The 144,179-nt window shown below is 40.5% G+C and overlaps 5 protein-coding genes across 23 annotated transcripts; 2 read left to right on the top strand and 3 right to left on the bottom strand.

Moving 5' to 3' along the window:
- Positions 1 to 2,161: 2,161 nt before the first annotated feature.
- Positions 2,162 to 26,053, bottom strand: ACOT9 (acyl-CoA thioesterase 9). 8 transcript variants are annotated; one of them, XM_051608959.1, is made up of 16 exons: positions 25,809 to 26,053; positions 24,373 to 24,464; positions 22,773 to 22,799; positions 18,854 to 18,899; positions 15,471 to 15,641; positions 15,349 to 15,386; positions 14,138 to 14,221; positions 13,453 to 13,556; positions 12,255 to 12,328; positions 9,580 to 9,647; positions 8,514 to 8,625; positions 7,287 to 7,377; positions 6,720 to 6,805; positions 5,814 to 5,901; positions 5,507 to 5,657; positions 2,162 to 5,263 (listed from the first exon to the last, which is right to left on the bottom strand). In XM_051608959.1, the coding sequence occupies exons 1-16, from the start codon at positions 25,820 to 25,822 to the stop codon at positions 5,205 to 5,207; spliced, it is 1,305 nt and encodes a 434-aa protein (XP_051464919.1). In that variant the 5' UTR covers positions 25,823 to 26,053; the 3' UTR covers positions 2,162 to 5,204. The 8 variants fall into 8 exon arrangements, with proteins under 8 accessions (XP_051464919.1, XP_051464920.1, XP_051464926.1 ...); XM_051608960.1 differs by lacking the exon at positions 22,773 to 22,799; XM_051608966.1 differs by lacking the exons at positions 22,773 to 22,799; positions 24,373 to 24,464; positions 25,809 to 26,053 and adding exons at positions 17,203 to 17,409; positions 17,696 to 17,736.
- Positions 26,054 to 30,599: 4,546 nt separating this feature from the next.
- SAT1 (spermidine/spermine N1-acetyltransferase 1) lies at positions 30,600 to 33,551 on the top strand. Of its 2 annotated transcripts, XM_051608975.1 has the most exons (6): positions 30,600 to 30,869; positions 31,160 to 31,211; positions 31,296 to 31,379; positions 32,575 to 32,676; positions 32,764 to 32,804; positions 33,038 to 33,551. In XM_051608975.1, the coding sequence occupies exons 1-6, from the start codon at positions 30,801 to 30,803 to the stop codon at positions 33,206 to 33,208; spliced, it is 519 nt and encodes a 172-aa protein (XP_051464935.1). In that variant the 5' UTR covers positions 30,600 to 30,800; the 3' UTR covers positions 33,209 to 33,551. The 2 variants fall into 2 exon arrangements, with proteins under 2 accessions (XP_051464935.1, XP_051464934.1); XM_051608974.1 differs by having other exon boundaries at positions 30,612 to 30,869; positions 31,160 to 31,379.
- A 16,669-nt stretch (positions 33,552 to 50,220) lies between these two features.
- On the bottom strand, positions 50,221 to 84,741 carry APOO (apolipoprotein O). Of its 2 annotated transcripts, none has more exons than XM_051608973.1 (9): positions 84,672 to 84,741; positions 79,330 to 79,437; positions 76,845 to 76,964; positions 74,218 to 74,272; positions 73,075 to 73,170; positions 70,256 to 70,347; positions 63,285 to 63,392; positions 53,475 to 53,570; positions 50,221 to 50,531 (listed from the first exon to the last, which is right to left on the bottom strand). In XM_051608973.1, exons 1-8 carry the CDS (start codon positions 84,678 to 84,680, stop codon positions 53,502 to 53,504), a joined length of 657 nt encoding a protein of 218 aa, XP_051464933.1. In that variant the 5' UTR covers positions 84,681 to 84,741; the 3' UTR covers positions 50,221 to 50,531; positions 53,475 to 53,501. The 2 variants fall into 2 exon arrangements, with proteins under 2 accessions (XP_051464933.1, XP_051464932.1); XM_051608972.1 differs by lacking the exon at positions 84,672 to 84,741 and adding an exon at positions 81,286 to 81,330.
- Positions 84,742 to 87,639: 2,898 nt separating this feature from the next.
- Positions 87,640 to 125,867, bottom strand: KLHL15 (kelch like family member 15). 10 transcript variants are annotated; one of them, XM_051608648.1, is made up of 5 exons: positions 125,797 to 125,867; positions 124,635 to 124,721; positions 123,476 to 123,569; positions 112,286 to 112,997; positions 96,684 to 103,577 (listed from the first exon to the last, which is right to left on the bottom strand). In XM_051608648.1, exons 4-5 carry the CDS (start codon positions 112,988 to 112,990, stop codon positions 102,468 to 102,470), a joined length of 1,815 nt encoding a protein of 604 aa, XP_051464608.1. In that variant the 5' UTR covers positions 112,991 to 112,997; positions 123,476 to 123,569; positions 124,635 to 124,721; positions 125,797 to 125,867; the 3' UTR covers positions 96,684 to 102,467. The 10 variants fall into 10 exon arrangements, 9 of the variants coding, with proteins under 9 accessions (XP_051464608.1, XP_051464574.1, XP_051464564.1 ...); XM_051608614.1 differs by lacking the exon at positions 125,797 to 125,867 and adding an exon at positions 121,495 to 121,611 and having other exon boundaries at positions 124,635 to 125,728; XM_051608604.1 differs by lacking the exon at positions 125,797 to 125,867 and adding an exon at positions 125,566 to 125,728.
- Positions 125,868 to 126,101: 234 nt separating this feature from the next.
- On the top strand, positions 126,102 to 140,163 carry EIF2S3 (eukaryotic translation initiation factor 2 subunit gamma). The gene is made up of 12 exons (XM_051607935.1): positions 126,102 to 126,210; positions 128,508 to 128,571; positions 129,056 to 129,183; positions 129,306 to 129,427; positions 130,812 to 130,906; positions 132,081 to 132,239; positions 132,946 to 133,080; positions 134,026 to 134,120; positions 135,011 to 135,155; positions 135,572 to 135,741; positions 136,786 to 136,958; positions 139,298 to 140,163. Exons 1-12 carry the CDS (start codon positions 126,142 to 126,144, stop codon positions 139,359 to 139,361), a joined length of 1,419 nt encoding a protein of 472 aa, XP_051463895.1. The 5' UTR covers positions 126,102 to 126,141; the 3' UTR covers positions 139,362 to 140,163.
- Positions 140,164 to 144,179: the final 4,016 nt, after the last annotated feature.

Here is a 144,179-nt window from a genome sequence, read left to right as displayed (position 1 = left end):
GAAGACAGAGATGAGTTATCACCCAGACATTGAACATGCTCTATCCAGCCCACAGTTCTTCATGGAGCCAGGTGAGTAGCAAGGGTCACAAAGATGATCCGAGGGCTGGAGCACCTCTCCTATGAAGACAGGCTGAGAGAGTTTGGGCTGTTCAGCCTGGAGAAGAGAAGGCTCTGGGGAGACCTCATAGTGGCCTTCCAGTACCTGAAAGCTGGGGAAGGACTTTTTACCAGGGTGTGTAGTGATAGGACAAGGGTTAATGGTTTTAAATGGGAAGAGGGGAGATTTAGGTTAGACATTAGGAAAGAATTCTTTACTGTAGAGTGGTGAGACACTGGAACAGGTTGCCCAGGGAGGCTGTTGATGCCCCTCCCTGGAGGTGTTCAAGGCCAGGTTGGATGGGGCTTTGTGCAATCTGGTCTGGTGGAAGGTGTCCCTGCCCTTGCCAGGGGGTTGGAACTAGATGATCTTCTAGGTTCCTTCCAAACCAAAACATTCTATGATTCTATCAATCTAAGTTACAGCAACAAAACCACATGTTGTGTCACTGCAGCACCTACAGCAGCAAGAGTATCAAACCAAAGCAGATGTTGAAAGCAGTAAGAGCCCTGAGCCGAGAAAAGAAAACAGGACTAAGAGCATTTACTGACTGAAGGATACTGATGCCACCTGCATACTCTGAACATTGCAGATTTAGGTCCATAGCAGTGTAGCTGTGCCAAATTGGAAGGCCCCAGCCCACTAAATTCATATGGTAAGGAACAGGCTAAGGAACTGGTTTAATTTTGTTTTTTTAAGCAGTTCAATAGGAACAAAGAGTCTTAGGGAAAGACATTAAGCAAAGACCTGAGTCACTATGTCACACTAGATACTTGAAGGATTAATTCTATGGAAAGAGAGAACGGAGTTTTACAGATTCTTGGATATGCTGGTAGATAGTTTAGGAAGGAAAAGACTGGGGGGGGGGGGGGAAGCAGAAGTGCTGGTTTTTGAGAAGTGAGGGGGGGGGAGGGGAAACAGGTAGATCCTGTTACACGCTGCCTCCAGGAAAAATGGAAACCAAAAGACGTAAGATGTGATCCCTGAACAGAAGAATAATACTGGAAACTCAGCAGGGGAGCAAGGAAGGAGAAACACTGAAGTCTGTGGGTCTGGGATTATTGGGATTTGCAGATGTGCAAGTGCTGACAAAGTCAGCAGGCGAAAGCCACCTCTCCAGGCAGAAAGGATCTAGCTGGGGTAGGAACTTTTGTGACAACTCCACCACTGCTGCCTTTAGGATGGGCACTCTAGCAAGCCCACCTCACTGAACAACATCCCCAGGTGCTGCCCTACAGCCCCTAGATACTCTGATAAAGTTCTGCCTCCTCTCCTGCAGTGCAGAGCCCTGGTGCTAGCCTATTTGCCTTGCCTGTAAGAAGAAACTCACCTTTAGCAGCATTCAGTTCTGGAGATGACCCCCTCAAAGGCTCCCCACCAGCCTGATGGAGACAGCGCCTGGGGCACTGGTCCCTGCTGCAAGACCAGATCTGAATTTTCTGCTGAACAGTTAAACAGATAAAGTAGAGATGTGACACTGAGCAGGGCCCAGAACCTGTGCCACTGTCCTTTCTGAGAGCCTCAAGTACCAGTCCCCAGAATCACACTCCTCTCCTCCAGAAATCTCCCATTTCTGCTATGTAACAGAAGAAAAAAAGTAAGCAGCAGCAAATGATCCAGAGTGCTTCCAGCCTCACAGAGCCCTACAGGATGAGGATCCCCTGCTGTAAGGGCACACACTCCAGTATTATTTTCTATGCAGGTATCATCATCAAATACCCTCCACAAAAGGAGTCCCCGTTTTCCCTTTTATGAAAGCTGAATATTTACCCTTTTATTTTCCTGTCAGTTAGTGCCAACTCCGTGAAGAAATAATCTCTCCCACACCTAGTTAAAAACTGATTCAGAGGACCAGCAATCAAACAAGTCTGTCACCAAAGGCTGGATTGAACATGCAGTAAAACCAATTCAGCATGCAGTAAGTTTAGAGAGGGTTTCTGAACTAAACCTTCACTTAGTGGCTCAAGCTGTACCAGCCCCAGCAAGCTTCTTCCTAGAATGCTGTGCATCATGATGTGGCTGCAGAAGAATCCCAGGTATTTGAAGAAGGGCCACCAGAAGCTGTTCCAGCAAGTAACTTTATTTTTTTCTTTCAACACAGAAAAATAGAAAACATTTAAAGTGAAGTGCTTTTTCGGCACTGAGCTTGGCCAGTCCTACAAAAATCTTTTCATCACCATTAACTTCCAAGAGGGTTAGGAGAGGCAATCCAGCTACCACAGACCTCCTCCTCCTCGTTGTATTCCAAGATGCAATGGGCACAGAAACATTTACTTCCCACTATAAAGCCACAGCCAGTTACAGAGATAGGTTCACTATAAATGAAAAGCTCTTACACCAACATCTTTAGGCTTGTGTGGTAATGATTAGTCACTCACAGCAGTGATGGATTGGTCATTAAGATGCAATATGGACTCAACGTTAATTACTATGTTAAAATATTTTCATTCTGGATGTGAGATCTGAGAACAATTTCATCTCACACACAAATATAAACAGCAACGTGCACAAATAACAGCCTTGAACAAAGAAACATTTAGCCTATTATCAGAGAGTATTATGACCTGGAGTTACCTTCTCCAAGTGAAAAATATGTAAGCATATAATATATGCCTGTTTATTACTATACGTTTTTAATATCTTTTACATATGTATATATATACACATTCTGTATGACTGTACATATATTTCTATAACTACTGTGATTGTCATGCATGATCAAGCTATCATGAACTTTGAAGACACACCATTCTTCTAACCATCCTCACTTGTGGGATTCATTTTCTTCGATGTCACGCCTTGCTCCTTACTCTATTACCTTTTTTTCTTGTCTTCAATCCCTTCCTGAAGGCTGAATTTAGAAGTTATGAAAAATTCATATTTTAATACAGCTGAAAAAGCAGTTGGAAGAAGAACTTGGTACCCCAATGAGAGGTCAATGACAAAAACCTGCAGACAGTCAAGAGTAATACATAGTTCTGAAATAGGTCCCTCCACTTCCCGCCTTCCTACTTATTTTTAATAGCCAACAGTGATCCATGCAGTAAGGGGGGAAGAAGCTGGGGTAGAACTCCAGTTCTTCACTTGTGTGGTCAGTCGAGTATATATTAAGCTTCCAAAGAGTTTTAAAAAGGAGAAAACCAGAAAATACCAAGTATATCCACCATGTCATAACCATTTAAAAAAAAAAAAAAAAAAAAAAAAAAGATTGTAACATCATACAGCTGAATCAGCACTGGAGTGTGGCTGAAGAAAGAAACTCCATGTAAGGCATCAGGGGCTTACTTGACTATCACTGCAATGCATTAATTTCATCCAGATCAGGCAACATCCCTGTGCCTCCACTGGAAAGCTCTCTTAACTCAGATATACAGGCAGCCAAATCTTCGAAGGGCAAGACTGATGTGTACCACAGCAACTGCCTGTTAGAAGCCATGAACTTCATTCTATCCTAGCACCAAAGGACACTGGTCCTAATTGGAAATTTCTCAAACTTTCTTACTCAGAAATAAAATTTCAGCATGTTGCTTTATTTTATCAACCTGTTTCATGCATCCATGCCAATTCACGTCATTTACACTTGCTGCTTCCGCCTCCTGATTTCAAAAGATTGTAAACCTAGCAAGGAAACCAGAGTCTATTCTCTTGTATTATAAGACATCGTATTTCATGCATTTAACCTACCACAGAGCCCAACTACTCCTCTTTGAGAGTTGTGATCAGACAGGATATCAGTCTTGATTTGAAGGTATCAGAGGTCCAGTTTCGTCCTTGTGACTAATCATCCTCACTGCTAAAGGCTGATGCCACCCATGCACTCATGTTCCTAATTTCAGGATCTTGGGCTTTATCTGCCAGATACTGGAGATCATTAAAACTTTCTCCACTCCATCAGAAGCACTTCAGTATCAAGTACTTGCTTCCTGTTACTTATATACCACAGTTAGATCCATCTTGGTGGCCCCTCTGTGGTGGGGAATTACTCTGTTCTTCACAGGTAAACCTGGCAACCTTTTAAAGCTGTGTAATACTCATATTTAATTACAGTCTACTAAGAAGCCAGACAAATAATTCATCTGGGGAGGATGAATTGTTGAATAGCTGAATTGTTGTCAGTTCCATACCATCCCTCAGTGGGATAAAAATCCTGCCACCATTCAGCAACTAACATGGGAGCTGCTCAGCACAGATTCTCTGAACCCGACTCCAACAACACACACAACCATTAGCATTTGAGCAGCATTTTATCTTTTCTGCTCCAAATTCCTAACAAACCAAAATGTTCTGTTCTACAATGCCATTTCCCAGTGCCACTCAATCTCACCAATCAGATTTCTATAGCCCATACGAAGTAACTCATTAAGGAACTTCAGTTACATTTTAAAAGAATAGTGAGGCTGGCAAGGGCTGGCTGTACACAAAGAGAATGCCTGGAGAGACCATCTGGCTATGTCATTTCTTTGCAAAAATCAGTTTCCTCCCAAGGGAACATGAAACCATCCAAAACAGAAGCTGCAACAACCTTGTAAAATCCCAGCTGAGGGGAAACACCTGCTTTACGTTCTGCCCACACTAGTAACTTCTTGAGCTTATGCTGCTGCCCAGATGTGTGTGTCCTTGTTAAAAAAAATAACACCCTAAACTTCATTTACACAAGAATGTAGGTCAAATGGCTTCATCTGAATGTATCTACCTATTGCATACATTTCCCTGATAGAACATCTATCCCTTATCAGGAAAACCCAAAGGAGAGCTGCTAAGAGAAAGATGATGACAAGACAGGAAAGGCTGTAATCAGATCTCCCAACACAGAGAAACTGTCTAATGCTTCAGATTTTTTTGTTCAGTCTTTTTTCCTAGCATTGGCATGTAAAAGCAGATTTCAACAAATCCTAGTAGCACAGCATAAAAAATCCAAATATATGCAAATGCATAAACAGCAATAAAAAGGTATTTTTCATTGTGAAGTTTTGTTTGGGGTTTTGCTTTGTTTTGCAGTGTTTTGGTTTTTTTTAGTATCACGAGCACCTGTCTGTTAGTCATCTCTGGTGACAACTTTCCAAGACAGCATGCTGCTACACTGCTGACAGAGCACCCAGTGCCTGTCAGATTTCTTTCATGATGGCAGCAAAGTGTCTCTTCCCATCTAAATACAACATGGACTCTGAAATAAGGTGGAGAAAAGAGAGAACCATGTTAGTAACTCAGCATCAATACTGGGCAACTACACAGAATGGTACGATTAAGAAGCAATCCACACTGTCATCAAAGCATGAAATAAATGTGGTTTGCATGCTAAATTATTCAAATGCCAATAGTTCATCTATTAAAATGACAAATGTTCCAACAGAAAGAAAGACATCCTGTCTACAGAGTTATGATGGCAATGCAGTAATTGGATACTTGCCTCCATAAGTTTTGGGGACAACCCGTGGGACCTCATTTTCTGATATAAATGTAAAATGGAAGATATTGGTTGTCTGGTTCTCCCTGGTATCTGCATCATGAACCTCACTGTGTACTCGAACCTGGATGTAGTTTTTTTCTGTGTAGCAGACCTGCACAGTTAAGACAAGAGTTATAGTTCATAGTTTATAATGGGAGCTGAAAAAATGTAACAGATTTAATTGCATGGATAATTGCATTATCAGTGACAAACATTGGCCTCAGCAATGACAAGTTTTTCTTCTTTTCAAAAATAGATCAAATCTTACCTGACCAGAAAGGAGTAACAAAGATCCAACCTCAACTGGCCTCTGAAACATGATATCATCAACAGATACAATAAAAGGTCTGGAACCCCTGGGGAAGAAAAAGAGAAGTTTTGTCACAAGAATAATGAGGGTGTTTGAAGAAATTCAAAATATTTCATTGTCAGCACTTTAACTAAGGGTTACTAGAAAATACATCTCTCTTAAATAGAAGCCACATGAAGTACTAAAGAATAATGTCATCAACCAAGACAAAAATAACTGGAGGAAACCTCACAGGCATAAAAACACACACTCTCTAAGGATCCATTATTGCTTCATTATTACAGCTCACAACTTACACTTGCTAGGCAATCTTCATGTCATCATTGCTCAGGCCTCAGTTTTCCAAGCAGACACAAAACACTTCTGTTTCTGTCAGGTTATGCATGCTCTACTAAACTCATGCACAGATCTTTGCTGCATGACAAGCTCAGTCACACTTTCTAAGCACAAGCAGTTACTAGAAGGAGTTCAGAAACCACTCCTCTTGTGTACAGAATGAAAAGTTGTCATATGTATTCAATAAAATGTCTATTTCATATGATTAAAAAGAAACCATATCTTCAAAAATCAATTTCAACAGCTTGGTAAGCCAAAACAGAAAAAGGATGCATTTTTTAATCTTGACTTCTAATGCTTAAAAAACAAGCTCCAAGGAGCAAGATGCAAATCTCTTTGTAAATACAACAGATGCTCTAGGTAAAATAGTGCTGTGCACTAACAGTGCAAGATTCTGTTAGACACCCAGGTCTCTTCTACTTAGGTTAGGTTAGCTTGGCTTCATTAGGTTAGTTAGCTTGGCTTCCCGACATATGTCCATGTACACAGTTCTCTGGATTATATAAATATGGAAGGTTTACAACTCACCCATAGCTGCAAGCAGTTGCCCATGCCAGTTCAAACGCCTTTCTCATGAGAAAACCCCCAAAGATCCTATTGAAGATGTTTCGTTCCTGTAGGTAGAAATAAAAATTGAACTGATAAATTACATATGCTCTTTCCAAAGCATTGTGTTGAAGTCTGCACTTCATAGTATTTAACAGAACTTCCAGCATCCGGAAATATAAAAAGCACTACTGAAATAGATGTGTAGAAGTCCAAATGGCTGAGGCAACTTTACTTAATAGGAGCTCATCCAACTCATTTGGCAACATAAGATAAAAAATAAAAATTGTGTTAGCAACCAGAAGCCCAAATTAAACACCCGGCAAAGGAATTTCTATACACAAAATGGAACAGTCTGCTAAGAAGAGAAGGTAAGTGAAAGTCTTCTATTTTGCAGTGACAACCCACACAGATAATAGAAAAACGGGAAAGGAAACTAAGATCAAAATACATTGCAAGGACTGCAGAACAGAAACAAAATAATGGAATGACTAGTCTTACAAGGCAATTCCTAAGTAACTGTTTCTGTAATTCATTAATTCAAAATACCTGAGGATGGCAAATCTGTAGGCCTTTTAGCTTTGCATCTTCCATCCACACTGAATTGGGTGGTAATTTACGACTCCGGAAACTTACTGTCCTTTGGAAGAGACAAAACCTTTATAGCCCACATGAGCAGAATTCCGCAAGTCAAAAATGCAAATGGCAAATGCAAACACACTAAAAAAAAAACAACCAAAACTAAAAAAAAAAAGACCCCAGAAAACCAGAAATGCTGTCACTAAAAGCTATTCCAACTGACCTTGAAGCCCTATGTAAAGTGATACTTTGGTTTGTTACTGCAATAAGCCTATTCTCCTGGTCTTTCAAAAACTTCTGCTAATGCTCAAGCTGATGTAAGTGAACAAACTAGAGGAAGGTAACAAAAAAAAAAAGATCAATCTCAACCACAAAGCACACACTTTGCCAGAAAAGCTTTACCTGGTTTTTTCAAGTCATAATCTGAATTAAAAGCACACAATGAGCTATCAGAGTAACTCAACATCAAACATGCAGACCGTCTGAGGTTTCAAATCAGACAGAAGGCATACAAAACACAGCTGCTAATTGAAAGGTGTGTCTCACTTTGGAAAACAGCTTTGAAAGTAACAATTGTATGTTAGGAAGTTAAAGAAATCATAAATTACCCACAAATGCAACACAGCACTAATGTCATTAGACATTGTTCTAGCCTCATTGGCACTGGACAATTTCACACAAGTCTCAAGCATAACAGCAGTGTGTCAACACTAGTCTCCCTCAAATAATGTTCTCAGATATTACATTTAAAACACACTGCAAGGTTATGTGGTCCAAATATGGCCAATTCCTCCTCACAGGTTTTTTTCTAGGTATGATGGCAGAAAACTCCTAAGACTGTGCAAGTCACATGGCTGCAGAACCATTCCACTCCCTCATTTAGTTAAAAATCCTTAGTCATTTTCCTCAAGATCATTCATAACAGCTTGCTCAGAAGCTCTCTGTACTAACTCTGTCACTGCCAGCACAGCTAGCCCTCTTGAAAGACAGCAGACTCTTTTAAAAGGCGTACATGTCATATTAAATTTTGTACCTGTGTTTCAAGTAAAACACCTCAGATTTAAAATCATTAAATGGGAAATAAAAATGTGTGCATTTATTCCAGACTACCCCCTCTTATGAGCAACCACTCAAGAGGCATGTTACTTTTCCCCTCTCTTTAAGACTTCAGTTCTCCTCCCTCCCTCCCCTTCTTGCCTTGTGTCCAATGTATTAAGGAATATGTCATGAATAATGTTTCTTTCTTCTGCAGTGGGAGCCATTTTCAGTAAGGAGGCAGTGCTGAAATCAATCCTCTTCAACTTGTTCACTAAATATAAAGAAAAATAAAATCATATTAGAGTTCAAAAAAGAAGAGAAAAAAAAAGCCCAAACAAAAAAAACCCCATATTTGGCTTGGCTCTAGAGATTTTAACCTGGAATCTTTTTTTTTTACCCCTGTAAGTTAAAAGCTGTAACTTCACATAGATTCATACAGAAATGGGGTTTTTAGAACTGACTCCATTTAAGAAAAAACAAAAAGTTCACTGTTACCTCACCAATGTGATTAAGATCTTTTATACATCTACTATGGTACCCACTCACCCATCAGTCTCACAGAAAACTTAAGTACTCCCCTCAAAGTACAGAAAAAAACATATCAAAAAAGAAACCACACAGAAAAAACAATCTTCTTCAGGTTTTGCCAGTGGTACAAGTACGCAGATTTATGATAGAACACCCTACCACAGGCCACAACGATTGAAATTTTAGCTTAAAAGATCTGTTCTGTTTATTCAGTCTTTAACGTTTTGGGTTATTTTTTCTGTTTTTAAGTTCCAGCTTGAAATAAAAAAAAACAGAGCTACAAACTCCTTCCCCTGCTCTCCCTCTTTCTTTTTCTGAGTTTCTTTCCAAAAGCAACTTGGGCACGCAGACGGGTGTCTGGCTGTGAGCTGTGAGGCACCCACCAGGCCCTCCATGGGCAATCAATCAGCCAGAGCATTTGCAAAACCTGTGCTGCTCTTAGGTCTGAAGTGAAGGCAGCATCCCGGACACAAAGAAGTCTAGGGGCAGGGTGCAAAGCATTCAGGAGAGCCCTTTGTCAGTTGAGTCAAAGCATTCCCAATAATTCTCTTACCCTACTGACACACATGAAGCAAAACAAATGATGTTAAGCCAATTAGGAGCATTTCTAAGCAGCAGAACTTCTGAAGTCTACTTCCTTAGAGCCACTAAGTTGAACCTGCGGCATATGTGCTTACTACCAGGAAGTATGACCTACATTCCCCTTGCTTGAAGACCTCTTCTTCCTCAGGGGTCTCAGGAACAAGTGGATTAACAAATGCTGGCCTATGGACAGAATTACTGTTTTTAGTTTACAAACATTACAATGTATTCACAGGACAAATTACTGTTACAGTCTTCCACATTTGCTTACATACACATTAGCAGATGAAGAGACATACACTTCAGATTATGTGGCAGCTGCCAAGAGAGTATCATATTGACTTTAACTCTGAAAAGACAGTGATCCAACCACTATCTAGCATAATTGAGGAAGAGTAAGAGATACGTTCCTGCTTCTTAAAAGGGCCAAAACTATACGTATACTTATAGTAAAGTATATCCAAACAGAATAATTTTTAGGATTGTCTAAAAGAGATACATGAAATTTAGACAGCAGCATTCCTCCTGGAATAGAAAGAGCACAGTGCTGTAGCTACAAGTTGTTCTTATAATCTACACATTCCCATGACAGCCTTATCAACTGCCAAAAGCTGTTTACCACATGTACTACTTATCAAAGATGATATGAGTCTGCCTGAAGCACAAATTTGTATGTTTATTTTACTGCACAAATAAGTTTACTCTAACGTGATTATACAACACTTAATTCTTTCTTCTCACAAGGCAAAGCAAATGCTTGTTGTCAAGAGCCATTCTCCCCCATAATTTCCAAGCATTATTTTTCCAATTATTATTTTTGCTGAACAGTTCCCCTTTGCCCGAAGTCTCTAGCTGGGCTGGTGACAAGAGGCACGTAGAGAGGACCTCCTCACTTGGAACAAACTGCTCTTTCCCAATTTGCTAAAGCCCTGGATTTTGGAGACAGAACAGCTCCTTCTCCATCGCAGAGCTCACTCTCCCTCTCCTCAGCCCAAGACACACCTACATCAGCTCTCCTGCTCAAGCCCCAAGCTGCTGAGTTGCAAGTTCACTATGCTCCAAAAGCCACACAACTATTTTTCTGTGGCACTATAGCCAACCCAACATACCCTGCATCCCCCTGAAAGATTTCTACCTGACATAAATACTCTGCTTATATGGTCACAATGCTTCCAAAACACAGCTGGCTTGTGGCCAGCAGGCTTGAAGAACAACCGCTGAAGTTTTCATCTATCTGCCCAAGTTCTATAGGCTTGGCCTTAGTCAATCTGCATAATCATAACATCAGACTTTATGTAATACTTTGGCAAAAGAAGTCCTTAAAAAGGGGAACCATAAATATAACTGCATATATATTTAAAAGTATACTGTGTTAATGGGTTCTAAAAATACCGCATAAATCTGAAGGAAACCAGCCTAATAACTACTTATAATATTAATCAGGACTAAATAATTATGTCAAGCAAACCCCCTTCATTAAACATATCCCTCTTCATTAAATAAAGGCAACTGTTTAAACTAGCTAGAAACAGATTTTTTTTTAATTACTTTTGCAAGCTATACAAGAAGAACAGATATAAAAAATACAATTTTTTTTTCTAGTGCTGGAGTAATATAAACCAAAACTGAAGCAGAGCAGCCTGTTCGTTTAATGACGAAGGAATAAGAGAGACACTGCAATCAGGAAAATAATAAAGTGAAATGTTTTAGTTATCATAGAATCATAGAACTATTCAGGTTGGAAAACACCTTTGGGATCACTGAGTCCAACCATCATCCCTACTCTACAAAGTTCTCCCCTAAACCAGATCCACCAACACCACATCCAAACTACCCTTAAACACATCCAGGGATGGTGACTCAACCAGCTCCCTGGGCAGCCTATTCCAGGGTCTAACCACACTTTCTGGGAAAAAAAAATTTCCTAATGTCCAGTCTAAACCTCCCCTGTTGCAGCTTGAAGCCATTCCCTCTTGTTCTGTCGCTAATTACCTGTGAAAAGAGACCAGCACCAACCTCTCTACAATGGCCTGTCAGGTAGTTGTAGAGACTGATGAGGTCTCATCTCAGCCTCCTCTTCCTCAGACTAAACATTCCCAGCTCCTTCAAGCGTTCTTCCCAAGATTTATTCTCTAGGCTCTTCACCAGCTTTGTTGCCCTCCTCTGCACTTGCTGCAGCACCTCGATATCTCTCTTGAATTGAGGTGCCCAAAATTGGATGCAGTACTCCAGGTGTGGCCTCACCAGTGCTGAGTACAGGGGGACAATCACCTCTCTTCTGTTCTGTGAACACACTTATCAATTCCATGTTACTTACTTAACTAAGTTTTAAGCTGAGCTGTTCTGATGGCAGCTATCACATGTCTATTAGGGAATTAATGGCATTATTCACTCAGAGCCTATTTAACCACTGAGACTCAACCTTTTCATTTATTTTTTTTTTTAGGGCAAGAAAGCAGTTCTAACAAGTTCTGTAGAATGCAGGCAGGTTTTTAGCCAATTCATCCACTTCCACATTCATCAGGACAGCCATTCAAAAACTGGGAAAACTGGTTAAAGCAAAGGGTCAGATCCCAAGACTAACAGCAATTCCCAGGATCATCTGACAGCTGACATCAGTGCTCTGAAGCTTGCCCCAGAAAAGTAACACTTGCCAGCAGAAAGCACTGACTATGTGATTGATTTATCACCCACACTATAGGGTTTCTACACATACATAGCAAGCTGCCACATTTGCTGTTTTTACTATGGCAGGAGCCTGAAGACTTGTTTTCCTGTCCTACAAATTACCGTTTATTTTCTGGATCCCGGGCCACCATGACAAAGGTTGCATCTAGCACAGGGCTGTAATCACCATCATGCAGCTAAAAGAGACAGGAAACAATTATTTTAAAACTCAAAAATGGTAAGTGTGCTTGGCAAGCTATTCACTTGACATTAACTATGTGATCACACTGTTAATGTTTTTTTACTTTCACTTTCTGTCCTCCCTTCCAAGTTCTCTCACAATTGGTCAAAGAAAGAAACAGCACAAATTAAAACTCTAGTTTCAGGAATTCTGCAACATAAACAGTAAGCAAGGAATGCTTATTAACTACTAGTTTCAGCTGGAGGGTGGGAAGAAATCAACACAGGCATTATAAAAGGACTCGCCCTTTATTCTGAGAAATGCCAAAACAACAATTTGTTGTCAAAATCAAATTGCTGCTAATGCCAGCACCAGGAGGAGTTCAGACAACAAAGGTTATGTTATCATCCACATCAGAGACTTTACTCAAGGAGACAAAGTGAAAAAAAAAAAAAAAAGTACCTCTCTACCTGAATTATAGCCACTAATACCAGTTAGGTGTTTAAAGCATACCTTTGCTACTCTAAATAATTAAATTACTGAATTAATGCTTCAGTTAACTAATCAACTGACAGTAAATATCCAACAGAAACAATTATTTTAAAAATAAATTACCGATATTCCTTCCGCTTCCTGCACAGTGTAGCCTGGTTGCACCCTTCATTTAATTTATTTTCTATTATTTATCATCTCATAACTTATTCCTATAATCCTGGTACACAGCAGATAAGATGAACATAAGTGACAATATTTAATAATTAATCTGAATAACAATATTAAAATTTATGAATCTGTAAAATGCATAGATATAAGGAAAATAAAGTTTTTCGAAAGCAGAGAGAATCTCATACAAGAAAATGCAGAGCACAGCCACCTATTTTTTTTTTTCTGCAGTACTGTGTTCCAGTTTAATTACAAAATGCTGATTAAGAAAAATGCATTTCTTGACAGAAAGGTTAGCAACCAAGTATCCTGCTACACCTAGACTACTGGAAGTCATCTTGGTCTTGAAACACAAGGGCTCCCTTCACAACCAGTTATTCTAGAAAATATAATGTAGATTGCTAATATCCTCATCCAGAATTCACCCTGCAGCACTTCATGACTGTTACAGGATGGACAGAAGTCACAGGAGCTGACCTGCAGCATGTGCATCTTCACTTCCATTGAGGTCCTTCCAACCCAAGAAACATTGCCTGTGAATTTGATGTCACAGTCCGGATATATAATCTTCTTGCACAAATCTACAAGACAAGCATTAGAGTTTATTAGAGATATCTAATATTAGAAAGACTGGATTCTCTAAGACTTTTTAGTTCTCTAAGTGGAACATACAAAACGAGAACCCAGAAAAGACACCTATTGCAAGGGAACACACTGCCAGCCTGCAGATTCTGCTTTATCAGACTTCCAAAGCCAGGACAGGTGGAGGAAGCAGGCATACAAGATGGCAGACCCACAAGAAGTGCTCAGCAGAACATGTGACACAAGCAAGGTCCAGCTCCACCAGAACAAACACTGTTCAATAACAAAGCTAAGAAACTCAAGTGCCAAAATAAACCCAAGCACAGAAGTGCAGGAAGCACAGAAGCCATATTTTGTAAGGAAGGGAAATATGAAATGCTGAAAAGCATCTACGCAGTCCTCTCCCCCTCTCCCTTCAACAAAAGCCACAGTATTCAGACGTCAAAGCCAAAAGAAGATGAAGTGAACTAAACAGGAGAGGGAAGAAGGCATCCTCAGTAACAACCATGGGAAGGGAGTAGCTGCTGAAAGAGTAAAACAAACAGATAAAACAATTTATATTGATCAAATTGCCACTTACTGATTTTATCCACCAGAGCTGTAACTATTGATAAAGGAGACCTTGGCTGCATTTCCTGCTTGGTGTGAGTGTAGCAAATAAGAACTGTGGAAAGAACCAAAACAGGAGTCAGTTCTCAGTTTTCCTATTCTTCAACAAAAATTTGAGTGGAGCAGATCAAAGCCATTTTTAGGAAGCACGCGAAGTATGTCCAAAACTGAAGTACCATATTGTAGGAGTGCACTCAACTTCCACATTGTCATGTATCTAAATCACAGGATTGCTAGATAGAAAACAGTGATTCAGCAGCTGTCTCAGCTATATGCATATTTACTTACTACAAAAAGAAATTGTGGTGAGCACTTTAGATTAACCCATCACTCATCCACTTCCAATCCCACTTAATCTTTTCCCTTTACCCTTGCACCCACCCCACCATCTCAGGTCGTTCCTTCCTCTATTGTGATTTCATGGTGGTTGTCCAAGGATACATGCTATCTGGGGAGTTATTTTCAAATACTGCTTTGATGAAGAAGAAAGTCACTGGGTGACATTTTAAGATAAAAGCATCTCCAAGTTATATTAACAATCTAGCACTTATTTTAGCTGCAAAACAAGAGTCAAAGATCTCAACATTTTAAAGACCATGAATAAATGAAAAGGAGAAAACCAATAGAAACCTAACTCATGAAACAACCGAGTTGTTTCTACCCTTAACATCAATTCAGAGACAGAACCCAAGAATCTACACCAATTTTTTTTCTTTTGTTCCCAACAAATACATTCTGCTCTTTCCAGCTTATATCCTCTTCTCCCCAATGGGAAGACTAAAACATTTGCCCCTCACTATCTGATAGGTTTTGTGAGTTATTTTGTGGAGTTTTTAAAGAGAAAAATTGTATGTTTTAATTTGAAACAGTGCTCTCTGCAAATTTTCTCTGATATAACACGCAATGCAGATTCACAACCTAGGATCATTTGTCAGTAAATTATTCTTATAGGTGGGCCTTTACAAAATTGACAGAGGCAAGAAGGTGAAGCTGAGCGATTTTGCTTCTGTCTGTTCTGTATCATCCTTTCTCTTTCAGCACAAGTACATTTTCTTTTTTTCCTTCCTTTTCAAGATAGCATATTGATGTGATACTCTCTGAGGTTATACTATATCATGCCAAACAGTAGACTCACTTTGCCTGTATTACTTCTGCATTCTTTATGAGAGCATAGATACATACCTCCTAAACTGTCAAGATCTTCAAGTATCCTTCCAAACCTGTAAGATACAGAGGGTTTTGAAAATTAACCACCTACATCCATAGTAAATGAAAGTTAACACTTTCCTGAGCTGCTTTATTACCTTACACTGTTGTGTACATTCAGATATTTTTCTCTTATTTCCGGTTGACTTCCTAGAGGCAGAATAACTTCTATGTAGCTATCTTTCATTCTCCTAGGTGGAAGATCTTCCTGCTGTTTTGCCAGTAAAGTATGAAGAGCTTTTCTTTCTTGCATTGCTTGCACGTGATCCCTGATAAGAAAAAAAAACAAACCAAAACCAATCCATCCGGAGTGTGACAACAGAACTACAACCCTAGCTAAGAGATGTCACACTAAAGATTGTTAAAATGAAAACAATAAAGTGGTAAAAAGAGCAAGACACAGTAAGTGCACCTTGAAAAGAAAGTGAAACACAAATTGTCAGATATGCTAAGCAAGGCTACTGCATCAAAGTTTTTAAAAGCTTTGTGTAGGTGTGGCAAGCACATACTTCACACTAAAGAAATTTACAAAATTTCTCTAATTCTGAATGCTGCTAAAATTGTTCCCCTTGAAATTAACAAAACCAACATAATTGAACGTACGAGGTTTTGTGTATATTTGTGCAAAGCTACTCTATCACAACTACTCCTACAGTGCGAATTTTAAAGGACTGACAACTTAGAATCTCTCCCAGGAAGTAAAGCAGATGTACAGTGCTGGTTAGTAATGACCACAGGGAGAATTCACCTGCTAAGAGTTGCTGTCACCCACAGGTGACTTCTCCCACTACAGCATCACTTCATACAGCACAAACTACATCACCACACGTAAAAGAAAGGAAAAATCTAACAATTTCCTTCTCTCTTCCCACCAAGTTGTCCTACAACTAAATAAGAAAGTTATGGAAAGAAACAACTTAGAAAAAGGAGCACCACCCCTTCAGAGTGCCTTTTCCAGCACCACCAAGCCAGAAGGGTTGCAACTCTTACAAGGGAGTAAGGACCAACTTGCTGTCTCTTTTTTTACCACGTTGGTTCTTTGCACAAATATCTCCAAGATAGAATAACCTTGCTCAACATTCTCTCTTACTTGTTCTTCCTAAGTTCCCTCCCCTTAAAACTTCCACCTAACTGAACCAAGCTAGTATTTCTTAACATCCTTAGAATCAATAAGAAAGCATTATAAATCAAAGGGTTAAACATGCAGCAGTTCCAGTAAAAAGCCAAGAAGTATGCAAAACTATGAATCAATTTCATAGAGCAAGAGAAGGCATAAAACACTAAGTAGCCAAACTTAATTTTAAACTTAGGGATATGCGCTATTCATACAGTGGTGCATGTTGCATTGCTGAGATCTGAGTGCTATTGTGTTTAACAACACGGATTTAAAAAAATAAAGATTAAACAACAGAAATAACCTTTTCACCAAAATTTATTTTAAGTTTGGGCTTCAGATGAATTCTGGGTATTAACCATTTTATATGAAGACTTTTTTGGCTTGAGTTTTAAATTTGGGAGAAGAGAAATACAAAGCAGACACACTTCAATATATTTATATTCCCTCTTCTCAGTTAAACAATTTTGGGGAAAATATGAATAATCCATAATCAAAGTGAGTAAAAGTCTAGGAGAAAATTTCAGTTAGTTGTTTGTCTATTTGAAATACAAAATACGGTTTACCTCATTTGATCAACATGACTACTGCAGAGTTCAGAGCAAAAGGAAAGATAACACCCTCCTCCAGGAGGTTAATGTTTGAAGTTATGCCACTGCATAAAAAACGAATATACCAGGTGACTAAGGAAAGATGCAATGTCCAAGATAATGTACCTTCATGATTTCTAAAAGATTTGTTTCCCAAGGTCTTCCAGTGGAAGGTTTAAGATAAATTAGTCAGAGAGTAAATGAGAAATTTATCTACAAACACACAGAAACCAAACAATGAAAATTCAACTATATTCTGTTTTCACCAGTCCTATCCTGGTTCCTCTGAGGGCAGCAGCAGAACTCTTCTTGACTTCAGCTTCAGAATGCACTCTTCAATATACAGAAATACTTGGTTCAATTTTTTAACAGATAAATACTGTTATCCACTACAGTACCAGTCTTACAACAATACTTCATCTAAGAATTTACTAATACCTGGCCTAAACACTCTAAGAAATGACATAATTTATTTCTGAAATGGCCATAACTCTATCTCAACTGTGATTACCAATGAACAGATTAGTAGTTTTATTTACAGTTTCAGTAGAAAATTCACGGGAGTTGTGGTACTCCACAAACCATTTCTGCTGTATTTTACACAGCATAAGACACATACCTATCTAAGAAAAACACTGCTGTGGTGATCCTGGCTTCAGTCTGCTCTCCTTCCAGGGTGGGAGCAGTAGGGAAAAAGAAATGGAGGGAAGATGAGATTTGAAGAGAAGTCCTCTCAAATCTTGATCATTGGATAGTATTCCCATATGGTGTGGTTCCTCCCCAGCTATCCTGGGCTGCAGGAAAGGCTTTTTTAAAAACCAACTTATAGAGCCCTTTCCAACTGACCTACCAAAAACTTGAAGCCCCCTCATGCCTAAATACTGGTATTACTAAGCAAAAATCAGCTTCCCAGATTCAGGCATTTTCTTCAGCATACCTATAATCCTGTTTAGTCAAACCTAGTCAGAAAGCCTGGACACATCAGGCACTCCATCTAGGCAGGCCTCTCCATTTCTCTATCAGCACACAAAGTGTGAAACACAGCCATGAAAATATCAGCAGTCAATACAATAAATACAGGACCAACCAAACAGCAGTAAGTAGTTTTCCCAGACTGCTACACTAACTTATTCATAATTGTTAACAATAGAGGATAGCAGTGAACTATGGCTTATCCAATATAAGAAGAGAGAGGAAGGTAACCTGCATGAAGCCAAAACATCAAGTATGCAAACCGTATGTAAACTAATCTAAAGTTCAGTTACAGCAGAGGAAAGAAATGCCTGAAATCCTCCTGACCAAGGAGACACAGACTTCAAGCTGACAACCTTCCAAAGTGACATGGGGGCTGCCAGGCCATTCATAATTCAGCCTGCTTCATGCTGAACCAGCTCAGCTGCCTCTGAATCCAGTGCAAGACAAGTTCACTACGTGGGTAATCCATCAACAAGTACATCACGAGGTAACAGCAACACAGTGTTTCTTGTCAGATTCTACAGCTCTTAAACTTCCACCAGATTCAAAACTAATGGGGGAATCTTGTAAGCATCAAGATCACGTATTTTGTTCCTTTGGTGCTAAAGATCCTCTGCAAGAGAAATCTCAGAAATCTCTCATCCAAAGTAACAATTCAGAAACCCTGTATGCATGACTTTTTAGCTTGGATCTCTTTTTTTTTCCCCAGTCAGCAAGCTAACATTGTTAACTTCCACCATGACAGCCCTGAACTCTCCTTGGCTTTCACAAAAAAGGAAAATACATTTAATGTACACTGTACCTCCAGTTTGTAGATGCTCCCACTATATCCCTCAATCTGCTCCGCACTGGAAAGAAAAAATAAAAATCAAAGCAAATCAAGCTTAGTCCTGCAGATGATGAACGTGAGGCTGTCTGGTGCTGAAAGGCACAACCCTCATCCCAGAACAGGAAAATTAAGCAAATTCATGCAAGTAGCAGCCCAGAAACAGAAGTTTGGCCAAATTCACTGATGCTGTTAGCAAGCACATCACAATAATGGGTTGAGTAACACGATTCTATAGCTTACAGCCAACAGAGAAGGTATTTCAAGTGTATGTTAATGCAATCAAACACCTGCAAAGCTAATTGACAACTAAAAGAGACAGCTGATCAAGATCAGATTGAGAAATTTTAATGTGAAAATATTTCACACTCAACACAAAAAAACTAGGGAAAGAACAAAAATCAAAAAGTCATAAAAGAATGGAGAAAGGAACAGTGCAGCTGGGAGACAGAGAATAAGGAGAATACTAGTGAAATAATCCCTCCCATGAAGGGCAGGCAATGTCAGCCAACTGTTGCCAGCTGGGTCTCATAGCCTACATTTTTAGCATCGTCAAAGAACACAGTGTTGAGACCCTGCAGAAAGAATCCCAGAATCATAGAATGTTAGAGGTTGGAAGGGACCTCTGGAGATCATAAAGTCCAACCCCCCTGCCAGAGCACGACCACCACAGAATCTCGGGCAGGTCACACAGAAACACATCCAGACGTGTCTTGAAAGTCTCCAGAGAAGGAGACTCCACAGACTCTCTGGGCAGCCTGTTCCAGTGCTCTGTCACCCTTACAGTAAAAAAGTTCTTCCTCAGGTTGAGTTGGAACTTCCTGTGTTCTAGCTTGCATCCACTGGCCCTCATCCTATCACAGGGCACAACTGAAAAAAGACTGGCCCCTCCTTCTTGACACCCACCCTTCAGATATTTATAGACATTAGTAAGATCCCCATTCAGTCTTCTCTTGACCAAACACCCACAGGTCTCTCAGCCTTCCCTTGTAAGGCAGGTGTTCCAGACCCTTAATCATCCTCGTAGCCCTCTGTTGGACTCTCTCAAGTAAATCCCTGTCCCTCCTGAACTGGGGAGCCCAGAACTGGACACAGTACTCCAGATGTTGTCTCACTAGGGCAGAGTAGAGCAGGAGGAGAACCTCTCTCAACCTGCTGGACACGCTCTTCTTAATGCATCCCATGGCCTTCTTTGCCACAAGGTCACATTGCTGTCCCATGGATAACCTGTTTTCCACCAGGACTCCAAGGTCCTTCTCCACAGAGCTGCTCTCTAGCAGGTTGGCTCCTAACCTGTACTGGTGCCTGGTGTTGTTCCTTCCCAGGTGCAGGGCTCTACACTTATTCTTGTTGAACCTCATTAGGTTCCTCTTTGCCCAGCTCTCCAGTCTGTCCAGGTCTCACTGAATGGCAGCACAGCTTTCAGGTGAATCAGCCAATCCTCCCAGCTTCAAATCATCAGCAAACTTGCTGAGGATACACTCTTGTCTCCTCATCCAGGTCATTGATGAAGATGTTGAAGAGGACTGAACTCAGCACTGAACCCTAGGGAACTCCATTAGTTACAAGTCGTCTTCTGGCACTGTCGGCACTATCAGAGCTAATGCTAGCTCTGCACAAGTTTTTCCTAAATTTCACAAATAATCAGCATAAGCCGTTTTTCTACTCTTTCCTTGGATAAGGCTATTAAGTGTGCTATAGTTCTATTAAACCTATCACACTACTTCATCACTGTTAGGCAAGTGAACTTATATTTGCAAACACCTGAAAACAAGCAGCAACAATTCCCAGGTTCAGAACAGAAGAAAGTTAAGAACTGGGTATCAGGGCTTCTTTGCTTATCTGCAAAGCGTTTTACACAAGGGGGTTCAAATATTAGGACAGAATAGCTAAGGAGAGACCAAGGAGCCATACCAAAAAAAACCCCAGATTTGGGTGAAACAGAAATAGGGCTGCTGGTGACTCACAAGCTGATCCTTTATACTTTTAGGTTCTTAGACATCACCAGGCGTGGCACATTCCAAACTAAATGCCTGGTCAGAGTATTGACAGTGGTGACCAAGCTGTCCTGTGAACCCTGGAGAAAGGAGAACCTGACTTCCTAGGTATGTAAATCACAAACCTCTCTCTCAGCTAGATCCACTCAGCTCTGCCCCACTTCCCATACAGTCACTTCAGATTTTGCTGCTTTCCTGCCCAAATCCCCACACTGCTACCACCGCAGTACCCCTAACTTCCCCTTTCTTGTTCCTCCCCCCACAATATCCTCAGCTCCCAACCCTGCACTCCCAGCCTGCTTCTGTCCTGCCTGCCCTCTAGCCAAGAACCAGCCTGAGCTGTAGTCAGCCCAGAGGCAGCCAAGGGGATCCCAGTCCCTCACCAGGTGCCAGCAAACACAAACAGTCCACGGCTGACCCCAACACTAGCTCTGGCACCCCAATGAACCTCCAATTCGGAAGCCAATTGTCACAAAGCTTATGGAAACACATTTCGTTTGAGATCTGTGCTCATCTATTTTGGCTGACATCAAGCAACAAAAGATTCTGGAAGAAGAAGGAGGCAAGACAACAGGCAGACAAAGACAAAATGTATTGCTTAGGCCTCATTTCTTTAGGAAATTAGGCTAGAAACATGTTTTGAAATTAGAAGAGTTCCACTACTGATTCAAAGAACAAAAAATTTGTCAATGAAAGAAACTGATTGAAAATCTTGGAGTTGATTTCTTTTGGAAGGGGGGGAAGATGTGATTCTTCAAGCAGTAAGCTTGTTTACAGAATAGGTACTACCTTCCTGTTACTCATACTCCACCTGTGAAGCTGCCATAGCATGCATTTGGTCAATACAGTGTCAGCAGAAACCCTGCTACAGCTTCTAGAAGATAAAACCTTAATTTTCCAACAGTGTGCAGTCTGTGCTGGGATGGAGGGGGAATAAAAAACTCTGAAAAAAACCTCTCAGATCCAAACCTGCAAATGTGTATATACGTTGCTAGTCCCATTCAAAACTTTTTATTTCAATTTCAGGCATGCAAGTAAACATCTGCCAGGCTGAGACCACATCGTTTTTATTTTTACAATAGAAGGGACAAAGCATTAAAGTGTTTCTAAAATGTTGCCAAGCTAAATGTAGTCCATTTTACAGGCTTGCAAGTACACAGTTTTTCTCTTTTTTGGCCCCTGGGAAAACGAAGTTGCTCTTCTAGATAACAGTTACCTTACAACAGAAATTTAAGTAACTAATTAAGCATAAAAACCCATATATGCAAAATGTGCAAAACAATTAGAGGAAATAGGGTTTATCCATCATTATCATGTTACATACTTCACAGGATCTTCTAAACCATGATCAGTGGATCAACAACGCCAGGGCAGCAGGGTCAAGAGTTTGCTTGCACTGTGCTGTGACAGAGGACATGAGGCAGATGTACAAGATCACTGCATCCATCTCTGCCAATGAGATCCACGTCCCCTTTCAATGGTGCCTCCTCAGGCTGTATCCAGGTGCAGGGAGACTGCTACGAGGTATTTTACCCCCAGTTTTGAGGTAGTTCTTGGCCTAGACTTCAGTGAAAAATGCAGATTCAAATATCTAAAATGAAGCTAAGTATTGCGGGAGTTGCTGCATAAGAGATTTTGTATCCCACAAGCCTCTTAGAAATGTGTTACCCAGCACGTCACCAGAGAGATCTCACCCAGCTGACAGAGATCTAGTACAACACTGTTGCTACAAGTAAGATCAGATCCATTCACGGAAGGCAAAGAGGCTTTAAGCAAATAGAGAGAGAAGAACAGTAGCCTTTAATTTTTCGTGAATGCTAAAGTAAGGAAAAACAGTAGCTGCGTAAGTTTAAGTGTTATAGCAAACATTAAAATATGTACAGATTACCACAACACACCATCATTCACATGAATGGGTAAGTGTCCTGCAGAGTGGAAAACACAGGTTAGAATAACAAGTAAAAGAAACAATGCAAATTACATCTAGTAAGGAGCTACCCGATTATTCTACCTGCTTGAGTTCCATTTTCACACGTTCCTTAATTTTAGTCAGCAACTGTAGGCAACCTGTCCTTGCCTGATCTACAGTCAGTATCTTTGTGTTTTCAACTGAGTTCATCCTTTCCTTCAAAGCCAGCTTTCCAGTTCCTCAGTCTACTGGCTCTGTGTAGTATCTGCTTGCAGTGAAATTCCAGTTTTTCAGACTTGATGCTACCATGTACTGTTGATAAACACTATTAACTTTTGGAAAGAGTACCTGGAGCGTTTTTCAGGAAGCAGGATGAGAGTTATCTCAGAGAAAACTTCCAAAGTTCTGCTTGGTGTAGCCTTTGGGTGAACCATGGAAGAAGCGAGAACATTCACAACTGGGACCCAAAGTTGGGAGGAAACATGTGAAAAGCTAGTAAGAATTAAGTATTTGCTGTTTTGTGAAAGGATGGATACCAAAATATAGGAAACTAGTTTACGTATCAGCAAAAGTCTGTATAACATTATTTAAATGTTACCACTTTGGAAGAGAATCTCAAATATTTAGTTATTGTAGTAAAAAAAAAAATCAGTATTTCTTAGAAACAAATCAGAGGGAAGGCTAGGATGGCTTCACTGCTTCAATATTTTTGTTGGCCTTCTGGGTGACATCGTTATCAAATATCCAAATAAAAAAGCAGGGTAATATTTGCAAGTATGCAATATTCTGTATCCTTACTTCTCTCCTTTAACCTCACAAATTAGAATTTATTAATGATAATGAAAAAAGTTCTCTAACAGCAAATAACCCTCGTGTTTTCTTCCACTGGATAACCTGTGGTTTCTATCCAGAAAACAAAGAGGGAAAAAAAGACCTCAGAAACAAGGAGAACTCCATGAAGGAATTACTTATACCTCGACCCCGCCCTTTTCCTCCTCCCCTTTTCTCAGTACATGGGAATAGAATGCAAGACAACTTTTTTAAAAGCTTCTGAAACAGGAACATTATTACTATTAGAGTGCCAAAACAATCCTTCAACACAAAGCTCTATTCACAAGAGCATTTTCACAAGGCAATGTTGCTGATCCGATTAAAAGATTTCTCTGAATTTACGAAACTAATTGTATTGACACATTAAAAGTTCTGAAGACATTATTTGCACTCAGTTCCTCCATTTCTTGGCCATTCTCTCCAGTTGCCATAGTCCCTGTCTGTTCTATGCTGACTTTCTGTCTAGAGCAAACCTGAGAAGCACTTGTCCCTCCAGAAAAGATGCACACACTCTTCCAACACTGAAGAACCAGACAAGCCCTAAATCTGCAACTTCAATGACTACGTATATTTGTTGCCATTAATCTCCAAAGACATACAGTGATTTTCTGCTACTTCCTAAACACTTTTACTATGAGCTAATGCTCAAGGGCATGTCCATTATCCAGACCATATTAACACATGAAGGGGCATCACCTGAAAGAATAAATTCCTTAGAAACATTGCTAAATCTTCCAAACTACAGCCAGTGATTTTACCTTCAGAGATGTCAGGTAGCACTGTGGAGCCACTGGCCCCAGAAGTGAGTGTCCTAGCCAGAAGAAAAGGAAGCTTCCCCATGGTGCAGAACCTACGGGCAGAGCAACAGAATTTAGTGTCATTAAAAATAATGCCATGAAAATAATTTTGTGTTTATTTTTTGAACGGCACTGATTACTTCAGAAACCCCACTCCTTATTTTTAGCCTGAGTTTTAGGACCAGATACAATCAGTACAACAGTTCAAGCCAGCTGAAATTTCAGCTGATACCTGTCCTTATCTGAAAATAGGAAGGAATAATGATTTGCTGCTGGTAACTGTTCGCTTCACTGACTTTTCAGGTGTCCTGGGACAACGAGCTTAGATGGAACAACGGCTTCTACCCTGTAGATGTGCCAACACAAACAAGGCCCATGTGCATCTAGGTAATGATCCATGGCCCTACCATATGCTTCACCAGCACTTGGCTAGTGTGCACAGCAGTGGAATGTGGAATGTCTCAAGAAGAATATCACAAGGTCTCCCACAAAGTGCCATTCAGGTAAGCCTGGTCTTCTCCTCCATGGCTTAGTACTGCTGCAATTCAGAGCAAGCCTGAAGTGCAGGATATAATCCTCTTAGCTGTTCAGGAGGAAGGGGCAGCCATGAAACACTTCAGAGAACGCAATCTGCCCAGCAATTCAGGAAGTGTTAAACCAGGTAGAGAACCCAGTGTGACTCCTCCAGGCAAGCAAAACTGTGGTTACACAGAGGGTCAGCAGGAGTTAAAACCCCTCGTGGTAATTCAGGGTGTTATCCTGACAAGGAATATGGGCTGCCTGTCCCTTCATTTCCTTCAAATGAGGCTGGGGTTTCACCTCAAAGAATACAAAGGGGAAAGTCCCCAGGCACCAGCAGAAAAGTAGGGCCATGTACACACACGTATATGTATGTGTACATACATATATATATATATATATATCCCCCACGTACGTATCTACACACAAGCTTCCCCTCACTGACGTGAGAACACCCAGGAGTACTTCACAGAGTTAGAAGGGAACACTCAAAACCCCTCAGAGGCACCGGAGACGACCCGAGTGGCAACGGTGACAAGTCCCCGCGGCTGCCGCAGCCCCGGGCAGAGCGGCCCAGCCCGCACCCCCGCCGGGCCCCGCAGCCCGGGGCCGCTCCGAGGCGCTCCCGCACCGCCGGGCCGGCGCTGACCGGGCCGAGCCGACACCGCTCCAAGCCGCGCCGTCCCGGTACTGAGCTCTGGGGGTGCCACGCCCGGACATCGCCCCGCACGGCAGAGGGCAGGGCACCCCCCGGCAGGGCGGCCCGGGGCCCGGCCCCACCGCCCCGCCACGGCCGCGGGGGGCACCGCCACCGCCTCCCCTCGGGCTGCGGCGTCTCCCCCGACCGGCCCCACGCCCCCCGCCGCGGGCAGCCTTACCGGGTGCCCAGCATGGTGCTGGCCGCGCCGCCGCCGGGGCCGCGGCCGAGGCTGGGAGCGGGGCTGGGGCTGGGAGCGGGGCCGTCCGCGGAGCCACGCCCGCCCCGGACACGCGGTTCTCCAGCAGCAGGGACTGGCGGCCCGCCCGGCCCCGAGAGCGCTCCGTGCCGCTCCGCCCCGGCCCCTTCCGTCCCCCGGGCGCCTCCCCGCCCGGCCCCGGCTCCCTGCCGCCCACCGCGCCTTACGCGGCGGGCGGGCCCCGCTGCCTGTCCCGCTCCCGGCGGCGCTGCGGGGCGGAGGCTCCGTCAGGCGGGGGCAGGCCCTGCCCGCCGGGCCCTGCGTGCGGCCCGGGCCGGCCCCCAGGCGGGTGTGGGGGGCGGGGGGGCGCGGCCTCCTCCCCGGGCCCGGCACCTGCGGGCCCTCCCAGGGAAGGTAACGGGGAGCCGGGGTGTTTTCTGGGAGGAAGAGGCTTAAGGAGACGCTGCCGAGTGAAGTAAGCTGCGTGTTTTCCGCACGCGAACGATCGGCACGTTTAAGTGGCTAGAATGATTTTTTTTTATTGCCGGTAGCTCCAGTTTTAAGAGCGGAGCGGGATCTTCAGCCGGCGCGGGGGGGCCGCGGGCGGGGAGGTGGCTGGGGCTGCGCGGAGAGGGCGCAGCCGGCGGGGATCCAGCTTTCCAAGAACGAGCCTCCACCCCTGCCCCCCCCTCCAGGTGACTTGTAGGGAGGCGGCCAGGTGCAGCCCGTGGCTCCCACCTCCACCAGCAGGCGTGTGGTCCTCACTGGCCATTGCCGCTCGCCAGCAGGATGGTGCCTGTAGGAGGCACGTTCCCTGGGTTTCTCTTTGGAGCCTGAGACATGGCACCCCAGGGCAGGGATTTAAGTACATCCCAGGGTGAGAGCCAAAGGGACTTCTACTGTATCTAAAACGTAAAGGTTGAAAAGTGAGGCCTGGTTTGACTTTTTTTCCCCCCAACATTTCCCTCTGTAGTGTTAATACCCCAAAGCATTTGCATGCGTGATGTAGATGATTTGTGGATGCAGGCAGATAATTAGTGACGTCTAAATGCCAAATTCGTCAAATTGCATACTTACAAATGACAATATGAGATATAAAAACTTCCAGGAATAGGGTTCTAATGACCTAAAATATCTCACGCTGTACTATTCTGATATAAATTAATATTTTTTCCCTATGTACAACCTAGTGTTGATAAACTGTAAGTTGCTTTAAAAAAATACCTGGAAGCAACTGTGAACTCTTAAATATCAGTGTGAGTTTTGAGTGTGAAAAAGAAATAACTCACTTGAAAATGCTGAGAATCCTGGATGTTGCTCAAAGACTAGTCTGGGAAAATAACACTGAATATCAATTGTGTATCAATTGTATTTCCTGAATTTTGCGTCACAGACTTGACAAGAGATATAATTTGGAGATACAATTTGGATTTAAAAACTTGAAAACATTTAATACTGTAATCAAAAAATTAATAACTCACTGCATTTGAATGTGGAATAAGCAGTTCTTCCCTCTTCTATTGTAAACAGAGAACATTTGAGAGACGCATTCACGTAGGAATTCAAGGAATCTTTTTAGCAAAGAAGGAAATAAAAAAATATCAGAAGTAAAGGAGAGGTTGATTAGTTGAACAGTAAAGAAAGCAAGCAGGTGCCCCACTTTCAGACTTTCCCTCCAGCCTCCAAGATAAGAGGATATTCAGAAATTTAGATGCAAATAAAAAAGTGCTAACAGTGCAAGTGTCCAGCTGAGGTCCCAATAACTCTGTATAACTGTTCATTTGCATCACCATTAAAGGATCTTGAGGAAGTAGCACGGCTGTTTCCTGTAGCTTGAGACTAGACAAGGCCTCCATCTCTGGAGAGGATGTGGCTGAAAATCGCCTCAGTCAGAAACGTAGTGCTCTGTGTGCTTTTATTAGTACCAGTTCCTGTTGCTTGCTGAAAAAGCAAGTGCTACTAGCCATTTTGCACAAAATTTCCTGTCTCTCCACTTACAAGTAAGATTTAGGGAGGAGATGAGGTGAGAGTAAGAGGAACAATGCGCATGAATTTTTAGATCATTCTAACCATTCTACCCCTCAACCACCTAAGTACCAGCCCTCTTGGTGGGAACGTGGGTGGATTCACAGTCAGCAGGTTCCACTGAAGTTGCGCCACAGAAGAGAGCACTAATCCAGACTTCAGGGCATATTTCATTGTAACGGGTCATTTCAACATCAGTTTTCATTAAGCACCTTTGATAATCAGTACCCAGCATACATAGTTGCATAATTTGAGAAAAACTTAATACTTTCAGGAGCTTTTACCACTACTCATTCCCCTGGGGAGAAGTGCAAATAAACAGGCTGACCATTCAAGCATAAAGTCCAAGCCCTACCTTAATCATTAGTGAGTTCACCGGTGACCTCAGCTACATCAAGATGACACAAAACATGCTCAAGGATGAACAGACTTGAGACAAAAGGAAGAAGCTGTACAGTACAAAAGCCCACCAGCTTGATTCATTCACAAAACTGAGTGATTTTAGAATCTCTTTGTAAAACACTCTTACCATTCTTACTAATCTTACTTATTCTGAAACAAAATAATTCCTCTAGCAATGTTATATATGCAATATATAAATAATTGCAGCATAGTCTGAGAGACCAGGTGTCTTAATTATATATTTTTAATTTTCCTTTTTTTTTATTCTCTGCCTTTACTATTCTTTCGTGAAACTATTTTTGATACTTTAGGAAATTTTGTAATAGTTCTTTATTCTGTCTTGTTAAATTGAAAGCTAATTCAAATGAACTCTACTCACTGGATTAACACTATGTCAGCATATTTCTGAGCAAGTGAAAACAGGACCTTCCAAAACAGTCAAGGTGGAAAACACTTTTTATTTGCTGAAACTTCAACTTCCAAAATCATATGATTTTTCTGACTTGAGAATGAAAGAAACCAGACTCTTTCTGCTCTTACACAACAGAAGGTTTCCTGACAGCATGACTTCCTCATTGTGAAATGCAAAACAAAGAGTTGACACAACACAAACACTGTTAGGTCTTTGTCACAACACAAACACTGTTAAGTCTTTCACAGAGACCGCATTCTCCATTTCTGATTCTAGTCTGATCATTTATAGGGACTGAATACATAAAGGTATATTCATTCAATGCATATAATTAGGCTGAGTCGACTCTTTGCTACTTTATACAGATTCAGCCTCCCTACCAAAAGCCCTGTCCTGAAGACTACCCAGATCCGTAACTCCTGAAACAAACCTTAACTTTCCTACTACCAGCTATTTGCTGTTGCTTCGTTTTTTAGAAATGCTTCTGTTCTTTGGGCATCTCTATTTTCTCTCCAACAGAGGGTAAACCGAGCCAGTTAGGGTGTTTGCATAAATCCTAAATTACTCTTCCAGGATTCTAGGCACTTTCCTCTGCATGCCAGAGGATTTTCTTGGCTAACACCAGCCACCAGAATATACTCTTTGTTATACAATTCTCTTCTAGTATCCACATTGGTCCCTCTGCCTAAATGAAGTTGAACCTTGCAGGTTGTTGAATACACTGAAAAACAGGGTGTGAGCATTGTGAGAGTGTTTGGGAATCCATGTTTTCAGGATTGTTACTCTGCAGCCATAACATGACTTAGTGTCTTCCCATATCCCAAAACACTCTTAAAACAAGGCAGACTAAGCTACAGGTAAAAGAACTCCTTTACATTACCTAAGAATGGACATGATAGTTGTAAAGTTTCTAGAAGAAGGTGAGAAGAAAACCACACATATGCCAAATAATTATACTTCTCTGGGTGGCCGACACGCCTGGTCATCTAGATCAGGATCCGGCTCTGGTTCTGTGGCATACATCTACATCTGTAGGTAATGCTCAGAGGAGGGGCTGGGCTAGGGATAACTCCCCCATCCTTACGTAATTCAAAGCCATTTGGGGGAGTTTTTCCAGATTGAATTTCTTCATCACACTCTACTCCCCTGCTCAGGGCCATCCCACGCCTCCCCTGGCAGGAAGCCTCAGCCTCAGCCTCCCGTTCCGAACACGCTCCCGCCCTCTGGGGCTCTGCGGGCGCTGCCCCTTCCCCTCCAGCTGGGCAGGGGAACCGAGGCGGCCGCGGCGCGCCCGGCGGGCTGAAAACGCCCCGCGCCCGGGGGGAGACTTGCAAGTTTTGAACCCTCTTCCTTCAGCACCTCCCGCCCAGGGGCGTACCTTGATACCAGACACCGCACAGCCCCCGCAGGGCTGGATACGGATCACTGCTGAACATGTCCAGCAGGAACAAAGGCTTTTTTGTTTGTTTTTTTTCCTAACCCCCCCCCCGCAGCAGCAGCAGCAGGGGCAGAGCGGCCACCCCCCCCCCCCCTCCGCAGCGCAGCGCCGGCGGCCAGGGCGGTGCCACGGCCCGCAAGATGGTGCCGCGGCGCCTGACACCCCCACGGGCAGAGCCCCGGCGCTGGAGCGCTCGCTGGGGCAGCGGACGGGCTCCCTTTTCGGGGAACAACCCCGGGCCCCCCGCGCCCCGGGCCCCCCAGCCCAGCCCGGCCCGGCCCTGCCAGGGGGCGCCGCCGCGCGGGGCCGGCGGGAAGCTGGGGGGAGTCACGAGACGGCGCGCGGCAGCTTGTTGCCGGCAAGCTGAGACACGGCTCCGGCGGGGCTGCTCCCATTGGCTGCGGGCGAGCGGCGCCGGCGCTCCCATTGGCTGGCGCCCGGGGACGGGCGGGGCGCGGGTGTCTATAAATAGGGACGCCGCGGCCGGGCGCCGGCAGCCTTGGAGCCGGGGGTGAAGGGGCGGCGGGAGGAGGAGGAGGTTCGCCTGTCTGCTGAGCGCCGCCGGGACATGCTCGCAGCCTGACTGACCGCAGGTGGCCGCCGCGCCCGGGACACGAATGAAGAAACAGTTGCTCCTCCTGTTCACACATCGGGGACTCGTCAGCCGAGGGGGCCGCAGGGGGAAACGCCGTCGAAAATGGCTTCTTCGTTCAGCATCCGCGCCGCGCGTCCTGAGGACTGTCCCGACCTGTTGCGACTGATAAAGGTGCGGGGCGGGGCAGGGTCCCGCCGCTTGCGGGACCTGCCGCTTGCGGGCTCCCCTGGCTGTGTCCGGCCGGGCCCGGGGGTCTGGTGAGGCGGCGGTGTGTGCGTGGCGAGCGGGCGGGCTTGGGGCAGAGCCGCAGCCCTTGGCGGGGAGGGAGGGAGGGAGGGAGGGCACCTTTGTCCTGCCGTCTGAGGAAAAACAAGCTCTTGCGCAAGGCCGGGGGGGGCGGGGGGGGGGAGGGGGAGGGAGCGGCCGCGGGGAGATCCCGCTCACATCTCCTCCTCTTCCAGGAACTGGCCAAGTACGAGGACATGGAGGATCAAGTGGTCCTAACTGAGAAAGGTAGGAAAGCGGCATCTGCTCACCGGGTTGGTTGCCGAGTGACAGTGTCCGTAGCTCAGGTGTCGGTTTGTTCTGCTTTTCTAGAACTGCTAGAGGATGGTTTTGGCGAGCACCCTTTCTACCACTGTCTGGTTGCAGAAGTGCCAAAAGAGCAGTGGTCATCTGAAGGTGAGGCTTCCCGAGACTTACTTTTAGATGCTACATGTACAAGAAGCATCACAAACTTAATGTTGCCCGTTATCAATAAGGTCCCACCAATGAATCGGGTTAGGAGGAACAGGCTAACTGTTAATTGCAGTAACATAGTGATACTCTGCTGAAGTAGTTGCTAATGCTGGAGGCGTGGGAAGATCAGGTGTAACGTAACGTGCTTGACTCCAAGTAATTAAATGGCTTTTCTTGTTTGACCCTGACTTACCATTATGTAATCCTGTTGAATCACATTTTTTTCTTTAATTTGTCCCCAATCTTCAGGTTACAGTCTCTAGCTTCGCCATGTACATGGCCCTTCCGTGTACATGGATGGGCGGGGAGGTAACTAAAAGATCCGTTACACAATAAAGTAGATGATCATAATATGAGGTAAGGTCTACAGGGACAAGTGCTATTGCCAAACCTTTACAACAGACACAATAGATCAGAAATCTGTTTGCACGCTTCTCTTGCAGTATGTGCAGAGTGTGGCAGGTGTAGTTAAAACACACATAAATAACTCAAGGTGTAGGTTTAAGTGGGCTGCTGTTGGAAGAATTTCTCTTCCCTCTTGAGCCACAGGATTGCAATTGAAGTTGCAGCTTTACTTACCTTGACTTTATGGTGCTTAAGGGAAAGAAAAGAATTTGGTACTCTCAGTGGAAGCATAAGTTGAGGTGCTGGAAATGCTGCTGTTTGAAGGTGGCCTGTGAACATGCCTGCTCACACAGTAGTAGTTCCTGAGGAATACACATTAAAACAGCAGTGTTCTTTAGTGTTGATAGACTGTTTTGGTTGCTAAGGAAGCAGAGTTGAGGCAGCCTTCTAGGCTGTGAACTGCTGTGAAAACTCTTGTATTCCAGAATGGAAACACTGATAGATCAGTAGGGTATGCGTTTGTAGAAGAAAAAGCCTTGTGTTCAGCGTTACTGTGATGATGCTTTTGAGGACTTCAGGACGTGGCAAGGGCCATTTTCGTTCTGTTAGGTTGATACAAGTTTGTCAGAACTCGTATGTTCAGTTGTGTGCTTACTTGCAAACTTCATTCTTAGTTCTAAACTCATAGCAAATGTCTGCATGTCACAGAGAAATCTGTATATTTAAACATGCATGTAAGACAATATTTTGCCTTGTAAGTTCATAGTAGCTGAAGTTACACCTTTTGTTTCAGGACACTGCATTGTGGGCTTTGCCATGTATTACTTCACTTATGATCCATGGATTGGAAAACTGCTGTATCTTGAAGATTTTTATGTGATGGCTGAGTATAGAGGTACATATTAGAGAATCAGATGGGTTGCTTTCTATAGGGCTTCTTTAGAATTAAAACTTAGTTTCTTGTGATTTTTTTTTTTAATAGGACTGGGCATTGGATCAGAAATTCTGAAGAACTTGAGTCAGGTATGCACTTGCTTTTCTAACTGCGTGAGAGCTTCTCCTTCAGCACTACTTGGAATTAAAGGAAGTGAAAGGACATGGGATGGCTTAAAAGAAATTGTCTTGGCATGTGCTGATGTAACTGACGAATGAACTTGATGACTTCTGGTGATACACAGTTGCTGAGTAGTCTCACCAGTTCTTACTGGGCTTGTCATCTGGGGCTGTTTGAAATGTTGTGTTGCACACTTTTGCAGGTCGCTGTGAAGTGCCGCTGCAGCAGCATGCACTTCCTGGTTGCAGAGTGGAATGAACCATCCATCAGGTTCTACAAGAGAAGGGGTGCCTCTGATCTGTCCACTGAGGAGGGGTGGAGGCTCTTCAAAATCGACAAAGAGTATCTCTTGAAGATGGCAACAGAAGAGTGAGAGATTATTCCAGCAAATCAATTCTTTCTGCGAACATCTGTGCTCTCTGAATAAACTCCTCCTTGCTTTCTGTGTACAGTTTGTAGTGGAATAAAGTAGTGTGGATGCTAATAATGAAAATGCTATGCAGTTGTGGTCATAGAGTAATTGATACTGTGATCTGGAGTCGAGGCATCTGTGAAGTTGAGTCTGTGCTTGTATGTGTCCTTTACCAGTGTGGGCTTGTAATCTTTGTATATGGAAACTTCATTCTTGTAAGTGTCATTCAAATGTGTACAATGTACACACTGGTAGGGTTTGTTTTAATTATTGCCTTTTATAAAAATAAATAGTTTTCACTTCATGACAGTAGTTTTGACTTTAATTCTTGAAAATTGTCAGTTTTCAGTGAGGTAACATATGAATTAGTAAGACTCCCATTCACCCATACATTTTCACAAGGGAAGCATGATTTACCACAGCCCCAGAGAGGTCAGAGGTGCACTTCTGTGCCTGTAGGACCCAGTGATGAGATTCTGCATTGTGCTGAAGCTTGAGAGTTTGGAGTGGTTTGAGAACAGTCTGCTGCTTGTGTGGTGCACAGCATTCTGTGCAAGTGAGCTTAATTGGGAGTTACAGTTGGTTCTTTTAGAGTCCTGTAATTGGGCTGCTGTTCTCCACTGTCCAGAGAGCAGCTCCAGAAAAATGTGAGCTTGTGGTGTTGCCTCTTTGGGACTTGCAGTTAACTGCAGAGCACCTCGGTGCTCATAGCCCTGAAGAGAGAGGAGCACCTAGCTGTAGCTTAAAAGCAAATCACAAAAATAGGTTTTGACTAGTCAGCAGTAGGAGAACATTACAAACCCCAAAAAAAGTTCCCTTATGTGAGCCTTAAAATAACTGAACTTAAATTCTTCTGGTAGTCTGGATTTATGGACATGATTTCAGATACTGCACAGAGTTTTCACATGCTTCTGTGCTGTGTAGGTGGTGGTGGTGAGCTGCCTGTAATCAAGTGTGTATAAAACAATGAGAAACTGGTCCTCTGTATTTAAACCTTTGTACAGCAGTCATTGAAAACTGCTGTTCAACTTTTAAATCATCTGGGAAATGAACCTGTGAGCTTTGTGACAGATACTGTGTCTGCCTTCTCAGAAGTTGATGGTGAAAGTGGGTAAAACTGCAGGTTTTGTGCCTCTCCTCTTGCTCTGCAGTAACCCCGCAATAAAAGGCTTTTGGCCAGCAGTGCTTTCACTCCAAAGGGAGGGAAGAGATTTAATTGCCATGTAACATGCACTGGTTTAAATAAAACAAGGTTTTAAACTGATTTTGATTGTTGTGTAAATCTTGTGTCACCTGGAAGATCTCTCCTCATTCTAGAGAGCAGGGACTGCTTCAACAGTGGTTAACCCCAATGTAACTTTAAGAACAGGGCATTTAGCATGAACCTGTTGTTGTTTTCTGTTTTGTTTTTGTTTTTCACTCAGGTGAAGGCAGCTGTGTGCCAGCTCTACCCAGGTGTGAGAGATGGCTGTCAGCTGTTGCCTCAGGATTGAGAAAACCAGTAAGAAATACAGGATCTCTTGGAAGAAAGCTGGAGGCAGCTTATGTCCAGGTGGCTGTCTGGATAAACACAGGCTGAACTGAGTCCAGAATCTGTTGCATAAATTATCCTGATATAGCAGATCAGGTTCTGCATAAGAAACAGACATTTCCAGACACTCCCCATCTCTGCTCAGCACCTCAGCTGTGAGACTGTTCACACCAAGTGCAGGAGACTGAGGCTCAAATCCCTCTCCTGCCTGAGGGGAACAGAAATGTTTCTCACTTGACAGTAGATTTACTGCTAGGCTACAAACTGCCCTACTAGCTCTTGCTGAGCCTCTACTCTTCTGCAACTCGTTAGGCTAAAGGAGGTGAGAATAAGCCCTCTCGATGAGCCAGCCCGGTAACTAGAGTTGGGGGTTGTATGACAAGGATGATGTGGTCTCCAGCAGCTGTTCCTCCCTCACTGAGCTACAGTAACCTACTCATGCATCTCAGTCCTAGTAGAATCTGTTTTGAAGTTATTTTAAGCTGGTTCTTTTGGCTCTACATATCACTCCAGAAGGTGACTACTAGTAGAGCCGTTTAAGAATGTTTTTGTTTTCAAATTAACAGTTCATTAGATATCTAGGACAGACCTGCTTAAATCTCAGGCTCCAGACTTCTGGAGCACAATAAGGCTATCAAAGCTGCAAGACTGAATAGAGCAAGCTAACTAATTAGGCATTATAATTAGGAAAGTAAGCAGCTTAGTCAATTTTTCAATCAATTTAAAGTTTATTGTATCTTGTTCATCATCCTCTGCCAATGCAGTTTACCACTGCATTTTCTAAAATGAATTCTGCTGAAATAGAATCTCAGGGAGTCACAGAACACAAGAGAGGCAGTGCTAAATGCAAAGGCCTTTTCTAGCCAGCTTTTTAAACATTCACACATGATAGCAAAGACGAGGTGACTTTCAATGAGATTCTACTAAGAGTTGGGGTTTGTAAAACCAGCAGAAATATCCTCACAGTTACAGTAACAGACTCTTAACAGAATGATGTGGTAATGCCATGGCTCAAGAAAAGACCAATTTTAATTTCCCTCAACAACTTTTCCTCAAGCTACCAGGGGACAAAACTGACTCTGTAACTACAATTGAGATGTACAGCTCAGTATTTTCTACTTTCTACTTTCTCTAGGTTTAAGCATGGGACAAACCTCACCTAGTTTGACTTTCTTCACTCCCAGGATCATGGTCACACTGCCAAGATGCAGTGTAGGCATATGCTCAGGGCTAAGCAGTACCAGTAGGCTTTGAGCTGGTCACTGGCATCACACCAGTGGGAATGTGTCACAGCACAGGCACAGGACTTGCATGGGGCCTGCAGGTATGTCAGTCTTCTGTGTCACCTTATTTCCCTCCGGGGAAGAGTTAGAGAGCAGGGTTACATCAGCACTGATAACATCTCTGAGGAGGTGAGGTGCAAGCATCCTCCTTGCTCTCGCTCTCAAGCTCATGACCCGGGAAGTTCTCTCCGCGATGAGCCAGACAGCAGAAGGCTTTGCTATTGCAGCATTTCCACGTTCCCACCGGGTGGGGATCGGAAGGTGACCTCGGGCAAACTTGTGGCCGGAGGGCCGTACCCAGCTGCAAGGAGGAGCACAGGGCTCGCCACCCCCTCTCCGCTTGGCGTTTTCCTGCTCACAGGCTCCCGCACAATGCTCTGAGCCGTAGCCATAGTGACGGCATGGAAGAGGGCTTTTCCGTCTACATAATTTGAGGTTCAACATAATATATGCAAGAAAAGCAACCCTTCCCCCTCCCCTCTTCTTTTAAAAGGCCTTTGCTTCCAGTGCAATTCAAAAAGCCAATGCAAACATTTCCCCCCAAAGAGCATGTAAGTGCTTTAATGCATTCCTGCATAGGGTGTTTTGTCTTGGGAGACCTGCCGTCCTGGAGCCTGGCCAGCTGCATGCGGAGGTCTCACTGCTGCAGCTACAGGGAAAACACCATCTACGGATGGAGCGGACACTCAGGAAACCATTGAATTCACCAGCATCATCTCAGGACGGAGGCTAGCATGGCGATCTGCTTTGTGGCCCCCTCCCCCCTGTTCTTGGAGTTGAACAGAGGCTTGTTTACTTCCTTCAGCTTGCACAGATTTCCACCTCGCATCGCTCACTCCCCTAGGCTTGCCCTACGCACACCTCGGGGCAGCAGAAGCTGGGCTGAAGGATGTGCACACGGGCAGGCACACGCACACACGAGCACACGCCGACTTGATGGCAGAGCCGATGAAACCTGCCGCACGCAGCTGTTTGCCTTGGTTTGGCTGATTCACCTCACGTAACAGACTCAGGCTCTGCCCAGTTGTTTTGCTTGCTTAAATGCTTGCTTTTTGGAAATCGGGTTCCGGAGAAGTGGCTGCAATTTAAATAAAGGCATTAGCTGCTATCTGGAAATACACAACTAGCGTGACTGCCACTAAAGTTTTATTTCACTGCAAACTCAAAGCAGGCCATAATTTCTCCATTCAGGTGCAATGCCCTTCCAGGACTTTCCTTTGTCCCCCCGAAGATTTGGCTATTTCTTTAGCGGCTCAGCAGGTTTGGGGTAAGTGCAACTTTGATGGGAGGAGCTCAGCCTAGTCCCCGAAGGGATCTTGTGGAGGAGAGGGTGTAAGGCTGAAGGTGGTGGAGGTGGGCTCTGGGGTAGGAGTGCAGCCTGACATGAGTACAGCAGAGCCAGGTGCACGTCTCCAGTCCCCCCAGGCCTCGCCCTCTGCACTCTGACTTTTTTTCAATCAGAAATGCTTGTTGTGGGTGATAACAGAATAAAGCACAGGTACACACCTTTACCAAAAATAGCAAGGAGGGAAAAAAAAAAATCCATCTTCAAACCGGTTTCGGTTTCATTTACTGGAGGCCAAAGCAAGAGATAAGAAGCCCCGGAGGGATAATTAGCTCATTAGGATGAAAAACAAACACGGGTTGCAGAAACTCCTGTAAGTTAAATAGTTTTGTTTATTTGCATTTGGACCTGTGTGTACTTCTATTGTTCACACAGCAGGTGTGAGGTGTTTATGTTCACTCAAAGGGAAAAGACATCTCCATTTTCTTGCCGTTTTCTTCTGTTTCCTTTCTACACCAAAACAGGTTTAAAAGATTGTGCTTTGGAAAGATGACTCCAGGTGCCCGTCCCCCCTGAACATTTGGCAGCAGTCACCTTGCAGGACCCCACTTTTGCAGAAGGGACATAAACCCCTCAAATTGCTACTAGAAACCTCCCTCCACATGGGAAAAAAGGATGAGAGAGATGGTAGCTTTCCACATGAAAGCCCATCAGTGTTTCCAAGTAACATGGATATTGAAGTGCTGTTTTCAAAACACACTGGTAAAAGTGCAGCGTGATATTTTTCAAAGCTGGTAACTATCATTAAGCACCCAGATACCACTGAAAAGGTACCTTTGAACAGTCTTCTTCTAATTGCTCTGATGATAAGCAAACTCCCGTCCGGGCTCTTTGCAATCTCCCTGAACTTTTCCATTTGACCCATTTCAGTCACCAAGATAGAAACACCACTGCACAGCTTGCACAGGAGGAAACACAAGCAGTTTTGGTCTATAGTCTTGTGCTTTCTGCAATCAGTTCATAGGGTAGAATTTTGTTTTTTTCCTCAGCCAACTTCCTACCATGGGCTAACATGGATGTACAAGAACATTTCCCACCACACAGTCTGAATACGTTATACCTACAGTTGCAGGCAAACGGGTCTTTTTGTTTATTTATTTATTTATTTATTCAGAGGTAAGAGGGAGGAAATGGTCAAAATCTGCATTCACCACTCCTAGAAGTACCAACTTCTGTACATAACTGTAGCTTTGTTATTTGGGCAGAAAAGGTAAAGAAAAGAAGAGGCAGGAAGAGAGGTTTGCAGCAGTGAAGCAATGCCAGGTCAGGGGCTGACCAGGGAGGCTGCCCTGGGGAGCCATGTGCCTCATGGAGACTGTGGCATCAAGGGAAATGGTTTAGGCTTTCCTCTTCCCAAGTAAATGTAATCATAAGAAACTAGAAGACTCTTATTTCACAAAATCAGAAGTCTCAGAGGTAAATTCCTGGGATACATTAATACCTTGTGGATTATTTTTACCTTCCATCAATCTCATTAGCCATAAATCAATGGATTAGCAAGCACTGGATTTAGCATTGCAGGAGCAGGAAATATTTGTCATTGCAACAGGTAGAACTGTCAGATAGAGGCAGCAGCAAGCGCCAATTTCAAAGAAATAACACTATATAAGTCAAGTTCTAAACAAAACTAGCTGAAAATTCAAGGCATAATGGCAGTCAGTGTATGCTGCTCTTTAGTCAAGCAAGGAAACACCCTTTTCATGTAACTACATAACTCTAAATGCTGGTAGACTGTAAATAAGGCTGATAAAACAAAGTCCACCACATTACAAAGTACAGCTTGCCTGAATGACAGTGAAGTGAGGACAAGGTTGAAGAATCCCAGGAAAAACAAACAAACAAACAAACAAATAATTTCTTATAAGTAAATGCTCAGGATTTCTGGGCATGAGTTGACTACCTTCTCAGCACAGGGAAGTAATAAAATGATCCTGTGTTTTCATGCTGAGTTTTACATAATGAAGATTTAACTGAAATTTCATTACAGAAGTCCTGCAGAGAGTCATGCCCAGGGGAAACCCTGCATGTGTGAGGAAGCTGAGCAATGGCCAGAACTCCTTTTCTTGCTGTTTGGGCTTGGCGACAGCAAGCTATTATTTTCTGCTCTTAAAAGCCAAAGCACTTTTCACCCTTGCAGTTCAACATACTCAGACATACCTGCTTCACTCTCAGGCAGGACCAGCTTTGCCTTTACACACCCATAGCTAGTGCCTCTGAAGCACAGCTTGGGCAGCTAGGGCTTCCTGTACACATGGATTCTTAGCTTGGGTGTTTTCTGGAATAAGAACAGGACTGCAAAAGCCAAAGGTCCTCTTAACACACAGGTCTATAAGGAAGAAGGGTTCATGAAGTGTAGAGAAGGATGTAACATTACCTCCCATTCTAGAGAAGCTGTTGAGCTTTTGGTATCCAAGAATTGATGGCCCTTTCATTTAAAATGTGAAGTACCGAGTGCTCCTGGTTGCAGAAGTAAAGACTGTAGAATTAATACAAATGTGTCTAAAGCTATGTATGTCTTGCAACAAAAGGGATAGAAACACAAATATGCCATGGGCTGTGCTAGGCCAGCCCTCACCCCAGCTCCTCAGCTGACTGGGCTGCCCCAGGCACTGCCCCGCAGCTGGTCCTTCTGTTTTCATGATCTCTTCTAAGTCCAGCCGTGGTGGTCTTCACTTCACACAGCTCCAAACAGCACCCACATCCCCCCTACCCCAAACCCATCACAGGTACCACAGTATGTGTGTCAGAGGAGCTTTTGTGGGACCTGGCACAAGATAGAGGGGCACGGAGGTGGTCATGAGTAGCTGGAAGCCCTCGACCCTTTAGTGCATAAGCACTTGCCCTGTGCCATGGTCCTGCCGTGGGTCCATGGGCTAGCTGCCTGCCTGGGCAATTGATCACAGGCAACTCTGGGTATCAAAGTCTCATTGAGCTGTCCCTGGTGCACCTGCTGACACACCCTGGGGACACATGCTGAAGCTGGAACAATGTCTCTTTCTAGCAAGGCTGAGCCCCAGCAATCTCATGACATGTACTTAGAAAGACCCCAGTTCAGTCCAAGACAGCTTCTCTGCGGTGGGGCTGAGCTGTGGCAGGCCAGATTTAGCACCTGCTGGGATGTGAAAGCTGGAATCACAGCTGTGAGCTCACTGTTGTTCTGTGGCAGGAACACGACAGAGGAGAAACCTGCTGAGGTAAAAGTGGAAAAACACAGGGAGCAGATGTGGGTTCATCCCTCGTCAGGTGCTTGGGCACTTGACCAGCCACCAGGGAGCCCAGGGATACCCAGGGCAGGACAGGGCTGGCTGTGGGTCCACCCCACTGCCAGGCTCCGTCGGCAGCTATTTTACACCTCCGGGCAGAGAAAGCTCACACTTCTCCTTCTGCAGACAAGGAAGCATCTCATCTGAAGAGGCTTTTGAACTTCAACATGACTTGCAAAGGCTGTGTCATGGGGCCATGGAGACACACTCAGGTACCTGCCTCACAGGCACACTTCGTAAAACATACACAGAATACACCGAAGTTGTACCAAAGACACAAAACACGGCATTTATGTATAAAGCAATTTGCTCCAAGTCTTATATTCTTGAGACAAGCAACTGTACTATCAAAGCATTCAATTAGAGGCTTTTGCACCACTAAGTGCATACTATAACCTCCGTTTTGGGAATTGCTGCCCACTGCAACCAAGTACCATGCTTTGTGTGCCCTTTGCCCAGCTGAGAAAGATACACTGCACCTGGCAGCCCCAATGTGTCCCTGCCTGCATCCCAGCGGGGCGAGGAGCTGGATGGACTCTGCAGTGAGGATCAGCAGTCCCAGAGCATTTTGGCCAGTACCTGCTGGCTCCCTCCCTGGAGGTGTTAGAGACCTTTTTGACATGGAAGGAGAGCCCACATCCCCCTGTATGGGGCTGATAAATGACTGAGCCACTTCTCCAGTACAACACTTTTTGCTTACAACAACCCCATCGTCCCTCTTTTCCTGGAGGGCTGAGGGCAGCCGGGTGCTATTTGGGCTTTTCTCTTGTCTCTCATTTTGGAAAAATGGCAAGAGAGCCCTGCAGTATCAGCATGGCCTCAGGACCACCTTCCTCAGTCTGTCTCCTGTTGGCACTGCCTGACACCATGAGTTCACACCCACACTGCCTGCAATACCAGCTTCCTGCAAAATGAGCCCTAAAAATACCCATCAGGCATCTGAAAATTGCCAGTATTTTTTTAGTCAGAGGCTCCGTGACATTAGTTTTTATCTGTCCTTCCCTGCTCTTCATCAACCCCTTATGTCAATGACTCATGTGGACCAGAACAATGCCCAGGCAACTCGGTGCTCAGCAGGAAATCCTTGCCTCTGCTGTGGCTACTAAAAGGTTATGAGATACAGCTGGAACCTTCAAGCATGTGCCAGAAAAGAACATCTGGCACACTTTTCAGCAAAGCTTTTATTAACATTTGTTAATCCAAAACCACCACTGGACTGGGATTATCATCAAATATATTACTTCAGGGTGTCTACTTTCATTTTCAGCAAAATAGTCCATGGCTCAAGCTTGTTAATCTCTAAAGATAATTAGGACACTGTAATGGCACAGGCATGCTTGGAGAGGCTCAAATAGTTTCTTCTTTGTTGTAAGCACAATCTTCCTTCTTTTTTCCTTGTCTTGTTTAGTTTTGTTGTTTTGTTTTGTTTTTTTTTCCTTTAGGACAAATTAAATAGATCAGATGAATAAAACAATGGCTTAATCTCAATCCCAGGAGAAGCAAGCAGCTCTACTGTACACCTTACTAGGAGTAAATTGCTGACTATGAATTTTTTTAAGATCTGATATTAATTTCTCTCTCCCAAAGTAAAAAGGTTTAAGTGTCAAAATGTTTACAGAATATATTACCTAGAGCAATAAAAAGAAAAGCAGCATGAAATATCTATTTAAGCACTCCCTTTCAACAGTTAAAACTTGATCTAATTCTCACACTTGCTGTCAACATACTGCTGAAGAATTGCTGAAGAATTGCTATTTCTAGTAAAAAATCCCACCTAAGGAAGAAAAAAAAACCCCTTTCGTAGATTTATTAGCAGGCGGAGCTTCTCCTCTGCACAGAAGTCAACACAGCCTCTGCTTTGCCCTACCACAAAACAAGTAACATAAAGACTCCTTGCACCAGCAAAGGGAAAAAGTGATCATAACAAGACTTACGTGGTTACTGCAGCACCTTGAGTGAAATCAAGGCTAGGAGGGCTGTGTTGCTGGGTGCCTGCCTATTGCCAGCCCTGTGCATCCTGGAGAAATAGGTTTTCCTCTTACACAGCTGGAAATCATCCATAAGAATACCCCTTAGAGCTTTAACCTGGGGAGGAGTATGGTACTGCTGAGCTGGGAATAGGAAAAGGAAGAGAGGAGAGGCAGGAAAGCAGCCCTTACTAGAGGGGGTAGAAAGTCAATACTGGAGAGCATGCATACAAAAACCTACCATGCTTTCACTGCATCCTTTCTGATAACATTGCACACTTTTGCACTCCCTTGCTCTAATGTTTCGTTGTTCTCTGGTTTGTCCTCATCCCCATCCTCACACTCAGCACAAAGAGAAGGTCATGTCCAAGGAGCAAACTTGCCCAAAGGGAAGCACCACATCACCCCTATAACTGCCTTAAAAGGAGCAGGAAACTGAATGTTAGGAAAACAAATGCAACATCAATCTCTCCATAAATAAATACTCATACCCTTTAAACACATCCCTTTCATGCAAGGCACACTGTCACAGCCTTTCAGATGGTTTTGCATCTGCAGGATGCCAAAAGGGCTGCAAAGCTGGAGTTCCCAGGCTTTTAGGGACACCTGCCCGGATCTGCAGCATGTCCCAAAAGGGAGGAGAGGCTGCTGCTGCTCCGCCACACAACCTGCACGCACCCACGTTGGCACTGGGCAACGTGCCATGGCTCCCTGCACCATGTGTTCAAGAACAACAGCTTGGAGGGCACCAAGAGCCCTCCAGACAGTCTGGCACAGAGCCAAGGCCCCCAGCACCGGGTCAGATGGGGCCACGGGGCCAGCGCAGCCGTCACCGCTACAAATTAACCTGGCTCAAAACCTTGACAGTTAAAATAAATGCTATTAAAAAAAAAAAAAAAAAGACACAGCTTATTCTTCTCCAGCTCTCAAACTAATTATTGACCAGGTTTTAAAAAAACATTGTCTCAAATTCAGTAATAAAAGCTGCTAGTGGTAACCATACATGAGAAGGAGCTAAGAGTCAGAATTTCTTGAGAAAATTACTGAGGCAAGAGACCTCAGCAGGGCCCTTGAGCCAGGGAGATGCTCCAGGCTAAGCTGGGAAAGTCCACCAAAAAGAGAGGTCACAAACACAGTGAGAGGAGAAATGTGAGAGAAAAGAAGTTGGCGCAGAGAATTAAGTCAATGATCAAGCATGGAAACATTACAGGATCTTCTAACTGGGGACCCCAGGGCTGAGTTCCCATAGATGTGGGCAGAAAGCATCCCTCTACCAGTTGGGAGGGATGTTGTTGAGCTCTCCTGCACTCCAGAAGCACTGTTCCAGGGCTGGAAGGTGAGCCAGGTGGTTCACATGATGCTCCTCAGCCTTCCCACAGGCCGGACAGGGGAAGAGGGGAAAACTTGTGCAAATTAAACTGTTCCCCTCATGCCTTTTGCTCCAAAGGAAAATACGAACATACAGGAAAATCCACAGGATTACCAATTAAAATTGCTACTTCACACCTCCTTAATGGTTATGATTTTACTTATGATTGATGGCTATGAGTTCATTAAGGACAGTTAACCCTGTAGCCTTTCAGGACAAAAATCAAGCTCTGAGCAGCAGCACATTCTCAGTTCAGAGACTTGTGGCCTGAGGTATGTGACAAGTTCTGTGTTACATCTTAGCTTACCCACCAGGAACCTAAAGTCTCTCGTGGTTTTTTTTTTGCTCCCATAGTTCTGTTACTTTTGGGTGTGTGTCACAGGCTAGCCCAGGGCTGAGGGTGTTTTTACACCACCACTCCTCTAACATTCCTCAAACAAGAGAGTCTCCTTAGCAGAGAGTCTCCTTCCTACAAATAGGAAAACAGTGTAAAACCAGTAATTCTAAAAGGCAAGCAGTAAATATCTGGCTTTTAGAAGAGTCTGAGAAGGGTCATGGTAGCAAAAGAGGATGCACTTATATTTACATTGAGTAACATTTTTTCCCCATGATCTAAGACTTCCCCTTTACAGCTTTCTTCTCGGTCAAAACAAGGTTGCTGATTTTAGCATCCGTGTGTTTTGCTCTCTTGTACAAGGAGAGATCGTACTGATCTTACCCCATCAAGGCAAAAGCACAGCCAAAGGTCATTTGGCCCCAGGGACCTGTTCCTGTACAGTTGGATGCTGTGCAAAAGCTGCCACATGGCAGACGACTCCAATTTTATGTATGGATTGTCTCGCTCTCTCTTTTGGCAGAGATGGGGAGAGCCAAGCACACACACGTCTCCTTCTCCCATCAGCCAGGAACAGCTCATCTTGTTTCACTGTCAGATCAGCCTGGAGGCAGGCACTGGAGGGACAAACACAACAGGCTGCATCACTGATCTCCCACCCATCCACAGGCAGGAAAATAAACCCTTTGGTGCCGGCAGAGGCTGAGGTTTCTCCAGCACCTTCGCTCAGCCCGGCGCACGGCGGGTTGCGCGGGTGCCCGGGCTGCTGCCCGAGCGCGGCCCCGCGCCGGGCTGACTCACCCGCAGCTCCGGATGCCATTCCTCATCCCTGGCAGGATATGGAAAATGTGTCAAGCCTGGCACACCACAGTAAACATACTCCTTTGGGCTGGCTTGGGTGCTTTCACCAGCCCGTTTTAGTTCGGGCCATTTGTAAATGATGATTTGAAGACAAAGGATCAGAAGGCCCGCTGGTGCAGCTCCTCCCATGACTTCAGCGTGCTGTGTTGAATAACAACCCCTTTTTTTTTTTTTTTTTTTAATTGGTAAAATGCCAAAGCATCGATGCCCTGCTTTGAACGGAGGTTACCTTTATGATTCACGGCATGAATGAGCTCTTAGTGGGCGCATACAAGAGCGCTGAACGAGTCAGGAAATGGCTCTTTCAGGTCTCCTTACAAAAGGAAGTGAGACTGGAGCTTGCTAAATTTACAGACAGGGCGTCAGTGAACGCAATTCTAGGGCAGACGACGGGGGGGAGGGGAAGGGGGAAGGGAAGAATCCCTTTTCTTTCACCGTGGGTTGATACACTACCTCTGCGTGTACATAATTTTAAAAGACCAAAAAAAGCATCGCGGCACACCTCTGCTCGGGGCGTCCTTCCTTCCTTCCTCCTCTGCCTCTTGAGCTGCTGCCTGCCCAGCGAGGGCACAAGGGGCTCGCAGGGCGCCCGGGCACTCCCGGCCAAGTGCTGGATGTGGCTCAGTTTCAGGTCAAATAAACAGATTACTTCTTCAAAGGCACGCGTGCTGCGCCCTGGAGTCGAATGAAGGTACTTCAGGTTAAGACTCGCTGTTAGGAGATCAAGATCAAGCAGGACACGTAACAGCAAATTTCGGACGCTTTCCTTACAGGAGGTGGTTTGATCCTGTAGCATTCACACCGTAATGTCCAAAGGAGGAAGAAATTAGGTCCTCCTCTTGAGGATATTCTTGTATTCATGCATGCCATTGCTGATCTCACCGCTACCTCAAAACGCACCCTGAGCAAGACCCCGAGGCAAGACAAGGTGCCCATGCACGGCCCTGCAGCGCTTACCTGCACAGCAGTCTCAGGGCTGCAGGCCACCTTCCTTGGGTAGACTGATGAACCCAAGTGGGAAAGGACAGCAGCAACACCCTTCCTGACACAGCATCTCCCCTCTGCGAGAAAGTGCACAGCAAGCAACCCATCTTGTTGCTCCGTGGGGCTGCCTCACAGACTTCAGGTTAGTATTGCTGAACAAGATCTGGACACTCAGACTACACGTAAAGCACATCCTCCAGCTTTAGTCTCTACCACATTAAATTATTGAGTCTTATGCAGGCTTATGTTCACACTACAAACAGAAAAAGAAGCTCTCTGGCCAAACTGTGCCATTGCCCCCACTGTTGTTTTCGTAGTGGGCACAAAGTCTCTGGGATAGCTAGTCTGAGCGCAGCTCAGCTCGTGTGCTATTCCCAGGCACATGGCAGCAACACTCCTGGGCTCTATCTTCCTCTCTCCAGAAGATCCAGCAAAGGTTACCAATAACAAGATCATGATTCAGAAACTGTGCCTGGTGATGGAACACCACATCCAGGTCTCTTCTCACAATTTGCTTTACATGTTAATTGGTAAATTTAGACCTTTCAACACATTCCCAGAAAAAGGCCAAGAGGAACCAAGGCAGCTTGACAACTTAGTCTGATGCAGGTATTCTAGCTCCATTTCCCATGCAGAAAGGTACTTTTAGAGGTGACCAGCTGTGAGACACCCTGAGCCCAGCTTTTAACACCAACGGAATGGCTACCACTAAGATCAGCTTGAAAATATGGCTGTGAGAGAGCAGTATTCTGGTGGAACCCATGAACTTGAAGATGAAAATTCAGATCAGACTTCAGCCTTTAATCAGAGATGGCCAGTGATGAATTTTACTGACATGAAACAGGAGCAAACAAAATTTTATCAATATCCCAGTGCTGCTTCTAAAAAGACCTTGAGAAACCTGTCAGCTCCAGCCAATTTAAGGACCACACCGAGTAAAAAAATACCAGGCTTAGGAGGACAGGGCATTGCTATTCAATTAGAAACATCTTTTTTTCTGCTAAAACATCATCTGCTTTGTAGTTGTTTATAAGGAAAACCCTTGATAACAACAAGAAGCTTTTGTACCTGTCAAAAACACTCCACAGTGGGGCTGACCTAGCCAGCTGCCAGGCCATCCAGGTGCAACAACAGACCCTGCTTTGAGATGCTACATCCAGGAAGGTCCCTGAGGGAAGTTCTGCAGGTGTTCCCAGCATGCCTGAAGAGCCAAAACCCTCCTTATCAATAGCAGTTTATTATGATAAAACTGGTTTTACACAGAGCTTGGGATTTATGGGAAGGTATGGAAATAACCTTTACAAAACAAAACAAAAAAAGGAAAAAGAAATGCACACAGCAGGTGCTCATATTTGTTCTGAAGCAGATGTGCTCACACTGAAATGTTCTGCCAGGGCTGATGAACAGAGCAGCAGCAAGCCCCTTTGGCTCCCAGGGTATTCCTTCCTCTAGGTCTAAAATAAGATTCCCTCTAAATCAGATTTGCTCTTCATTGCACTGCAGTTATAGCACTCTTTGAAGGTGACACATGCAATGAAGAATGCACCAAAACATTTCAATTGCAACCTCTGGTAGCAAGTCTGTGTTTGGTGCCTTCTACAGTTAAGAGTACAGAGTCTAACCTAGTTTTTTGCAACAAAGACCTGTGGCAAAAGACTGTGTCTTCACTCAAGGCCACAACATTGTGCCTATTTACCTGGGCTAAGAGGATTATTCCAGGTTGATGATGCTCCTTCTAGCAAAGGTAGAGGCTACGCTGTCCACTTTTACTCAGGCAATTTATTACCTACAGGAATTGCCATCCCAGCATTGAGGGCTGCACAGGCCAACTTGATGATCTCCAGTTCTATAATTTTCACAGGCTGCAGAGATTAAAGATGGTGTTTTTAAGGAAGAGCCTTGCAACCTGGCCCCAGCGTATCTGCTAACAGCCACTATGGTAGAGGCTGCTGAGATGAGAACACTATTTCTGCAGTTGCACAGAATCCAATTACCAAGCTGACAGGGTTTGGGTGGCAGGATGACCAAACTGTTGATGTGAAACTTGGGTGAGGAATAGTTTTCAGCTTACGTTGTAATACCCACAGGCAAGGTCTGGCAAAAGATAACACATGCATGCACAGATTAGTTCTGTGCTTCTGTGTATGTGTACATACGTGCATGTATGTATGAACAGTGGTCTATGGCTCTCCTGTTCCTCATTAGGAAAGTCTGTGCCAAGTAAGCTGAACTCTCTTGCACTCTTACCAACATGAAGACTTTTTAAATTTCCTGTACTCGTAAAAAAACAGAAGACATAAGGAAAGGATTTCAGATTTCAGTTGCTCACATTTTGGCACCATCTCCTCATCATGTGTGTATGCAGGTGCTTGAAGGAAGTAACTTCCTGCTACATAAAAGCATTCCATTTTGCTGTCTATCACTTGGGACATTTTTAAGCAGTGGTGTAAATATGCAGTATGAAGATGTGATCAAGTAAAAAGCATTTAAGTCAAGTGATACTTATTTAACCCAGGATTTTTAAAAAAAGCACACACATATGTAAGCAAAGACTAAAAGCTGTTGTGTTTGAATGAAGATTACCTAACGAAACACTGGACCTGAAAAATCTCACTTTGCTCTCACAGGCAGTAAAGAGAAACAGAACAGCAAAAACTGCAACAATAAGGAGAATGAGGGAAGCACATTTTGGTGGAGTCTAGGTGTGAAAATACCTGAATTACCAAGTAATCATGTTCTTAGATGACAATGTGGCATATGCCAAATATTACTGAAAAAAATACAAACATCTAAAGCTGTATTAATTTTCTCTAGGATATGAGAATGCCTAAGTGAAGGACTATCTTTAAGGGAAGAAACAACTCTATGCTGGTATTGCAAGAGCGGTGTAACAGAGCAGTTACAAGTATGACCAATATTTCTCAAGTTTCCTTTCCATTATTGACAAAAACTCTACTTTGATCCTCCCAAGCCTGTCTGTACTATGTTGGTGAATTTAAAGTAAAAACCAAAACCACACACGCACCCCCCAAGCCCCACGCAAGACCTCTGCTCCCTTTGCTAAATCAACACCCATCTTTACCAGCCCAAAACAATCATAAGAACATACACTTACCACGTTGGGAGATACTGTTTTTCTGCCTGAGGCAACCACATGCCTTATGCCTGTACTGAAAAAGAGTTGGCCCATTTCATAATGCCCACACAGACTGGTATTCACATTGGCAAGGCCTGTTTGTTTTTCCCTAAAAGTCTGCAGAACACACACAGCAGGAATATCTTAATGAAGAAATAACAAAGATTTTTAAAGGTTTACTTGCTTTGTATTTTTTTCCCTGTTCTTTTTAGAAAGCTTTTATATTCTACAAGTACACATTTAATTCCATCCTTCCCCCATTCCTCATATTCACCCATTACTTCAGGAACATTTAAGACTCATCAACACAGCTTTAAATGCTCCAAGCTACTTGGATTACAGTAACTTGTGAAGCATCATGCCCCAAAAGAGAAACTCATGGAAATGGCAACAAATGCTGAAAGGGTTTTATTGTGCAAAGATTTCAAAATGCTGGAAATGCTTTTATATTTCCCTTCACTTCACTTTTCCTTCCCCTCCCCTGGCTGGAAATAAGGAAACAGCCAAGTTATTCTATAGCTGGTTCCCACCACCATAATGTTCTGGTTCCCATTGAGCTGTGCATTCAAGCAAAAACAAGAACAAACATCAACAGCTCCATTCCCATCCATCTACTAGACAGGAACTCACAGATGCTTCATTATATACCTCCTGCTGGCACTGATGAGGCAGAAGATTTATACAGAAAGGAGGGGGAGACTCAGACAAAACACAAGAGTCATTGTAATTGTTCTGGTTCTATTAGCTAATGTTAGCCAAAACATCATGCCACTTTAAGCTTTTCTTCAGTGTTAAAAAATACGGACATTGTCAACAGCATCTTGAGACCCTTTCAGGGACTGTGCACATGTCACATACATAAGCTTAAAGAAGACAGGAGGAGGGGAAACAACAGGACCATTTTCTGTAACTGGAATTTTATTTTATATATAAATAGTAACAGGAGGCTGAAGAATTTGCAATGCTGATCCTGCAACGGGACAAGCGTAGGCAGACTTGAGTCCCACTGCAGAACTGAGGACAAGATCTCAAGGCTCATCTGAACTATGTAGTGTACTTTCACAGATTCCATACCAGACGACCAAGCAGTACACCATCAGTCTTTTCAGAGGCAGAAGGCTGATTAGTCATATTCAAAAATCAAAAGGGATTCCAATGGTATTCCTCTTTTTCTTGGGAAGTTGTTGCTCATATCTATATTTTTTGTTCACCTATAACCAAGGAAAGGGGACAGAGAATAGGGGGAAAAGGGAGGGAGAAAGCAGAATTAAATACCATAGGCCTTTTCTCTCCATTGTCAAAGTACAGTTAAAAATAGTTCCTCAAAGAGATTTTGGTCACCTTGTCACATCAAAGAAAATTCTCCATACCAACTGACTTCTAGTAAAGAGACTTAACTCTTCATATTACTGACGTTACAGCAGTAATGATTATTCCTAGATAACTCAATTCCTATAGTTGAACTGTATGGAAATATAAAAGAGAAAAAGCACTTCACAGCAGCAAGACACCAACTGCCATCCTATGTAATAAGCCAACTTTCTCACAAATAATTTTTTTTAATTCCCATCAAATGCATTTTTTCCTAATCTCACTTACTCTCATGAAAAGCTAGGGTAATTTATCTCAAAGAAATGGACTTACATAAATAGAGAACCCAAACAGAGTGAAAATGAGATGTGCTGTATTCATGGAAAAACACAAAGCCATGGCACTTCCATGCAACTCTTCAGCACAACAGCTGCATAACATTAAAGCTTGCTACTCCCACAAGGGGATGTGGTTTGAGCTGTAGTTTGCATGTAATTATTGATGACAAACAGACTACAATAAAGAAGGTGCATTGCTGCTGTTTTTTGCAATGGATAAATATGTTACTGTCTCCAAACCAAAGTGACTTTGCCCTTGGCTGACCACTGACAATTCAGAGACCCATGCTGTAGCAAATCTTTATAAGGAAAATGAGATTGTATTTATTTTAGTAACCAGATTCAACCAGGAACAGTTGAAAATACAGTGAGACTTTTAGGACTGACCTCATTCAGAATAAACAAATGTGCCTTTTCAAAAATCACAGCAGTGTTCTCCAGCCTTTGGGATCACCCAAATCCAACAAAACATCTGGATTTGGGTATGGACTTAAACAACCGGGTTTGATTTCAAGCAGAAGTAACAAACTGCCACCCCCACAGAACAGCTGAAAACTGATACTGAACTGAACTTTCACCATTTGGTTGCTTTAGGTCAAAAAGATTTATGGATCTCCTCCAGAAACGTGGCAAAACAAGCAGATTTCAAAACCAGCAGCATCTAGGTACTTTAAGCACATGAGCAATTATCTGAACTCCTTAAAAAGAAAGAGCAGAACATCTGATACAGCAGCTGTTAATGAGGTTTTCCTCAAAACTTACTTATATAGCTTGAGTATATTTATGATTAAAATCTCGAAGATACCAACTTTAGTGGAAGTCTTCCCGAGATCTTTTGTTCCTTTCCTTCCACCTATCCCCCTTAAAAAGAATGTACCTTCAGCAAAAAGCACTAGCATTTGAAAAAGTGAATAATGACCTACCAGAAATTACTTTCACACATAAGAAATGGCAAAAGAAAATAAAAGCTATTTATGGGTTTCTGTTTGTAACGAACCTTGATATTTGTAAAGTGTCCCACATACATAAACAAAAGATCAGTTTTCCTGGCATTTTATAATTTAGTGGCTCTGTCCTAGTTCACAATAAGCACAATATTTTAGAGAATTTTAGAGAAGTTTTTCTTCCTCTTGATTCTCCTGGGTATCTTTACTTAAAACAAAACTGTTCTTCCTAATTTTTTGTTTACTTTTTATTTTACATGGCTATTTTATAAAATATTTGGAAAACACCTATTCTTAAAGACTTTATATTCACACGTCTGAAGGAAAAACTAACGTACTCAGTAAATGAGCCAACATAGATCTTTTGGCCCTTGTGAGAATTAGCTATAGCAATTAAAAATACATTAAGGGAAACATGACATTCCAAATTAGTTTTGCTTTTAAAGCTAACCATGTAACAGTGGAACAGTGTAACAGTGTGCTTCATCACATCTGCAAACATTTGTGACTGGTGATGATACATGGAAGAAAAAATTGGTGCAGTTTTCTAAATCTGAACTCTATTTATACAGTTGGCAGTTCAGAAAAAAGGGGTTTTACTAGTGAGTGGAACACTGCATACAAAAATAATGAGAAATCCCAACATTTGTAAGGATCACTTTCTGATAAAAAACAAGTCTTTGACATAATGTGAAAATAATATAGGGCAAACACAAGCAACTAGGAAACATGTTGAGAAAAGACATCCCTTATCAACTGATGACAGAGCAGACTGTCGTATTTTGTATTAAATTATGTAAAATTATATTATCATGAGTAATAATAAACCTCAAATACAGAGCAATTTTTGTCCTATGAACTGAACCATCTTTAAAAAGCTGAGAATGTGTTTTTGTTTTGCTTTTCTAGAAACTGGAACAACCACAGGACATGCTTGAGTTTAGAAAGCAGTCCAGTGGCCAAGTCAGAAACAGAACTGGCAGGTTCTGGCTCCAGGAACTGGGAAAGGCTGCCTCCATTTCTTCCATCATTCATTTCCAACTGATGAAGCACATCTCTTTAGGGAGGTGCTCCACATGAAAGGTCAGGCACATGATGGACTGTTACAGGCTGTAAGATAATGCTGCACTCTGGCACTGACAAATCTTTAAACTCATCAGTAGGAAAGAGGTTTACTTCCCCTCCTTCATGCCTGCACAGGTGGGACAAAGGTGGCAAAGAGGTTTTTGGTATGTAGGGCAGAAATGGGGAGAGAAGAAGGAAAAAAACCCAACCACCTGAAAAAAACCAATGCTAACAAGGTTTTGCTAAATGAACCTAGAACCTTTGGAGGTGACACACATTTACTTGCTATGCTCTAAGGATGAAGAATTTAGGTAAGTTAAAAGTGTTAAGGGCACACATATTCTTGATGAATGTCAAGATTAATAAAATTATTACCTCCTGGCTCCTCTTTGTCCATCAATATGAAGAAAACTACAAGTCAAACTTGCAAACGTTCAGCTTTTCCAGGTTATTTTGCTACAGTAGCCACATACTGTTATCAGTCTTTATCCTTTACCTGTTTGATTCCAAGTGATCTGGTGTTTTACTTCTGGGTTTGCTCTCCATTTGAAGCAGCATGGATTTCCAGTGGGCTACCACCATCTGCATCACCCTTGAGAAGGGAAAAATACACATAAAATTTCAAGTGGCTTCAAGATTAATGGTTCTGCCAGAACAGAAACACTCTTCAAAAGCTGGAACAAAAACTTCTTGCAAAATCAAGTGGTTGATGAGATTAATTCAGTATAATATACTCAAATATGATCTTCTCCCAAACAGTTTCTAGATTTTAGTCTTCCTGTAGTTAGCTGAGCAATTAAAGGATTTGAAAGAACAAGTAGCTCAACAGAAATGTTTTAATTGACTCATTTTGTCTGCACTAATAACAGAGGATGAATTCCCACAGTGTGGTTGCTATTTTGCATCTCTGAATTCTGTGTGGATTTATACAATAGGTCTATTTTAGTACATATGCTTTGAGAGAGTGTTCTCACACTTTCCCCAAAATAAGTGATAGAAATCAAAGAACGAAGAGAAGCTTGTTAGAGCGCTGGGTCTATTGCCAAGTATGCTATAACAAACAGGCATTTGATTATAGTTTTAAATAGATATCAATTTAAAAAGTACTTAAAGGGTCACACATGGCTAGGAGACCGAAGCACATGACATACAAGAACAGGCTGAGAGATGTGGGTCTGTTCAGCTTGAAGAAAACCATACAAAGGGGAAACCTAATTGCTATCCACTGTTCCTTAACAGGCATTTACATATTTGGAAGAGCTAGGCCCTTCTCAGAGGTTCACACCAAAAGGACACTGGAGCATGGCAAATTTCTGTTAGATCTAAGGGAGTGTTGGGGGAAAATAATATATCATACCACTGATGAAGTACTGCAGCATGGTATCCAGAGAACTTTTTGAATCACCATGCTTGGAAATATTCAGCACTTGAATGCACAAGCCCTAAGACACCAAATCTAACTTCAAAGCTATCTCTGCTTTGAACAGGGGGTTGGTTGAAACAATCAGAGGTTGCACCCAGCCTCAAATAGTCTTAAATCCTACATGTGAAAACTGAATGGCATTTTGTTTTTATTCTGAAAACATATTTTTACCAATGTGAATTAAATGATAAAATGTATCAAAAGAAGCCAGAAGAGACTGGAAAACAAACATTTCACAGGATGGGTCAAATTTATGTCCCAGTACCAATTACAAACAATGAGTAAGGCGCTGAGTCTTTGAGACCCTGCATATACGCTGCACTGGAGATATGGACTCAATACATCAAGATTCAATTATAAAGATAACTCTTAAATTTCTTATTCAAAATATGCCTAGCAAGACTAAAAGGTAATTCTTTCCAAAACCCATTTTGTTTTGATCACCACCCCAGACGTTTCATAGTATAGGAAATCACATCCACAAACCACACCTATTTCCAAACAATCATCTACTCCATAATTTTCCTGTTCAGGAACTTGTAAGTTACGACATTTTACTACAATTTATAATGAATGATCTGATTCACGATGCCTCATCTCAGGAATTGCTCAATCCTGAACATATGAACTAAAAAGAAGTTGTTCCCAGAGAGTTCTATGTTTTTCCACTTGCTTGTTTTAACTTGTAAAAAGCAAACACCATCTAGGTAAGCACTTTATTTTGTTTGTCCTAAAGGTGAAAAAAAACCCACCAACCCAAAGCAACAACACACAGACAAATGTACAGGAAAAGAGTCTTGCTCAGTTCCTTTGTTCCTCTGAGCTCAGTAGATTTCCTCACAGTCTGTCTTCACTAGATCTATTAAGCCAGAGTTATTTAATTCAAGCCACTCCACTGCTAAACCTTCATTCCCTCACACAAACTCATTTGCTGAATTAGCAAAGAAGCAGCTCTTTTCATGCCACCCACTGTGTATACTCACTACTTAAACAGTAAGCCTGAGTGAGACTGATCAAGCAGTAATATGGGTAAACCAGAAAAGAACATCCTTTGAGCTGGCACAAGAAATAAACACACCTAATCTTACAAGAAAGCGTCAAAGTCCTCTAGTCACACTCAAAACCAGATCAGAAGCAAAAAATGTGTTTAGATCAATGACCCAGAAGACAGACCTCCTCTGGGCCATGATGCCCTCTCATAATTAGAAGTAGGCACACATTCAAGATGGTCTTTTTACTTTCTGGATTGACAAAACCACTCCACAAGGTATCTGGGCGGCCAGAGGAGTTCAGCCAGAGCTCTATTCCAAAGCAGAAGGTGAAAACATTTCGCAGCATTCATACACATCTGACAGTTTCAGCTGAGAGGTGACAGATAAGAAATCTCCATAACACATTCATTAGTAAAATCTTCAATACATTGGGATTCCATGGGAGTAAAAGAAATATTAAAACATCATTATTTGAAATTTAAAATAAGGGAACTGCACACAATGCTTTTTGTAAGGTTTCAGTACAAGTGACTAAGACATACGCCAACTTAGCTCACAGTATCTAACAGAGATACATTGAGACCTCAATATGAAATAACAAACTTAAAAAGAAAAACAAAAAACAAACACCAAAAAAATCCCACAACCAACCATGATTTCTGCAAAACTTCTCCTTTCAAAGAAAAATGCTTGAAAGCAACCTAGCCTAATGTGAAAAAAGCAAATGCAGGGTGGCTTTTTTTCTCATATTCCAGTGCAGTCTGATGCAGAAGTTAGATCCTATTGTTACCTCTGAGAAGGTCTCGCAGAAGGCCAGGCCCTTTTACACTGGCACTTAACTTTAGAAATAACTCCAGGTACACATCTCTCCTTTGTTTATAGAAAACTCTTGAAAGGTAGAGTCTGGCCACCAGAAAAAAAATAACAGCTGCAAAAGAAAAACAAAGGCTCATCTGTGCTCACAGATGAATAATTTACCTTTTCTTCTGTCCTGTTCTGTTCGCAATGCATTGCTTAGAATAAAGAGAACTTCACTAGTTTATCTTCTCATCCTCCCCCTGACAATCAATAACTTATTTTCCATCTTCCTGTTTTAGCTGAGCTTGACCTCAACTCTCTTAGTAATACGAAGCACTTTCAAAAATTACTCTTAAGTTGCCCTAAAAAGCTCAACTTTTTCTGGATTAGATTCTGTCTTTCCCACCTCTAACACATTTAAATTCACCACGGCCCAAACTAAGGATCCAATCCAAAAGAAGTAATAATTTTTACAAGTTTTACTGTTGTTGTTCATACTACCAAGCAATAAAAGCAGAGTGTATGACAGGGAACAGGATTTCCTGTCAGAAGTAGGTGTTTATTCTTTTGGTTCAGATGACCAACTTTTATTTGTCTGTTCAGAAGCTACCAAAGACAAGTCCTACAAGTATTTACTGTAGAAAGAAGCTCTCATCTGCTTACGTTGTGTTCTAAACTTGTGCTCACAACACAAGTGACTTTACAAACTCCCCTCTTAAAACACAATTTAAGGTTTGCTACAGTAATTATTCATGATGCTTATGGTAAAGCTCCCCAGTCGACACCACAACTTCCACCAGAGCTTTCAGGTGAGCAAAATCCAGGTCCACAATTTCCTTGATGCTTGTTCTAAGCAAGCACAGGAAACAAGTACCCAAAGCTGGGCAGTCTTTGCACTTGCAAGCACTCTGTCACCAGCTAACAATTAGTAAAACACCCAGAGATAGTTATATAGATAAAGCTATATTTTTATATGTGTAATGAATATATAGGTAGGTTTAAAATACGTTAACACATATTGTGTTGGTTAAGTGACAGACTGTTTCTTTCAATAGACCAGGCAGGAATGAAAACCTAACAATAGGCTGCAAGAGTTTATCTCAATCTCTGAAGCTGTTTAAACAACCAAATGAGAGACCACAAGAAAAAAATAGGTAGCTTTTTTTTTTTTTTTTTTTCAAGATTTTATTACTGACTGGACCAGGGTGGAAGAGAGCACACATGTGAAGAAAGGCAAAAGACCTGGTTTAGAGTTCTAGTGCTGCTCTGTTTTTTCAGATTTCAGTCACTTCAGTAAAAGCAATGAGTGCCCAGTTCAGTGTTGGAGGAAGATAAAGCATCCAAAATAGCTGAAAATACATCAGAAGTCTTTGAGGGGTATAAAGACAAGACAAAGTGAGAACTCACTGGATAAAAACATTTTTCTGTGTGTTTCAGTACTTATTAGCTCTCTGGTTGGAACAAAACCTGGGTTTAAGTGACTTGGGGGTATAGTACATGCCCTTGTCACTTGAAGACTAAGGCATTACAGTATGAGAGAGAACAACTCCACAGCCCAATACAACAGTACAAATTATAGAGGTATCAAAACCAGAAGCAGAAGAGGAAGGGCAAAATGAAAATAAACCTTGAATCAGCCGACTGACAAACAATCTCAATTTTTAGAAACTTAAAGGTGGTATCTTTTGAACTGTGGCTCTGAAATACTGATCTTTAAGCAGTTTTCTGCTAGTAAGTTATAATCCTTTGTATGGAAAGCCACACTCCTCACTCAAGTGTATGTTGTTGCACAAAACCCTCAAGCTGCTATGGTTCCTCCATCCCTCTGACCTAAGGACAGGTACTAAAGCTAATAAGCTCAGCCAATAATAAATAGATTTCGGTGGGAGAAAAAAAAAATCTTAAAAAAATATAAACCAAACAAAACAAACAAGAAGCTGCATTTCACTAGCTTAACAGTTCAGCTAGTTCAACACTTTTCTAGGCACTGGAAGGCAGAAAAAAGTGTGCAAGAAAAGAAGTATAGAAAAACATGACCTTGGATGAACAATTCTATTATTGGGCAGAGCAGAGGGACCAGTTACTCAAAGCGACTAGCTGAAGGCAATGTGGGGTATTAGCTTTCATAATCCCAAAAACCCAGTAATGAAAGCTTGATGTTCCCTAAGGGTTTAACCCCTGAAAAGAGTTTCAGGCACCTAATTCGAAAAACTTGCATAAAGGCACAATTTGGTATGATTCTCTGCAAATTTTGCTCACTGAGTTTAAGATAAATGAGGACTGAAGAACCCATCTTCGATTTCACTCTTTCTTCCCCTAAGGACTTACAACATAATATAAATGTTAACACTAATTCCACTGATGTTGTGGAATTAGTTCTTTTGAGTAAAAATCACTCAAGTAAGCAACATATTTTCAAAAGAAAAAGCCATTAAATTATTCCTGCCCCCCCAACAAGGCAGTTACATTTCTTCTACTATCGCCTCTACCTGGGGGGAAGAAGTAGAAAAGTTGTCCACTTTACATCAAGATAAAATATACAGAAGCTGAGTAACTACTCCTGCTGTTCCTTGTTAGGAAAATGTTTCATCTTTCTGAAAATAAAAAATGTGAACACTGATTTTCATTTAAGGTGCTTGTGTAGTTTTAGCAGAGGGCTTTCATCCTGACACGCTGAAGATCTGGCTTCTTCAACAAGCCAGCTTCAGGATACCAAAATACTGTACTGTAAACAGTGTATTCAAAAGCTTAGATAGACTTGCTCTGTAGAGGGGCTCCAGCCACAGTGTTTTGAAATGCAGCAGCAGAAGGTCCTGGAACTTCATCTTTCTTGGCAGAACTTAGATTTCAGTTGATATGACCTCAATTTGGCACAGGTTCTTGTTTCATAAAACCTTCAGAAAATTAACATACCACATCTATTTTAATGACAGATTCCTGCACAAACATGAAGCTATGCACAGCTGTGATACCAATGACTTTCAAACAAATGATGAGCAATGTAACAAATTAACACAAGGCAAGAAGAGCCACCCATGTATTTCTTGACTATTTGCAAGAATCCTTTGTGTAGCAACAGGAAAGTGCTAGAGCACATAACATAAAAACAAAAAAACCCACATATTTTGCTTTGGCTTGGTTTCACAGAATTGGTTACATCTGCTGCAACAACAACTCAAGAATAACATTTATATTTGCCTTCACTAGTTAAGGAATTTAGCTGCCTAGTATGACAATCAGAAATAAATTTACAAAGCCAAACAAATTATTTCACAGGGCTGTGGAATTGAGGCATAAGTCCCAGAATGTATCCTAGAAAGCTTTGCCAACTTCAGTACATGATAGTTAGGATTATATATTTACTTCCATGATACTTCTCTATCAGTAAAAGCTCCAATAAAAATGCAACTTAATCAGAAATTCTTTTGCTGGAAAAGTTGATTCTGATTTGATGGATCAAATTATCTGCATTGGACAAAAAGTATTTTCTTGCATTTGTATAACCACATGGCATTAGAAACAGACTGAAAAAGTTCTTCTAGGTTAGACTTCCCCTCTCAAATATCATTTTAGGGATATATTAGTGCTTACATGTTTAAAAAAAAGTAGAGGTTTTCATTATTACCTGTGACTGACCACATCCTGATAGACCATTACAACATTATCTTAAAAAAACGTCAAAGCCAAATAAATCACAGCAACAACAAAAGCCCACCTCTAACCTCCCCCCCCCCAAATTCTCAACCATGTATTTTATACTGCTTCACCAAAGCAGAGCAAAGGAAGTTTCAGAGCAGACTTCTTCCATGAGAAATAGTTTTCAGTCCTCATTCTAGTGACTTGGAAAGCATGTGACTTTTTCCAACTGTTGTTCAGCATTTCTAGACACCAGGGAGACCATACGGTCTCTTTAACCACTTCAGAGGACAGAGAAACAACGAGGCTGTGTACTCCAAGTGGTAAGAGGTCAGTGAACCTCTGTCTGAAATGCAGGCAGTTTCATTAACTGCATAGTTCTTCTGCGTTTGAGTCACGGGATGTTTGTATCTTGCCTAATCCACTGTTAAATGGCAACAGTTAACACTAACAATATATGATCAATTAGATCACTTTAAGAAGGAAACCATTCAATGGCATTTCACTCTGTGCAAATGTATTTTGGCAGCTAAGGAGTGTGATTTAAAGATTCTGCAAGGAGGAAAAGAAGTGTGTTTACTTAGTGGTGTCTGCAATTTTGCATGTCGTTTGTTTTTCTGCTGAGGTAGCAAGTGCTTGAATAAGCCTTATAATAAGATGAAAGCTTCAAAAGTTTTTGCCCGCCAATAACAACCACATGTTTCCTTTTGAAAGCCTGGGACACAATAAAATAAAAAGCTCAGCTAATTTTTACTGATGCTGTCAGTCTGTCTTTCTGAAATATTTTAATGTTGCCTGTTTTTTTGAGATACTTTTTGACAGGCGAGGTTTTAGGAAAGGTACAGTATGATTAACTAACCTTTATTTCTTTAAAGAGTTATGCAAGTGCATTTACTGAAGCACCTATAAAGTCTCCACTCTCCTAAGACTCAGCAACTGACAGGACAGGTGAGCATTTCTCCAACCCAGCTTGTTTGGAGCTAGTCCCACACCTAGACCTAGCAAGGGAACTCAGTCCCATACCTGCAGTCTATTCAACCACAATTGCCTCTCCAAAACATCTCATTCTCTCTGCCTATCCCCCAGCCATCTTAGGGTTCTGGGTTGAAAATGCCATGTTCTGGTCTGATAAGATTCTGGTTGATGTATGACCCAGAAGTCATACAGCATTGTCAACCTAGTATGAAGTGTTACCAGTTGTAAGCTATGGCTCAATCACAAGGTCCACAGTAAAAAAATAAATAAAAATTAAAAAACCCCAAGTCTTCCTGCTGGTTCAAAGCTGTTTTCAAATCAGCTCTTAGTTTTGCCAGGCTGCATGAAAAAACTAAAATAAGAGATGGAAAGCACTCTCAGCTAGAGCAGCAGTTTGTAACAACAGAACAAGCATACAGTTGCCTAGAAATCAAGAAGATGCAATGAGTTTAGAATTTAAAACCACAGAAGCTTTACATTACACACTTGAACTTGTATTTCTTTAAGTAGCAATTAAAAAACATTCCCCAAAACCTCACAGGCTCTCCATTGCATACTTTTAACCCATTTGCACAGTTCTCCCATCTCCTACACTCTGCTTCACTGAGCCATCTACACAGCTCCTAGAAGTCAGTTTGTTTATCTGTATCAGAGAGGCACAACTACAAAGACAGCTTGTTCCTGTGGGGTAAATGAAATGTCAAGTAAGATAAAAACAAAAAACACCATTATGATACTTAACTCCAGAAGCTTCAAGCAGGTTATAAATGATGATAAAGACATTACATAATGTAATGATGCATTAAAACAAGTTCCCAATTTTTCAAAAGTCGGTATTCATCTTCAACTAGTATCATTTACCAGTCACACTGCACTTATTCTGAAACATGGTAGCATTCTGTAGAATTCAAAATGCTTTTGAAGCAGCAAAATAGAAGCTTACTTCCAAATTCTTTTCAGGGTGGTATTTATAAATATTTAATCTAACATAATGATACCACTGTGTACTGCTGTATTGGACATCACTATCCAGTCACAACATCTAGCAACTTGTAAGAGTAAACAATTATAGACACACAAAATTGAAACTTTACAATTCACTACAGTTGTGTGTTGTGTTTAACGAAGTCTACAGACAAAAATTAAGTACTTTGCCCAGTCCTGGGTTCCCCAGTTTAAGAGAGACATGCATACACTGGAAAGAGTCCAGCAAAGGACCACAAAGATGATGAAGTGACAGGAGCATCTCTCCTATGAGGACAGGCTGAGAGAGCTGGGACTGCTTGGCCTCGACCAGAGAAGGCTCAGGGGAATCTCATCAATGTATATAAATATCTTACAGGAGGGTGCACAGACGACAGAGCAAGGTTTTAGTGGTGTCCAGCAACAGAACCAGAGATAATGGGCACAAACTGAAACACAGGAGGCTGCCTCTGAACATCAAGAAACACTTTTTCACTGTGAGGGTGACCAAGCCCTGGCACAGAGTGCCTGGGGAGGTTGTGGAGTCTCCATTCTTGGAGGCAAACAAAAGCTGTCTGGTCATAGTCCTGGACTACTGGCTGGAGGTGGCCCCTGTTGAGCAGGGTGGTAGGGCTGGATGAACTCCAGAGGTCCCTTCCAACCACAGCCATTCTGTGGTTTTATATAAAAACATAATATACCTTTTTAAGATATAAAATCCAATACAAAGTCTTAATATACATTGCTTTAACACACACAAACATAAGCAAATAGATACCAATACAAACACTAACTCAAAAGCAAGGAAGCATATAGTGAATAATATGACTTAAATGTAGAGCAACTCCTTTTGATGACTGTAAGTCAACTATGGAAGAGCACACTTCCTAAGATACTGAGACTGAAAGTAAGTAAAGGCACACATGCCTTAAATTGGTGGTATTGTATTAGCAGGGATCACAGAAGTGCTAGAAAAAACGGCTTCCCTTGTCTAAAGTATGCAAGGAAATCTAAGTTATCTATGTCTACATCTGTAAGAACTGCATATCCCTATAAACTGCTGTTTTCATGACTAGTTAGGAACATTTAATAGAGCAGCATGCAATTATATCATCATGCTAGAGCAGATATTTGTGAACATTCAAAGCACAAAAATAAAAAGGGACTATATTTGAAAAAAAATTCCATTTTCTCTCTCTACTAACTCTAACTACTTAAATTTTCTTAAATAATCAAGACTATAAGAGCCTTGATCTCTAGCATTCCAGTCACAATACTCCCAACTTTCCTACTAAACACTTAGTAGGTTATACTAAAGAAAACTTCCAAACAACATTTCTGAAAATTTAACTTTAAAAGCTTAACATTTTTCCAAAGCTTAGAAAGACAAGAGTGAAATCTTTGTCTTCAGAAATAAAAGCTGAGTCAGAGTGGGGAAAAACCCCCCACTATTGTTCATACATTCTTTATCTGAAAATGGAGTGGTTAATTCAGAAATCAAGTTTATCAGGCTTCTTACCTTATCACTTTTTTTCCCAGATTTCTTCTTCTTAGGATTATCCTTCCAAAGAGATTCTACAGCAATATATCCTTGAAGACTCCAGTCATACAGATGTGTACCAGCAACCTTTGAAACAAAAAATATTTGAAAGCACAAACTTAATAATCTGGGAAATATTCTTTTGCTTCTTGTTTAAGTGGTAAAAGTCTCAGAACACAAGATCTTTGACAACTTCCTGTTCAAGCTCAGGGTGTAGGGCATTATTAAACACCTTGAAAAGAAAAAAAAAGAACTCATGAGGAATAAGAAAAGCTAACTTGCTAAAAAACTGTTTGAAGACTATCTGAAATCGCATCTGTATAAAAAGGGGTGGAACGATGCTGCCTGGAAACAAATCAGGTTTTCTTAGTTTTTGATGTTCAACATGTTTAACATCAGCAAATTATTTCTTAATTTGACCATACTAATTTTGAAGAAACACACACACAAAAAAATCCCCTATTTTGTCACTGTTTTGCAATTTATATTTTCAGTGTTTGACAAAATAGTCAGAGAATCCCTTTCCTTCCTTTTATGTGTTATTTAGAAGTCCTAATTTGCTGATAGATGGCTCTAATGAATAATCAGCTGTCAACTCTCAAAACAGAAGACAGCTAGGAAAGACAGTGTTTGCTATATTATACTAACAGGTAATTTTATTACAGGAAAAAAGTCTAATAAAAGAGTATCTCCTGCCCCTTACATGATATGGAACTGTATTATTCATAGCAGTCTTTAAAACTGAAGAATGTTAGGTTTTTACAGCTTTAGTCTCAGGTCAGTACTCACTTTCCTATCATCAGTTTTCTTGCAAATAGAGGATTGTAAAAATGGACAACCTGCCCAAATAGACAGCTATTAAACTAAAAAGAAAAATAAATTAAGAAATAAGAAGGTATCACCCAGGCAAAGCTGGAAAATTAAACTATTAGAACAGGGCAAGCATAAATTATATTTCTGAAGCAGTTTTCTCATGTTTTTGAAACAGCTCCTGCATGAAATTTTACAGTTTCTTCCAGTCTCTAACAATTTGCTGCTCACAGATTTCCTGAGCCAGATTCTAAGTGTATAACCCATGCCAAACTAGTTTCCCCTCCTATGAGCTCACTGCACTTCCTCTTGAACCTCACATACATTTTTAGCATCCACAACACCCTGTGCCAAGGAGCTCTACCACTGGGCACATATGGTCTACAGAACCACTTCCCTTTGTTTGTCTGAACAAAATTAACTACACCAATTATGTACCACAATGGTAAGGCATGTGCTTCTGGGCAAAGATTGTGTTCGTACTTCACAGAAGTACTTAATAATTAGAATTAAGAGAAAACAAACTCAAATCAGCAACTACATTTCTGAGTCACAACTAAATCTAAAACATAGGCTGTGTTAAATACAAAGACCTAGAATATTGTCACAATATCTGACAAATATAGTTGTACTTTGCTTTTAAACAAGTCAGTATGATGCACTGAGTTCTCCCTAGATTTGAAGGCAATAAAGGTAATCAGAAACAAACTGTTTTGGGGATCAACGTGTTAAATCTCAAAAATCCCTCAGTTCAACAATTGCACATATAAACAGTTTTCTTCTTTTTCAGTATCAGGAGTGTTCACTCTTAAGCACTTCAACAAAGTAGTTCTGAAAATCAGTGGAACTTTGGCTATGGCTCATCTGGAAAGATACAGTGATCAGCTGTGTAAGCAGTACAAACCTACCAGTACTGAAGACTAACCACAATAGACTGAGGAGCTCTTCTGTCTGCAATATTACTGACGACACAGTTATCAACATAAAATGAGAAACAATAATCTAGAAGTAATTTCTTGTTCCTTTTTCAAAAACACTCCTTTAAAATACTTTAAAACACTCTCAATACCTAAAAGTACAAACTTAAAAACATACTTATTTAATTATTTACTTATTTACTTATTAATAATCTACTTATTATTACAGAAGTCATACAACCAAGAAAATTATGAGCTGCACTGAATGAGAAACTGGTCATTCATGTTGCTACATCACAAGGTGCAGCAATCCAGATAGTCTGCCACAGTAATCCAGTGTTTCAACCCTGTACACACCTCCCAGGAGCTGGGACCCACACACACATTCACATTTCACATTACAAAATACAGCTCTAGACAGACTGCAAGCTGCAAGTTACAGGGTCAACAGGAACATAGCCAAGAATTTTTTTATAACCACCCAATGCATCCTCTCATGAACACAACACTAGAGTCACGCAGTAGGCTTGTGTTTTGTACCTCTTGTTCTCACAAAGCAGTTGAAGAGCAAGCAGGTGGGTATTGTAGTTGCCACCACTACTCTTGGGAGTAGCAGTTCCAAATAAGAAAAGTTAAAGCAACAATCATAATACAAACACTTCATTCCAACATTCATACAAAGAGTTCCTTTCAAAGAGGAACAAGTTTTTCCATTCATCTGGATCTCTTAATTTCTGGAGGATAATTTCCAGCTTGCATACCCTCCATCGTACTTACTCCCTGTCCCTTCTGCCTTACCTCAGATGGTGTGTGCGGCCTGTGGCTGGCTTGAGCAGGAGGTGGCACCTGCACCAGGGCTACCTGCTTGCTGCCAAACTGCCGGCAGGGCAAAAATTAAAAAATTGCCCAGGGAGGTGGTACAGATACTGTCCCCGGAGGTGTTCAAAAAACAGGCTGATGCTGTTAAACAGCACTGGTCTCCAAACTGACAAGGCATGGATTTGACAGATGGACCTCTGGGTGGATAAGAAATTGGCTGGATGGCTGCACCCAGAGAATTGTGGTCAATGGTTCAGTGTCCAAATGGAGGCAGGTGACGAGTGGTGTCCCTCAGGGGTCAGTATTGGGACCAGTGCTGTTTAACATCTTTGTCGGAGACACGGACAGTGGGATTGAGTGTAACCTCAGCAAGTTTGCTGAGGATACCAAGCTGTGTGGTGTGGTTGTCACCCTAGAGGGAAGGGATGTTATTCAGAGGGACCTTGACAGGCTGGAGAGATGGGCCAGTGCCAACCTCATGAAGTTCAACAAGGCCAAGTGCAAGGACCTGCACCTGGGTCGGCACAACCCCAGGCACAAATACAGGCTCGGGGGAGAATGGCTGGAGAGCAGTCCTGAGGAGAAGGACTTGGGGGTGGTAGTAGAAGAGTAGCTCAACATGAGCCACCAGTGTGTGCTGGAGCCCAGAGGGCAACTGCATCCTGGGCTGCATCAAAAGAAGTGTGGCCAGCAGGGCTCTACTCTGCTCTGGTGAGACTCCACCTGGAATACTGTGTACAGTTCTGGTGCCCTCAGTGCAAGAAAGATACAGACCTGTTGGAGAGGGTCCAGAGAAGGGCCACGAAGATGATCAAAGGCCTGGAGCACCTCTGCTATCAAGACAGGATAAGGAAATTTGGGCTGTTCAGCCTAGAGAAGAGAAGGCTCTGGGGGGACCTTATAGCACCTTCCAGTACTTGAAAGGGGCCTACAGCAAAGCTGGGGAGGGGCTTTTCATCAGAGAAGATAGTGATAGGACAAGGGGCAATGGTTTTAAACTGAGAGAAGGGAGATTTAGGTTAGATATTAGGAAGAAATTATTCACTATAAAGGTGGTGAGGAACTGGAATGGGTTGTCCAGGGAGGTTGTTGATGCCCCATCCCTGGAGGTTTTTAAGGCCAGGTTGGACGAGGTTTTGTGCAATCTGGTGAAGTGGTAGGGTTCCCTGATCGTGGCAGGGGGGTTGGAACTTGATGATCTTTAAGGTCCCTTCCAACCTTAATGATTCTATGATTCTATGGTGTTTCAGGAGATGGTTTACTGGTATGGGGTTGTAGGGTAGATGGTTGGACTTTACGATCTTGAAGGTCTTCTCCAACCTTGATGATGATTCTATGAATTACAATGTGCTAAAATAGCATCTCTGTTCAATGCAATGCTGTAAGTAAGTTTACATGCTAAAATTTGAAGAAACAAGATTGAAAGTCAGACCAAGTGGTCCTCAGCAGGGGCTCTGAAATAGTTTGAAAGTGACCTTGGGCCACCAACACCCATACTAGGTGCTACTGGGGTAGCATCAGCAGTCTCATAAGGCCTAATGTGCATGTAATCAAGCTCCCATATTTCAATTCCACACAGGACCATAAGCATGTAATAGTGACTATACTGTCTAAGTAAAGATTATTGAGCAGAATTATGGTTAGCAATTATTTATCTACATCTCACGCTGAGAAACTAAACAGAGAATCTGCTGGCTTTTGTACAGTGGTATTTTTAACAAAATGGTCATAGTGCAATTTCCCAGGCATTTCGTTCTGCAGCAAACATGGATCAAGTGACCTCAGTTCCTTCATTTCAACCCACCATTCCTGTAATTGTGTCATACTCTCAGTTGTGCCAGCACAACTATTTATCCCTTAGGGACTGAACTGGGCAAGGGATGAGGCACAGGTTTAAAAGACTTAGCAATAATTTAGTTTGTTGTCCAAGAAATAAACTTACATACTAGGAAGATTTTCTATCAAGAAGAAGATAAGCACAACACACACCACTTTAGGAAATTTGAAAAGTCCTAATCACGAGGAACAAAAATTAATGAAAAATATACTAATTTAAGTAACTTCAAGTTTTTTCCACATGGAAGATAAGCCACAGTAAAGAAAAAAAAATGTATTAGGATTAGCTGGAAAGCAATGCAGTTCCAAAGCACAAGATTCCAGCGGAACAAAATAAACTTTAGTATTAAATTCAGTTCCCTTACTACACATATGGTCTGACCATTTGTTCAGTTATACAAATTAAAGTAATATTAGCAGTGAGGAAATAAATGCCTTACAGATTTGTGTTTTACCAGAATGATTACTAAAGCAGGCAAAATAATTAGTCTGTGTATTTAGGTTAGACATCAGGAAGAAATCCTTCACCATTAGTGCAGTTAGGCATGGGAATAGGTTGCTCAGGGAGGCTGTGGATGCCCCCTCCCTGGAGGTGTTTAAGGCCAGGTTGGATGAGGCTTTGTGCAGCCTGGTCTAGGGGGAGGTGTCCCTGCTCACAGCAGGGAGGTTGGAACCTTATGATCTTTGAGGTCCCTTCCAACCTTAACCATTCTATGATTCTAAGATTTCTTCTATCTCCAGTTAGATTAAGTGTCTGAAAACTACCTTTTACCAATTATCAACTCTGTTGCTATAACTTCACTTAGCAATTAATACATTTTAATTAAAGTTTTCTTCCTGACAGATGCATCAAGTGTTGTACCCCAACTGCAAATATATTTGGCTGTGTTTCCTTCTAGCTCTCCAATGGCAAGACTTTAACGAAGGTGGGAAGAAAAAAAACCAACACATCCAAAACTTCTGAAAAGTATGGTCAATTCTGAAAGTTTATCCTATACTCTTCTATTAATGTGGCAAGTGAGCTTTCTACTGACAGCATCCCTTTCAAGGCTTACAGAGATTTTTTTGAAGGCCCACAAAACATTTCAAAACAATTACTACAGAGCAAAGCACTTCCAATTTCAGATTAAAGCATAAAAATTATGGACAGTCAGATCTGATATACTTAAAGCTTTGATTCTTTAAGAAAAGCACAAGAGATATTAGAAGAAGCAAAACAGTATCTGGGATATCACTTTCTCCACAGAAGTTTCCACAGAAGTTTTCAAACTCATATGTCTAGTGTCCTGACCAAGTCAACAAAGCTAAACCTATTCCAATCAAGTTTCAAGCTCATAGTCTCATATCAGGTTTTTTTGTTACAGTCAAACTAAGAACTGTGAATTAATCAAAGAGCAATCATGCACTTCAAAGTCTTAATAAAATAAACAAGGTATTGTGAAGCTGTTAATAACAAATCCAATTGAGCTTCTTTAAAAACAGTATCAGTTGGAACACCATTCAATCACTTCCCACTTCACTGTTTAGAAGGCAACTAGAATTTCAATACACAGTTTCCAACAGAATATGTCTAAGCTGCTTAAATTTTGATGCTTTTTTTCTTGCCACTTGCATAACTTTCACTCCATCAGACTATGTCAACAGAATTTTATGTATTTAGAGCATCTGAATCCTAGAAGCACTAAAGAAAGATTCCATCAAAGATAAGGGCATCACTGTGCTGGCAGAGTTCAACCATAGCATTGCTGACTCTCTTTAAGGCAACGACCTTTCTTATGTTCTTGAGAAGATCATATATTCTTGAGAAGACCATATTTTCATTCTGACATCTCAGTAATTCACAAGTCACCAATACTTGGGTAGTAAATTTACCAAAGCCTGAAATATGAACTATTTCTGACACACTAAAATACGTTCACAATGAGTGGCTAAAAGATGGATTTGAAAAATAAAATAATGTGGTGGAGAACTGAGGAATCTGCCAGTACAATTAAGTATGGACAGCAAGACATATGAACTAACATCAGCAGGGGCTGCAAGCAATAGTCTGGTCTCTTCAGTTCTTTCTTTCACAGGAAATCCATGTAAGTAACTGTAAGTTAACATTTTTCTTATGTGCCTGAAACAACAAATGCATAAGCAGTAAAGGCAACCAATAAGCAGCAGACTTCTCACTCCATTCCATTTGCTTATCTCAAAATGTTGTTCCTATGATTTCTCTATAGGAACTAATATTTCTTTTTTTTTTCCTTCTTCTTTCAAGCCCTGCTTTCATTTGTCCTCAAGACATTTCAGGCTTCCTTGGTATTGTATGGTATTGTAAGCAAACATGCAAACTGCACTTATTAAGCATATTTATGTTAAGAAGAGATTCAGAAAGGAAATTATGTTCCTTAAATTGAAGACGCTACTGCAGATGATAGAAAAAGTCACTAAAGCAAATAGACTATCTGCCCATCTTCCAGCCTAGATTGCATGCTCTTTGACTAAACAAGTATCATTTTACTAAATGCCAAGCACACTGACATGGCTTTTAAAACTTCTTCAAAAAAAGGTATCATCACTGACCTGTGCAATAGCAACCACTTGCTGAGGGTAATACATGGAGGCACCGATACCCATGAGACCTGCAGGATACACTAACTTCTTTATTTTTGAGCCTGTTTCATAAGAACAACAAAAAAACACAAACCACAAAAAACACTGTTATACAGTAACCAAGATAGCTGAATGGCCCTACTCTTTTACTTATAAGCAAAACAATTTAATTAAAGTCAGTTTAGCATATTTTTCTGTTCAGTTGTAGTAGTTTCTTAAGAAATGTGGTTACTCTGATCACCAATTATTCTTTTAACCTTTTAAAGCGAATGTATCTATTAACGTGTTTCCACATAGTGAGAATTACGTTTCAACTATATTTACTGCAGCAATACATAATTTATTCCAGTACTGAATAATGAAGTAAAAGCCACAGTTAGAAGAATTATACCAATCGATACTCTTTTCTAAACTAAAAGGAAAACTTAGGCAAAAAAAGGTTAGGATAGCATTCTTTGATACATCAAGCAGAACAACAGACATTCCAACACAAAGTTCACTAAGTTACCTTGACTCACAAATACTGATCCTCCTGCAACTGCTCTTATGAATAATTTTTCTTTATTCACCTGGCAATTTGACAAGTATTTGAAAGTACTTTTAAACTGAAGTATTTATGATTATACTATAGGCCTATTGCTCAATCCTCAAGTAAATTTTGAACATTTTAATCAATTTGAACTCTATTCAATTATACAAGTCTAAAATAATTTAACTGCCTGAAGAGTTCATCCTCTTGTCACAGCTGGCCACAGGTTGTGTGTCCTGCCTGGCCAGTGACAATATGCATCACTAAATCAGTTACAGGGCATGCTGCAGTTTATCCAGTCAGAAAGGAACACAGAAGGGAGAAAGTAAAGGAGAAAAACAAGCAGAACAGGAGAAAAAAAGTCATAGAAGAGACATACAGGAGTCAGGACGCAGTAGTTTTGTTCCTCACAGAACAGCCTGTTCTATATGTGAAGCCACATGTGCTTCTAACAAAAGAATAACAGATTTTGAAGAGGAGATGCATATTTGAAGTGTTTAGTGTTTCCACTAACACACGCTCATGATGAGAAACTCAGCAGTGAACAAGAGACATTCATAAAGTGATGTGGGTAGTCTCGTGCAGAGGGAATTAGGTACCAATTAGCTCTACGAAAGCATAGAAAAGGCAAGTTTCATTGCATTTTTACAACCTGAAAAATTATTCTTTTGTTGTTCCCATTCTGGGAATGGGGAAATTTCCTTTGTGATAGCTTATCAGTATGCCTACAATATCACTGCAGAAATAAATGTAATAGTTGAAGATATTAATGCCTTGCAGCAGGCTGCTACCTGCTGGAGATACCCATTAGAAGCAAGTTTAACAATCCTCCTGTATCCATTCCACTACTACTGAGCACAGTTGGAACAACTGATCTTCAACAGCATTTTAAACCAACCTGGATGACTGTGCAATGTTCACATGATTAAATTCTGAATACCATACTTAATACTAGTGGGCAGCTGTATCTTCAAGTGGTACAGTTAGACCTGGAAGATTTTATCTTTTTCTTCCAAGGGGGAATGGGTTAAAAACAGAGGAAATTAAGTGCCAGCTTTTGGACCATCAAAATCAAGGGGCACTTCCTTCTACAGTTTGAATATTGACTGTTTTTTCCAGAAAGTATTGTAAACTATAACCAGACAAAAAGTTTACAAACTCTGGCTCCCATCCTCAAAAATTCACAAATCAGACATTTCTATTAACTTATGACCCTCTAATCTTTCCGATCCAGCCCCAAGACTGCACTTTCCCCCCGGAACCTCAAGTCTGCTATCAGTCATAAAGGCTGGAAACTGATCTCATTCACAATCACATAAATCAAGAGGCAGAAATCTGAAGACTAAGTACTTCAAATGGGCAAAGCTGGAGGCCTTGATTTTAAAATTAAAAAAATTAGGAGAAAAAATGAAAATTAAGTATTTTGAGGAGGGCATGTATAACTGCATATATTCACAGAATGCTTTCCATTTCTGCATAGCCAAGCACACACTTTCAGTTTGTTCAAAACATACAAGCCTCACAAAGGAGTATTTTTATCCAAAGCAAGTCATCACTAGTATTTAAATTCTATAACTTTACAGTTCCATTGCCTACAAGTTTTCTTCTTGCGTTATTTCATTTCACTGCATTATCTCAATACAAGCACAAATTACTTTTCACAATTAACATTTCTTAAAATAAAATTTATTTCTATGAAAGCATGAATGTATTAGTTTCTTCAACCAGCGTGATTAAATTTACTGTATCACATTCCTATAGCACAAAATGTGCATGTATTTATAGTACACCCAGCGTTGACAAGTATTTTTGCTGAATCTCACCATCTGCAGCAGCTCTCTGACTGGACACAAAATACTTGAACTTGAATATACCACTTATGGTACATTATCATAGTTCAGGAATCTCTGTGTTTTACTGTAGTTTGCGCCTTTCTAGTTTTCTACATTGGTATATGGGATCAAGAGCTTTTCAGGCTAAAAAAGAAAAAATCCTTTCCTACTTCTTCTATAATAAGCTAGAACTGGAAAAGATCAAAGGCTGTATTCCAGTAGCAGTTACAGTATTCATAAACAATAATTTACGGTTACTGCACACCTTTTACATGAATTTCTTTATAACTGGAGGAAAACAGTAGAAACATGCTTGTACAGTTAATTCAGATCTCATGCATCACAATTAAAAATTAATATCCGAAATCCTACAAATAAATTATTTATCCCAAATCATAATATATACAGATCAAAAGGTCTCCACTTACCTCTAGCAAGAAACAATCCAACAATTCCAGCAAAACCTATTACACCAAGCCTTGGATAAAATCCAGCAGGGGGGTTTTGGAGAAATTCATAGCCCTCTGAAAAAAAGTCAGAACAAAGTGCTTTTATGTAATGTGAAAGTATTTTTTTGATAAGGAATCATCAATACATGCTAGCAATTGTTACAAAACATAAGAGTTATCAAAACACATTTAACTATCATGCATGTTTTAGATCTGCTGGCATAAAATTCAAAGCCTTTGAGATCTCTGGTAACACATGAATGAAACTGAACATTGTATTGTATTTACCAACTTTCACAGAAGCTTTTGCTTTTGGTCCTGAGCCATCTGTTCTGTTTTGCTCTTTTGCATCTCAATTTTATGTTTTTCAAATTAGCAATAAAAACCTTTGCAGAATGGTTTCTTACATTTACATGTTAACAAGAATTAGTTTCAGTAAAACACTGTACAAAAAAAAAAAATCACAGAACAAAGGAAAGACACAACATAAACAAAGCTCATTCTAAGATGGGAGTCTGATGGGGGAATGGAAAACTATGAAACAACCTTCCATACAAAGTAGTTCAAAGGACTGAGACTGTTAAGTTTATGGAGAAGAGGCACAGTATCTGAAATGAGCTCTAGATAGCAGCCATGCTCAGTCCTGATGAGTCTAAGTATGAAAGGATGCTTCCAAAACAAAATTAAATGCCTTTTTTTTTGATTAATTAAAAATTCTTTGGAGATCCAAGGAAGTACATCAAAATTAAATGGTTAAACATTGCAAACAAAAGGTCTAACACTTGCAACGAGTAATACACACTGCAGGAAGCTTCAGTTGCTAGGCTGAATCAAGCAAATACGACTGGTTGGGAATAAATTGTGAGGGGATTTTTCATTCTTTTAGTGCATAACTGTTACTTTTTGTGACATTGGTCGATATAGACGCAGGTCGCAGCTTTTAATTGTTTACAAATGTAGTGTCATAATGACATACAAAGGAAATTTAAACAGATACAGAGCAAAAATAAAGTAGCATCAAATGCATTAAAAATTATACACATACACTGTTGCCCTTTAAACAGAAGATACAGTACAGTCCTGCATTTTAAACTGCTATTTATGAAAACTAAACTGATTTACCTCTACCATGCTCAACGGCTTTTTCTAATTTGGGCATAGCTTTGGCATAAAGATCCTAAAAAAAAAAAAAAAAAAAAGAAAGGAAAACAACAGTAAGTAGATACCAAGTAAGTAAAATATTGACTACAGATTGTGACTGACTTGTGGAAGAAAAAAAAAAAAGGCGAAAAAAAAGGAAAAAAAAAAAGAAAAGCACTGGGTCCCTAGAATAACTGCTTTTTTCCACTTCTACCCTTCACTTAAAGGGCTATGCTTGCTCAACATTACATCTGGCATCATGAGCAGCTTTTTCTCACAGTAGCATTTGGGCATAGATGAAATATAATACCTCAAAACCACCAATATTTCAATGAGTTCCTGATCAGGCAGCTGAAACTCAGGATTATCTCAGGTTTCAGTTTCATGACTCCTTCTGCAAGATGATAAAATTCTACTTCCCAAGACACTATCTTAGGCTAAGAAAATTGCATTTTTTAAAGTGACTTGGAAAACGAGAAGTCCATACAATGTCCAAAGTAAATTATCAAAAAGCACTGCATCAACCCCACAAACTAGTTCTAGATTCTCTTCTCAGACTGAAAATATGCAGAAAGAACTCACACTGCCTTCTAACAAAGTAGAAAAAAAAAAATCTCAATAAAAGCAACCCTGCTAATTGTTATTATGCTAATAATCCTTTGGGCAGGCAGTGTAAGACTGCTCCTCAATTAGGGAACAAATTCATAAACATGTATGCCCCAAACTAAAGCAGAGAATGGTCTCACAACCCCACTTGAGCTGTTGTATGTGCACAAGTGAAAGCACTTGTTTAGGATACTGCATGGGGCATATAATCTCTGGAATTTTCACTTACTAACTGGAAAAACTGACTTGAAAAAACAACACTTGTAATGAAAAAAAGCATTAGCATGCAACACAGAACATAACTCTCAATAGATGTTGATCTTATTAAAAGCCAAAGAAAAAAGAACATGATCTGAAGACCCCAGAGGCTAAGTCCGATCTTCTGTTGCAGTCCACACATAATTGGCTCATTTCTGCAGTTGTGTTTTGAACTAACACTCAACTACAGTTAAGCAAGCAATTTTGAAAAAGTAAAATGCTTATATGAATGTAATAAATTTTATTTTCATTATCCTGGGTTATGCTTTAATTTTAAAGATAAATGAAAGACAACTAAAATGTAATATTCTTTAACAAAGCGGGGGGTAGGGGGGAACCAAAACTATCTCTGACTGCAGTTAAACAAGCAAGATGACCCCAAACTCATAAAGTTTATACTCTGCTTCATAAAATGAGTCAGTAAACCACTGCCAGGAAATGGCTTGTTGTGTGTGAGTAGAAGCGCACATCTTATGTAAATGATCACTACACAGACAAAAAAATATACAGGAAATAAGACAACAGGCCAATGAGACATAAAGCATTGTTCAAGGCCTACAGTCAGTCCAAACAGGCAACTAACCTCGTATCAAATTTCATTTACAGTTGGTTACCACAGGCAATCAAAGAGAACCCACGTATTTAGGAGTTCAGAGCGCTCCCCCTTCTTCAAAACCATAGTCAGTACTCCTGCTGGTTTCACTTCAGAAACACAACATTAGACCGACTAACCCTGAGTATTTCTGAAGCAAATGTTTCTGTACTGTTAAAGCTTAGTATCACAGCACAGAACTTTTAAGCAGAAAGGACACACTGATCTCAACAGCTTAGCTTTCTACAGAGAACTGGAAGAACAGCTTGCAGCTTAAGAGGATTCAGAAGAGCCAGAAAGCAAGGTAGAGGATCACCTAAAGCTGCCAAGGGGCAATCAGATGACAAGGATGCCCTTGCTTCAAATTAAGCCTCAGCATTGCTCAAGAAAGAGTAAGAAAGCCATCATATGACTCCAGTCTAATACAGCCTTGATTACAAGTATCTTGGTTCTCCTCTCCTCTATCCTCTAAAGACTATTCTTGTATTTAATGGCTGTTTAGTATAAACATGTTACCTAATAAATTATAAAGTGTTGGGGTAAGGTCTGGGGACCAGGTTTGCCACTGAGAAGTGGCCTGAGATTCTCTCTCTTCTTGAGAGCCATATTCCTTCCCCTCAAGATTCCAGTTCAGCAAATACTGGTTTATTTTCTGAAGAGTTGTGTTGTGTGTGTCACAGTTGCAGTGAGGACAACTCAGCATTGCTGCTCCAGAACACACTGCTTGACAACTTATAACATTCTCTTTGAGCATGGAAAATGCCAACGTAATCACTCTCCTGGTCTTCCTTAGTTCCAAGACAGTACCATATCCAGATATCCCTAGATACCTTTAAGCTTAAGGATTATTTCAAATAATAATTCTAAGCTTTAGTTAATTTTCTTCAATTCTTTGAATGGGTAAGAAGTGTGGAAAACAAGTGGTTTAGTTCAGCAAATTAGCAGAAAGAAACAAGTGGTTTTATATGAGGAGGGGGTAAACATTATGACTTGAACTGTGGAAAATTCTAAGTCACACAGCATTTTGGAAAACTGCTTGTACAGCTACTAACTTTTACTTTGCTGCTATCTATTGATTCTGTGTCTAAAAACAAAATCCCAGCTCAAGACTTACCACTGAACCACTACCAGATGTGATATAAAACCATTATACCTGACACCAGGCTGTATATGGCTCCATAACATGCCGTAAATGCGAAACCCCCTCTTCCAATTCGGTTTTTGGACTCTCCACATATTTAGTCTCCTGAGCTGGAGAGGAGTAGAGTGACAGCTGTGAATATTAGCAAACAAGATGTTAAAAACAAAGCTGTAATTGTGTAAGTAGGTCTTCAGGGCATGAACAGTCCAACCAGAGAACACCTAGCACAGTGTTTACTACATAAACAATGCATAATAAAAATTCAGGCATGGCTGTGAGACAACCATTATGAGCAAAGTTTAATTATATACTATGATGAAGATGACTTCTAATTGCTGTGCAATTCATCCATAGCTGCTATATGATCCAAGTCACAGGTTATAAATTAATATTAAAGTAGTTTAATAAGAACACAAATCATAATTGTGAAAAATGTTTCTTGTCTTAATCAGCCCTTTTGGGTTCCAGTTAATATACTAAATGTACTAGAACTCTGAAATCACAATCGATCATTCTCTGTATTTGCATAAGCCATCATTAAAGAGTCTAAGTAGCTTCTAACAAAGTTAACAACTGATACAAATGTGTCTGTTTGTTACTAAGCAGGAAGATGGTACCACATCCTAATGCTGCTGTCATTAACCACATCAGCAACTGACAGCACTAATAGCACGATGAGGCCTAGGAAGTAGGAACTGTACCATCCACCTGAAGAGCAATGGGCATCTTCACATGATAAATACCACTGTATTTAGCAACACAATGTATTTATTAGAATTACCTAAACATAGCTAAAATTGCATTCCATTAAAAAAAAAAGACCAAAGTCTATCCTGTTGAAGATGAACAGTAAAGTTCAGGTCAAAACTAAACTTCTGAAAATTCCTAGCATTTATATACTACACTGATGTTTAGCATAAAGAACTTTTATTTCATAGTCCATTTATACTACATGTAGTAGTTTATAATAAACAGATATTTACACATACTGTTGCATAGAAGTGCAGCTAGCCCTCTTCTCAAGTTGGAAAACAACTGTATATCATAATAAAAAAAGCTGCTAACCATAACAAAATACATGACACAGAAACTGTTAAATACTTAAATAACTCATGCAGCAGGACTTCCCATAATACTTTAAAAGACAAGTATTTCAAGTCTCATTTCCCTAGGAAATCCAGTCATCTCTGGGAATCATAGTCACAATCAGTTTAACTTTGATCCTGTTAGACAACCTAACAGTCATAGCTGGCACAAGGACAGAAGTCTCAGAGATAAGGAAATTTCCATATATTTTATGAAACTGGACAGCTGGCTGTAGATATCCAAACTAACATAACCTGTGAGTGCTAAAAAAAGCAGCCAAAACTCCATGGCTTACACATTCTGCTTTGCTGAAGCTGATGGGCAAGCCAATTAATTCAGCTCATATGGAACTTAAAGCTGCCTAATTCCTGACTCATGCCAGCAGTGGTGTAGGGCATGCGACAGCTAAGATTACTTCACTGGGGTGAAGCCAGGGGATTGCTTCAACTATTGATCCTCTCATGTTATGCAAGCAAACTGCCCATGCAAATGCATCAAAAAAAAAGAAGACACATGTATACACAAAACTAAGTTATATTTAGTTTCACTGCTCATGTTACAACACTTTACCTTGGCTTGAAGTATCCAAAATTTTTAAACAACTACAAATTCTCATGGATACAAAGCTGGGTTTAGTTACCAACTGCAATTTTTTTTTTTTTTTTCATGTTGGAGACTTTTAAAAGCATGAACAACAATGCTGGTGAGTCTACACTTTGAAGGGGTATTTTAAAGCTCTACTTGTGATATAACCAAGAAATCAGTAGCATCTCAGAGAAACAATACAGTAACAGGTTTTTATTACCACTGCTTATTATATTGCTTAGGTCTGAATGCTGTAAAGAAAGGAACCGATACAATTCTGTAGGCTACAATATCAGCTTCAAAGCATTGCCATACAAGAATTCTGCCTGTAGAAATGAGAATTACTGTAATTTTAGAAAAAAAAACCCACTTCTGATTTGCTGTATTACTAGAGAACATAAAAGAAATTTTCTTAGAATTTGCCAATGGTACTTGTAATAAAAAAATACACACTGTTACCTGAATAGAAAGCAAAGAAAATACTCCTATGGATTTGAAATATGACCACAAATAAAATGATAAACATAAGAAAGTAATTTTTGAATTAAGAACAGAAGGCTTTAGTCTATGAAAAATAGCTTGCACACAAGCAAGCCTGACGCTATCAAGCAGAGGGTACCAAATGCAACCCTCAGGTAAAAGAAGCAAAACAACATCACCACCTCTAATACTGAAAACTGATAAGCAAGTTTAAAGGCAAGAATATAAAGGGTGAAGAGAGATGCCTTCACACATCAAAATACAATGTCTTTCAGAAATCTGCAGATATTTCCATGTAGATAGAAAAGCACTAGGTTACTACCTAGTAGGTTACTACCATACTTACCTCCTCAACTTTCAGCAAGTCCTTTTTGGAAGTCTCCTTCTCCGAAGAAGCATAAACCTGGACAGAGAGCAAGCTCAGGCTAACAGGGGTGGCCCCCAGCCGAATTACCTAGAAACATTATGAGACACGTAAATCATAAGTTACAACGAAATGGCAACATGTTTGAACACATCCCTGTAGAGAAAGCATATGGCCCTGTATATGATAATAAGTGATACATTAAGATGCTAAGAAGCTAGGAGTAAGGGGAGTCAGTGGTACACCATCTACTGCTCTCAGGCACTCAAAATAATAACACGAAAATTCTTGAGATGGTATTTAGAAAAGTCAAAGGCTAAAGGAGACAGTAGATATAAATGCTAATCTCATAAATTTTCATCTCACAAAAAGATCGTCTGATTTCTCTCACCTGAAACATAATTTTTGTCAACTTCCTTAGTGTAGATATTAACAATATTATATTAATATTCTAAACAACTTTGTGTACATCCATAACACCTCCATTTTGCTGTAGTTAGTACTGGAAAGTTCCTTGTTTTATTTCTAGTTATCATCTGCATCTAGATTTAGGAAAAATAATAAAAGATACCTACAGTTGAAATTATCAGAACATAATCACTGCTTTCTCAGAATTTTAGGAATGTCTCTTACTCTTCTGTGAGAATCATGAATTATAGCACATTGGCACAGATAATTGACTGTTTTTGAATACTTCAGATTCAAGCCAGTCACACAACAAAACCACCATGAGTAAGGTGAATATAATTCTTCCTATATTTAGAACGTACATGAAATTGTATTTCTTCACAAGAGAGGCTGCTTTAAGTTAAAAACCAGAAGATAAAACTCTTAGCTGTGTTGCAAATCAGGAACACACAGAAAGCATTTTCCAATAAACAAAAATCCTTATTAACAGCAATGTTTAACTCAAGAAATGGCAGTTCCAACAGGAAACCTTCCTCAGTCTCATGTTACTGCTCAGATAAATACGTGCAGAGTTACAACAGCCTGTGTTTTGTTGCATCAGGTTACAGCATGAGTGTATCTAACAGCCTGTGGTCACCAAACTGGAGACGTCTGGCTCTGTTCATGGCATCCATTCCCAGAAGTCCTGCTGCTCACCTTGCCCTAGCTTTGGTGGCTGGACGTTTCCACCACAAGGCAATTCACCTCACCAATTTGGCAAAAGATTAATCCTGAAAAAGAAGCAGAGAGCTTTGTGCGGGGTTATTAAGTTGAATCTATCCATGAAACAGTTTGATAAAACACCAGAGGAACTGTGTGGCCAGGGAAGAGGGGGTGAAAAAGGAGAAGGCAGCAAGCCCTCTACCTTTTCAGAAATAGTCAGGGTACATTACATTGACCTAGCTGCTTGTGAAACTGAAGCCTTGGTCAAACCAATACATCCTTCATGCTGTTATGATGTTAACTGACCTAGCCACAGGACAATTAATCTGAAAGTTTTTTTCTGCCCATTGAAGAGCTGTTAGAAAATGGCTTTAAAACTACCCAGACTACATGCTTATTGTGTATATAGGTCAGCACTTGCAGCTTAAATTTCTTCCAGCCGGAATTTCTTTGCAGCTGGAAGATTTAATAAATGTAACCAAAAGACTCCTCAAGCTCAATACCAGACTACATAGTTGTCAAACTTCCTGAAAACTTTAATTTAAATGTAGAGAAACAGTACACAAGAACTAGGTCACGGGATTGCTTTTTAGAAAGACATTAAGGATCTGATGGATCAAAAGGTATGGAAAAACTTGCTTAAAATGGAAGTTTTTCCTTATTTGTACTTATGGACTCATTACAGCACTATAATGAAACATCACAATGATGGGATCAGCTCTGTTTCACAGCCAAGGAAAGACATGAATAATTTTTAATAATGTTTGGATAAACAAAGACTTTTCACGTACTTTCATTAACCAAGATGAAAACATGAAGGCCACTAACCATTAACAACTGTAGAGTATATTTCCTCATTCTTTCATTTTTTTTCACTGCAAAACTGTTCTGTCACTGAAAAGGCAAAAATCTGAAATGCATTTTCATTCTGAAAAATATGCTATCAGTAAAATATTCCTCACTTGTGACTTTTTGAGTGCTTAAGAATGAAACACAGCTAGAAACAGACATCAAGGTATTCTCTACTCCATTCACTTTCTTCAGAGCAGTTAACATTATTTAAACTACTAGTTACTTGAAGAGCCATATTCAATGCAAGTATTTCATGTGAGCCTAAATTTCAAACAAGGCTAAAACTACAAATAGCTTTGGTACAGCAACTACTAAATTAATGGTGTATACTAAAAACAGGTGAGCAGTGGGGGAGGCTTTTGAAACAAGCCTCAAAAGGCACAACTTCAGAGAGAGCCACTCAGGGACAAGTGTTTAAAACTTAATTCCTGAATATGGCGAAAGTCTGTAACATCAATATACGTGCCTAGTTTCTACATGTTCTATTTCACATTTCTACAAGTGTTCCTTGCCATAAAAAAAAAAAAAGTCAGCAGCAGCATCAAAAAAGACTGCTTTAATAAAAAGTATAATTTATTATTAACAACCTCTATTTAGGAAAAATCAATCTAATCTAGTGTGTTAAACAACAGGTGTGGGGTTTGCTGCTATTCAACATAATTTATATTGTTTGAAAATTACCTGTCATCAGCAAAAACAGTAAATCCAAATACTTTAAATATTTGAGATTTGTACATAAAGATGCACCCAAACAATGGAGCATAAGAATTTGTTTGTGAAACCAGAATGGTTTCACAAACAAATATCAATGCTGACAGAACTACTGATACTGAAAACATCATATTAGCAAAATACTCAAGCAAGGACATTTGCGAAAAAAATTCTTATTTACATATTAAACAACATTAAATTAACCACTAAAAGTGCAAGAAGAATCTTTCCTTCAAAGTTCAAAGTATACTGCAATGGTGTTCTACATCAGCTAAGTTTACAGATAACAACTGGCACCGAAGTACGATATAGACACGCACACAAAAAGTTTTATTCAGCAGCATGAAAGATTAGCCGTTCTACTTTCTGTTTCCAAAACTGACTTTAGGACCTCATTTCTTAACTGTATATTAACCACATAAAACACTTTGATTAAGCTGTGCCTTTAGTCTGCTTCTCTTACAGCTATTCAGGTGACATCAAAAAGTAGAGCTGACGTTCTTCTCTCTAGGCATTGTTCTGCACTGATTTTAAGTTAAAAATCTATTAAGGTTATTCCTTCCTCTTGCTGAAGAGCTCAACTTTTTGTGTAGACACCAGATCACTCATCAGCAAATTCCATCTGAAAGTTAGAGGGAAAAAGACTATCTCATTTCATCTTCCATTGCCTTGCTTTACTCTTTTTCTGAAAGTTCTTAATTGTTCACTAAAAATTCCTTTGGGAAGAATAAATCCTGTATTGGTTCTCAATACAAAGGGGAAAAAGAGCTAAAGATTAACCAGAACCTTTATCTTCTTTTTCTCTTGTATGTAGTTTCTCAGTTCACTTGTTACTGTCGCCCTGTCAAAACTGGAGAAAGGAAGAATACAAGGAAAAAAATCCTTAATCTTACTTTTGCAAAGACTGATCTTTACCCTAAAGCATTAAGCTGCTTCATTTTTCTCTTCTTTTTCCATCCTTCCTACCTCTCAACCCCAATTAAAAAAAAAAAACAAAACGTAAAAACCAGTCTTGAGTACTTCTGCTTCCTGAAGAACAAATATCAAGGACAAGAAGCTACCTTTGCCTTTTGCTCGTAAAGCAAAAAAGTAGGTTGGCCTGAAGCACTGGAATATGCCTAACCTCAATGGTTGTATAAAAGTAGTATCATTACGCATAATACCTAAACCCACAGGCTCACTTCTAACCCCTTCAATAACAACTCAGGATCACTTACAGGATTCTCAACAGTTCTGAGCTAAAATCCTCACATAAGAATTCAGGCAATTGCCCCAACATTAAAGTACAAAAGCTGTGTCAAGAGTAAAGCAACCGTAGGCTGCTTAGCTTATCAACATATTGCTATATTATCAATACTTGACAAACAAAAAAGGTACAAATGAATGAATTTCAAGATTCGAGTGGCACCAGTTTTTAAAAGACTCCACGTTCTCAAGTGGTGGTGTCAACAATTTGACTGCAACATACAACTTGCTTTTACCCTGAAGAGATCTGGGCTCTTCTCATCAGAGGCAAAGCCCTTTGAGACATTTATCTAACTTAAGCCAAATCATGTCTGCTCTCTCCTCACAGATTTTGCTGACAACCTACACACAAAAAAGGGACTTTTGTGAGATCACAACTGTACAAATCCACACTGCAATATCACTAACTTACAGCTCCATGCTGCTGTGTCCAAGAAGCAATTTTAAATAACCAATGTGGCGTTTGTGTGTTTCTTTTTGTACAACACGGAGAGGGCGTGCAATTCTGAAACAGTAAGAGAGATTATGCAGCTTCAACAAGCATAAAATAGCGGCTTGTGAGAGCTACAAAGTACCATGGGTACAGCTGCCACCAGATAAAACAGAGAATCACACAACGGTCTGGGTTGGACGGGACCTGAAAGATCATCTGGTTCCAGCAGCTCTGCCGTGATGCCACCAGAGCAGGTTGCTCAGAGCCCCATCCAGCCTGGCCTTGAACGCCGACAGGGAGGGAACAGCCCCAGCCTCCAGCGGCAGCCTCTGCCAGGGTCTGGCCACCCTCACAGGACATAATTTCTTCCTCAAAGTAAACGGATTCTATTAGCTGGAACATGAAAAGAGATCACTGGGCGGTCACAACGCCAGGGCCTCCGCCACCGCGTTTCACAGAATCACAGAATCTTAAGGGCTGGAAGGGACCTCGAAAGACCATCCAGTCCAGCCCCCCCGCCAGAGCAGGGTCACCCAGAGCACATCACACAGGAACGTGTCCAGGTGGGTTTTGAATGTCTCCAGAGAAGGAGACCCCACAGCCTCTCTGGGCAGCCTGTCCCAGGGCCCTGTCACTCTCACAGGAAAGAAGTTTTTTCTGATGTTGACGTGTGTTTCGCCACCCAAGTAACAAAAACCCGATTTAAAAGGGGAAGGTGCAGCGGGGTGGCGGGGCCGGTGTGGCCGCGGGGCCGCCCCCCCCCCCCGCGGGGTGCCCAGCGCCGGGACCCCGGCCGCGCTCCCGGGCCGCCCCCTGCCGGCCCCACCGGGCACCGGCCCGGCCGCCAACCCGCCTCCTGCGCGGGAACCGGCCCCGAGGGACGGAAGGAAGGAGGCAGAGCCCGCCGCCGGCCTCCGCCAGGGCTGCGGGAGCGGGGCGGGAGCACCGGCGGGCGGGAACGCGCTGCTCTCACCTTCAACATGGCGGCGCCGAGCGGGAGGGGGCGGCGGCCGCGGCGCCGCGCGGTGACGTCAGGAACCCGCCCCCCCGAGGGAGCGGGGGGAGGAGGAGGGGCGGAGCCGTCGGGATCAGCCAGGCGGCCCCGCGGTAACCTGGCAACGGGAGGGGGCGTGGTCTCGCGTGGCCCCGCCCCGCTGTGGGTGTTGTGTGGGGGGAGCGGGAGGGGCCGCGGTCCCGTGAGGGCGGGGCGGCGCAGGGCCGGGTGCGGCCAGGCGGGGGCGCAGTTCCCACCGGTGGCGGTGCTGACCCCGGCACCGCGGGAAGAGGCGCCGCGTGGAGCCCGCGGGGCGTCCTGGGGGGGCTGCGGGAAAGCTGGGGAGGGGCTTCTTGCGAGGGCGTGCAGCGACAGGGCCAGGGCTAATGGCCTTAAACTGCAAGAGGGTACATTTAGGTCAGGCGTCAGGAGGAAATTCTTCAGTGGCCAGACCCTGGCAGAGGCTGCCGCTGGAGGCTGGGGCTGCCCCCCTCCCTGTCAGCGTTCAAGGCCAGGCTGGATGGGGCTCTGAGCAACCTGCTCTGGTGGCATCACGGCAGAGCTGCTGGAACGAGGTGATCTTTCAGGTCCCTTCCGACCCAGACCATTCTATTTGGACTTGGATCTTGTTTTCTGAATCACTGCGTACTGTAGGCTTGGTAGTAGAAGTGTACAGAAGCAGCAGCTTGGCAGTAGAAAATAGTCTAAATGTCAGTTTCTAAGGTGCAGGAACTTGTCTTTAGAACTTAACTATGAAAATAACGAAGCACCAGAGGGCCAAAATCACATACACACTATTTTTCAGACCTGCGAGTGTGACTTACTGTGTTAGCTCACAGCCTTTACAGATGATATTTGGATATTCAGAGACATCTCAATGCCACTAGAATTTGGATGGAGCTAGAGTACAGAGGTCAGTTTAGGGTTTCCTGCCTTTCTGATCTCAAAATATTAAATTTAAACCAGTAAAACTACTCCTCTCTCCATATCTTAACACTCCTTGGCTTCTGCAGCCCAAGATGTGGCATCTTCAGATCACTTGAGTGAGTTGGATGCAAATTTCTTTTCCACCCAAATTTGCTGCAAGGGAGGGTCTCATACACACCATATACTTTCTGACTCGTTACTCAGTTGTCAAAAAGCATCAGAAATAATGAATACTATATTCCCATCAGATAAGATAAACAAAGGCAATATTCCATTCTGATTTAAATAATGGGAAATCCGTTCTATTTTCAATTACTTAACTGCTTCTTGGTTCCTTCAGATTTGCAAGCCAGGAGTTTCCACCTTTCCTTGTGTTCAAAATCTTTTGCAGCACTCAAGGCCAAGGCAGCAAATGCATCAGTGGGAAAAGAATAAGGCCATCAAAGAAGATTACTTACTTCATGTTCATGTGTCATTTTCTGACCAGTTACTAGGATCTCGGTGTTTGTTATTTTCAACATTTTGTAAGATACTTACTGTGGGGAACGGTCCATCTTCTCTCCCCCCATGTAAGACTAAACAAAATGCCTTTCAAGCCAGCAAAATAAGAGTGGTGTGTTTTAGTGGGTTTAGCCAAGGACAGGCTGCCCGCTCCCGAGGGAACGCTGCTCGCTGGAGCCTGCCTGGCTGGAGCTGCCTGAGCCCAACACCGGCGCCGAAGCCAAACCGGCCCGGAGCCCGCAGCTGCCCGCCCGGCCCGCCTGCCTGGTGCTGCTGGGGGTGCCCCTGGTACCGGGAAGCCCCTACGGACCTGCTGCCGAGCCCTGCCAGCTGGAAAAGGACCCTCATCCCAGGAGCCACACGCTACAGAAGGCTAAAGGCGCGCACACACACACTCGCACTTTCCTGCCGGGCTCAACTCCTACCTTTTTACTCCATTGATTCCACACCTCTCCCTCGGAGTGTGCATTTAATAAGACCATAGTATCTTTTAATTATTTTCCTGATATATACCTAGTCTACCTCTCCTGAACCTTGGTCCCTTAGTTTGTATTAACCCTTAATAAACCGCTTGTTTCGTAAACTAAACCTTTGTCTCAGTGACAATTTGTGAGCGTGGTGAGGAGGGGTATTCTAAAATACTCGAAGATACGGTCCCGCCGCGGCCGCTCCTCTGGGAGAGGCAGCGCCACGTGTGACCCTCGGTCTGACCCAACAGCCCCTCCACGCTGGGGGGAAGTCACGGAAGCACCTGGCAGCCGGGAGCCCCCCTGGCATCGGGTCGAGACACTGATCCTTGTGTTTAATCTTGGCCACACAACACCACATTTCAAATGTAAGCAAGTACCTTGCTTTCACTGAATACTGTTAATTTTTAGGTAGCAGTGACGAACTACCTTGATGCCCAAGACACAAATACTTGAAAGCATTAGTCTCTTTTGTCTGGTCATATTAACTGTTATTTACGTAAAATGCAGATTCCATAGGCTGTGCCATAACGTGGCCACACGGCTCTGTTGGGAAGCCAGTCTGTCAGGACTTTGGGTGAAGGGGTGATTTTGGCTGCCTATCTTTTGAAACTTCGCAGGAGTCTCTGTTGCCCAGGTACGGACTGGATCCAGACTCCACTAGAAGGTGTTTACAGCACCTGAATTATGCCTTGAAGCATGCTCTCTCACCTCCTCCTCCCTGGCACGGGGAGAGAAGACTACACTCCTAATGTACACACATAAGAACATCAAGGAAGTAACGTGGATCCTCCCCTTGTGAGTTTTCTCAGCCCTCCCTCCCAAGTTGTAGTAATTTAAAACAGTTAATATTCGTTTTAGCATATGAAGAATAGCACCCCATTAGTCCTGGAAAATTTTTTAAAAATAATTTTTACACAAAAGGTGAAGTACCATGAAGAACATAGTAGCAAGTATCAAGTAGTTCACTGGGAAGGGTATTGAGAAAAGACAAACGAGATATGCACCCTCTTATAAATTTTCTTCATTATGATAGTTTTTATTGTTCCATCTCAAAGAAAATTCCTACATTTCTTTATTGCAGTCTCTATAGAACTGATAGAATCAACTACAGCAGTAACAAGTATCTTCCTGACTAATGGGTATGTTTAACCACTGCATTGCAGAACTGGGCAATGTTTCCCAATGAGCTGTTTGTAAAATTAGCTCACAATCCTCATTCATTATTGGTAGATTAGACTATTGTCAGGAGCAACCTGAGGGGAAGTAAAAAGGCTCCAGGTTTGTGCCTTTTCTTTTTAAAGCTTTATTGTATTTTTCTGCCGCATTTCACAGGCAGCAGCTGATGTTTGCAACTTAATGGGATATCAGAAACAGCATGAAGATGAGCTTCAGTACCAAACCCACAGGATAACAGATGAAACAGATGTTGCTGCAATGAAAAACTACATGCATGTAGGAAATGTTTTCCAGTATTTTATTACAGGTTTGGTTGCGAAGATCCCCTCTTCAGCAAGGAAGAGTTGCAAGGAAAATGTACGTAAGTGACCAAGGGGTGAAGAACATTAATGGACCTCTCCCACCTTTACATTATGCTTTGAGCACTTCTGTTATGCCTGTGGAAAATAAGCAGCAAGGGTGCACCAAATGCCCGTGGAAAAAATATTTTGTAGTATTTTATGACAGGTTTGTGAGCGTGGAGAGTGACTGGGTAGTTTGCAAAGCAGCCACATTTCTTGATGCATTTTATTAATCCTCAAGGTGTCAGACAGAAAATTTTCCAAGCTCAAAATGACAGGAGAGCCCACAAGAGGAGTGCTGGCACTGAGGTGAATAAAGACACCTGCTCTGGTTAATGCTCAGCCAAAGCTCAATCCCAGGCTGTGTGACCAGGCTCTTTCCCCAGTTCACAGAGGACAGACATAAGCATATTTCAAGTGCATTCTCTTTTTAAGTTTGCTACATAAACAATAAACAGAATTCCAGTTGTTTCTGGATATACAATGGTGCATATGTTACATATTTTTGTGATCTGTCTATATTGAGCAATACACAGCAATTATTGGTACAACTGTGTGACACAGAAGTATCTGAAGAACAGATAGATGTTTTATACGATTTTTAAAACCAAACTATTTTACCAGCTCCAGTATCTTCAGTGCATTTTTTCCTCCAACGTGGAAGTTCATCTTTAAAGTGATTGATATGACTGATTAAGAAGAATGGGAAAAATTTTCTAACAAACAACACAAATACATTAGCTTTCATGGAGGTGTGTTGTTCTCTCAGTCTTCCAGTAATCTGGATGAAAGCCCTGCATGCTTGGTGGAAGGAATAACTGCTGGAGAAGGTTGTCTCTGCAAAATTTCCCTGGGACAATGATAACACACATTTCAATGGATCATGCAGAGTCCAAAACACAGACAGATTTAAAAAGGAGTTGAAGTTTCTGCTGCTGAGACCACAGAATAAAGAGTCTGGGCATGATCAACTCCTGGCTGTTTCTAATTTAAGAATATACAACAGTTTCAGTTTTATTTTGCATGCTAGTATTTTTCCGTTTCCTTGGTAATTGGCTTTTCTAAATACTTCTGAAATAAATATTTCCTTTAGAAAGCTGCAGCTCAGACAAGCTTGCAAGTGTTGCCTCAGTTTATAAACTACGTCAGGCAGAAATAGAATTTAAGGAATTTGATCTCTAATCCTGTGCCTCAGCCTTTACAATCTAAGCTTTCATAACATTGTGTTAGATTGCTGATTTTCAGTTTAATTTTTTGTCAGGAAAATAAGAATAGTCCTTTACTACCAATACAATGGCAGTTACTTGCCACATATTTATAGGTACAGTAGAAAAAATAATTTATGTGTTGCACATTCCTGCTAAAATGTGAGTTTGTAACATCTGCCCATTAAATATCTGTGCAGTTACTTACTGACACTGATAATAGGAAAATGTAATTCTGAAAGGTTGGCCTATTTTTATGGTCTCCTTCATGATAAATCTTGATGTATATTTTTAAAAACACATTTTTCCATGCAAATGAACTTTTTAATACCATGATTGCCAGAATAGTTTTGCCAGCCTGATTAGAATTTACTGTTAAATCTTCATAAAATCAACTGCCTTTCTACCTCTTCTCGGTTTTTTGTGCATATTTTAAGTTAAAGGAATGTTGTTTGGCAGGTCTCTTTTCCTTTCAAGTGACTTCGAAAATATGTAGTTAATGGAAAATACACAACCACATGAGCTTCAATAACTGTGCTTTGAAGCAGCTTCCTCCAACGTCGCAAGCCCGGCTGTCCAAATGCTCTGTACAAAGTCAGAGGTGACCCGGCAGGTACACAGCTTTTCTAGGTCAGCCTCCAAAGCACACAGTCCATTTCTCATGTTCTCACCACTTTCAGCACATATTTGTTTATCAGCTAATTGAACTATCTTTTACAAGGCTATGCGATGATGGACCTTTCCCAGTGTCTTTATGAAAGGAGTGTAGTTCTGTATATTCGTAAGAATCCTGCTTCACTCTTTCTACTTTATCAACTTCCTAATTGGGCAGGAATAAAAAAATACTTTAGAACAGATTTTTCAATTCAATGGCACTGTTTTATTTGGAGTGAAACTTACCTTGTGCTTTTGCTTTTCGTATTTAAGGTGAATCATTTTTCAATGTTTGTCAGAGGTGCTATTTTGGCAACCACGAGGTCTGAAGTCATACATTCAAAAAGTAAATTGAAGTTAAGGACATTTGCCAGTGTAGAGCTCTTAACGCTTACCTTTAATTGCATCAAAGGCATTACTGGAGTAAACCAGTACTTGAATCTCAGTGTGTGCTGTCTCATCAGCTTTGGCATGTTCTGACAGCACTCAAAATATACTCAGTACTTTCCAAATATCGATCCTATATTCTAAGACAGAGGACAAGTAGAAGAGAGAAATGTATAATGCAAAAAAACCAGTGTAATCCAACCAAATATAGTTTCATTTTTGGTATCGCCATGGTTAAGCACTCAAGCATTCCTTCCCTAATTCACATCCATGACTGCTCACTGCAGCCATCAGTAAGTTCCACATTTTTCAATTACTCCCTTCCAGCACTGGCAAATCATTCTTCTGTTAACAAGTTGTTGACGCTGCCAGCAGAGATGTCAGCTAATGTGCTGAGTAGCAATCATCTTTTAAAGCACTGATACATGCTACAAATAGCAGTGAGAACACAAAACATCTTTTTGATGCCCTTAAGCACCCATCACAACAAAGTTCAACTTGTGTCAAAATTTAAATGCATCTCAGATTACAGCTGAGATGGATACTTTCTTAACATCAACTGAGACTAAAGGTGAGAGGTCTTGAATCTGCTGCCAGTCTGTTTAGGTATTCAGTGCATCAACTATTTTCAACTTAAATTATTTTCACCATAATCTTTAATTTCTTAGTCAGGAGTTGTGACTATCTTTGCTTCATTTGCCTAAAAATGTATTGTAATCAGTATCTACATATTTATTTATTTATTTAAATGTAGTATCTTATTTACCCGAAGGACAGCTTTTAGGTCTATCAAATACTTTCTAATTAAAGGCATGGGTTCTTTCTTTTATTGTGCTGCCCTGTTAATAATCAACAATAACACACTGAGCTTAGTTTCTTACTTATAACTGACTTTAAGGATGATAATTTTTGAAAGGTTTTGATTTCTCTTTTATTTTCTACCAGGGTATATGATGTAGCTCTCCCATGAATGAGAAGGAGAATGTATTATATACTTACCACATACACATATACCATTACGTGATTACTACAGTCTGATACTGAAAATGTTGTAGTGTCTTCCTTTTTGCTGTTGTAAGACTGCATTCTGATGTTTCCAACAGTATTCACACACATTTTCAAGAGAGAGAGGAACTACAGTGTGGTCCACAAGACTTTCCACTTGCAGAGACCAGCTGGAAAATGCAGCATGTACCACTCACTACACGTTGTGTGGTATCTTGCACGATACAAGTCAGCTGCTCCTTGAGAAAAAGCCAAAGATCTGTGTACTTGTACAGTGAAGTCTACACTCATGCTGTTAGTTAACTCTTGGCTTAGGCTCTGAGCTGCTTCTCCACTAAGACCCCAGGCTGGACATTGAAGCTTTACAGCATCACAGGAACCAGAAGAGCAGTAAACTGTTCTGCAGGGGTTTGTTGTGCAGCTTGAGCAAGAGGAAAGAGCTGGCCAGCAAAGGAAGGATCATCCAGATTTCTTCTTCAGCGATGCTGTCATCATCATTTGATGCAACAGGATAAAAGTGTAAAGGAAACCTTTATTATTCCATTTCTAGAAGGTAGGATTTAGTTTCATGGCTTTGTTTGTTCAGCCTAGAGTAACACCTTTTTTGAGAGGAAAACGCCTGTATTTGTTTTTTAAATATGTCTTTTCTAGACCTTCAATTCCATACCATTAATTGGTCACCTCTTCATTTTACCCTTATTGGCCCATTACAGTGCCCATGCAGCCAACACATTGCTCTTTGCAAACTCACCAGAAGCTTCGTGGAAATGAAGAGGGCATATTTCATTAAGAGAGAATGAGAGATATGATGCAAAACCAGAAGCAGATGCCCTTTTCAGGACATAATCCTGTGTTTCTATGGAGAGTACTTACTGGTCAGGAAATCCTTGCTCTTTGGTACCACAGGATTTGTTCAAGCTGGTGTTGCTCCTTTCCATTCCTTTACCTCACATTCAACAATACCATCAGTTCTGGTACCTTCAGCTACCATTTCCACTCTGGGAATATCTTCCACAAAGTAACATCCAAGCTTACACATGTTTAATCCTGAAGTGCACATAGGAAACTTCAAGACGTTTCAGGGGTCTTTGGCAATCACTAACGAAAACTGTCATCTAGATAGTTTCCCCCAGTGATCGCTTACATGTTTACCATGTGTTACCACCTACTGCTCCTCAAAACATTAATTTGTTTGTGATTTTGCCTCCACACCCTGTGGAGGAAAGCAATGGCTGGTAAAGTTGCAGCTTATGGTGCAGGAACTGAAAGGGCACAGGGCAGTGGTGCACAGTCTGGTACTGTCCTTACTGCTAACTGCTTCTCTCTAGCACAGCATTTGAAACAACCTCTTCAGACATGTTAGTGCAATACGGTGCTGGCACAGGTAAAAAACCCCAATGCTTTATCTTGCTTGGGCAGTTTTATACTTGAGGAAAATGTCACATTTCTCAAGTGTGATTGAATAGGTTCTTACTTCTGCGTGTGTATAACAATGCACAGTATTATATAGGTACAGAAACTGGATGTTACAAATAGGAGCAACTTTGCTGAACATGGAGAGATGACAATTTCATTAATTGAAAAGCCTGAGCATCAATCTATTGTTACAGAAGAATGGGATTATGAAGCAGGTAAATTATTGTATGTGTCGTCCAGGCATTCTCTCTGGAGGATATTGGATGATTTCAATCCCCAGCAGATGCATAAATCTTCAGAAGTTAAGGCACTGGAAAATTGCTAACCCTTCTAGTAACTTCAATGCATTCTACCCTGCTTTGAACAAGGCTGCAAACCTGAATGCATGGCTTCAGTTTCAACAAGTTTAGCAAAACATACATTCCATGGGAAAAATACAAATTTCTGCACCACAAAGGTAGGACAAAACTAAAACTAAGCAACTGTGATAATTTTGTAACATGTGCAAAGTACAGCTGGTGTTAGCAATTTTGTACTAAGATTTATTTGGCTAGCGTATTTAGTTTATTTAACTTATGCAGAGGTCAGCCTCACTTCCCTTGTTTACAGAGAACAATACTGAGCCAAAATCCAGCTCTTTTAGAAATCAGCTAAAACACTTCCAATAAAGCTAGTTAATTGGATCAGCTCCCCAATTTAAGATCATGAAAAGTAATTTAAATTAAAAGGTATAGTTTATTTAATTAAAATAATCTAATTTCTGCTGACTACATAATTATTTTCAGTGCTTTGGATAAACTATCAGGAGAAACAGTGAAGGAAAACTATGACTTGACAGTAATTCTTTCTGATTGCAAGAAATGAACTGAGAATCAGGAGCAGGAAGAAAGGTTTTGCACTCTAAAATATCTTCTGAAACAAATTTTCTGTGCCTTGTGTTTCACTATAATGCAAAAAATTATCCTTGGAAGTCAAGTTCTTGGTATCAAGTTGGCACCTGTGTTAGATTGAAAAAACAATAATTAAAAAAAATTTAAAAATCCTTGCAGAACTACCTGTAGGAGCCAGAGAAAGAAGTGAAAATGTGTTACCCAAGACAAATCCCATGGAACATCCCTCAGCCAACTGAGGATACCCAAATCACTGGAACTCCATCCTGGGAATAAACCAGTCGACCCAATTTTTCTAGAGATGCAAGAAGACATCAGAGCAGCTTCTTGCTTTCTAGGAGTGAAAATGAAGGGCCACCGCTACACTGACACAGGGAAAAGTGCTTAGGTCATGCCTTGCATTGACACCAGTGTCACCATCACAAGCAATCCCATGCATTTTGTATGACTTTGGCAATCTGCGAAGGTAAACACAAGAGGAGTACACTGACCACCTTAGAATTTCTGCCTTGAATCTACGGAATTCAAATACAGGGGAAATACTTGGTTTCAGTTAGCATTATGCAATTCTTCTGACAAAGAAGGGATGGTAAAGTCAGAAAGCCTCATCAGTAATCCTCAAATACGTATAGAGATACCCATACCATGCACAATTCACCATGGGAGATAAAGATTCTCACATAGAAAAGGAATTACATGGTTGGTGTAATGCAAACTTAAAGAGATAAGCCACATGACAAAAAACAGTAATCAAACCAACACTTAGAACATGTCTGAGGACATAACTGAAATGGGTGTGGGAAAGGAGGCTGCCAGTTCAGGCCAGACATGTACCTGTCTGGCAAAATTAAATAGTGTAATAAAAGGGTTAACCAGAAAAGCCATCTATCTTACTAGAAAATAATTTATTATTTTTTTTCCCCGCACCACTTATTGAGCAACATTTATCCATAATACAGAAGAACTGCTTCCAATGGTGACATGACCTGGAGACACATTTGACAGATATGTAGATGGCAAAAAGAGTTTTTTTGTAGTTCCTCAAGTGCTACATAGCATCAAACTAGAAGGCTTGGTGCTCAGCATTTGATGCTTAATGCTGGCATTAATTCCAATGGATAGATGACTGAAGACTCACTGGATACTTAAAAAGAAATGATGATGAGGTTTATTTTTACCTGTAAACATTTCCCAAAGCACCTGCCAGTGCAACTTAAGCATCAAATGTAAAAGTGGAAACAAGTAATGAAAACAAGAAATGAAAGCTGTCTTTGCACACATTCCCTACCCACTCCCTTGAAAGGACAAAAATTCTGCACATGCCAAGAAAGTTGCCTTGGACAAGAAGGCACTCAGATTAAAAGATGACACTGAAACATCAGTAAGACTTGATAGGCTAAGGGCTGGGTGGGGGATCACATGTCAATGGGTGTTTTATGAACTCAGAGGTCCAGAACTAATAAAGAACCTGCGCAACACCCAAAGCAACGCTTTTCCTTTCCATATTATGAAGCTAGTGGAATCCGAAAATTAAAAAACACAAAACCAAAACCCTGAAACCCCAATCCGTAACAAATGGGGGAACATCTGTTGAAATGGAGAATTTCAAGTCAACAAGGGTGGATAACCTATATCAAAGGATCTGGAAGGAACTACCTGAAAAAAACACTTTGCCAAACTAACATTGATTTCAAATTGCACAAACAAGTGAACATAGGTAACTGAACTACTGGCAAAAATTGTCACATATGCAAAAAAAGCAAAGAATATGGTATGAGCAACTATGTTAAAATGAGAGAGCTCTCCCTTAGTGGAATAATGGAATCATTATTTGAGGTTCCTAATCAACTACAGAGGTGGTTACAAGTAAGTCAAGTTGGTCAGTGCAGCATTGCAGAAGTATTGCCAAAAAAACAACATGGCTCACAGAGAAGGGAAATTAAAGAGGTGAACAAAAATAACAGTAAATAATATTTACAGTGTGAAAAGATTGCTGTCATCTTCTCTTCCACTCTTAACACTTTTGGTGTCCTTTTGAACCAAAAAATGGGGACACATCACAAGAGGCACTTCCTCCCATGACGCATCCCACCGGGACCAGCACAAACTCATTCACAGCATACTCCCATTAAACAGTATTACCTAGTGTAGGATGAAGTAAGGTTACCAAAGAGGTAGGGGTTAAAAAACGTTTCTTAATGCAAATTAAGTTTTAAGTAATTTGCAGTATTAAAATAAAATTAAAATTCTATTTTAGAACTCAGTATTAAAAAAAACCAAACCAGTTATTTTCAAACATTCTTGATAGCAGCTTTGTAAACCAGGGACTTTGATCTGACAGCAAGAGAGTTACCAAAAAATACTGGCAAGAAAAGGAAAAGTGTGGCCACAGACTGAGAAGGAAGGCTTTCATCAGACTGGTTGAGAAAATAAGATCATAACCTCCTGTTATACATGACACACCCTAATCCCCTTAACATCGAGTGTTGTTCTAACACTTTAATCCTGAAATGAGTTCCCCCCTTCCTGATATGGGAAACGTTAAGCAGTGTGACTCAGACTTCCGGCACTAGGAGGTTCTGGTGTGTGATGAACACATATTGTCTCAGAGCCCTCAATCCCCTGTATGTGACAGCAGGGAACAGTCTCTTCTCCTGGGCCCTAACACCAAAGGCTGGCTTCAGCTTTCAGCCTTACAGTTTTAATTTACGTCTTGACACCAAGTTACAAATGTAACAAAGTCAACTCCAAAAACTACTTCAAGCTTGAAATGTAGACACATGAATACATCAGAGCAACTAAAATCAGGAAGACTGTAAAACACGGATAAAGATATGAGCTTGATGCTTGATAAGGACATCCAACTTTTCTTGCGGGAATAATTTGAACACAACATTATGAATTACAGGAACAGAATTTTCGAAGAGTTGCTTAACTGAGTAAACTCTGAAGTCCTGCAGAAAGTAATCCACATCCATTGCACTTGCAAAGTGTACATTACAAAGTTTCCACAAGAGTGTTTAAAGATTAAAAATATTTTATTTACACTTTTCTTTATACAACATTTAATATATTTTTTCAGTTTAAAAACCAAAACAGCGCATATGCAAGTCTGAGCATACTGTATCCATAGCTAGGGAAAGTTATTTTCTGCCAAAAAAAAAAAAGACAAGAAAAAAGGCTTTAAAATAGTTAAAAAGAGGCAATTCTTAAATTATTCAGAGAAGTTTATAGCAGCCCTGGGGTAATAATTAGACAGTTAATACAAATGTACGTATGAGTTCATATATATATATATGTATATAATTTTAATTTTCTATAGGAAAAGTATTTCCAGTTGCTAGACACAAACACAGCAGTTTGAAAATAACTTTTCCTGTTAAATTATCAAATATTTATCAAATACATTATTTTCAATAAAACAGTCTGATACTGTACACTGGAACCAAGTGGGATACTATAGTAGGAACTGCAATACCCAGCATATATTAATTTATTTTTAAAAGAGCTACAAAAATAACAATATATAGGGAAAATATTTAAAAACATAGCTCACTCCTCCCTTTACCTGTTCCCATAACTGACATAAAAGTTAGGTGGGTCCCACTGAGGTAATAAGAGCCCCATAAGTACAGCTAATTTTACAGTCCTACGTAACACTGTGTTTTCTAGACTTACAATCAGGTTTTCTAACAGAGTCATAAATAAAAACTAACATCTGCAAACAGAAGTGGTTTTCCCCTAGCTAACAAATAAAATTAATCCAAAGGCATTTGAAATTGATCTTTGAAAGCTATTTAAAAAATACAATATAAATATTAATTGAAATCTGGGAAGTGATTAAAAAAAATCAGTAGAGAAATCCAGGAAAACTGTGCTCAAAACAAGTAATTTTTTCTGCCACCTGCCACATACAACTGTTTCATGAAGTTTACCCACATGAATAGAAAGTTAAAAGTTACTCACCAACTTCCAAAAATAGAATACAGATGCAAAACTAGCCATAAGTATTTATTTAAAGCAGCTTCAGATTGTTTTACAAACATTAACATCTCAGAATGTTAACTACAGGACACCGGCAAGCTTTAAATAGATTACACGTGCTTTCCAGTTATGTTCTTTTCCAGTTTCCTTCAGTGAGCCCTGCCACACGTGATGGATGGACCACGCTTATTCAAGTAACTTCAGCAGGTAGATTTTTATGAACAGAATGAGAGAAGGATGGATGTTTTTTTAAATGCCCCCAAACCTATAAACACTTCAAAAGTGCAAATGTTAAGTACCTTACAGTTTTGCGTTTTCTTTATACTGGACTGTCCACTTCTGTGAATTACATATATAAAGTATTATAAGAATCAGGGGCCCAATTCACTACCTTTGTTGTCTTTTGTTTCTTGTTGTTTTTTTGTAAGGTAAGATGTACCAAAAAGGCAAAATACCTCTCCAAATCCAGCTGTTTCTAAAACGACTATCACATAAATGCGAACACAGCTTGAAGTTAATTTTTAAGGAGCGATTAGGATCTCCCCATAAAGCTTACCCTCTTTTTGCAAAATAATGGACAAAATGAGTTAAACAATATTTCTCTTTTCAAACAAGTTGCAAGTTGTACCTGCTGAGTTTCATCCTTTGCTTCCTGAGTGTCAAGTGAAGCTTCCTCCCTGATCCAGGTAGTTATCATGTTATCAGCATGAAAAAAACACAGCACTTGGGTTTGTAAGGCAGGAGGTCCTCAAGAAAAAAATGGCTGCAAATCTCAGAAACCAAAAAAATATTAAAGTGACAGATCCTTAGAGCTAGTGATAACAGGGCTGCTATGGTTCTGCAGAAAGTAGGGCATTCACACTTTTCAAAATAAAGTAACAAAAAAGCAGCTTTCAGGTAGCTCCTGTGCTGCCACCAGCCCCTGTTGCTAGCAGTGCTTTCTGGAACAGCAGAGCCTTTTGCAGATCCAGTACTGCCTTCCTCCAGCTGCATCAATGGGGAAAAAAATGCAAAGGGGTTTTTGCCACCTAATAGCTCCCATTACAGAGCTATTACCAACACGTTGTGGGGGAAAATGACCTTTTTTTTTCCTTATTCAGTACTTTAAAAAAAATAATTATCTGTCCACTAAAACCAGATACAGCAGCATGTGGAATGGGAACTGGCAGCTTCCAAGCCCTTTAAGGAGCACGATGCTTTTTGCCCATTCTGGCTCATCACAAAACAACATTTCCTCTTGGAGCCAGTTCCCACATTATGACATGAAGCTGATACATTTTTGCTATAACTGTGGAAAAACCCCCTAGGCTGTAACTCACTACGTCCACCTTTTTAAAGAAAAAGCAAGTACACTTGCTGTTCAAAAGCAGGTCGTGCATTAAATGCTAGGTTTGTGGGTGCAATCACATTTGTTGATATTCCACTGTGGTTGGGGTGGGAATAGAAGAAGGAGAAAACTCCCAAAATTTACTAATAAAAAATTGTAACTTACCTTTTTTTTGACAAATGAGATGAATTTAAATGTTTTTTTAAACTCATATTAATTGGATCATAATGCTCAAAATTTGATAGGAAGAGGCAATTCTTATTAGCCAGTTTAGTTTTGTCTTTATTTAAACACTAAATATCTGGAGCGTAATACTAAAGGCAAACACAAACAGAAACTTTCCATTAAAAAAAAGTAAAACCCTCTGATACATACGGTAACAAAAATTACTGCCTCAAAAGTTCCACTGCAATGGAAAAGATAATGTAACTTCCTAATTCATGTTTGAAACAATAAAAGCATGGTAGAAATGTAAATTAACAAATACCCGCACATGTTCTAAACCCAAGAAAAATTCCAGTAATTCCTAATGCTGGAAAGGTTAAAACCAGATTCACTGGAGACACAACTTCATGGAAGTGGAAACCAACAGTTCAAGTTAGTATTTGATAATAATTACTATTACAAACCTGAACAAGACCTTTCAGAACTGGGTGTCTAAAGATGAACTTAAAAGCACAGCACCTAACATCATCTGGTTCTTCACGTTTCAAGTCTCAATACTCACCAATGACTTCAGTGTCAAGTTGCTTAGCACAGAACTTCAGAAGGTGCATATAAATGCAGATTCAAAAACACAGATTGAGACACCCCCACCCTTACCATTATTTTAATAAAGTCTTGGGCATGTCTCTCTATTATACCTGAATCATGGAAGACCAGATATCCAGAATTATGTCCATTCTCCAGACTGACCCTAGATAAAAGTGAAGTATTCCATACTATACATAACATGCCCAAGAAAGCCTACTCAAGCAGGATTAGTTTTTGCTGTCCCGTAAACTTATTAATGAGCTGGTGACAAGAAGAATAAAGCCATTTTAAAAAATCATTTTTTCTTGTGTCCCAATATCCCATGAATATGTACAGCAGAACCTTTTTACTTGCACACAGCCAACGCCTACTGCAGTTTATCTCTGCACACATACAGGGTAATGTACCCACAAGCCTCACAGTGAAACTGAGGTTGTAGTGTAAGCCACACTGGCTTTAAGTTAAGCTACAAATAAAGTAAATTAGATTTCTAATTCAGTAAACTGAATTTTAATTTAAAAATACTTAAATTTAACTGCAAACTAGTCTGCATCAGAAGGCTGAATCACTCCAGCCGCTACTGGTGTAACTTACCACTACCACTATGATGGCATACATTATCTCTTTTCTGTTAAAATATCTGGAAAGAAAAATACTCTACTAATAAATCATTTATAAGTAAAACAAACAAACAAACAAAAAACAACAAAAAACCAACTTAACCCCCCCCCCAAATAAAATAATCCTGTCTGCCCATTTGCCATATAGCTCCAAATCCTCACATCTCAATGCAGAACATAATTACTGAAAAATATAAAAATGCAAGTATGAGGAGTTTTACATGCTTGGACTTCTATCAATTATTTCAAATTTAGTTTAGGCAAGTAGGTATTACTTCTAACATAGGAAATTTAGGGGGATTTTGGTCCCTTTGTAAGTGCATTCTTTTGAGCTCCCTGAGTACTGTACATTCCATTTCTACAGTGATTTCTGACTGGAAGATGCTGAATGAAGTGGTCTTGCATTGCTGCATATGAAGTAAAGTCTATTGCTTAAAGTGAAACACAGCAGCATAAGATTTTACAAAATATGCAGGTGCATGTTTCAGCATTTTGCCCCTACACATCTGAACTGTGAACATTTCCAAATCTCTCCTTTAGATGCTAGAAGTGACTGATTTCACATTGTTAAATATAATCAGAATGTAATTACTATTAAATAATTATGTCTTAGCAGATAATTATTACCAATATACTGTCAGTAGTCATATCTGCAAGTTAACACAACAGAGATACTCAAAGTCCTCTTGGACCACACCTGTCAATTCAGGCACTCTGAGGTCAGTAGCTATAGCTGTGTAGGTTTTTTTGATAAAGAAACATCCATGGTACTAACCATCCAACCACCTAACTCCACATTTTCAAAACACAGTAGTTCCTAGCAGTCAATAACAAAAATAATAATAAAAAAATTGATACCACTTCAATACGAGTACAAACAAAATACTTGTATCGAAGTACAAGAACAAGCAAATTACTGAGAATAAACTGGAGTTTACCTAGTTCAAAAAATAACTGTGGGTCAAAGTGGTGCTGAGCATTTGCTTACAGACATTTTCATAAAAAAGAAGACCAGGCAGCACATCGAAACATAAAAGAAACTCAAGTAAGATGTGTTTGCTTTTCAAAAAATAATTTATAAAATAACAAATTATCAACAGTTTATTATGTAGCATCAATATAAAGTTACTGAATCAATCAGTATATACTGAAGATGCTTTGATACCAAATGAGGCCTCCAGTTACTTAACTTCAAATTATTTAGCTGATGATAGTACTATACCTTAAATTCAACAGATATGGCTGAATCTGCGCACTAATTAAAATATAATATTGTAACTGCACATAAAAATATGTACTTATAGTTTTTACAGTGTACGCGTATGTGTGTGTATTTTTTACTCACCAACAAACACAATGCAGACAATAGAAGGTAGTATAGAAATAGTGTTTTGAATATAAAAATGGTTCATTTTCAATTTCGTAGAAAATGTGTAATTTGCATTTTGATAGACTTACGGGGACTACTATACAAAACCAGGAAAAAGGTCATGCAAAGGGTTTAAGATTATTCTTCAACGTATATAAGGGAAAACAAAAACACCCAGCAGATTTGAGAATATTTGGCAATTAATGGGAAAAGCATCCGAAAGACAACATCAAATACAGAAACGGTTTAGTTTTGTTCTTTCAAACCTGTTTGTACCCTAGTACAGATGATGAGCTTTATTTTGATGCACAGTAAAAAATGAAAATAAAGTCTTTCTTCCTTCCACAAATATTCTGTTAAACTCAACAGATTTCAAAAGCATAGTGGTCTCACAGCCATTAAAAAAAAAAAAACAAAAACCAAAAAAAACAACAAAACAAAACAAAAAAAGAGAGAGAAGAAAGTATTATGGACATAAAATGTTACCAAAAAATAACCACACTCAAAAATATATTTTTCTTTCCCTACTTACAATTAGGTTTGTTAAAAAACCCAAAGCTTTTACAATATCAGAGCAACCATTGGCTTTTCTAATAAACTTGGTAAGTACTCTCCCTGTACAACCTGTTTCTCTTAAGCATTTAGCAGTTTTTATACACAAGGTAACGTCTCTAAAGGAATTCAACTGGTTTGTATTTTTTGACAAATTAGGTATAGCTTTTTGTATTTCATTGAGTTGTTCATTCTGTTTTAGCTGCAACGCCTAACATGCTCCAAAACATATTCAGGAAAGTGTAAGCTGCAGACTTGTAAGCCATCCAGCTTGCACGGCATCCTTGGATATTCATCTTCTTTCCATTTGTTTTCCTCTGGATCAAAGGTGAGAATCGAATCACTGTAATGACCATTGTAACAAAGGCCTCCAAGAACCATTATCTGTTTGTCCAGAACAGCTACACCATGACCACTCCTACCAATTGGCATAGAAGCCAGTATAGTCCATTGGTCAGTATCTGGGTCATAAACCTCTGTAGAAGGACATCCTTGAGATTCAAAGGAGGCCCTTAGGATCACACAGACACCACCAAAGACATAAAGCTTACCATTATAAGAAATCATTTTGTGAAAGCATCTTGCATAATTCATTTTGCATTTGTTCTCCCAACAGTTAGTGACCACTTGAGTTCTCCTTGTTCGCTGCTCTACTGTCCCTTCTTTACTGGGATCAAACACACACACTTGCTTAGAAGTTGATGATGATGTAATTCCACCAGTGATATACAACTTGTTACCAAGCACGGTCCCTTCATGTCCATATTTATTGACTGGATAGGGATCCACAAATTCCCATTTATCTTCAGTAATATCATACCGTTCAGTTGAGTAAAACGTTTCATCCCTGGTTCTCCCAGCCACTGCATAAACATACCTCCCAATAACTCCAACCGCAAACTCAGAACGTGGAACAGACATGTCTGCCATTCGTAACCAAGTGTTCTGTCTTGGGTCATACCTAAACACTTTGGATGAAGCATGAAACTCACCATCTGGCCCCAGTTCTTCCCCACCTAATAGGAACACAAAGTTATTCACAATGGCAAGACAGTCTGGTCGTAAAGGTACTTGAGGACCCTCTAGTTCCCACCAGACTCTTGGTTTGTGCAAGAGAAGAATTTTACTGTTTACCATACTGTGTCCTATCATTCCTCTAAATACTGCAGTCTGGGGTTTGGCAGAACGAATTTTGTTCGATTTCATTTCCATCAAAGGCTGTTGGTGAACGCTATGAAAGTAATTCATGGCTTGGTCAACCTCCTGTCGCAGCTGCCGGGAGTATCGATAAAACTCTGATGTTTTTACCTATGAATACATTTAAAAGATATTAAAATTCTGACCAAGAGAAGCAATCCAGAAAACCTAAATTACTATGTGTCATTAGAAGATTATTTTACTTAGTTTCATTCAATCTTGACAGCAATCGCATTTGTGCATGGAAGGTTAAGTTAATGTACTGCTATCCAAAACCCAAAAGGCGATTTAGCGATTAACAGCAGTGACTAACATTTTCAGCAGAATACTCACATGTAGAATTTAAGTCCAAATTAGGCACAGCTGAAATGACCAAATCTAAAAAACATTATTCCTTCTCCCCAGAAAAACTTCTGTTCATCTTCTGCTCAATACATGAAGCATCTAAATTAAAAATGCACCCTGGTTTTGAAAACCATTCTACACACCCATTCTGTGTTTACCAAGGTCTACCCTAGTATAATTTCTGATGAACTCTCACAACCAAGTCCAAGCAGATATTCCCAAATGCCAGGCTCTGCTCACAGGGCAGTTTAACTGGCATGGAGTGGGAAGGGTAAGTACCCCAACTCCACATGTTCTGAAGAACACACGATCACACTAACCACTTGTCATGATGTTACCTTATGGTTTCCCCTCCATGAGTTTTCACATGTTAACAAACACCTTGAACACAAGAGGAAAGCATCTCAACAAAAAATCCTTTTGTCGGGCATTTGTTTGGAGTAGTGTTTGAACTTCCACAGCATAGCAAAGTGCTCCTTCTTGGTGCCATCTCAAATTAAAGGGGGAGTGTAAGGTTGTAAGAATTTACCTTTCCAGGACGCCTCCTACTATCTAAGCCAATTTAAGTTCCTGAGACTGGTCCTGAGAGAATACCAAATCACAACCCCATTTTGACCATTTTAAAAAATCTAGCTCCAGGCAGCCCTCAGGTCACCATATATGTTTTTCAAAGTGGCTTCACTCTTCCTGTAATAGTATGCTATAACCCAACTGACTTACACTTCTGAAACACATAAAAACCCACCAGATACTGCCAAATCCACAGATCATCTGCCATATTTGATCCTAAGTCAATTTTTTTTTTTTTTCCACATAAAACTGGACCACTTTCAAACACTCCCAATGCCTTTAGTTCCCACCAGCTCCAAAAAGAGAAGCAATGCTTGGAAAAAATGTCAGGCCACTGAAATTTCAGAGCAACCATAAGGTAACATCAAAAGCTACTATTTTTCAGTATCTCTTCCTCCACCTCCCCCTTTTCCCTGTCCCAACGGACAAAAGCCTGTACCACCATTTGCCTAAGGGGTGGTGGTGCGAGTTTTCATGTATATGAAAAGCAATTTGTAATCCGATATTCTTTGTAACTTGTGACTAAAGTAGTTGCTTGTTCCATAAACACATACTATTTTTTTTTTTTTAGCTTTCTGTTGCAAATTTATCTTCCTTGTACAGTAATTTAGACATTCTGCTGCCAGATAAACTTTTTTTTTTTTTTAATCTTTTGAACTATTGTTGGACATAATTCACTCAGATTTTGAGATTATTTTACACACTACATTTTCAAGAAACCCTGAATACTAACTTTCCAATATAAAGCACTGTATAGCTCAAGAGTTACAGTGATTTGATGTTTTTATTTCCACTTTTTCTTTCCCCCACGTTATTTTGACAAATTCAACTTATCCTTGCTTAGAAAAAGAGCATGGTGACATGTACATTGATTATATTCTTCTTGGGGCAATATCCAACTTCTTTCTACCATTTTTACCAGAGGTGATGACAGAGAAAAAGGTTTACTTCGGTATAATGCTTATAAAACATCCACAGTAAGCCCAGCTCTTCTAGGGAATAACAGATCTATTTTCTTACTGCAAAAGAATATATCATACGAACACAGGAGATCTGCTCATACAGCACTTATTCTAATAAACCACATGCCTGGCCTGACTGAAAAGACTGAACATAAATTACAGAAAATATGCTGGGGGAGGGGTGGCTGGAAGAACTACAGCACAGAAAAATGATAAAATATATAAAGCTTTAACTTTCAAAACAAGAAAACAGTAAGTTAAGAATTGGGGATGCATATTTTATCCTTGAAAGTGATTTTGAATTCCAAAACAGCTATCAATTATGGAATTAAAAAGAGAAACATTTTCTGTTCTACCTGTAGAAATTTCAAGCTTTCTTGGATGATTATGGAAGACAACAGGATCAACATTCTTACAATGTGAAGCATGCCAGCAAAGCCTGGCAGAACTGTAAGAAGTTTTTTCTTTCTCTCTCAACACTTACAATTCCATCTTTAGATCTAGAAATTGAAATGGCAGCCAGAAACTGGAATTAAAGTAAGTCTCATATATCCTCACCACTCTACTACTTCACATGGCCTCAGTCTCACTCCATGAGAGCATGCAAAAGGAAACAAGGAATATCTCTAATTCCAGAGAGAGAATTTCAAGACTAGAGGATCAGTCTATTAGTAGGTTACTACTACTTACCTTGACAAAGGCACTAACATCAAGTAAAGCCTCAATCCCTACTTTAAACCAGAAAGCCATCAAGAAGCAAATGCAAATATCTGTTACAAACAATTATTTCAGACTGAAGTTCATGGGGAAGCTATCTAGAAGGACAACCTTGAAGAGATTAACATAAAAATATAAAAGCACTAGGAATTCCTAGAATATTCTGAAAAAAACACCCACAAAATAAAACAGTGATAGACTACCTAAATTTGGGTTAGAAAAGGCAGTGAGAGGATTCCTGGACTTTGCTGTTGAGGAAAACAAACAAACAAAAAGAAATCAGTGTTTTGAGCCTTCCACCTTTCACCAGCACAACTTCTACCATCCAGGAATGGTACCTCTCCTGAGGCTCAAATGATGGTCTAAGATTAATGTTAGGATATGCCTATATGAAAGAACAGACTGCTCACACCTGCTTGATGCAACTGAAGACAAAGCAAATGTAGGTCAGTTTGCCCACATTCACATTCACGCTTAGGCACTGTGTGAAATCTTCCAGCATTATCTGAAACTTCTATTCAGCCCATATTAAGGAAAACACTCCAATCACCTACACTTCTGAATAATTTAAGAATAGTTCTAATTACTTCTGTGAATAATCAAAAAAGAGAAGCATTAACATTTAGGTGTTTAGATATTAAAACATAACTCTAAATTCTGCATATATTTTATTTTCAGTAGATTAAAGAACATAGCTTTCAGCAAGTCTTTTGAGGGAACTGCTTAAAGTACACTGAAGGAAGTCCCTCAGTGTTCCAAAGTAGGCTTCTGCCATTACCTGTAAGTAGCAGGAAGTAGTTGATCAACAAACATCCAAGTGCTTACTGACAGACAGATTTTCCTGTTACATGCAAATGGAGAAGTTCTAGAAGGAACATGCACCTGATTACCAACATACTCCATTAGAGAGACCAACTTTCTGCAAAACATGCAAAACAGATGGAAATGTACGCTAACTGTGATGAACCTTGAAGGAAAACAAAATGTGCATTCTTAAGTGTATATAATAAACTCTGAATTGATAAAAAAATATAAATACTTCCTAGCATTTTCAAAGTTTAAAGAAAGACTATTCTGTTATCTTGCCAAAGGGCCTCAGGTTTAAGCTGGACTTCGTACCAGCCCCAGCCTTATTGTAAAAAAGGAATTTCAAGTGCTAAAGTTTTGCTCTTATGATTTTTTACATTCTTTCCAATTTTTTCTCTTCAGTTTTCTGGACAAAACATTCTTACAGAGGTTCAGCTGGGACATAGTGCTAATGTAAGGGCTCCCTGAAGAACTCTAATGAGTTCTCATTGCATTATCTACCAATTACAGTAGTTCACAGTCAAGACTTTCAGCTACACAGACAGGGAACCGAATAAACGAAATCAAATATGTCATTCCATACAAAAAAAAGAAGATGGAGAAAATATTAAACACATCCACCTCTCTACTCAGCCCCCTAAGTAGTCAATACCAAAACTTCACCAAAATCAACACCATCCCTCCAGCCACAGTAAACTGGAGCTTGAATGGAATCCCTCTCCTTCATTCTGAATGAGTCAAACGCATGTTTCTGCTATACTGCAACGCATGCTTTTCTAGTTGCAGCAGCTATGCAAGTTTCAGAAGTTCCCATCTATATTCTATGAAAAAGTAAAGCAAAAAATGTAAGCCCTTAGTTTCTAATTTGAAAAGTTCTCCCCACAAAAGGCAAGATCTATCCCATGTTACGTTCATCAGCTTCCACCCCTCGGCTTAAAACAATTAAACAAATTAACAAGCAGCAGGAAGACCAATGAAATCCAAGGTACTTGTTCTGCAACACAACTCTGACTTCAGTATACAGTGTTTTCTTGTTTTCTTTTTCTATACATCCATTTACAACTATTACTCTGTATTTTTGCTACTTGGACTTTTAAGGAAAAAGCTTTCAAACCGTAAAGAAAGGCTCTGTCTGAAATGCCCAAATTAAACAACTATTATTTGTACAGCTGGTAACTAAATATTAACATGTTATGATATGGGGTAGATATTAGCTTGGTTCCTTCTGCAGAACTAGTAAAAAAACCAGAAAAATCTGGATGGCTCATAATGTGACTCTATCATCTGTAGCCACATAAACTGAAAACTATTTCAAACATTATAAAACTGTGCTTAAGTTCTCTAAAACTGCCATTTCTGTATATGTAAGTGATGCGACACAAACTCACCTACAAGAAACAGAAACTACACTATATCTTTTCAATTAATAATTATGGTATCTTTATCAGACGTCTCTAGACGTCTGATAAAGATGCCATATTCTTTCATTAACTTGGAAAAAAAAAGTTTTACTGGAGATTAAGCTGAATCAAAACTAAAGATACACCAGTCCTACTAACTAGGAAGGGTTCCTTATTATTTTCACATTTACTTATCTCTGGCCATCTTTTTAGCACAATTATAAGCCTGTCCACAATCATTACCAAAACGTTAACACACTTACATCAAACCAAAGTTCAGTAAAATAAAAAAAGTCACACATGGGTCTCTAAAACAGCAGAACCAAAATTACTTTGCAATCAAACATCAGCATACATTGGAGAAGCAGCTGTACCTAATTTTCCCTTTTTCTAGCATGGGTCATTACCGAGTTACACCCCATGACCAGTACAAAAACTTCTCAGTACCAGTATAGGGCTTTGAAAGGCTGTTCTGCAAACGCTACAAATCACTTACTGTTTTTCAGCTTCACCATACAAAGACAAGATGACACAGCCTCTGTACAGTAAGGACAATGCCCTCAAATTGAGTATTTTGCTGCTCTTTTTTAGAAATTGGCAAGAGAAATTATAATGATCAATCTGGAATCCGAGTAAAATCAAATTTCTCAAATCAGTGGAGCCAACAATCTATATGGCAGAATTGTAATGTTCAGCACGTAACAAATACTGCTAACAAATCTACCCAAGTCAGTAATAGCTTTGGATACACAATACCAAGTGCAGCACCTTTTCAAGATAAGAGGGGACCACTAATCTCATCTACTAGACACTTCTTAGTCTAAGCTTCAGCATACAGCTGTAGAAGTAGACACATATGAATTACTAGACATAGAGGTAAATGAGACCAAAACCCTCCCACACTTATCGAAGGTGTAGTTACAAAATTACAATGTCATCTTCTCAAAAATTACTATTTTCTAGGCACAGCAAAGCACATACTCAAATATAATGTTCTACTCATCCTATCTCTAAAGCAGAAACTGATGTACTTAATGATTAGTAAGTTTCTGATTTAAGCTGTTTATTTATAAATCAGCATGGACTAGTCACAATAGTCCTACAGACTGGACATAAAAAAACCTTCCAATGTTAAGGACAGAGGTTTTGAAACAACACCTCAATCTGCGTAGTACACAAACTAAATGGAGCTTAAACAGCATATAAAGAGACATGGTAGTCTACAGTAAAACAGAGATTAAGTCCATGATCTTGGAGAAATACCCTCTACCTTTTATCTCCAACTTTCCTCAAGCCTTATGGAGCCATGGATATGTTTCAAGAAAGGTTAAGTATAACATGGATAGCAGATCTTCAGCTTCTCCTCATACACTTTGCCTGTATTTTCTACCAATTCCACAAATCCTTACTTAATTTATCTCTCCATTTTCACTGATATATCTACATCTATTTTAAGCACTGAGAAACAAAAGGAGTATCTATTTACAATTTAGAAGCATTTCTTCCAGGACAGGTTAGAGTAACTAAACAGACTGCACCTTCACTCCATATGCACATCAACCTCCAAGTATAAATCTAGAGGTACTCATCAATTCCTTTTTAAAAAGAACAAGCCTTCCCACTCAGATTGTAAATGTCTTCCAAAAATGGATGTAAGAAATAGAATGGCTTAAGAGGCTGAAAGTATCCCTAGCATGACATGCAACCTTAAATTTTCTAAGTTATTTATATACTACAATGACAGGCATCTCAGAAATGCTTATTAGAAAGATTACGTAACAGTACATATGACGAGCCAGCCAGCACATAGCAAACACAGAGTTTGCTGAACCATAACAGCCAATCTCAGATCATATTTGGTACACTCATGAAGGCACTCAGCATTTACTGGCTTCAGGAAAAGGGTGAATTCTGCTTGCGGGTCTCCAAAAAACAAACAGTTTTACCAGTATTTTCCCTTCTTCACTCACTTCACACAGAAGTGAGTTCTCGTCAGATTACTTCTAGAACAATTAACATACATTCTTTTATATACAAAAAGAAAGAGAACAAAAAAAAAGTACTGTCTATATTTTTATGTTAGTTCCTACTGTAGTTGTCCTTTGTCACTTGTCATGCTGGATTACTCAATGTTCTCTAGCCAGGGCAAAACACAAATACATTCCTAGCTGCAGAAACAAATTACATACTTATTTAGCTGTGCTTTCCTCTTCTCAGTTTTTCCACTCCAGAATCTGCGCTGGCTTCTCTCTATCCCCACATAAAATTAATGGAAAGTGTTTTCACAGATAAAGCCTTTATACATACACTGGGATGCTGAAAACAACTTTTCTCCTTAAGTTGTACTTATCTGGCCATTTGGTAGCTGTCAAGATAAAACATGAGAAGCACTGCATGCAGGATTTAGCGCCGATACCAAGACCAGCTCCTGAAGTTATACCTAGATGGAACGCTGAAGACCAAGACGCACTTTTCACTTGTACTTACAGAAATTTAACTGAAGACAGCTTGATGCTTCAACTTGTATTCCAAAAAGCCAAAAAAAGCTGAAGCAGACTCTTCCATAAGTCTCACTCTACTGCTGACCTTAAGAACATTCTTTGAATCCTATCAGTTTTCCTACTGAAGGGCTTAAATGATGCAGTAATAAGGTAAAAGTGTTATTAAAAACAACACATTGTGTGGTACCTCATAAAGCTCAGCTCTTAGCAGTTGGAAATGCTTTAACCCAATATACACCTTACACTACTGTTCTAGAACAAGTTTAGGTATGAATTTTGTTTATGTCTATAGGCCAATATAGGAAAAATAAATATATTTTACATATCATTACTTCCTCTACTCAATTCACACACACACAAAAAACCCCAAAATATAAACACTCACTAGTCTCTGAAGTAATTAATAGCTTTTATAATTAAAAATACAAGTAAGTGTAAGCATTACTGCTTAAATGATCAAATAGCCCTTAAAACCACAAAGAACAACATAACCTTATCTGTATACTCACTTGATACTAAAGTAGAATATACTGGAAATTAATTTCTAATAAGCCAACAAAAACACAGGGTCTTAAATCTTATTAATTCACTGAGAAGTAAATAATACACAAATTGAAGTTCTATCTTATCACACAAAATTAACATTGTTAAAACAAACCAGCACAGATCAAGTAATTCCTTACCATTAAGTAAACCCTTACTGTTACTAGTCTGCAAGAGAGCTGCTTACTACGTTTTGTAATTCTCTACTGTTAACAAATACTCAGGAATTAGAAAATATTTTTTGTCTATTCTACAGCAGAACAGTAGAAAAAGCAAGTTCTCTTTTAACTTCGTAATACATACAATGACCAGTTCAATTTTAGATCACCTGTTACAAAGATTCCTCTGATATTTAAAGTAAATCATTACATTTCACACCATCAATAACTTTTGATTGTATGATACGCCTTGTGTGGAAACAAATGTATGCGTAACTTTGCAGGATCAGGGCTTACTTCCAACTGCTGTGCAAAAGCAAAAGTACTGAAGATACAACAAAAAAACCCCTGAAGATTTAATAGCAGGTACTGGTTTTCATTTGTAAAAAAAACCCCATACTTAAAACCACATAAAACCTACAGTCACTATGTTTTGATTATATTGATCACAATTATCATGACATACATCCTACATGTATGCAGCTATAAAATCTCTGGAAAGCAAGAGGCAACTTCTGGAAAACAGACTGATTGAAATAAAACTTGATACAAGTGATCTTCTTTTAAAATGTCCTTTCCATATGGAGTTATTTAAAAACATGTATTGTAAACCTACCTGTTCTCCAGCCACTATATATACTATTGTCTACTAATCAGATTATAATACTTTTAGATGTTTGCCTTCTACAAGTTTATTGAAAAAAAGAAATGCTACCTTTTTGTTCCTCCTAATAGGTTTGAGAATCTTACCTATTTAATGGCATGCTGCCCTAGCTAAATGATGAATCCTGTCTATTGCTTTTCAAATGCACCAACCTTCTCAAAAACACTGGATGGTGTCATCAAACAAAACCTGATGTTCTGAATGATGGTGTCCGTATGCCTCCAGCGTCTTCTATCATGGCGCAGCCAGGCCTGAACAGCTTCGTACAGCTCTATCTCTGGAAACCTGCTCAGATGATCATTATCCAAGTAAGACATGAGCTTCTCAAAGCTCAGATATGAAAGGAAGTCAGGTCTGGACATGAGTGGCACAAAATTCTCTAGCAGAAAGGAGTCCAATTTTTCCCTGACTCCTTCGATGTTTACACCAAAATCATCCAGAAGTCTCATAATTTCTGCACAGTTTTCTAAGCAGATTTTAGCTAAGAGAAATGAGCAGCAAAATTTTACCACCTCTATAAGCTGGACATACATGGCAGCCTGAAGGATTTCATGAACAGTGTTCATACTCAGTTCAATAGTTCCATAGTACATGAATTGAAGGACATGACTGAAGCCTGTAGCTGTCAGGCCTTTCAAATGGATTTTGTTCTGATCTCGTTCTCGCATATCAGCTGTGAACATAATCCTGAAGTAATCACTCTGGGTGGCAAGCAGTGCTTTATGGGCCTGAAACTGGTGGTCTTCAATGACAAGTGTGACATCAAGAAGCAATCCCTCCTCATACAGTGCTCTGAATCCAGCAGAGACACTGGTGTCATGGATGGAGGAGCTAAACCCTTCCACGTCCCCTGCCATGAATCACCTGGGGGGAAGAAAAAATAAATAAATAAAAATAAATTGTTATTTCTAATAACATATAACAAGCCCTTCCTGACCAGATAAATCCTGAGATTGCTTTTATTAAAAGTGTCCCCCATCCTTTTTGGTTTCTCTTCAGCTGAACAATCAACTTAAGAAACTCCTTAAACCACCAACTTAAAGTATTTCTCCACCCAAAATATTCTCAGTTTAAAGAAAGGATAGTGAACAAGAATAACTATGCAATACTGTCAAAGTGATTCCTCAGTCCAAGCAACTCAGTGGTCATATAATGAATATGCAATGCTAAAAAGGTTGTCATGGTTTTCTCCCTCTCCCCTCTTCAATCTTTCAAAAGAATTTATCTCAGGGTAGCAATAAAACACCTACTCTTGAATATCAAAGGTTTCAGAAAGGAAGCAGAACTTCCTTAACTTCATAAACAAGCTCCAGTAGATCTGTACCAGGTATGACCTAAAAAAAATTTAAGTCTCCTTAAAAATACGTCAACTTACTCAAAGGTTACTGCTAGGAAACTGAACATTTTCAGAGATACTATTTATATTTGTGTTTCACTTTTCCCGTTACAACATAGTCCCTTCCTCCCACCCTGTTTCTTACTATAGGGATTAATTAGGTGACAAGATTTATAAAGTGCAAAATACTAAGGCAATAGGAAGCATAATAAATAAAATTACATATACTGAATTTAGTCAATTCTTGTTTACTAAGCATTGGAACATTTGCAGATGCAGTGCTATTTACATGCAAGCTATATTCAATAAGTAAATAAGTAAAAAATAAAGACAAGCAGGATCCTATCCTGTTAAAGTTAAGGAATATGAATATTCAATTAAAAAATCTATATAAAAAACTATTCAAAATCCAGGAATTTCTCAAAATCATGCTCAGCTTTCTTGGATTTAGGTAGGGTGAAGAACAAGGGAGCCTGGACCAATCTAACAACTTATCACTAGCCAAAGGGCAACAGTGCACTGCATTCTTCCTCCCTGTCATTCTGAGGTTGAGCTCTTGCTGCCTACTCTGAGCCATTTCTGGGGCTCACTGGGCTGCTCTGGAAAGCAAACTCAGCTCATAAACCTGACAGAAAACTAAACGGGTGGGGGTGCAACAACACCCACTTCCACTCCCCAGCACACACAAAACCTCCTCTGCTTATAAGTGATATCAGAGGCAAAAAGTCACATCTTCCCCTTTTGTCATTAATCAGCTACTAGAATTAGTTCAACCATTTTTGTTTCAATTTATCCCACTTTAACTTACACTGCAAAGTTCCCTCAGTTATTTGTGCATTTAACTCTGAATTTCCTGTAACAATTAAGTTCACGATATTTTGGTTCTCGCAATCTACACAAAAAGATAAATAGCATCAACACAATTTAAAAACTGCTAATTTTCCAGGTTAGAGAACTTTACAGCAGTATACACACCCAGAAGCATCTCTAAGTTTGCTCAGGTTTTACAACTTCAGAGAGCAGTTATCACGTTACTCCTGCTTCTTCAAGGACCACATCCTGACTGCTGCCATTTTAACTGGAATGTATTTTATTAGACTCCATCAACAGATAATAATCTTCTCTTCTTAATTCATCAGCACACATCCTGGAAAACAAAGCTGAAGATACTCTTTGTCTATGCAAAACTAAAATGTTAAGTGGGTGTTTGTAGCCACACCTCATGGAATTAGCACCACTCCCACACTATGCAAGACTGCTGACAGGTTCTGTGCACGACAGAGTCAATGCCGGGAGTGTTCATGACAAGCAAGGCCTTATGACAAAATTCAAATTCCCGAAAGTACAAGCAGCAGCAAGAGAACAAAGCTGACAATCCAATCGTTTTCTTGCCAGTGTCCATGATAGCACACTCCCTTTAATGTCACTGAAGACAGAGAGAAAATGCAAACTGCTCTTGAGCTTCATATTGTGAGTCCCTTATTCCTGCAAACATCACATCTACTAGAAAGAAAAATTACCATCAAATTTTTTTCTTAGTTGTCGCCAACACACAAAAAATTACTAACTGTTATCACCTCAAAAAGAAGGAACAAACTGAAGAGAAAGCGTAAAGCCAGACTTTACAGGATTTTGCTTTCTAATTGGATTTTTGATACCAAATAAACAGGTATTAGTGTTTTGTACTCTTCCACTAGAGCACTTGCAACTCCTCCTCTCATTCCCCCAGTTCTCTGATGTTTAATAATAATTGAGCTCATACTTCAGTCTTTCCTGTTTAACAGATTTAATGGTCACTTGCCTTTCAACGGACCACCTGTTTTCATAAAATATACAGCCACTTGAAACAACTATCTCTCAATCTTGTTTGAAATTGGCCAAGAGGTTAAAAGATTACTAAGATTCTGAGACAGAACAACTGTGTAAAGATACTCTTCTTTAGAAGACCAACTGAGACATATGGCTCAGACTCAACTTCAAGATCAATGAAAAAAACCAGGACAGACAGCCGGCACTTGCAAATGTGAGATGTGAACAGAATAACACAACAATATATTGGGAGAAAAAAGTCAGAAATGAAGCAAACATTCCCCAGGTGATTGAAGCACACATATTTATCTGAAAATCATGGGAGCTTCCATTGCACAAGCTCAAGCAGGTGGCAATCTCACAGAAGACATTTCTTCAAAACAGTACACAAATTTCTGCGTATGTGAACAATATGGAAGAATCATACCAGTAAGCTGCAAACGCATACTACGGTCTTTCCCTTAACCTGTGAAAGATAATTTAAGTACTCTGCAAACAAAAGGAGAGCAATTAACTTCTAAATAAGACAGCTTTAAAAGGCCTCAAAAAGGAAAAGGTGGCAAGTGAACATAAGCAGAGACAAATCGTAGAGGGTAAATGCACCAAATCCAGAGGAGCACCTCTAGTGTTCTTTTAAGAATCAAAATGAGTAAATAAATAAATCACAAATCCCAAAAACCAGCATCACAGAGAGTCCTGGCCAACCAGCTCTAGCTGGCCCTGCTGAGCAGGAGGTTGGATCACATGGCTTTCAGAGGTCCCTTCCAATCTCAACCTGCCTGTGATTGTGTGACCAAGCTGCTTTCACATAGAGATCGCACCGATTTTTTCCCCTTTTTTCCAGCTATTCTTTTAGTTCTTATTAAATAAGACACACACATGCAAAAAAAGCCCAAAAAAACCCAGATACAAGCTACTACCCTTCAAATCATAAATCTGTCAGAATATAAGGTGATAGGAATCACCAAAATACATTTTTAAAACACCTGCATTTAGGGAACACCTTTTAGGATTCAAAGTACCACATCTTCCTTTAAAGTGCTTATTCTGTAAAAATATATTAAAAACAGAAGTCAGTTGCAAGGCTCTACAACGGTAACAAAGTGGTCAACAGCCTGAAATTATTATTGTACAAATGTTTTAAAAATGTGGGGGTTTAAGTCACTTCATCCTTCTTCTCACATCTCTGCTTATAATATTTTTAGTAAATCTAACGTTTTTAATCTTAAAATATTTGTCCTCCCAAACATCAGACAGCTTTTAATTCACCATTACACTATCTAAAGAAGCTTCTGAATTCTGAGTGAAAATCAAAAGACTACTTGTCTTCCTGCATTAAATAAAATAAGTAAATACATTTCATGCCCTTTTTGGCATGAAACCACACAGAGGTATCAGCAGATACAATTTTTCTTTACAACACAAAAATGTATTGGCCAGTGCAAATACACAAGGGGTTAAAGCAGCACGGAAATTGGGAAACTACATAGTTAAATGCATATTACAGTCCACGGGTAAAAATCTGTTTCTATAGCTAATATCCTCAGTAAAAAGCAAATAGCAACGTGATAGTTCAAATATTTAAAAAAAGCAACACAAAATAGTCTCAAATTAAGTCATTTTTCTAAAGCATAGCTATGCCATTCCTCCCACACACACACTTGCAATCTTACATGTAATTCTATGCACTACTCAAATGCTGCAGCATATTTCCCAGAGGACAACAACATAATGATTTTTTTCGTATTTTCAATAAAAATGCAAAATTCAGAGTTAGATTTTCTCCACGCATGCAGATCACACCAGCACACTTCATCCTAAGGAAGACAAGCAGCTTATAGTGGTCTATAAGAAAAATGGAACAAAAAAATCCAACATATAAACAATAAAGGAAAAATCTAAGTTGATGTTCTGCATTGTTCTGCGCATACTAGAGCTGATCAGTATAATGCAGCACAGGAAGTAAGTCTCTGCTGAAAAGCCAAAAGAGAAATATGCTTAGCCTGATTAGCTTTTCCTGACATTTCTTCCTCTTTTACCACATAATGCATTACAGAATCTACTCTGCTGTGACTGTAAAAGCACTTACTTGCAACACTGATTTCTCATCTTTATTCTGCAGCTGTAACATAAGTCTGAAAACCCTGATCCAGACTGCTTTTTCTTGATAAACAAGGAGAACCTTCTTTCCTCAGGTTGTCTGAGGCTCTAAGTCACAAGCCAAGAAACTGAATTTAAATGCACAGACTATTGATAAGGAAGTTATGGAATACCCATTTTTGGCTCATTAATTTTTGGCTTTAAATCATGCACATTTAAAAATCTATCCAAAACCAGTACTTTTGAAAATAAGTATGTAACATGTAGGCTTAGATGCACTTTCTAGGGATAGAAATGCAGTGTTCGAGTAAAGTATTAATAAAACCAACTCTAGCACACAAGCTGAAAGGCAGTTTTCTGCTTTCCTTTACTGCTGTTCTGAACTTACTTGAGATGCTGAGACAGAATTAGTAAATTCCTTTCTCTTCTCATTATTAAGTATTTGTTCATTCTACCTATCCATCTCAGAAATTCTAAGGAACCTATGTGAACACAGCTGAACAACAAATTTTCCCATAACACTGTATGTACGAGTAATACAGAAAGATATTTCACCAGACATACAGAACCATACTTGGCTACTAAAAGATCTTAAAACCCAATAATCTGTTCTATCTCATTCCTTTCACCCATCCAATGCATGCATTTAAATGCAAATTTTAAAGCCAGTACATAGGCTTTATTTAGTGAGGTGAACCGCAAAGACTGTGTTGAGCAGATTTTTTTGACACTAATTTTGTTAAAACAAAAACTTTCCTGCAGAAATAGGACATCTCTCCATAGTCAAATGTTATACACATGTATGACAATAAAATACACATATGTATTTGCACATACAAGCAAAACATTCAGAACTGCACATATTCATCACTAAAAACTGGGCCTTTGAATGCAGTATACTGCAGTGAGTGAGAATACAGTGAGTGTATAAATGTATGTTTACACAGTATAAATTCTTTATGTGTCAAATTAAACCTTTGTTTACATGGTTTCACACTAAACCTATCAAACCTTGTTAGAACCACCATTTTTCACCATAATTCCCCACTAAAAGCAACTGAAGGAATAACTTAAAAGTGAGATAGATAGATAGATAGATAGATAGATAGATAGATAGATAGATAGATAGATAACTAGTGGATATCAACATTTCCCATTGCTGCAACAATTGTAAATGTAGGAAACAAAGAAACACATCAAATTGGTATGTTTTATCTAAAATCCTTTATAATATACATGCTAAGTCTGGGTAACTATGTAAATGCATCTGGGGGTCCACGCTGAAGAGTTCACCCAATTCACAGCGAGAATTCCAAAAACACTGGATTACTTTAGAAGTGAGGAGTTAGGAGCTTACCAACTGCTGCCAGTCAGAGAAACCCGACTGCCAGTACTCTAGAAATTAAAACTTAGGTACTCCTGAAAATTATCCACACTGCATGAAGAATTTCTTAGGGACATGCATCAGATCATGACAGCTCCTCTTACAATCTCTACCCGTGTTGCTATCTTTGAGCAATCTCCGTTAGTTCATAACAACAGTGGTATTTTCGTAACACATTATTTGTCTCTGAGGTCATTATGGTTATGATAGAAGCAGTATCAGAACTAGTTATAACCAAAGGTATTAAAAATTCAGTATGGGTCATGTCTGTGCTCAGCACGGCTATGCATCACTCCAAGTATGCTAGAACCCTGCTAAGTAGTCTTCAGCTATCTTCATACAATACAGTACTACAAGTGTTTTGCTCCTTTTCTGAGAAATCTAGAACTCAAAAGGTGCTCTCAAATGCATGTATTCGTAACAGTTAGGCTTCTCAGCTCATATTACTTTCTGTTCCTAAAAACTTGTACTATAACCCAATTTAGTCTTTCTGCACAGAAGGATCCAAATGTTAAAGGCACATACTCGTGAAAGATCAGAACCATTTTGTTCTAACATACTACTGAAGAGTATAGTTTTCACATATGTTGAATTTAATTAATACTAATTGATTATATGTAGGAAACTTCCCATTTTACACCACCAGCCAAGAGAGAATAAAATATGCTCCTCAGCTCTTAAATCAAGCTTTAGGATGACTATCCAAAAGATCCTGATGAAAGTACATGCTTGACAAACATTTTAAGAGTGACAGATATAAGCACCAGCAGTAGTTACTTGACCAGTTTAACTTCACCTCACTAAATCTAAATTCAACTTCTGTTTCATGAGTTAACATCAATGAGGTATACATTACTTTCTCATCCTATTAGTGAGGTATACATTAGTTTCTCATCCTATTAGTCCATTATACAGATGATGTAACTGCACTTCACAGAGATCAAGACAGTTTAAAACATTTGCTTAAGAGACCATTGCATGACTACACCTGTACAAAAACATGCTCCTGAATACAGAGCGAGCTCAGATCAATGCTCTTCCAATTATATTTACTGATGATACCAGAATCATGCCCAGTATAAAATATTTCTTATATCCTTACAAACGAGAATTGTTTTCAACTATAAAAACATGTATCACTGATACCTAAGAGTTAAATGATGGTACTGTTGAAAACTACATTTGCCACTGCTCTCAAACTGGACAGTTTGAGACAAACTGGACAACTGATCTATCCCAACTGCCTTAGAGAGAGAGACACACTTGCACCTTTTATAACAATTAGTTTTTCCAAATGCAAAGAAGTATCAATAGATTTTCTCATTATAAAGATATTTGTATTTTATTAAAAAAGTAGCATGTTAAGTATTTCTTAGTAGCAAAAATCTTTTTTTTGTATCAAAACATATAGTCTTATCACAAATTTTAGCACAATAAAAACACAATGAACTACAATCACTGTTTGAACTATTAGTAAAAATAATTTTAATCTAAATTATGGTAGTTAAACTACCCCTTACAGTCGCCTTTTTTTATTATTTGTATATTTATTGCTAACTTTGTTAATACTTTTAGCATCTTCTGAGAAAATCAGATTAACAAGACTGTGCCTTTTGTTTAAGACACATTTTGACCTCGCTGTCAACTGTCAACCTTATTTGTCAGAAAGACATAAATCACAACAATCTGAAATTTCTACAAAATCCCCCTAAATTGGCAACTAGATAAATTAAAAAGATCCAGTGTCTCCCGTGTGATCCAAGCTACCTGTTCTGCTTTGTTTGCTGAAAGGCAAATCAACACGTGTAGATCTAAGCTAGCCATAGGGTATAATTAAGGAAAGTGAAAGGAGATGAGTGACACTGGGAAAGTTTATAGGACATGTGGCAGAAATTAAACATGCTGGCTACATGTCTGAAGGAAAAAGACAGAAAGGATGTTGGTGCATGGTGTTATGCTGAGATCTGAGTGTGAAATGGGGCAATGGGGGTAAAGAAGCTGGGTTATTATCTTCGGGACGAGTATACACAACAAAGTCAACAGGAGGCCAGACTTCAGAAGTTCTGCCCTTTTATTTGGTAGAAGCTTTATGGTTCCCTTATTCTTCTTGTAAAGAAGACAAAAAACCTCCAAAACCAAACAACAAAAAACCCCAGGAACTTAAAAATTTTAAGCGACATTTAAGGATTTAACGAACTGGTCAAAACTCCAGTACCACTCCTGTGAGGCTGCCTATGCGTTCTGCTCAGATACTTTTTCTTACCCCAACGTTGCCGATTGCAAAATAGCCATTTTTGGGGTAGGAACCCAGATGACCTACTTCAGCCTGTCTGCTTGGCATATTTAGCACCACTCCGCTGTGAGCCAAAGCCCGCAGGCCGAGCTCCCCGACGGCCGGGGCAGGCGGGCTCGGAGTGAGAGACGTGCCGCCGCAGGAGCCCTGGGCGCCCGCCCCGGGGCACCGGCCGTCCCGCCATACCCCGCCCCGCGGGCGCACAAGGCTTGCACGGCGCCCGCCCGCCGCGGCCTGCCGTGCCCGCCGCCACGCTGCAGCCTGCCGCCGCCGCCCCATCCCCGCCGCCCGCGGGCGCCCGGCCCGCCGCCCCCACCTGCCTCGGCCGGCAGAGCCAGCGGAGGAGGGTCCCTGAAGGCCAGGAGGGGGTCGGGACCGCCCTCGGTGGAGCGGGCAGCGGCGGGGCTGCCCGGAGGACCCTGGCGGTGGCTTCACCTACCTCTCGGCAGCGGCGGCGCTGAAGACGCGGCTCCTCCCGCTGGACCGGCGGAGAGGGGGGCCTCTGTGTAACATACAGCCGGGGGCGGCAGCGGCGGCGGCGGGAGGCGCCGGGGGGCTGGAGAGAGGGGCAATGGCTGAGGCGAAGCCGGGAGGAGGAGGCGGAGGAGGAGGAAGGGGGGATCCTGGGCTCCCTCCTCCCTACGGTCTGTGCTCAGAGGGAGGTGGGGAGCCGCCCCCCGCCGTGCCGCGCCGCGCCGCCCGGGCACCGGCGCTCCCGGCCCTGCCTGGCCTGGCCTCGCCCCCAGGGTCCCTGCCGCTCCCGCCCGCCCCACGCCGCTCACACTTGTTTACCTTCTGCGCTGCCTAGCACGGCCGCCGGCGCCATCTTCCCCCGCCACAGGCACCCCGGGCCGGCCGTCACTTCCGCCGCCACCCGCGGCCTGGCGGGCTCGGGGGACACGGCAGGGGCGGCGAATCGCCACCGCCGCGTTCCCGCCGCGGCCCGGCCCCGCTCGCCGGCCCCCGCCCGGCGGCGTGCCCTCTCCCACCCGCACCTCCCTGCCCCAGGCGCCGGGACGGCCCCGGCCCCGCCAGCCCATACGCGAGGAGACCGGGCACGCCCCGGAGAGGAGCCCCATACCGGGGGCCGGCGAAGGCCGCGCATGACTGGGGCTCGGACAGCGGCACCAACGAGCATCATCTGCGCCTAGCTGCCGAGGTCCGCTTTTGGTGGCCCGAGGGTGTGTTGCTCCTTTCCACCCCGCAGCCCTCAGGCCAGGTCCCGCTGCCAACCACGGCGCTCCTGCAGCTCCCGGGATCAGCCGGCAGCAGCCCCGCCGAGGCGGCTGAGCTGACCCCCACCCGAGCCACGGCAGCCCCCGTCAGGAGCTTGCTGAAGCCCGCTGGCAACGGGGCAGCCGCGGGAGCTGCAGGCAGGTCCCTGCTCAGCCTGGCCAGCCAGCGTGGGAACCGGGTCACCAAAGCCCGGCGGGTCAGGGCCGCAGGGGTAGCTGCCCTCGAGCAACAAACTGCACGTTCCTCGCAGGGAATGGCAGCCTGGCATGGGATGAGTAGGGCTTTGCCTCAGCACAAACATCATCTCCTTGCTTTCTTTATCAGTCTTGTCATTGCCTGGGAAACAGCGACTTTATTGTAAGAGGTGAAGTAAACTGCGTGGACCTCTGGTCTACCACTGCTGCCCCCAACCTGCTCACTACCTGCTGCGTGCCTCCCCGTCCCCTCCTATGTCAGTCACTGCTTTAAATAGCAGGCCAAAGGCTGCCACCCTCTCTCCCGGTTTATTGCCATTCCCATCCCCTTTGCTGCCTATTTTCAGCCTCTCACTACCACCCTCACCCCGTGCTTGATGTACACAAGAGCGTACCTCCTCTGTACCTGCCACCTCCAAGCTGAACATTTTTCCTACCTTTCATAGCTTCACACAATGAACCAGCAATGCCACCCACTGCTGCACAAAAGGCTTCCCACTGCTATTCCCACTCTTTTCAACTGCCTTCCCACTGCTCCCTCACTGCCTGCTTATTCCACGCTAAAGTCAACCTGCTGCCAATCACTCCTTCATCCCAACAGCCTGACCCCTCTCTACCCAGCCAGCTCCACACATCCATCACTGGCAAATCTGCCCCATCTCCCCAGTCACTGTTTGAACACCCGTTACGTGTGTGCCTGTGGTGAAACTGCCCACCTTGATGTATGGACTCAGCCACCACAGCTAGTGCTCCTGCCACCTCAGTCTCACAGGAAACACCTCTCCCTTACTCATAGGGTGTCTCTTCTGCTGTACCAAGCACATACCCACTCACATCTCCTGCTTCACCAAAGAAAAACTAGAGCAGAAAGTGTCTCACATACAGAAGTGGTACAACCAAAACTCCAGACATCCATCTGCCCTCTTCAGACTTTTGACCTTCACAGGTCAGTGAGGGTGGAAAAAGCTAGCAGCATTGTTTTGTTTTTACCTGACTGTCATTTTGCTCTCTGTGGTTTGTGGCAAGCTGACATGTAATACGATCTTCAGGTATCTCCTACACAATGCCAAAGATGACCTCAAATCTAGCAAAAAAAAAGAAGAAAAAAAAGAAAAAAAAGAAAAAAGCCAACAGTTTTGAAATACTTGTTCTCAAAATGTCAAAAGCACAAAACTCCCCCATCTCCTTCTCCTTCACATTGGACAATTTGCCTCTAACGAAAAATCAAAATATGCTAATAATGCCCTGAATCTAACTTCTGAAATAAAAACGTGAGACTGTTAAATTTGGGCCCTTGACAATGACCAGTGGTATCAATATTACCTCAGTTAATATTAATGTACACAGAGATCCAGGCTGACCCCTCTGATTCAGGCATCTGCACAAAGCCAGTCACTGAGTATTTCCCACTGGTTTAAATAAGACTATTGTAATAAATAAAAATCTGGACATATGTTTTTGAGTTATACTAACATAGTATTTACAACTTAATTTGAGTAATTGAAAACATTTATTTGACACATGTATGTATAATATACCTGACAACTCCTAGAAATATTTTTACCTGGTTTAATTAGACATTTGCAGCCTTTAGGCTTTTCTGGATTTTCTTCGTATCACAGATATTCCCAAATAGAGTGAATCAAAGCAACAACACTATCTCAGAATATGCAAAATGCATAATCTCACTGTTAAAACAGGAGCAAGTTCATATTTTTTTCCAGATTCCTCACAGAATTCTTGGCAAGGATTAAATCCTTTCTAAAGGCTGCTGCAAATGTGAGAAAAACTGTTTCCTAATTTTACACTGCAGTGCATTATTGCATAATTTAAATAGCTAAGTAACTACAAAGTATAGTATTTTCACTTAATTTTCATAAAAGAGTGATTATACATGCCCAGGCGTCGAAGCAACTACAACCAAGTATTGCATCATGTTCCCACTCTATTTCGTGTATCTTGGTTATAAGTATCTATTGTTTTTCCCAGAAGTGACACACTTTTTACAAAACTGAAAACGTCACATGGCCTGATAAAAAATTAGACGTGAAAATTTGTTTTCCAGACCAATGTGCAAAATGATTGGGTTGCAAGACAAAATACAACTTGTCATTGGCAAAACCATTACACATACTGTAAGGTTTCTTACCACATTTTCATATTTCTTTCTTCAAAACAAGCATGCTGGCAATGTCTTTGCTCTAGGTACATCCAGCAGAACTCACTCCTAGCTCTTCTATCAGGAAAACATGGAATTAGTATTTGCAGAAGTGGGAGGTTACAAGCATTGCTAAACCAGTTTTACACAGATTTCCATCATCGCAATTCAATCACATGGTTTTCTGCTACAAACCTGGCGTGTTTTTTTTGACCCAAGCAGTTAGCCAGCCAAAATCTGAGAACCATGACATCTTGCAGCAGGCAGAGCCACTGTTGATGAATGTGCATGCATTTTACATAATTGGTTCCTTACGCTGAAACCTGTTCCTCTCATAGAAACCCTGTTAGTGGCAACCTGTATGCCTTTCAGAAGTTTCCATGAAGGAGAAATCAATTCAGTTTCCCACGGGGGAGGGTTGCGAATCCGGCTTTTAGTCTCTGTTGAACCTCTAAGCTGGATCAGGGATTTTATTGGACATCTAAAGCATGTATGTTGTACCGAACTCCGAGCAAAACACACATTTGGCAGAGTTTTCAGCTGCTTAGTACAAATGACTCAAGTTGTCGGTATCTTGGGGCAGGGTCTCCCTAACGAGCGCTAAGCACTCAGTGTACAAAAGACGGTAACTAGGGAAGGCTGACATTCAAAATCTTACCAGGCTGACGGCCAGCAGAGATTACTAACATATGCAGAGTGCCATTTTACTCTTCAAGGAGATAAGGTGATCACACACCAAACGAGATGTGCTCATTTCCAGCACATACAAGGACATCCTGCCATCAGTTTTACCCCCATCTTCCTTTCCGCATCACACCCACTCGCTGCCACAACTAAACCTACACTGTCGTGCCTGGATCAACACAGGCTTAACCGCCTTTTTTTGCCCGTGTCTCTGAACTAGCTCCCCATCCTGACCCACCTGCCGAAGCGTGTTACACACGCAGCACACACGGCACCCGCACACAGCAGCCGCAGGTCCAGCCGGCCTGTCCCGCGGACGCAAGAGGCGCCATCCCCTTTCCACAGCACCACGCAGGGGGGGCGGACGCCGCTCACCCCTGTCCCAGCAGCCGCCCCGGGGACCCGTGTGCGGGACCCCCCGCACGCCCCGTCCTCCCCCCCCCCCTCCGCCTCACCCCGCGACCGTTACCCGCCGCCAGGCGCGCGCGCGCGGCCCCCTCCCGCCGCCGCGGCCCCGCCGGCCGCGCACGCGCACGCGGCGCGGCGCCCGCACGCGGGGCCGGGTTGCATCACCCGGCGCGAGGGTGACGAGCGGGGTCCTTCCCGGGGCTGCCCCGCGGCGCGCCTGAGTCGCTGCCGCCCCGCGGCGGGGCCGGCGGCGGCCCCGCATCCCGCAGCGCGGTGGTTCCCCGCCCCACGCACAGCGTCCGGCGGGGCAGCGAGTGCCGGGCCTGCGCGCCGGGAGCCCCGCCGCCCCCGGGAGCCGGGGGTCAGGCGGCCGCGCGGGCCCCCCCCGCTTCCTCTTCGGGCCAAGATGGCGGGGGACGAGGCGGGAGTGACTCTGGGGCAGCCGCACCTCAGCCGGCAGGACCTCGCCACCCTGGTGAGACCCGCCCGGGGGGCGCCGAGGGACGGGCCGAGGCGGCGGCTGCTGCCCGGGGCGCCGGGGGGGCGGGCGGCGGGGGCCGGCGAGCTGCTGTGGGGCAGCCGGGGCCGGGCCGCCGCGGGGTGGGGGCAGCGCTGGGAGGCTGAGGGGATCCGTGCCAGGCCGCGCCGCCGCCGCCGCCGGTGTGTGTGCGGGAGCGGGGGTGGCGGCGGCGCTGCGGGGGGAGCCGCAGCACGGCGGGGCTGAGGGGGGGGGCGGCTGGAAGGAGGCGCGAGGCGGGGCGGCGGCGCCGGGAGCAGGTGAGGCTGGTCGCGGCGGGTGTGTTGGCCGTGAGGCGCTTGGCTCGCTGGTGGGGCGAGTCCGCCGGGCCGGCCTTGCGAGAGAAGCCTTCGTGCCACAGGGGTGAATCCCTGCGTTTTCCTCCTCGACAGCCCTGTCGTGGTTTAGCGGGGTGAAAGGCTCTTCCCTCTTCGAAGTAGAGGCATATATTTGAGTTTTGTTCCCGAGCGGGCTACGTGGATTGAGTGCCCGCCTGTCTTGGTTGGGCCTTCTAGAAAATTTTCTTGACTACGAAGAAAATCAGCTGCAGTGGTCTGAGGCTGTGGTAGCCTTGTCTATTAAATATCTCGCCTGGTCTGTCTCGCTTATTACGCATATACGCAGACAAAATCGGTCGAAAGTTCTGGTACTGCCTCCCTGTTTTTTAGCAAAATAGAAGGGCTTGTTTGCCTTTGCAGTCTACATGTTTGATGTTTTGGGGGTTTGAGTGCGATAGTTCTTTCTTGGTTGTAGCAAAGTGTGTTGTCGTTAATTAGTGAAGCACGTAGTAATTTCAAAGCATTTTTACTTCTTTTCATTGTTGACTGTGGCATTTGCCAGTCAGAGCACAGATAGGCCTAGTTGGGAGGTCAGTAGGAAATACCTTTTAAGACCTATGCTGTATTTTTTTAGTTGGCCCTCAAATGCTTAGAGTTGGCTGGAGCTTGTAGCTGAACTTACCCTTATACCAATCCCGAGGAAAAAATTGCATGCGTGCATAATTGTGTGCACCAGGAACATTTCTCTTGATGACAGGATTTGCATCATGCTTACGTGCTTGTCACTCTGCTAGATGGTGCCATCTGCAGGTCATGTTCCCATCGGTGACTTCAGTTGGTGTAGTCGTTTGAAGTTAGTTATACGAGAAATATAAATTGCCTGTGTTACGAGGGCAAAACTTGCTTTGAATGGAACATAAACATTTTAGTAATGTAATACTTAAGAATAGAATGGATGAGCTATATTTTTACACGTGTGTTTATTACACGTGCAGAACCTGCACGTAACAGTATATACAATATATGTTTTAATGTCGATTAATGTGTTTGTATCTTAGAAAAATATCTATGTCTTCTCCTGCACTGAGGAGTCTTTTTGACACTGTGAGTCTCTGCCTGAGCTGAGCAGCTCATCCATATGAATTCAGTGCAGGATGGAAATTAACTGTAAGAGGTTTCGAAACTAGTACAGAGGAACATTTCTGTGGATTTCAGCATTCAATTGTCTGTTCAATATTTGGACAAACGGCTTAAAAAACAACAACAACAAAAAAAAACAAACAGCAAAACAACTCTTTCAGAGTTGTCTTTTAACTATACTTAGTGTATTTGTAGGTTGTTTGATTTGCCATATGCTGCCAGTAGGTTCATGCAAGGATCTATTTAGGATAGCAGAATTTTCCTCTGGTACCTAAAGCATAGTAGTTGAGGAATACGTATATATATTCTTTTAAAAAAAGAAATCCTTGGTGCTAATGAAGTCTCTGGACCTACTGAATCCAAGTAGTTGTAATTATATATAGACTGTAACGGAAACTTAGCCAATTAAAACAACTGCTTATTGACAAGCCTTTGATTTTAAAACATGTATGCAGTTTACCATGTAGCACATGGAAACTTAATTTGAATTTGCCTGTTATATGTAATTAAAGTTTGGGGGCAGGTAAGGGGTTTTTTTGTGTGTTAGAGCTTCTTTTCAGGTTTTTTGTGTACTTTCATTTTTAACGTCTTGCAGCCTGTACAGATTTACAGGCAGTGTTTGATTTACAACAAAAACTGATTTACGATCAGGATTTCATGCACTTTTGGTCCTATTTCACACACTTGAAAGACTGAAATGCATACCTAGAATTAGTTTAATGAGCTCAATTGGATTTTGCTGAATGGAACTACTGGATAATTTTTAAGAAAATACATATAGTACGCTCTAAACATTTAGGTACAAGATTAATAAATCCTAAAATCTCCCTCATACAGGATGTTACCAAGCTGACGCCTCTTTCACCAGAAGTCATCAGCAGACAAGCAACAATTAATATAGGTAAAAACAAACTTCCAAAAAAGAAAGGTGCATTAATGTGATTCTTTCTCATGCTCATGCAGTAACATACAGTACCTATGCAAGAACATTTTAAAGAAATTCTTATTGAAACATACAGTAATATAGATAATGTGTGTTCAATATAAATTTTATCAAGGTGCAGGAAGAGACTTGTCAAACCTCAAGAACACTACTGAATGAAGTGGGGAGTAGTTGCTAAAGCGAAGTTTATTTTACCTTAAAATCAAACATTGACATTAGTTTTATGAAAATGCAAATATCTGTACATCGGGAGCTCAACTGAGGATCTTGTTTGTTTAAACAAAAATTAGTGAAATGAAATATGAAAGCCATACATGCTTCTCTTGAGAGCTCTGGAGTTAATGGCTACAGAGAGTTTGGGGTAATTATGTGTTGATTGTAATGGAATAGTGCACAAAATTAAAAAATGGTTTATTGACAAATGTTTGCTTTTAAAACATAGGTACAATTGGTCATGTAGCCCATGGAAAGTCGACAGTAGTCAAAGCTATATCTGGAGTTCATACTGTCAGATTTAAAAATGAACTGGAAAGAAATATCACAATCAAGCTGGGTTATGCTAATGCAAAGGTGAGTCATTAGTATAAATACAGCAAATATGTTGCTAATATAGTTTGGGGTTCATGTAAGCTTATAAGTAATTAACCCTTGATGAGTTTAACTTTTTCTTAATTTCTAAAAATTACTTACAGATATACAAGCTGGATGACCCAAGCTGTTCCCGGCCAGAGTGTTACCGGTCCTGTGGAAGCAGCACTCCAGATGAGTTTCCTACAGATATTCCTGGCACAAAAGGGAACTTCAAACTAGTCAGGTAACTGTTGTAAAACAAATGCTATAAATTGTGTTTACTTCCTTTTATGTAATGGAAGATGGTCAGGATGGAGCTGCAAACTGAATGTATTGTTCTGGCAGACCGCATGTTTTTAGGCGCTGGGCACTGCTGATCACAGGTATCATCTACACTGCCTCGTTTTTATTAGTCGTGATGCACCACAGTCTGTGATAGAGAACACCTGTGCCTTCTGTGCTCAGGTATTTTCAGGACTCTGAAGTGAAATTTTTTTGCTATTGATATAAGTACATTTTAAAGCCACTAAAATGAACAGAACTGATGTGGAACTCTCAAACACATCTTTAAAATTTCGTTCTGGTGGGTGATCTTTCTTAAACTTCTTCCTAGAGGCTGAAAAGTCTTCAAGGTTGGTAATAAATGAGATCCTGATGCTTAATGTGAGATTGGGCCTCCAACTGGAGGCCAGGTGTCCTTTATTTGCTGCATGTCTAAGAAAGCCTAGTGGTCATTGTGCAGGCATAGTAACCACAACAGTTGCTATGTGGATCTTTAAAATGATTGCTCAAATGAGAGTGGTTACAAAGACTGTTGTACAAGATTCCTAGTTCATGCTTATGTGTAAAATACACCTAGTGCTGTAATCACATATTTCCTTCCTTTCTTCAGATTCCTCTTAGAGCACTTGTTCCAATAATAACTTCTGTTGGAGTTTGACAGTCATGCAGCCATAGTTAAACTATTGGTTAAAAGCTTTGGATTCTTTTATCTTACTGTTTATTTGCTTATAGCAGATTTTTAACATTGTCAGTGAAGCAGCACATTAGTTCTTTGCTTTTTGGTGGCATGCTACCAGGAAACAAGAATTCTTTACTGACTGCATTCAGGAAAGAATGTAGTGAATCAGCTGTTACGGTTTGCGCAATAAAATCATAAGGTTGGAGCTAAGCACTGTAACATTGTGAATAAATCTCTTAAGTGAAGTGCATTTATAACTGTGTAATTAGTGATGCATAATTTTCTAAAATTGGAGATCTGAAGATATCTTGTAAAATAGAGAAATCAAATGATTTTTTTTTTGCGTGTTGTTTTTTTTTTATTCTAGTGCATTTACATCTAGTCTAATTTATAAGCAAATTTGTGAAATATGAAAGCAGTACCTAATATGGATAGGTGGTATAAAATCTTAAAACTCAGAAAAACTATTTAGTAGCCACTCAGTAGTCTTTATGTTCTTATGGGAAATATTTTGGAGGTATTAATTTTCAGCTTCTGTCTTGAAATGTTTATTTATTGATTTTAAGGATGTTTTTAACCTTTATGTTTGCCTAGCCACTCACATAAGTCAATTAGAGAATTGTTGATAATTGGCTTTTGGGCTTCTTTTAACTTTCTTCTACAACAGGCATGTCTCTTTTGTGGATTGTCCTGGCCATGATATTTTGATGGCTACTATGTTGAACGGTGCAGCAGTAATGGATGCAGCTTTACTGTTGATAGGTAATGTTTGCTACAGAAAAGCAGAGCTCTATCTTTTTAATATAATGAAGCAACTTTATACGGGTTTCAAATTTAGTAGAGTGATGCAAGCAATGAAATTTAAAAATGTACCCTAACAAGCTGTTTTTTTAAACATAGCTATACATACTCATTAGTCTGGTAGCTGGACCAATTGATAGAAGATTAAGGGGGTAAGATGATACCTCGTAGAGGTATAGTACTGCAAAATTTTTAGCATTTTAAGGAAATGTTTTAGCTTACAGGTACATTTTGAGTTTCTCTGAAGCTTCAGTTTGATTTAAATACATAGTCTTAGCCATACAGGAGGGTCCACAAACATGAGTTCAAACAATAAACCCCAATTAATATGGACAGAATCAAGGTACAGTAGTTTTATCTTAAATTAGACAATTTGTAACCTGATTTGCAAAAAACAGGAAGTGAATAAAATGGATTTTTTTTACGTCTAGAGCAGTTCAGTGCTCTGCAGTGATTAATAGCTCTTATGTTACCTGGATAGGGCATGTCAACAAACAAGAACAACATCTTCAGATACTGTAGCTTAAATAGTTTGAGACAGCTGATGAGCTCTATTTCCTCCTGCGTGTTAAGACCTAGAAAACGTGGTAGACTGAACTTCAAGTGATTGACTACCATAATGGCACATCAGGCCCACGTTGGCTTCTTGGATGGCTAAGATCCAAAGCATGCTGATACCTGCCCTATTCGCATGCTTGATATTTTCATTGTATGTTGCGGAGTTTGGGGATCTTGGTGACAAGAAAAAAACAATAGAATTGTAGAATATTTAATAAAAGGTGAATTGTCCATTAAGCTACAGTCAGTACTGTGATGTCTAAAGACCTAAAGAATGGAATAAATAAAATAGACAGAAGTTAGCTCTTTGGAAATTTTAAACATGTGTTTCTGTTGGGAGCACAGAGAATGGGGAAGCCACTCTGCCAGCTTCTCACCTGTCATATATTGTGTGGATTCTAGAGCCAGCAGTTCTGGGGAAGTGTGTAGGTGCTTGTTAACTTGGATGCTTCACATCTAGCTTACTGAGAGTTTACTGTCTTTTTGTATAAGGATATAATGAAAAGTAGATGTCCTAATTGCAGGAGTTTTGTCTATCTTTGTAGTTTCTATATTGGAGTCACTTTTCTTCTTTCAGCTGGTAATGAGTCATGCCCTCAACCCCAGACCTCAGAACATCTAGCTGCTATAGAAATCATGAAACTGAAACACATTTTGATTCTACAGAATAAGATTGATTTGGTGAAGGAGAGCCAGGCTAAAGAACAGTACGAGCAGATTCTTGCATTTGTACAAGGTAAGTTTTCAATAGCAGAAATCCAATTAGTGGTGGAAACTCTTCAATGTTGGGACATAGAACTAGTGGTTTTCTGTATGTTTATAGAAAATTTTCTTACTTAGACCATGCTAGTGTATGTTGTTAGTAGAAAAAATAGACCTTTGGAGTTGTCTTTCTTATTTGATCAGAGCTCTTGATGTGAAAATAATAGCAATAGGTCTTATCTAGAAGCTTTTACTGAATTTGTAGTTTCTTCTTGGTATAGTCCCTTCTTGGATTGTTTCTACTGCAGTGCAGGAGGGAACAAACCAGTACTTGTTAGGAATTTTAGTCTGGCATAATTAAACTTGCCTAAAATACTGATGTATCAAATACTGAGATGTCTGGTCTCTGAGGAAATTATCTGAAGAATATTTCTGATCACGTTGTGATCAGGAGTAGATTCTTCCCTAGAGCAGATTAATATCTGGCACAATGTTCAGAGAGCAACTGTAAAGCTCTTCAGTACACAGTTATCCAGAAGCAATAAAACTGCCTCAAAGAAGCCTGTCTGGTTTGAGCTAAAATGCTCAAGGGAAGGGTAAATGCCCTGATACTTACTGATTTGAGAAATGCATATAAAATGCCTTGAAATTGATTAGCATAATTTACAATGGCAGAGCACTTGGTCATGTTGCTGTAATTATTATATTAAGGCTTCATGTTGAACTTTGTTTTGGATTAGGTACAGTTGCAGAAGGAGCTCCAATAATTCCAATCTCTGCACAGTTGAAATATAACATTGAGGTAGTTTGTGAGTATATAGTGAAGAAAATCCCAGTCCCATTGCGAGACTTCACATCTGAACCAAGGCTTATTGGTACGTAAATGCTCAGGTCCAGACTTCTGTGGCTAATCGTGTATTACAACTTTCTACACTTGTGACAGCATGTTGCTGGAATGCTTTAAAGAGATAGGTTTAAAAGGAGTATTTAGTGCACTCTTATTTTAAAACTTTAATTTTTTCCTCGAGTTGTATCATTTAATTGGTGTAGTTAAATCTGTTTGGGTTCATCACTTCGTTTTGTGTTTCTTCTATGTGTATGGCAATAGAAAGATGCAATAAAAATGCAAGCCTGTCTGTGTCTTACAATATTCCTTTAGTTGCTGTGAATTTAAATTTTACAAATTACTCACAAACTATTGAAAATGAAATTATTTCTGTGAAAATCTTACATGTAGCTTGGTTAGATTTTCTGGTTAGTCTTGTCTCCTGAAAGTCTCAGTTGTTTTCCAACATATTTGTAAATTAAGTTCCTCTACAATTAATCTGTTTGGTTTTTTTTTCCCATGAAAAAACATTTGAGACCTACAAAATGTATGTTCAGAATGCATAAAAATTTACTATATTAAAATAAGGTGACTACATTAAAAAAAATTACATTGTAAATATTGAAGGAGTTTTTAAATATAGTTGATCATTGCTTTCTCTTTCAGATAAGGATATTTAACTTTTTGCTATGCGGAAATAGTTTAAAAAGCTGTTTATGTATGTGAGCAGCTTAAATTTTTTTTGAGAGCAAAATTAAATATATATATAATATTTATATATATACACTATATTATATATTATTTAGAATAAATGTATTATTCAGAATAAATTATTAGTGATATTTTAATGTTATCCTTGAATTAATTTTCTATAATATTTATAAATATGTGTAGACCTTAGTAAGAATAAGGAAGCAAATTTGCTAAAGAAAGGCACTAATTCTTTAAAAGTCTGATCTTAAATAAAAACCTGATTACGGTCTGTTCTTTTCAGTAATTAGATCTTTTGATGTCAACAAGCCTGGCTGTGAAGTTGATGACCTTAAGGGGGGTGTAGCTGGTGGCAGTATTCTAAAGGGTGTTTTAAAGGTAACCTTTTCCCTCTCTTCTCTGGGAAATTGTAATTAAAACAATGAGCAGAGTTTTTCGCATGCTTAGTACAAAATGAGTCTATATAGTTTAATGTTTTTTAAACTAGGACACAGTCAGATGGCACCTATCCTTTCTGTTTATGCCTCATTTTTACTCCTGTTTTAAAATACCAGAACAAGACATATTTTTGTTATTATAGTCTTAATTTTGCTAATAACTGTACTGATTTAATTGCTTACAAAAATTGAGGGAGGTAGTATTTTTTCTGTCCTACCACTTGCTGAATTACTGGAGGGAAAGAGGGGAGAAAAAGTACTTTAAAGGTACCTTTGAAGTATATGTGGGTTCCCACAGGTCCCACTTGCCTGTTTAAGTATTCTGTGTATTTTGATTTTTTTGTTTGTGGGATACTCTCAATAGATGGAAACTTTAAAAGTTGCTCTGTTAGACTGGAAAGCAAACTGCATCTTTGAACATTTATACAACTTGTATTTTCTTTGTCTTGCAGTTTACGGATGCTGATCTGCCACACTGATTGAATTAACTAAATTTTCCTTAGTTCTGTAACATTTCTAAATTAAATGTAATTTAAAAAAACCATAAAATTTAATACTAGAGTTGTTGCTGATAAATAGCCTTTGCTAAAGCAATTTTGTGAATTGAAGAGAAAATCAATTGCTTTGTTGGCTAAAAGATACAGAGCTTTCAGTGTTGCTTGATTTGCAGTAAACAGTGCAAAAGAAGTCCTAGAAGTTCTACAGTAGCCCAGAACCAAGGACTTGTATAAATAGTAGATCTTGGGATAAGTAGGTCTTATCTGTGAGGAGCAGTTAGGTTCACATTCCTGTGAAACAACCAGTTAATCGCTTCTTCACTTTTGTAATTAGGTGGGCCAGGAAATTGAGGTCCGGCCTGGTATTGTGTCCAAGGACAGTGAAGGAAAACTTATGTGCAAGCCAATCTTTTCCAAAATTGTGTCACTCTTTGCTGAACACAATGATCTACAATATGCTGCTCCAGGAGGTCTGATAGGTAAGAACATTCTCTTATGGAAATGTTTACTCATGCTTATTGAAAACACTTGGTTTCACTTAACAATTCATTTAAGTGTAGTAAACAAAAAGGCTGACAAATTTCAAATAATACATGTATGTAGAAAGACACAGAGACACAACATGGGTGTAAACATTTCATGTTCAATGAGTAATTTTCCTAAATGTCACTGGCCAGCTCAGTTTAACTTGCGTTGTTAATTGTACTTGCTTTAACAGCAGAATATTTCTTGATCTGTTTAGACAGAGCTCAGTCTTGCTGACATTCTGAAAGTGCTGTCCAGGTAATAGGGAATTCTCAGCACATTCTTTGTTTTTAGATCTACTTCAGATATTTTGATGTGTAAGTATGACAGCTACTTTCCATTTCTTGTGACTTTCCTTGTTGTGTTGTAGGTGTTGGAACTAAGATTGATCCAACTTTGTGTCGGGCTGACCGAATGGTAGGCCAAGTTCTTGGTGCAGTTGGAGCACTGCCAGAAATATTTACAGAGCTAGAAATTTCCTATTTCTTGCTGAGACGACTGTTAGGTGTGCGCACTGAAGGGGACAAGAAAGCTGCAAAGGTCTGTACCTTTTTTTTTTTTTTTTTTCCCAGAAAGCACTTGAATTTTTTTTTTATTTTATTCTTGTGAAAAGTTTTATTAAAATGTAAATTTTTAAAATTCTAGTAGTGATTTTGACTCCCTGTTCATGCATGTTTGTCACAAAATATACCTGTTTACTTAATATTATAGAAGAATACTTTTTAGAGAAATAGGAATTCCTATCAGAGTAGTTTAAAGTACCATGAAGTGTATCTTGAAGTTAGGTATTCTTCTAAACATATTGGTAGTTATTTTCCTTTGCTATCAGACTATTTAATTATGCAGTAATTGATTTTGTACATGTAATTATCTACTTCCTACTTACTGCTTTTTGTAGATTCTTTCTCAGAGGAACTTCTAAGGCTTTTTTTTGAAACACTGTAGTTGAAATGAAACTGAACTTGATGTACAGTAGTCTCATGTTCTGTGATCCACTTCACGCAAATCAATCTAAGAAATAATTTTCTGTGTTAGCAGTAAAATCTATCAGCTGCTTCATGCAGCAATAAATTTAAGTGCCTCAACTGCCTCCTTATCCTGTGAAATGAACTCTTTTGAAAAGTGGTTTTGATGTATGTAGGCATGAGGTAAATGAGAATATCTAGGTTATTTAATAGGATGGCATAACGTGCCAATTTGTAGCAATATCTGAGGCCATTTTTGCTTTTAATACAGCATGTGAAATCTTCATTATGTTTTATATAAAATGGCATGATACATTTTCTAGGGATTTTTCTACAACAAGAACCTGCAGTACCACATATCAAACATATTTATATATTTGTCCTTTCACAAGAACGAAAATGGAAACTTTATCCACTGACATTGTTTGACATGGTTTATGTGTGGAGTCATCAATAGTTTCTTCATTTTCTCAGATACCTGGTTTTAGTGGCAGCTAGGTAACAGAAGATGCATAATACTCTGTAGTATATTGCTTGCTTGGTTGCTTTATTTCTTACTAAAGCTTACATTTCAGATTTTTGTAGCTTATGTTTCAGATTTTTGTATGTTTTACTTCAGGTGCAAAAGCTATCTAAGAATGAAGTTTTAATGGTAAACATAGGATCCCTATCTACTGGAGGGAGAGTCAGTGCAGTAAAGGCTGATTTGGGGAAGATTGTGCTAACTAACCCAGTATGCACAGAAGTGGGAGAAAAAATTGCCCTGAGTCGAAGAGTTGAGAAACACTGGCGGTAAGTTGATACTAAATTGATAGAGTACCTGGTTGTTTTATTGTTAACAAAAAAATAAACACATCTGGTTTTGCTCTACAATAGTTTAATATATGTTTGTTTTAAAAATTTCTCTGGATTCTCCTCACACATGGACAGCATTGCTGTGGGATGCTTCATTTCATTTCTGACCTCTCTTAAAGGGTAGATCTATACTTAACTATACTTATCTATACTTTAGCAGACAAGGAAACATCTGAGGTTCATGGTTTGTTGCCAGAAGAGCTGTGCTGTAATTGAGCTAACAGTAGGCTATCTTGACAGCATGGTTGGAAAATTCTAGTCATAAGCCAAAGTCCGTTTCTATACACACCTAAGTTGGTGATGGTCAACCTGTGGAACTGTCTGTGACTCCCAGTGCAGCCTTGAAGTAATAGAAGCAAAATGGAGGAGGGACATTTTGTGGCTTGAGTATTTTATGTACTCTGAGGAGAGAGGAAAGTACTATCAACTGGATTGACCCATTCACATTACAAGTGTAAAATGGCCAACTGCACAGAAGCATCTGGAGGCTGAAAACGAGCAGGATTGGTTGATGATTAATTTTAAGCTTGGTGCCATCCTTCTCTTTAGTTGTTTATGCATGCTGTACCTATTATGTGTTCCATAAGACTACATGAATATCATAAGAACATAAGAGAATTTAGATTAATTGACTGTGTTAATTGACAGCTCCTGTAGTATGAGGGGAAAGTATAAGGAAATCTAGCTGCTCATGCAAAAAGTCCCTACGGTATGAAAAAGAGCCAAGCTTTATATTCATGGATGGGTGTTCCTCTTTCAGATCAACAGCAAAGTGTAGATGAGAATTAAGTGCTTGCTGTCTCAGAGCTAGCTGTCAAATTACAGATGAGAATATTCCCTGAAAGAAAAAAGCAAACAAAAACCCCAAACCAAACTAAAACAACACAAAAACCAACAGCAACAAGAAGGAAAATATAACATCCCTTGAATGGAATATGGGGGCAGGGATGGAGGAGGAAAAAGAAAAAAAAAGACAGGACCCAAATTAAGTCAGCAAAAGCAGAAGGAAGAAAGGAAGCCCATTTACATTGGAAATTATGCAGGGTTTTTTAGCTATAGCTTAACAGCTTGTGTAAATTTTAATGTGAGTTTTGTTGCTTCTGTAGATTACTTTCTACTTGAAAAACAAGAGCAACTTTTGCCAGAAAGCCCACTTATCTTTGGTTTATGGGGTGAACAAGTAGGGGCTGTCTGCTATAAAGATCCTGTTGCTAAAAAAGTTGCCTTCTGTGCTGTATTAGAAGTACATATGGACAACATAAACTGAAAATTGAGAAAAGAGAAAGGAGGCAAACTGCAAAAAGCAGCAAAATAAAATCCAGTTGGAGTAAATATAATGTACAGTTGGTACTGTGAAAAGAAACTTAGAGCAGTGGAGTGCTAGAAAGATGGAAGACAGTGAGAAAGCAAGAGATGAACAGGAGGTGTAAAATAGAAAGTAAATATATAGAAGCATAGAGGTTAAAACAGCAAATGACCAAGCAAACGGGATACACTAGTGGTTCCAAGGAACAGTTAATTCAACGCTAGGCTAGACCTATGGTTATGATCCTAAAACGTGGCAAGTAATGGGTTAATATGCTTCAGTTCATTTTCTGGGGTCCAGAGACAGGCTCTACTGCTTAGCAAATTAAATTGAGATGTACATGTGGTTTCTATGTATCTCTGCGACAGAAATTGGAAATATTTTAAAGACATTAATATAACATGGACTGCTGCTGATTTTCGAAATGGCCACAATTTTGTTTTATTTTTATAGGTTTCGTTTTCTGAGGCAACAGTGGCCTATATAAGAGGTCTTAGTATTATGAAATATAAATAGTAGAACGTACCTGAGAGTTAGGTTACCTTTTGTAGGTTCATTGAGAGTTACAGCTCTGTTCATAATCTTACTGTAATCTTGTCTGAATTTTAACATTTTCATTTCTGTTTGAAAGTAATGCAGCACTGCAGGCATAGGTGAAAGATATGAAGCTGTGAGTAGATTTAAAGCCCAGTTATTACAATATAAGTTACAATATTTTCAGATTTTTAGTTTACTGTTCAAAGATACATCCTTAACTGATTACAAAGATACAAGTGGTCTCTGTCCCTCATCCTTTTTTATTCTGTGTTTCCACTAACCAGTCTGAGAATCTTGTAGGATGTTTTGGGTGGGAGAGGGATGGAGAAAATTAAAAATGTGAGAATTGAAGGCATAAAACAAGGTTGTTGATTTATCCTTGATTTTTCTGACCATTATTAAAAGTAATATAAACTGTTTTTTGTTTTTGCAGTTTAATTGGTTGGGGTCAAATCAGAAGAGGAGTAACAATCAAGCCAACTGTTGATGACGACTGAAGAACAAATGAGAGTGCTTCATTTTTAAAAGTGAAGTGCCTATTTCTATTTTGGAGGGGGTATATTTTCACAGTGGAATTGGAAGCTGTGCAAACTTTCTTTGAGTTGTATGGCTGTCCTTATACATTTTATTGAATTTTACCCTCTTACTAAAATATTAGTCACTATCACCATGTAAAATGTAAAAGAATAGGCATAAAAGTGGGCCTAATTATCCATATTTTAGTAGAAATCAATTGTACATGTCCCATGGCATGTCAAACTTATGTTACATTGTGTTCCAGACATATCTGTTTAATAATCAGTCAAGCCAACCCCAGTGTAACACATAAACTATAAATCTGGTATTGAAATAAAATATTGCTTATTTTAATTAATTCATACAATTTTTCTGAGTAACAAAAGACTGCAGTGATTGTTCAACCAGTACAAGATTTAAAAGCAAAAAAACCCCAAACTTTTCCTCAAGACTAGTTCCCTTTCTGCACAACATCTGGTTCTGTTTAGACAACAAAAACTTCTTAGTTCATATGCTTCTGACTTGATTCTAGGTTTGTAATCAGGCTGGCAACGTTGACTGACTTAAATTTGTCACTTCCAGTACTTTAAGGATTTTTGGCTTAAATCCCCAAATAACTGCAGGTAAACTGGATCTGAACTGGCAATACTGATTTTCACCTTATTTTAGAGTGGATTTACAAAAAGAATGTGATTAATCTGAAACATAAGTGTTTGTCGTTGTGGAACTCTGTGACCTGAGAGCTCTTTACACAGTATGAGTAAACTGCTTATTTCAAAGTTATATTGAGCGAGTTATCGTTGTGATCTTCAACTACAAAATATCTGGATAAGGATATAGAAGGGAATGATTTGGGGGATGGGGCAGTGGGGAGGTGGAATTCAGAAGAGATGAGGAAAAAGCTGCAAAACCACTTTTGGTTAGCTAGCCTGAATCACACTGCTTAGGGGTAGCCATAGGGTAATGAACTTACTGTAGGGTGCTAATACTTTCATCCATTTAGGTTTAACTTCTTCATTTGTACTAATGTACATAGTTTTAGGTCTTTTACATACTAGACTATTTAGCAAGTCATGCTACTTTCTGTATTTTTATACAAAATACTGTGTTCCTTTTCAAAGCCTGCTTTCAGTTGTGTTCAGTATCTTCAAGGGCATTCTAAAGGTTAATACCGTTTCACCAATCAAAATGGACTTTGGTGAAACAGCTTGAGTTTTGTTCCTGATTTTGCATTGTGTTTTGTGTTGCCTTATTCCATGTACATTTCTGTACTCGATTTCTACATTTGTAAAGTACTTCTACCTCACGTGTTGTTGAGACTAAATACATTAATTTTTGTATAGCGTTTCTCCTTTTTAAAAGAGAGACAGTCAGCTATAGTTCTGCCTGGTTCTCCTAGTGCTTGACCAGTACCGAATCTTAAACGTGTGTTTTAAGGCTGCACCTTCCATGCTTTGGAAGCTCATTCTGGATTCCATAAATTTAGGTAAACTTTACATTTTACCTAGTTGGGGAGTGTGAGAGTGAGCACAAAAGAGAAAGCTACCACAGAGTCTAGTATGGCATCACCACGAGGGTGAAATCTAGTCCAAAGAGTTATTTTTAGATGCACTGAATGAGTGTAATGATGCAGAAATGTTGAAATGCATCTGACAAACTGGTTAAGCACTTGGTTAGGCATTTTTAGGTATCCAGATATTTTGGAGAGTAGGCTTAATCTCTTGATTTGCAATTTGAAAAACGAAAGTGCCACAATCTTTCTAAAACACTTGTGTACTTCTTCATTTGGGTAGGTAATAAATGCAAAGTACTGGTATCACCCTAGTGCTAGGATTAGAGCCTTATATGCTTTCCAGTTAAATAACTGTAGGTCATTACTTCAGCTCTAAAACATTTATTTGATGCTGCTGTAGTTGATAGCAGTTTTATTAGGTGTATGTTATCAGTAACATTAAATGCTTTATGAAAGTGTCTCCTCCTCTCTGAAATACTAAGTAGTAGTTTGTGTGATGGTGGGAACTAGAGAGATAACAGAGGCAGTGAAATGCCTGGGTAGTGGATTTTGCTTCTGGCCCATTGTTGCATCAGCCTGCTTTCACAATGGCTCTTCCAAGCTGGGCTAGGCTTTTATTTTAGCAACTGCAGCCTTCTCCCAAGGCAGTTTTTTTACATTCTGAACTATTCTGTACTTCCTTCTGATGGTAGACTGAGGTTCATTATTTGTGCATGTATCCTGTGTCATGCAGAAAAACAGATGTTAACATCCCATATTATGTCTGGCTCAAAGTCTTCCTGATCCTTCCCAAGACAATGAAGGTTAGGAGCATGTATAGGTAGTCTGAGTTGTCAGCTATGATTTACATGACATAAACAATGAGATATGTCCTATAAACATCAGATATATCCTATCACCCTGGGGAAGTTGTAAAGTGCACAGCTTTGTGGGGTTTTTTGCCACCAAAATGTTACATTTTTTAACTGGAAAGCTTTGACTCTGCTGCCTTGAGTAAAGAATAATGGGAACATTTGAGACTTGGATGAACACATGAAGCACATGACTGCAACATCAGGGTGCTAAGTATGAACAGTGTATGTGTAAATATACTATGTGCTGATGTGTCTATCCACCCACTCTGCATTCATGGAAGTGTCCTGCCAAGATTTAGATGAAGAGATACCATGTAAAACTAAGGAAGCTGAAACTAAGATTTCCTTCACCGGGGTGAATATGGTAACAGATGACTTGCAAGCTCTCTCACTTTACTAAGTGTTTCAGAGTGATTATATTTTACCCTTCAAAGGTTGGGTTTAGCTGCCTGAATATAGGTATGCAGTTGCATTTCAAATGGGCTGGCTAGCCTGGGCACAAGCGTGGCACTGGCAGCTATCACACTTGACACATTCTGCAGCAGTAGCTGGACATAGCCAGGCATGAAATGGCACTCGTACCTACATTTGGGTAATTGAATCTCTTCCAACAATCTGTCAGAAATTGGTAAGTGGTTTTAGGAGGGTGCTAGAATAGTGATGGCTCTTTGCCACAGGGAGGAAAGTGTATCACCTCAATATTTTGCAAAGACTTCTGGTGTCTGAGTAAACCTGCCACACCAATGTAAGTTAACTCAATAACTACCTGTTTTTATTACCCTGTGACAGGTTCTGTATTAAAAATAGTATGAGACACTGGCTGGCTGTGATTCCAAGGAGTTTTTGCTGGTTAGCTCTAATTACACAAAATCACAGAATGTTGCAGGCTGGAAGGGACCTTCAACGATCATAGAGTCCAATCCCCCTGCCAGAGCAGGACCAAAAACTAAGGCAGATCACTTAGAAAGGCATCCAGATAGGTCCTGAAAGTCTCCAGAGAAGGAGACTCCACAACCTCTCTGGAGAAAGAGATACTTACATATGGTGGATAACTCAGTTTCTTACCCATATCAAAAATACTGTACTGCCCTGCAAGACCACTCACAGTTAATATTCAGGTTGGTTACCTAGTTTAAGAAATCATTTTAAGGAAGCAAAAGAGGGCAAAACATAAAGTAGGTCTTCATCTTAACTACAGGGATTTGGAGGACCAATGTTCAAAACTGGTTCTAATTAATTCTAGGCAGAAACACAATTTACTCCAAAATGGAATAAACACCATTGTTCAGTTTATTCTTCTTTCTTTTCTCTTTTTGCTTTCTCTTCTCCCTTCTCTTTCTCCTACCAGTTCTCTCCATGAAAATGAGAGGTGAAAGTGATGCCTTCACTGCCCACCCCTCTTTGTACAGAAGGTCTTATTGTCTTGTAGACTAGCATTTAATTACAGTGACAAAAATGTAGAAGTGTCTTCCCAGTGCCTTGTTCCAAGTACTCTTGCATTCAGACCTTGCTGCGTAACAGGCAAGAGAATCACCCCCTACCTTAAATCTGCCATAAAGAAAAATGTAGGGAAAATGCACATTTATCAGAATGTTTGAAATGAAGCTCAGTCACCTTCTGTTTTGCTTTCTTCAGGTGGAAAATAGCCTTTAATATTTCCTCAGATACTTAACCTAAGACCTTTTATGTATGACTTTGCACTCTTATCTCCATTAAACTAATAGTACATCCCAGCCTGTGTGCATGCATCAGTTCTATAGCTCTATTAATTCACACTGGTAACAGTTTGAGCTGGGATAATATAATTGTAATACTGTAATTCCAAGTACTAAGAATGCAAGTGAATGATGGCCAACAGAAACCCAAAGCATGTATATTTTTCCTTTCCCCAAATTCTGGTGGTTTTTCATTTTTAGGAATTCTGCTGAGCTGTTTAAAGAACGTCCTTCCCTGGCAGTGTTCAAGGCCAGGTTGGATGGGGCTTTGAGCAACCTGGTCTAGTGAGAGGTGTCCCTACTCATGCAGGGAGGTTGGAACTAGATGATATTCAAGGTCCTTTCCAACCCAAACCATTCTATGATTCTGAGACACACCTGAGAGTATCTATGGAGTACCTGCATTTTGGTTGGTTGTATAACAAGTAGGGTTATATGAAGAGAACATTTCCCAGAGCTGTGGTGGTGCTGCTGCTGTAAACAGCTTAGGCTGGCTCTCAGAGCCCTGGTTTCACAAAAATGTGGGGATAAAGAGTCATTAGCTTAATTTTATATTGCAAGTTTTCCCTAAGGCATCAGTGTGTGTATATATATATATATGTATATATATATATACACACACATATGGCACATATACAATTGCATATTGGTAACACTGCTTCATGAGAAAAAAGAGAAGTGAATGGCTGCACAGAAACTAAATAGAGTAATTCTGTG

Source organism: Apus apus, chromosome 1 (assembly GCF_020740795.1).
Source record: "Apus apus isolate bApuApu2 chromosome 1, bApuApu2.pri.cur, whole genome shotgun sequence".
Classification (NCBI taxonomy): domain Eukaryota; kingdom Metazoa; phylum Chordata; class Aves; order Apodiformes; family Apodidae; genus Apus; species Apus apus.
Note: the sequence above shows the minus strand (reverse complement) of the source record. Positions and strands in the feature narration are given on the sequence as shown.

Coding starts and splice junctions, on each gene's coding strand:
- ACOT9 (XM_051608959.1), bottom strand. Junction 13,557..14,137: donor AGCTCTGGTGGATAAAATCA/GTAAGTGGCAAT, acceptor CTTGTCTTGTAG/ATTTGTGCAAGAAGATTATA. Junction 12,329..13,452: donor TGAAGATGCACATGCTGCAG/GTCAGCTCCTGT, acceptor TGTCTCTTTTAG/CTGCATGATGGTGATTACAG.
- SAT1 (XM_051608974.1), top strand. CDS start 30,801: ATGGCTTCTTCGTTCAGCATCCGCGCCGCGCGTCCTGAGGACTGTCCC. Junction 30,870..31,159: donor ACCTGTTGCGACTGATAAAG/GTGCGGGGCGGG, acceptor CTCCTCTTCCAG/GAACTGGCCAAGTACGAGGA. Junction 31,380..32,574: donor AGAGCAGTGGTCATCTGAAG/GTGAGGCTTCCC, acceptor CTTTTGTTTCAG/GACACTGCATTGTGGGCTTT.
- APOO (XM_051608972.1), bottom strand. CDS start 81,315: ATGAGGAAATATACTCTACAGTTGTTAATG. Junction 74,273..76,844: donor CATATACAGCCTGGTGTCAG/GTATAATGGTTT, acceptor TTTTTTTTTTAG/GATCTTTATGCCAAAGCTAT. Junction 73,171..74,217: donor AGCCGTTGAGCATGGTAGAG/GTAAATCAGTTT, acceptor ACTTTTTTTCAG/AGGGCTATGAATTTCTCCAA.
- KLHL15 (XM_051608648.1), bottom strand. CDS start 112,990: ATGGCAGGGGACGTGGAAGGGTTTAGCTCCTCCATCCATGACACCAGT. Junction 103,578..112,285: donor CATCCAGTGTTTTTGAGAAG/GTTGGTGCATTT, acceptor ATGTATTCATAG/GTAAAAACATCAGAGTTTTA.
- EIF2S3 (XM_051607935.1), top strand. CDS start 126,142: ATGGCGGGGGACGAGGCGGGAGTGACTCTGGGGCAGCCGCACCTCAGC. Junction 134,121..135,010: donor TTCTAAAGGGTGTTTTAAAG/GTAACCTTTTCC, acceptor TTTTGTAATTAG/GTGGGCCAGGAAATTGAGGT. Junction 136,959..139,297: donor AGAGTTGAGAAACACTGGCG/GTAAGTTGATAC, acceptor TTGTTTTTGCAG/TTTAATTGGTTGGGGTCAAA.